At 40.8% G+C, this 144,179-nt stretch overlaps 1 protein-coding gene across 1 annotated transcript; it reads right to left on the reverse strand.

Moving 5' to 3' along the window:
• Window positions 1-51,685: 51,685 nt before the first annotated feature.
• LOC124158043 lies at window positions 51,686-109,160 on the reverse strand. The gene is made up of 17 exons (XM_046533203.1): window positions 109,025-109,160; window positions 92,034-92,204; window positions 91,357-91,515; window positions 84,844-85,115; window positions 83,532-83,739; window positions 82,629-82,825; window positions 80,327-80,468; window positions 80,106-80,231; window positions 75,266-75,451; window positions 74,577-74,989; window positions 72,574-72,646; window positions 61,656-61,861; window positions 61,267-61,568; window positions 53,899-54,022; window positions 53,515-53,801; window positions 52,511-52,656; window positions 51,686-52,405 (listed from the first exon to the last, which is right to left on the reverse strand). The coding sequence occupies exons 1-17, from the start codon at window positions 109,056-109,058 to the stop codon at window positions 52,335-52,337; spliced, it is 3,117 nt and encodes a 1,038-aa protein (XP_046389159.1). The 5' UTR covers window positions 109,059-109,160; the 3' UTR covers window positions 51,686-52,334.
• Between the last annotated feature and the right edge of the window lie 35,019 nt (window positions 109,161-144,179).

Consider the following 144,179-nt stretch of genomic DNA (forward strand, 5'->3'; position numbering starts at 1 on the left):
TTCATTATTGTAACATCCTTCTTGTCCTTCCATTTGCAGTAATAATATTACTGCAATATGATATAGCTTCACCTTTTTGGAGTTTTAATTCGTCTATATCCTTAGGCATATTTTTGCATTTAGTTCACTAAGTACAGTACATTAGTTCCTAAGGTGTGTAACTTGTGAAACAAATCTGGCGAATTATATCAATTATCAACATACAATTAATATCCTTTGTTTAGAAGATTATATGCGGCCATCAAATCCAATACTACCTTCGTATTAACAGGAATATTGTTTACTTTATCTTTTCCAACATACATTTTAAAGTTATGTGTATAACCATAGCTGGAATTGCATAATTTGTACAGTTTTACCCCAAATCTTGCCCTCTTTAACCTTATGTATTGTTAAAGAGTAGCAAGCCTGTCAACCAATTTATATTATATAATGTAAAAATGTTTAATTTAGCATTAAATTCATATCAATGGAACAATTATTTTTATTCATTCCGTTTTATTAGGGAATTACAGTCCCTATAGGGAATAGTTGTCCCTATAGGAAATAGTCCCTATAGGGAATAGCTATCCATATAGGGAATAGGTGTCCCTATAGGGAATGGGTGTCCCTATAGGGAATGGTAGTCCCCATTGCCAATTCCCTATAAGGAATTTTAATGGGTATTTTCAATGGGGAATTTTTAACAGGGATTGCGTTATATTTCCTTGCCTGAGTCGATAGTGTTTGGATCCACGCTAATATGACAGAAATTTTCAAATAGATTATGGATGGTTTTTCAAGTTGGACGTTCCATAGTTAATCTTTGGAGTAAATGAAAATAGTAGTAATAAGAATTGGCTACTACTTATTCCTGACGGTCTATTCGATTAATCCTTGAGTTTTTATTGACGCTCTCCGCAAAATTAAGGCACGTATGAATGCTTAGAAGGAAGGTATCAATAAGGTCATCTTTCTTACGGCAAACGTCTTACAGCTTACGTCAGTGGAAATAGACGTTTCCCTTACATGATAACATTAAAAACACTATTATCCGTCTGATATAACCATCGTTGTACTACAAAACATCGCCTTTTATGTAATACTAGCCAAATCCAAAACATATTGCATAATATGGAAGGAATAGAAATTTTGTCTCATTCAGGAGTGGCGATAATTTTTTGGTATTATCCTTCAATTTAATGTTATTTTTTACATTACAGATTATTCATTATTCAGCTTGTGCATTGAATAAGTGCATACATAAAATAACAAAAGACTTTTCCTTTTATATTGCAGCAAAGGTATTTTATTTTGCGCTAAAAAAATTTCTTAAGGGTGTTCTATCCTAATTCAAAAATCCAAATTCAACCGCCGCCGGATTTTAGTTGCGAAGTCGGCCGCAACGGCCAGTGGAATGGGAAACCTCCTTGGGCGGAGGGGAGTACGTAGTCGCTGACCGAAGGAAAAAAAAAGGAAAAGACGAGGGGTCGAGCTTCGCTCCGACCGAAAAAAACACCCGGCGCTGTATCAAATTTCACTGCGGAGGTGCGATATTGAGAGTGGTCGGGATTCGGAGGTTGATTTTTGCTCTCTGGTGGCATTAGTCCCATCTCAGCCACTCGGTTGACGTTTCTTGGAAGAATCCAAATACGCACGCTCTCGACGAGGCTGGTAAGTACGGCCGGCTTCTATGAAGAAAGGCGATTACTTGCATTGTTCTCTCCTTATTCGACTCCCCCTCGAACGGGAGAGCTGGTCAACGTTCTCATCTCAAAATTGTTAAGTGGTCATCAAAGCATCGTAAAACTCAATTACGCTAACCGAAATGCGCGTACTTCGTGAAACTTTTTTTTAACGTACAACTTTACATTTTTACGTTATTCCTCGGTATGAATGAAATAGTAACCACCCACGTACATTTGAAAACGTGTATTCAATACAGTTACTTTCCGAAACATGTTTATTCAGTAATCATAGCGCTACAGGGAGAACACTAATGAGAAATATGACAAATAATGAATGAACAAAAACTGATTTTCAATCATCTTTAATATTTATTGATTTATATGGTAAGAACATCATAAATTGCATATTGCATCAGACATCACATACAGCTTTAATAAAGCCAATAACCCTGAATATATCGCATCGGGTAATATAGACTTTTTCTTGGATGTTTTTTTAACAAAATGATGCCGTTCGAACTAGAGTTTTTCTGGTCTCTAATTTCTTGTAATTCTGACTGAAGTAACGTTTAATATTCAAAGTGTTCCCTAGTTTTGCTGCAACCGACGTTTTGACCCGATGCGACCGAAAGTGCTACAATTTATTCTCGCTACCGATCCATCGTGGAGACGATTAAAATTCATTCGCTCGAATTTGGCTTGATGAAATCGCCGATGACTCATCTTCCTGGAATACACCCCTGTGCAAAGTGTGTATAATGAATCATCAGCATTTCGCCTCTTTTTGCGCAGAATTATTAGATATAATTGTGAAAATCACAAATCTCTACTTTAACTCTGTTTCTGGAAATTATGCAAGAGATCGTGATACAAGCAGTTCAGTGAAGATGAATAACTGGCTCTTATTAGTCTCCTTTTTCTCTCAGGTGCGTATAAAATTTCCCATGTTGATATTAGGGAGATTTGGAGCAAAGAAGTCTATCAAATTTTTTCCCGTACACTGAACTATCGAATTTTTTTTCTAACGGTGTATTAGTTTTTATGACCTCAGCACTAGACTAGAAAGTAAGAAAAGTGACTAGTAAGCTGCAATTACTGAGGTCATTAATAAAATATCCAACAAATTTGAATTTGCAAATACACCATCAGAGTGCATCACGATCCTTGAGCAACTTATACCATTTCGAGGCCGATGTCCTTGAACGCAGTATCAATCAAAAAGCCAAAGAAATATGTTATTGAAGTCATTGCTGTGGTGGATGCTAGGAAATTTTACCTAAAAATTGAAATTTTTATGGGCAGGTAGCCAGATGCCCTTTCAAAGAATCCAATTCACCTCATGAAATTGTCAAACGCTTAGCAGAGCACATTGACTGCAGAGGAAGAAATCCTTTCTCCTTAATCATGGAATTCCGCAAAGTATCAGCCTCTAAAATCAATTATGTATATTGAAGTTGTCATCATCTTCCCTCGGTATAACTCTAGCGATCGCAGAGTCAACTCTTTCGGTGTTCTGGACAAGGATCCTTTTTTTCCAAGTAATTTAAATAGTGCAAAACAGTAAAAAATGTTTTACTCCGACTTTTTCCAGGTGAATGTCAGTATGTGGGCTTGAGTTGTGAATATTACCGTGATTTAATATGTAATTAAATTACACGTGTGTAAAATCATCGTCATCGCTTCTGCTATGTTTGCGGTGAATTGACTAAAACATCGCAACAATAATCTCTTTCTTTAATTCTTTAAACTGCTTATAAATTTTTCTCTGGCTGCCAAATTGGCGGTCAGGGCTAGGATTAAGCTCCAAGTGTTTGCTGCACCACTTGTTACAGTAATTTGACCAAATACTTGGAGAAACTAATGTAACATATGGTACGAAGTTGCGCCTATATGGATGCCAATCTCTTACAAAAGGGCATAAAAATCTTTTCCAGTAGGACAAGAGCGCCAACACTGAAATTAATTTCTACGTAAGATGAAGGCTTGGTTTTTTTACTGTAATTAAATGCATTGTTGATAGAAATTATGATGCCATGTGACCCAGAAAAATGGAGACTGTTTATGGATTCGTCAAAGACAAGCTTTGAAGTGGTCCTGTTGGCCAATGGGAATGAGTTACCTTCTATCCTATCTGCATACTCTGCTGATATGAATGAGACGTACCGATATATCAGTTGAATCCTTGAGAATACTAATTATCGTGATTATAATTGGTAAGTTTGCGCTAATCTGAAAGTTGTCGCTCTACTCACGGGACTGCAATCAGGCTTCACGAAATACTGCTGCTCCCTTGAATACAACAGCCGCGCCCGAGAAAACATTACATCTTACGGAAATGGCCTCTGCGAGAAAGCTTCACTCATGGTTATGAAAATGTCGCCCATGTTTCCCTGGTTCCGACAGAAAATATTCACTTGCCACCATTGCACATCAAACTAGGACGGATGAAATACTTTGTGAAAGCAATCGACAAGACAGGAGCTGAATTTCAATTTTTAACTAAAATTCCTTGTCTTAGTGAGGCTAAAACCAAGAAAGAAATTCTTTTAGGTTTTTAGAAGACTTATTTTAATTCCCACTTTCTTAGCACTCCTTCATTACTTACTCATTCGATCAATTTTATCTTCATCATTCTTCGGTGGCACCACATTTCGAATGCTTCCAATCATTGACTTCTCTGCTGCTATCAACGTCCAAGCCTCACTTCCCTAGAGAATCACACTCCATATGTAGCGTATGATGAATTGCTTCCTTACTTCTATGCTTGTGTTCTCATATGTGAGAAGATTCATCTTTTTGTAGTAAGCCCTCTTCGCCAGCGCTATTCTACTGACTATTTCTTTCTTGCTTCGTCCATCGTTGGTAATTCGGCTTCCCAGGTAAGAAAATCTCTTCTAGCTTTTGATTTCTTACCTTAATGTTTGTCCTAGCCTCCTCTCTTTTACTACATACTAATATCTTAGTCTTCCTTTTGTTGATTTTCAACTGATATCTGGCCATTTTCCTTTCTATATTTGTCAAAGACTTCTTAAAATTCTTCTCTGTCTCGGCTATGATTGCTATGCCGTCAGCGAATCATAGAATACTATTTTTCTCAGTCAATATTGACACCCAAACCCTTCTCCTTCCAATCACCTAAAATTATAAGGTTTTCTTCACGTCTTACCTGTTTGATTACTGCGGTGATATCTTCATAGACGCCTTAAACTTCTTCATCCTAGTAGTCCGTCGTAGGTTTGTTAACATATACCACTACGGTATCTACCGGCTTAGTCTCTAGCTTTACCATAATTATCCTTTTATTTTGGGCAGAACCTTTTTCCCTGAATTTCTATCGTATGCTCCTTATCTTTTACATAATTAACGGAAGTAGGAATATTTCTCGCAATTTTTCAAAGTAAATTAGTAAAGGCATTAGAAATAATTTATCCCCTACGAAATTAAAGCGGGCCAAATATTGGCAAAGTCGAATCCATTAGTTCGGAATCAGACATAACTTAGTCCCAAGAAGATACATTGAATGAATAACACGCCATTTGTACGTTGAAGATGTTGCTATATCATTGAAATCTAGGTCACAATAACTTTTCTTATAATCGTGGAAAATATCATTAATCATTCTACCAATTAAAGTTGTTAAGCATGGAACGGCAACTAAATATTATCTATCGTACACTGGTTACAGTTATTTGTGAAAGAGGATACTCCTGTGTCACATGCAAAAGGTTTTGTGCTCTCATTCATACAAAGTACTGCGTCGAAAAAGCAACTTTGTACGCAGTCACGCGCACGAGTGCATAGTTAAATACACTAGTGCATAGTTAAATAAGTATGATAATCGACATGAAAAAATCATTTGACTAACCTGGGATTCGAACCCGGATATCCCCGATGGCCGGTCAAATATGCTACCAATTATACCTCGAAGCAACCTTTTTCCTTTAATATGAAATTCTCCTTTTACTTGTGTCTAAGATTCGCCTAGAAAAAAATTACTTGGTAATGTAGCTGACCGGAAATCGGGAGGATCTGGGTTTGAATCGCGGCTAAGCGAAATGTTTTTTTCGTGGCAAATAACAGTCTTGGTATATATGTACTCGCTGCGCTGCGCGCGCTCGTTAAGGGGCTCCGCCCCTTAAAAACCCCGGTTCCGGCTTCGCCGTCTACATTTGTGATCGTTCGAAGAATTTTAGTTTGAATAATCTCACCTCAGCTAGGGGCCGGCTTCGCCGGCCAGGGGGTAGGGGAACGCCCTACTGATTCCTCGGAACGGCTACGCCGTACCTCGTTGAAAGGCGGCTTCGCCGCCCAGGGGTTGAGTGTGCCCCCCCGGGGCTACCCCGCTTAATACTCGGAACGGTTTCGCCGTTCCTTGTCTGCGGTCGCCCAGAGGGCGAGGGCATTTCGGAACTGTTTCACCGTTATTCGTTTAAAGGGTGGCTTTGCCGCCCAGTGGTGGGGGAGCCCACAGCGGCTGCGCCGCTTGAACATCCGGGCGGCTTCGCCGCCCGAGGGTTACTGAAGCTCCCTCTCGCATACGCCCGTTACTCCTTGGAACGGCTTCGCTGCCTTGGGGATGAAGAGCCCCCCGCGGCTGCTCCGCTTAGTCCTCATAAATTGTCTTCTCCAGCGAGAGGGTTGTCCAGGGGGATTCGGGGTTTTAATGTGTTATACATGCGGTCACCAATCTTCCACAGTCATTATGTTGCGATGATTGTAAAGGGTAGTGCTTGGCGGCGTAATAGTGGCGACAAGTACCCATAAAAGAAGACTTTATGGCAAGTTCATTTTTTTGCGGGGGGTTCCAACGGAATACCGGGGGTTTTATACTTGTGTTACACTAGTGGTCACAAATCGTTCCCATAAATTCCGTGCTGATAAGTCCTAGGGTTCCGAAATAGAGGCGGAATTCTGACGATTCTTTTACCCGGAGAGGCGATTTAATAAATTTTTTTGGGAGGTTTCACGGGGTTATCGGGGGTTTTAATAAGTAGTAGTGGCACCGGCTAAACTTTGACGATAACTACTCGAAGAGGCGACTTAAAAAATTTTTCGTCGAGGTTCCAAGAGGTGGACGGGGGTATTCTGGTATTTTTTCCCGTATGGCTTACGGTGGCCCACCTTCACCAACCATTCTGGATCTAGAGCTCAGAGGGGACGGGTAGTGTGGCGTAATGCTTGCGAGAAGTTCCCAAACAGGAGATTTAATGGCACATTTAACATTTGGGGGGGATTTCAGGGGGATACCGGGGGTTTCTATGCGTGTACTCCTAGCGGTCACCATCCGTTCACATAAATTCCGTGGAGACGAGTCTTTGGGGTGGTGGAATAGTCACGAAAAGTACCCGAAAAGGCAACTTATATGCAAATTTAAATTTTTAGGGGTTTTGAGGGGGTTTAAAGATGACGATGTTATATGGTCACATCCATTTACAATAATATCTAAGAGAAGTTGCCCCTAAGACATCCATATTTCGAGAGTAATACAATAAAAAGTAAATCTCTCCCCGGAAAAAATTAGTAGTGCCCGCCATTTTTATTTTTTCGCTGTTATATCGATTTAATTATTTATTAAATATTTATGTTTTCTGAAAGATAATGCATAGCTGCATGTAACTACAAAGTAAGAAAGAAATCGGTGGGGTAAAAATAGACAAAGTCCTATGTTATCTTTTGGAAATCTTAATTTTCAGTGATTTTCGGAATATTTTAAATTTTTTCTGAGTAACCAAGGACGATGAAAGAAAATTGTTACCTTCATTTCGTAGAAAATGTTATGAACATATATAATAATCATTTTCGTTGGCCAACTCGCAAAACTAGGACGACGGCAGTGGAAAATATTAAATATTTTCCGAGAAATCGATTTTTGGACACCCTTTTGAAAGCGTTTTAGTTGGAAATTAACTTAAAAAATTACATAAGTAGGTGGCGACATTTATTGGCTTTCATAATATACAACAACAGTCCATGTGACGGTAAATTTATCGACTGTGTAACGATAAAAAGTAAACGAACTCCCGGGAAAATATGGGAAGTGTCCGCCATTTCTTATTTTTTGCTGGTTTATCGAATGCAATATTGTATAAATATTAAAATTTTCTGAAACAAAATGCATAGGTCTATGTAAACACTAAGTTAAACACGATATCGATTGCGTAAAACTGGACGAAATCTTGTGTTAATCTTTAGGAAATTGTACTTTTTGGTGATTTTCGGCATATTTCAATTTTTTTCTCGGCAACCAATGGTGACAAAACAAATTGTTGCCAATGTTAATTGAATAATCATGTAAACATATATAAAAATCATTTTCATTGTGCAACACCCAAAATTAGGACAATGGATGCGGGAAGTATGAAAATTTATCCGAAAAATCATTTTTTGGACGCAATTTTGGCGGCGTTTGACTTAAAATATAACTTTGAAAAATACAAAGGTACGTGGAAGCATTTATTGGCTATCTAAATGTATAACAACGATCCGTGTTGCACGCACGGTTTGCGCACAGTAAAATAGAAACCGAAAGACGGTCCCCGGAAAAGGGCTATTTCGGCCATTTTGTCGTCCTAGCGACGACACGTGGCGGAAACTTCCAGTTTTCGGATTTTTCCTCCGAATCATTTCGGGTTCCCCGCACGTGTGCCAAATTTCAGCTCTCCAACATGTCTAGAAGTGGTCTAGAGTTTCTATCCATGAGTGAGTGAGGCACACATCCGGCTGTATATGTTAGGGGCTCGCCGCGCTGCGCGCGCTCGTTAGGGGGCTACGCCCCCTAAAACCCCCCGCATCCGGCTTCGCCGGCTGCCCCCACCGGACAGCTTCGCCGTCCGCCCCACGACAACTCGGAACGGCTTCGCCGTTCCTCGTCGAGGGGTCGTCTTCGACGCCCATATATTTAGGCAGCCCTCCGACAGACAGCAGCTGGTTCCTCGGAACGGCTTCGCCGGTCATCGTGTGAGGGCGGCTTCGCCGCACAAGGGTTACCCGAGTCCCCCCTAGGCGTGGACTCCTGGGAACGGCATCGCCCTTCCTCGTGCCGGGGCGGCTTCGCCGCCCAAGGTTTACCGGTGTTCCCCCGAGACTGCGACAACTCGGAACATCTGCGCCGTTCCTCGCCGCCCCCACCGGACGGCTTCGCCGTCCCACCCGGGACTCCTCGGAACGGCATCGCCGTTTCTCGTTGTGGGTCGGCTTCGCCGCCCATATATTGAGGCAGCCCTCCAACAGACACCAGCTAGTACCTCGGAACGGCTTCGCCGTTCATCGTATTAGGGCGGCTTCGCCGCCCAAGGGTTACCCGAGTCCCCCCGAGGCGTGGAATCCTGGGAACGGAATCGCCCTTCCTCGTGGCGGGGCGGCTTCGCCGCCCAAGGTTTACCGGTGTTTCCCCGCGCCTTCGACAACTCGGAACGGCTGCGCCGTTCTTCGCCTCTGGGCGGCTTCACCGCCAAAGGGTTATCTCGTCGTAATGGGGCGGCTTCGCCTCCCAAGGTTTACCTATTTCCCCGAGCCGTCGCCTCCTCGGAACGGCTGCGCCGTTCCTCGCGTGAGGGCGGCTTCGCCGCCCAAGGGTTATCGGCGCCCTCCCTTGTAAGCTTCCCTGTAATGGGGTGGGTTCGCCGCCCAGGGTTTACCCGTGTTCCCCCGAGGCGTCGACTCCTGGGAACGGCGTCGCCCTTCCACGTGATAGGGCGGCTTTGCCGCCCAAGGTTTACTGTGTCCCCCCGAGCCGTCGACTCCTCGGAACGGCTTTGCCGTTCCTCGTCTGTGGGCGGCTTCGCCGCCCAAGGGTTATCGGCGCCCTCCCCCCGTACGCTTCCTGGTGATGGGGCGCCTTCGCCGCCCAAGGTTTACCCGTGACCCCCGAGGCGTCGACTCCTGGGAACGGCATCGCCCTTCCGCGTGATGGGGCGGCTTAGCCGCCCAAGGTTTACTGTGTCCCCCCGAACCGTCGACTCCTCGGAACGCATTCGCCGTTCCTCGTCTTTAGGCGGCTTCGCCGCCCAAGGGTTTTCGCGCCCTCCCCCCTCGTAAGACACCCATTCGGCTGCTCCACGTGTTGGAGCGGATTTGCCGCCCGAGGGTTCTCGGAGGTTTTCCGCGCCTCTTACTCCTTGGAATGTCTCCGTCGTTCCTGGGGCGGGGGCAGCTTCGCCGCCAGGGTTTTCACTCCTCACAGAGCAATGCGTACTACCAGCTTTCCCCGATCGTTTACAAAGGCTGCCGGGGGATAATGTGGCTGAATGTAGACGCATGCTAGCCGTGATTGTGGTATTTAAGCTTATGACGATGTTTTGAAGGGGGTCCGGGGGGTTTCCAGGGGTTTTTATGAGTATACTGACAACGTTCGCAATCATCCAAATAAATATCTTTGCGATGAGTCATAGGAGAAGGGAATTACTGCTAAAATATGCGAAAACACCGAAGAACATGCTATTCACAGAAAAATAATAATTTTTTCCCTGGTCTTCTTGGAAGGCACGTGAAATATCGAGGGGTTTTCTTGCATAAAAGGTGTTTGTCTACCTACAGTAAAAATTCCAGCGATCTAACTGTAGGGGAACATTGAATTTTCCCGTATTACTCACATTTAGATTACCAATTCTGTGTTCTCCAAATAGCGGTGCATAGGCGCTGTAATAAGGCATAACTAATGTGATTTCGTAGCCGTATTTTATGGGGAATTGGTTTAAAAAATCGGTTTTAGGTGTCCTTGTCCTGGAACCTATTTTATTACTTTACTATTTTGTCAAGAAATGTACATTTAAAATCGTGTGTTAAGGGAATGCATACTTCACGGCGGATGTGTTGTAAGTTACCAAACGTTGTAGAAATCGCAATTTCAATGGAAATACATAATCGTTAATAACTCCAAATTCTTTCTTCCTTTGGATACATGAAGATTGCCGAAAAATTGAATGAAAAATCTAGTATCTTGCATTTAAGTGAATTTGTCCTACAATTATTGCAAATTGGTGAAAAAAATTCCGAAATTCGGCCCATAAGAAAAGCATTAAAAATTTGAAAAAGTAAAAAAAAATACTTTAAATCAAAATATTTCAAAATAAACGACACTGAAAAATCAACCAAAAAATCTAGTATCTCATAAGTTAAGGAATTATTCCTACAACGATTTAAAGTTGGTTGAAAAAAAATCCAAAGATAGGCCTTTAAGAAAAGCATTGGAAATTTTAAAAAATTATATAAAGTACTTTTATTCAAAATATGACAAAATGTTTCACATCAAAAAATCGGCCAAAAAATCTAGTTTCAGTCAGTGAAATTTCACGTTCCCGTGACGTTTGCATGTAGGCGAAGAATGGAAAAAGTTTTAGTCCCTTAAGGCTCCAATGTTAATTCGGATCGATATATCTCGAAAACCGATCGACTTTTTCGAGTTTTCGGACTTTTCCCCCCGATGAATATTTTTTCTCCTCGACCTGTAAAAATTTCGTCTTCCCAGCACGTCCGGAAGTGGTCGGGAACTTGTATACGTGAATCAGTCAGTGGTCAGTGAGCTATCTGTCACACATCGGGTTGTATATAATATAGACTCCTCATGCTGCGCGCGCTCGTTGAGGGGCTAGGCCCCCTAAAACCCCCCCGCATCCGGCTTCGCCGGCTGCCCCCCGGTCGGCTTCGCCGTCCCACCCGCGACATCTCGGAACGGCTTCGCCGTTCCTCGTCAGGGGTCGGCTTCGCCGCCCAGGTATTGAGGTAGCCCTGTGACGGTGACCCGCTAGTTCCTCGGAACGGCTTCGCCGTTCATCGCGGAGGGGCGGCTTCGCCGCCCAAGGGTTAACCGAGTCCTCCCGAGGTGTCCACTCCTGGGAACGGCATCGCCCTTCCTCGTGATGGGGCGGCTTCGTCGCCCAAGGTTAACCTATGTCCCCCCGAGCGGTCGACTCCTCGGAACGGCTTCGCCGTTCCCCGCCTGTGGGCGGCTTATTCGCCCAAGGGTTATCGGCGCCCTCATCGACTCCTGGGAACGGCATCGCCCTTCCTCTTGATGGGGCGTCATCGCCGCCCAAGGTTTCCCTGTGTCCCCCCGAGCCATCGACTCCTCGGAACGGCTTCGCCGTTCCTCGCCCGTGGGCGGCTTTGCCACCCAAGGGTTACCGGCGCCCTCCCCCGTAAGCTGCCTCGTGATGGGGCGGCTCCGCCGCCCAAGATCTACCCGTGTCCCCCCGTGGCCGACGACTCCTCGGAACGGCTTCGCCCTTCCTCGCTTGTGGGCGGCTTCGCCGCCCAAGGGTTATCGGCGCCCTCCCCCCTCGTAAGACAACCATTCGGCTGCTCCACGTGTACGAGCGGATTTGCCGCCCGAGGGTTCTCGGAGGTTTTCCGCGCCTCTGACTCCTCGGAGTGGCTCCGTCGTTCCTGGGGCGGGGGCAGCTTCGCCGCCACGGTTTTCACTCCTCACAGAGCAATGCGTACTACCAGCTATCCTTCATCGTTTACAAAGGCTGCTGGGGGATAATGTGGCAGAATGTAGACGCATGCTAGCCGTGATTGTGTCATTTTTACCTTATGACGATGTTTTTTAGTTGGTCCGGGGGTTTTCAAGGGTTTTGATGAGTGTGCTGACTACGGTCACAATTACCAAAGAAATTCCTTATCGATGAGTCATAGGAGAATGGAAAACTGCAGAAATATGCGAAAACAACAAATAAACATGCTATTTACAGAAAATTTTTTTTTGTCGCAGCTTTTTTGGGGAGCCACATAAACTTTCGAGTAATTTTCCTGCATAAAATTTGTTTGACTACCTACAATAAAAATTCCAGCTCTCTAGCTTTATAGGAACAATGAATTTTCTCCTATTACTCACATAGGGTTGCATAGGCGCTGTAATAAGGCATTACTCACGTGAATTTCGTAGCCGTACTTTATCGGGAAGTGCTGTAAAAAAATCGCGTTTATTTGTATATGGGCTAGAAGGAGCAAAACATCACTACTATTTTGTTAAGAAGTATACATATAAAAATTTGAAGTTTTATAGCGGGTGTATTAGTGGGCCTGGATAATTGAACATGACGGGTAAATATAGCCGACACAATTCCCAGTCCGAATAAATGAAAACGATACAACTCCGATGAATGGTACACGAAATATACCACTTATTAGGTAATTTTTATTTTTTTGGAGGGGTCGCAGGGGGTTATCGGGAGATTTTATTTGCTTTTCGCGTGAAACGCGGCATCGTTTACCCTCGATAAAAATTTCGGCTCTTTAGCTGTAGTGCAAGCATGGTTTTTCGACGGTGTCACCCGTTTAAATTAGATATTCTGCGTTCTCCGGGTAGCGGCACGTAGGGGCACCAAATAGACGTCACTCACGTTAATTTGGTGTCCGTACGTCATCGGAAAGTGGGAAAAAAAAATTCCGAAAAATTTAAAATCGTGTGTTGAGGGAATGCAAACATCGCGGCGGATGTGTTGTAAGTTACCAAACGTTGTAGGAGTCGCAAATTCAATGGAAATACATAATCGTTAATTACTCGAAGTTCGATTAACATGTGGATATTAAAGGATAGCCAAAACATTGAGTAAAAAATCTAGTATCTTGCATTAAAAGGAATTTGTGCTACGATTATTGCAAATAGGTCAAAAAAATTCCGAAGTTCGGCCCATAAGAAAAGCATAGGAAATTTTAAAAGGTTAAAAAAATACTTTAAATCAAAACATTGCAAAGGCGACCACACCAAAAAATCAACCAAAAAATGTAGTATCTCGTATGTTAAGGACTTATTCCTACAACGATTTCAAGTTGGTTTTAAAAAAATCCAAAGATAGGCCCTAAAGAAAAGCATTGGAAATTTTAAAAAAATATAAAAAATACTTATAAACAAAATATGGCAAACTTATTCACATCAAAAAATCGGCCTAAAAATCTAGTTTCCGCCAGTGAAATTTCATGTTCCCGTGACATTTGCAAGTAGGCGATGAATGGAAAACGTTTTAGTCCCATATGGCTCCAATGTTGATTCGGATCGATATATCTCAAAAACCGATCGACTTTTTCGAGTTTTCGGACTTTTCCCTCCGATGAATATTTTTTCTCCACAACAGGTAAATTTTTCGTCTTCCCAGCACGTCCGGAAGTGGTCGGGAAATTTGTATACGTGAATGAGTGAGTGAGCTATCTGTCACACATCGGGTTGTATGTAATATTGATAGACTCGCTCGTTAAGGGGCTCCGGCTTTAGGCGGGTCCGGCTTCGCCGTCCACATTTGTGATCGTTCGAAGAATTTTAGTTTGAATAATCTCACCTCAGCTAGGGGCCGGCTTCGCCGGCCAGGGGGTAGGGAAGCGCCCTACTCATTCCTCGGAACGGCTTCGCCGTTCCTCGTTGAGAGGCAGCTTCGCCGCCCAGGGGTTGAGTGTGCCCCCCCGGGGCTACCCCGCTAAGTACTCGGAACGGCTTCGCCGTTCCTCGTCTGGGGTCGGCATAGCCGTCCAGAGGGCGAGGGCACTTCGGAACTTTTCCACCGTTATTCGTTTAAGGGGTGGATGGAGCCCACAGCGGCTGCGCAGCTTGAACTTCGGGGTGGCTTCGCCCCCCGGGGGTTACTGAAGCTCCCCCTAGCCTACGCCAGTTACTCCTCGGAACGTCTTCCCCACCTTTGGGATGAAGAGCCTTACCGCGGCTACTCAGCTTAGTCCTAATTAATGCTCTTCTCCACCGAGAGGGGTGCCCAGGGGATTTGGGGTTTGAATGTGTTATACATGCGGTCACCAATCTTCCACAGTGATTATGTAGCGATGATTGTAAAGGGTAGTGCAAGGCGGCGTAATAGTTGCGACAAGTACGCATAAAAGAAGACTTAATGGGAAGTATTTCATTTTTTGCAGGGCGTTTCAACGGAATACCGGGGGTTTTATACTTGTGTTAAAACAGTGGTCACAAATCGTTCTCATAAATTCCGTGCTGATAAGTCCTAGGGGTCCGAAATAGAGGCGGAATTCTGACGATACTTTTACCCGGAGAGGCGATTTATTAGAAATTTTTTGGGAGGTTTCACGGGGTTATCGGGGGTTTTATTAAGTAGTAGTGGCACCGGCTAAATTGTGACGAAAAACACTCGAAAAGGCGAATTTAAAAATTTTATTTTTTTTCGGCGAGGTTCCAGTAGGTGATCGGGGGTTTTCTGGTATTTTTTCCCGAATGGTTTACGGTGGCCCGCCTTCACCAAACATTCTGGATCTATAGCTCAGTGGGGACGGGTAGTGCGGCGTAATGTTTGCGAGAAGTTCCCAAATAGGAGACTTAGTTGCTCATTTTACATTTGGGGGGATTTCAGGGGATACCGGGGGTTTATATGTGTACTCCTGGCGGTCACTATCCATTGACATATATTCCGAGGGGATGAGTCGTTGGGGGCGGTGGAATAGTCACGAAAAGTACTCAAAAAGTAGACTTATTTGCAAAATTTTATTTTTTTGGGGGGTTTTTGAGGGTTTTCCGGAGGTTATAGGTTTTTACAGCCAGGGGTTATCAATCGTCCGCATCAATTCCGTAGCGATGAGTGGTAAGGCTTGGAAATGTGGCGGAATTGTGACGAAAAGTACCCCAAAAGGCTACTTATGCGCAAATTTTAATTTTTAGGGGTTTTCAGGGGGTTTAAAGATGACGATGTTATATGGTCACATCCATTTACTATCATATCTAAGAGACGTGGCCCCTATGACATCCATATTTCGAGAGTTAAAGAATAAAAAGTAAATCTCTCTCCGGAAAAAATTAGTAGTTCCCGCAATTTTCATTTTTTCGCGGTTATATCGATTAAACTTTTTATTAAATATTTCTGTTTTCTGAAAGATAATGCATAGCTGTATGTAACTACAAAGTTTGAAAGAAATCGGTGAGGAATAAATTGACAAAATCCTATGTTAATCTTTTGGAAATCGTAATTTTCGGTTATTTTCGGAATATTTTAATTTTTTCTGAGTAACCAAGGACAACGAAAGAAAATTGTTACCTACATTCCGTAGACGATATTATGAAAATATATAATAATCATTTTCGTTGTCCAACTCATAAAATTAGGCCGACGGCAGTGGAAAATATTAAATATTTTCCGAGAAATAGATTTTTGGACGCCATGTTGAAAGCGTATACGTTGTAAATAACTTCAACAATTACATAAGTAGATGGCGACATTTATTGGCTTTCAAAATATACAACAATGGTCCATGTGACGGAAATGTATCGCCTGTATAACGATAAATAGTAAACGAACTCCCGGGAAAAAATGGGAAGTGTCCGCCATTTTTTATTTTTTGCTGACTTATCGATGGCAATATTGTATAAAAGTTTAAATTATCTGTAACTAAATGCATAGTTTTATGTAAATACTAAGTCTTAACGAAATCGGTCGTGTAAAACTGGACGAAATCTTGTGTTAATCTTTTCGAAATTGTACTTTTTGGTGATTTTTGGAATATTTTAATTTTTTTCTCGGCAACCAATGGAGACAAAACTAATTGTTGCCCAGGTTAAATGTAAAAACATGTAAGCATATATAATAATCATTTTCGTTGTGAAACACCCAAAATTAGGTCGATGGCAGCGGAAATTATGAAAATGTATCCGAAAAATCATTTTTTGGACGCCATTTTTGCGACGTTAAGCTTAACAATCAACTTTAAAAAAATACATAAGTACGTGGAAACATTCATTGGCTTTCTAAATAAACAAAAACGATCCATGTAGCACGCACCATTTGCGCGCAGTAAAATAAAAACCGAAAGACGGTCCCCGGAAAAAGGGCGATTTCGGCCATTTGGTCGTCCTAGCGACGACACGTGGCGGAAACTTACGGTTTTCGGATTTTTCCTCCGGATCATTCCGGGCTTCCCGCCCGTGTGCCAAATTTCAGCTCTCCAACATGTCTAGAAGTGGTCTAGAGTTTGTATCCATGAGTGAGTGAGTGAGACACACATCCGGCTGTATATAGGTGAGACTCGCCGCGCTCCGCGCGCTCGTTAGTTGGCTACGCCCCCTTAAACCCCCCGCATCCGGCTTCGCCAGCTGCCCCCACCGGACGGCTTCGCCGTCCACCCCGCGACTACTCGGAACGGCTTCGCCGTTCCTCGCCGAGGGGTCGTCTTCGCCGTCCACCCCGCGACTACTCGGAACGGCTTCGCCGTTCCTCGCCGAGGGGTCGTCATCGCCGCCCATATATTGAGGCAGCCCTCCTACAGACACCATCTAGTACCTCGGAACGGCTTCGCCGTTCATCGTGTTAGGGCGGCTTCGCCGCCCGTGGGTTACCCGAGTCCCTCCGAGGCGTGGACTCGTGGGAACGGCATCGCCCTTCCTCGTGGCGGGGCGGCTTCGCCGCCCAGGGTTTACCGGTGTTCCCCCGCGCCTTCGACAACTCGGAACGGCTGCGCCGTTCCTCGCCTGAGGGCGTGAGGGTTATCGGCGCCCTCCCTCGTAAGCTTCCTCGTAATGGGGTGGGTTCGCCGCCCAGGGTTTACCCGTGTTCCCCCGAGGCGTCGACTCCTGAGAACGGCGTCGCCCTTCCACGTGATAGGGCGGCTTTGCCGCCCAAGGTTTACTGTGTCCCCCCGAGCCGTCGATTCCTCGGAACGGCTTCGCCGTTCCTCGTCTGTGGGCGGCTTTGCCGCCCAAGGGTTATCGGCGCCCTCCCCCCGTACGCTTCCTGGTGATGGGGCGCCTTCGCCGCCCAAGGTTTACCCGTGACCCCCGAGGCGTCGACTCCTGGGAACGGCATCGCCCTTCCGCGTGATGGGGCGGCTTAGCCGCCCAAGGTTTACTGTGTCCCCCCGAACCGTCGACTCCTCGGAACGCATTCGCCGTTCCTCGTCTTTAGGCGGCTTCGCTGCCCAAGGGTTTTCGCGCCCTCCCCCCTCGTAAGACACCCATTCGGCTGCTCCACGTGTTGGAGCGGATTTGCCGCCCGGGGGTTCTCGGAGGTTTTCCGCGCCTCTTACTCCTTGGAATGTCTCCGTCGTTCCTGGGGCGGGGGCAGCTTCGCCGCCAGGGTTTTCACTCCTCACAGAGCAATGCGTACTACCAGCTTTCCCCGATCGTTTACAAAGGCTGCCGGGGGATAATGTGGCTGAATGTAGACGCATGCTAGCCGTGATTGTGGTATTTAAGCTTATGACGATGTTTTGAAGGGGGTCCGGGGGGTTTCCAGGGGTTTTTATGAGTATACTGACAACGTTCGCAATCATCCAAATAAATATCTTTGCGATGAGTCATAGGAGAAGGGAATTACTGCTAAAATATGCGAAAACACCGAAGAACATGCTATTCACAGAAAAATAATAATTTTTTCCCTGGTCTTCTTGGAAGGCACGTGAAATATCGAGGGGTTTTCTTGCATAAAAGGTGTTTGTCTACCTACAGTAAAGATTCCAGCGATCTAACTGTAGGGGAACATTGAATTTTCTCGTATTACTCACATTTAGATTACCAATTCTGTGTTCTCCAAATAGCGGTGCATAGGCGCTGTAATAAGACATAACTAATGTGAATTTCGTAGCCGTATTTTATGGGGAATTGGTTTAAAAAAATCGGTTTTAGGTGTCCTTGTCCTGGAACCCCTTTTATTACTCTACTATTTTGTTAAGAAATGTACATTTAAAAATTTGAAGTTTTATTGCGGGTGTGTAATTGGGGCAGGATAATTGAACATGACGGGTAAATATAGCCGACACAATTCCCATTCGGAATCAATAAAAACGATACAACTGGGATGAATGGTACACGAAATATACGACTTATTAAGTAATTTTTATTTTTTTGGGGGGGTCACAGGGGGTTTTCGGGGGACCTAAAGTGCTTGTTCTGTATAACGCGGCATCGTTTACCTTGGATAAAAATTTCGGCTCTGTAACTGTAGTGTAAGCATGCTTTTTCGACGGTGTCACCCGTTAAAATTAAATATTCTGCGTTCTCCTGGTAGCGGCGCGTAGGGGCACGAGAAAGACGTCAATCACCTGAATTTGGTGTCCGTACCACGTCGGGAAGTGGTAAAAAAAAATTCGGAAAAATTTAAAATCGTGTGTTGAGGGAATGCAAACTTCACGGCGGATGTGTTGTAAGTTACCAAACGTTGTAGGAGTCGCAATTTCAATGGAAATACATAATCGTTAATAACTCGAAATTCTTTCGTCTTTTGGACACATGAAGATAGCCGAAAAATTGAATAAAAAATCTAGTATCTTGCATTTAAGTGAATTTGTCCTACGATTATTGCAAATTGGTGGAAAAAATTCCGAAATTCGGCCCATAAGAAAAGCATTGAAAATTTGAAAAAGTTAAAAAAAATACTTTAAATCAAAATATTGCAAAGAAAACGACACTTAAAAATCAACCAAAAAATCTTGTATCTCATACGTTAAGGAATTATTCCTACAACGATTTAAAGTTGGTTGAAAAAAAATCCAAAGATAGGCCCGTAAGAAAAGCATTGGAAATTTAAAAAAATATAAAAAATACTTTAAATCAAAATATGGCAAAATAATTCACATCAATAAATCGGCCAAAAAATCTAGTTTCCGTCAGTGAAATTTCATGTTCCCGTGACATCTGCAAGTAGGCGAAGAATGGAAAAAGTGTTTGTCCCTTAAGGCTCCAATGTTAATTCGGATCGATATATCTTGAAAACCGATAGACTTTTTCGAGTATTCGGACTTTTCCCCCCGATAAATATATTTTCTCCACGACCTGTAAAAATTTCGTCTTCCTAGCACGTCCGGAAGTGGTCGGGAATTTGTATACGTGAATCTGTCAGTGGTCAGTGGTCAGTGAGCTATCTGTCACACATCGGGTTGTATATATTATACTCGCACGCTCCGCGCGCTCGTTAAGGGGCTCCGCCCCTTAAAACCCCGGTTCCGGCTTCGCCGTCTACATTTGTGGTCGTTCGAAGACTTTTGAAGTTCGAATAATCTCAACACGGCTAGGGGCCGGCTTCGCCGGCCAGGGGGTAGGGAGGTGCCCCACTCATTCCTCGGAACGGCTTCGCCGTTCCTCGCTGAAGGGCGGCTTCGCCGCCTGGGGGTTTAGTGTGCCAGAGGGCGAGGGCATTTCGGAACTGTTTCACCGTCATTCGTTTAAGGGGCGGCTTTGCCGCCCAGAGGTGGGGGGAGTCCACAGCGGTTGCGCCGCTTGAACATCGGGGCGGCTACGCCGCCCGGGGGTTGCTGAAGCTCCCCCTCGCCTACGCCAGTTCCTCGTTGTGGGGCGGCTTCGCCGCCTTGGGGTTGAGGAGCCCCCCCGCGGCTGCTCCACCTAGTTTTAATAATCCACCAGCTTTAATAAAGCCAATAACCCTGAATATATCGCATCGGGTAATATAGACTTTTTCTTGGATGTTTTTTTAACAAAATGATGCCGTTCGAACTAGAGTTTTTCTGGTCTCTAATTTCTTGTAATTCTGACTGAAGTAACGTTTAATATTCAAAGTGTTCCCTAGTTTTGCTGCAACCGACGTTTTGACCCGATGCGACCGAAAGTGCTACAATTTATTCTCGCTACCGATCCATCGTGGAGACGATTAAAATTCATTCGCTCGAATTTGGCTTGATGAAATCGCCGATGACTCATCTTCCTGGAATACACCCCTGTGCAAAGTGTGTATAATGAATCATCAGCATTTCGCCTCTTTTTGCGCAGAATTATTAGATATAATTGTGAAAATCACAAATCTCTACTTTAACTCTGTTTCTGGAAATTATGCAAGAGATCGTGATACAAGCAGTTCAGTGAAGATGAATAACTGGCTCTTATTAGTCTCCTTTTTCTCTCAGGTGCGTATAAAATTTCCCATGTTGATATTAGGGAGATTTGGAGCAAAGAAGTCTATCAAATTTTTTCCCGTACACTGAACTATCGAATTTTTTTTCTAACGGTGTATTAGTTTTTATGACCTCAGCACTAGACTAGAAAGTAAGAAAAGTGACTAGTAAGCTGCAATTACTGAGGTCATTAATAAAATATCCAACAAATTTGAATTTGCAAATACACCATCAGAGTGCATCACGATCCTTGAGCAACTTATACCATTTCGAGGCCGATGTCCTTGAACGCAGTATCAATCAAAAAGCCAAAGAAATATGTTATTGAAGTCATTGCTGTGGTGGATGCTAGGAAATTTTACCTAAAAATTGAAATTTTTATGGGCAGGTAGCCAGATGCCCTTTCAAAGAATCCAATTCACCTCATGAAATTGTCAAACGCTTAGCAGAGCACATTGACTGCAGAGGAAGAAATCCTTTCTCCTTAATCATGGAATTCCGCAAAGTATCAGCCTCTAAAATCAATTATGTATATTGAAGTTGTCATCATCTTCCCTCGGTATAACTCTAGCGATCGCAGAGTCAACTCTTTCGGTGTTCTGGACAAGGATCCTTTTTTTCCAAGTAATTTAAATAGTGCAAAACAGTAAAAAATGTTTTACTCCGACTTTTTCCAGGTGAATGTCAGTATGTGGGCTTGAGTTGTGAATATTACCGTGATTTAATATGTAATTAAATTACACGTGTGTAAAATCATCGTCATCGCTTCTGCTATGTTTGCGGTGAATTGACTAAAACATCGCAACAATAATCTCTTTCTTTAATTCTTTAAACTGCTTATAAATTTTTCTCTGGCTGCCAAATTGGCGGTCAGGGCTAGGATTAAGCTCCAAGTGTTTGCTGCACCACTTGTTACAGTAATTTGACCAAATACTTGGAGAAACTAATGTAACATATGGTACGAAGTTGCGCCTATATGGATGCCAATCTCTTACAAAAGGGCATAAAAATCTTTTCCAGTAGGACAAGAGCGCCAACACTGAAATTAATTTCTACGTAAGATGAAGGCTTGGTTTTTTTACTGTAATTAAATGCATTGTTGATAGAAATTATGATGCCATGTGACCCAGAAAAATGGAGACTGTTTATGGATTCGTCAAAGACAAGCTTTGAAGTGGTCCTGTTGGCCAATGGGAATGAGTTACCTTCTATCCTATCTGCATACTCTGCTGATATGAATGAGACGTACCGATATATCAGTTGAATCCTTGAGAATACTAATTATCGTGATTATAATTGGTAAGTTTGCGCTAATCTGAAAGTTGTCGCTCTACTCACGGGACTGCAATCAGGCTTCACGAAATACTGCTGCTCCCTTGAATACAACAGCCGCGCCCGAGAAAACATTACATCTTACGGAAATGGCCTCTGCGAGAAAGCTTCACTCATGGTTATGAAAATGTCGCCCATGTTTCCCTGGTTCCGACAGAAAATATTCACTTGCCACCATTGCACATCAAACTAGGACGGATGAAATACTTTGTGAAAGCAATCGACAAGACAGGAGCTGAATTTCAATTTTTAACTAAAATTCCTTGTCTTAGTGAGGCTAAAACCAAGAAAGAAATTCTTTTAGGTTTTTAGAAGACTTATTTTAATTCCCACTTTCTTAGCACTCCTTCATTACTTACTCATTCGATCAATTTTATCTTCATCATTCTTCGGTGGCACCACATTTCGAATGCTTCCAATCATTGACTTCTCTGCTGCTATCAACGTCCAAGCCTCACTTCCCTAGAGAATCACACTCCATATGTAGCGTATGATGAATTGCTTCCTTACTTCTATGCTTGTGTTCTCATATGTGAGAAGATTCATCTTTTTGTAGTAAGCCCTCTTCGCCAGCGCTATTCTACTGACTATTTCTTTCTTGCTTCGTCCATCGTTGGTAATTCGGCTTCCCAGGTAAGAAAATCTCTTCTAGCTTTTGATTTCTTACCTTAATGTTTGTCCTAGCCTCCTCTCTTTTACTACATACTAATATCTTAGTCTTCCTTTTGTTGATTTTCAACTGATATCTGGCCATTTTCCTTTCTATATTTGTCAAAGACTTCTTAAAATTCTTCTCTGTCTCGGCTATGATTGCTATGCCGTCAGCGAATCATAGAATACTATTTTTCTCAGTCAATATTGACACCCAAACCCTTCTCCTTCCAATCACCTAAAATTATAAGGTTTTCTTCACGTCTTACCTGTTTGATTACTGCGGTGATATCTTCATAGACGCCTTAAACTTCTTCATCCTAGTAGTCCGTCGTAGGTTTGTTAACATATACCACTACGGTATCTACCGGCTTAGTCTCTAGCTTTACCATAATTATCCTTTTATTTTGGGCAGAACCTTTTTCCCTGAATTTCTATCGTATGCTCCTTATCTTTTACATAATTAACGGAAGTAGGAATATTTCTCGCAATTTTTCAAAGTAAATTAGTAAAGGCATTAGAAATAATTTATCCCCTACGAAATTAAAGCGGGCCAAATATTGGCAAAGTCGAATCCATTAGTTCGGAATCAGACATAACTTAGTCCCAAGAAGATACATTGAATGAATAACACGCCATTTGTACGTTGAAGATGTTGCTATATCATTGAAATCTAGGTCACAATAACTTTTCTTATAATCGTGGAAAATATCATTAATCATTCTACCAATTAAAGTTGTTAAGCATGGAACGGCAACTAAATATTATCTATCGTACACTGGTTACAGTTATTTGTGAAAGAGGATACTCCTGTGTCACATGCAAAAGGTTTTGTGCTCTCATTCATACAAAGTACTGCGTCGAAAAAGCAACTTTGTACGCAGTCACGCGCACGAGTGCATAGTTAAATACACTAGTGCATAGTTAAATAAGTATGATAATCGACATGAAAAAATCATTTGACTAACCTGGGATTCGAACCCGGATATCCCCGATGGCCGGTCAAATATGCTACCAATTATACCTCGAAGCAACCTTTTTCCTTTAATATGAAATTCTCCTTTTACTTGTGTCTAAGATTCGCCTAGAAAAAAATTACTTGGTAATGTAGCTGACCGGAAATCGGGAGGATCTGGGTTTGAATCGCGGCTAAGCGAAATGTTTTTTTCGTGGCAAATAACAGTCTTGGTATATATGTACTCGCTGCGCTGCGCGCGCTCGTTAAGGGGCTCCGCCCCTTAAAAACCCCGGTTCCGGCTTCGCCGTCTACATTTGTGATCGTTCGAAGAATTTTAGTTTGAATAATCTCACCTCAGCTAGGGGCCGGCTTCGCCGGCCAGGGGGTAGGGGAACGCCCTACTGATTCCTCGGAACGGCTACGCCGTACCTCGTTGAAAGGCGGCTTCGCCGCCCAGGGGTTGAGTGTGCCCCCCCGGGGCTACCCCGCTTAATACTCGGAACGGTTTCGCCGTTCCTTGTCTGCGGTCGCCCAGAGGGCGAGGGCATTTCGGAACTGTTTCACCGTTATTCGTTTAAAGGGTGGCTTTGCCGCCCAGTGGTGGGGGAGCCCACAGCGGCTGCGCCGCTTGAACATCCGGGCGGCTTCGCCGCCCGAGGGTTACTGAAGCTCCCTCTCGCATACGCCCGTTACTCCTTGGAACGGCTTCGCTGCCTTGGGGATGAAGAGCCCCCCGCGGCTGCTCCGCTTAGTCCTCATAAATTGTCTTCTCCAGCGAGAGGGTTGTCCAGGGGGATTCGGGGTTTTAATGTGTTATACATGCGGTCACCAATCTTCCACAGTCATTATGTTGCGATGATTGTAAAGGGTAGTGCTTGGCGGCGTAATAGTGGCGACAAGTACCCATAAAAGAAGACTTTATGGCAAGTTCATTTTTTTGCGGGGGGTTCCAACGGAATACCGGGGGTTTTATACTTGTGTTACACTAGTGGTCACAAATCGTTCCCATAAATTCCGTGCTGATAAGTCCTAGGGTTCCGAAATAGAGGCGGAATTCTGACGATTCTTTTACCCGGAGAGGCGATTTAATAAATTTTTTTGGGAGGTTTCACGGGGTTATCGGGGGTTTTAATAAGTAGTAGTGGCACCGGCTAAACTTTGACGATAACTACTCGAAGAGGCGACTTAAAAAATTTTTCGTCGAGGTTCCAAGAGGTGGACGGGGGTATTCTGGTATTTTTTCCCGTATGGCTTACGGTGGCCCACCTTCACCAACCATTCTGGATCTAGAGCTCAGAGGGGACGGGTAGTGTGGCGTAATGCTTGCGAGAAGTTCCCAAACAGGAGATTTAATGGCACATTTAACATTTGGGGGGGATTTCAGGGGGATACCGGGGGTTTCTATGCGTGTACTCCTAGCGGTCACCATCCGTTCACATAAATTCCGTGGAGACGAGTCTTTGGGGTGGTGGAATAGTCACGAAAAGTACCCGAAAAGGCAACTTATATGCAAATTTAAATTTTTAGGGGTTTTGAGGGGGTTTAAAGATGACGATGTTATATGGTCACATCCATTTACAATAATATCTAAGAGAAGTTGCCCCTAAGACATCCATATTTCGAGAGTAATACAATAAAAAGTAAATCTCTCCCCGGAAAAAATTAGTAGTGCCCGCCATTTTTATTTTTTCGCTGTTATATCGATTTAATTATTTATTAAATATTTATGTTTTCTGAAAGATAATGCATAGCTGCATGTAACTACAAAGTAAGAAAGAAATCGGTGGGGTAAAAATAGACAAAGTCCTATGTTATCTTTTGGAAATCTTAATTTTCAGTGATTTTCGGAATATTTTAAATTTTTTCTGAGTAACCAAGGACGATGAAAGAAAATTGTTACCTTCATTTCGTAGAAAATGTTATGAACATATATAATAATCATTTTCGTTGGCCAACTCGCAAAACTAGGACGACGGCAGTGGAAAATATTAAATATTTTCCGAGAAATCGATTTTTGGACACCCTTTTGAAAGCGTTTTAGTTGGAAATTAACTTAAAAAATTACATAAGTAGGTGGCGACATTTATTGGCTTTCATAATATACAACAACAGTCCATGTGACGGTAAATTTATCGACTGTGTAACGATAAAAAGTAAACGAACTCCCGGGAAAATATGGGAAGTGTCCGCCATTTCTTATTTTTTGCTGGTTTATCGAATGCAATATTGTATAAATATTAAAATTTTCTGAAACAAAATGCATAGGTCTATGTAAACACTAAGTTAAACACGATATCGATTGCGTAAAACTGGACGAAATCTTGTGTTAATCTTTAGGAAATTGTACTTTTTGGTGATTTTCGGCATATTTCAATTTTTTTCTCGGCAACCAATGGTGACAAAACAAATTGTTGCCAATGTTAATTGAATAATCATGTAAACATATATAAAAATCATTTTCATTGTGCAACACCCAAAATTAGGACAATGGATGCGGGAAGTATGAAAATTTATCCGAAAAATCATTTTTTGGACGCAATTTTGGCGGCGTTTGACTTAAAATATAACTTTGAAAAATACAAAGGTACGTGGAAGCATTTATTGGCTATCTAAATGTATAACAACGATCCGTGTTGCACGCACGGTTTGCGCACAGTAAAATAGAAACCGAAAGACGGTCCCCGGAAAAGGGCTATTTCGGCCATTTTGTCGTCCTAGCGACGACACGTGGCGGAAACTTCCAGTTTTCGGATTTTTCCTCCGAATCATTTCGGGTTCCCCGCACGTGTGCCAAATTTCAGCTCTCCAACATGTCTAGAAGTGGTCTAGAGTTTCTATCCATGAGTGAGTGAGGCACACATCCGGCTGTATATGTTAGGGGCTCGCCGCGCTGCGCGCGCTCGTTAGGGGGCTACGCCCCCTAAAACCCCCCGCATCCGGCTTCGCCGGCTGCCCCCACCGGACAGCTTCGCCGTCCGCCCCACGACAACTCGGAACGGCTTCGCCGTTCCTCGTCGAGGGGTCGTCTTCGACGCCCATATATTTAGGCAGCCCTCCGACAGACAGCAGCTGGTTCCTCGGAACGGCTTCGCCGGTCATCGTGTGAGGGCGGCTTCGCCGCACAAGGGTTACCCGAGTCCCCCCTAGGCGTGGACTCCTGGGAACGGCATCGCCCTTCCTCGTGCCGGGGCGGCTTCGCCGCCCAAGGTTTACCGGTGTTCCCCCGAGACTGCGACAACTCGGAACATCTGCGCCGTTCCTCGCCGCCCCCACCGGACGGCTTCGCCGTCCCACCCGGGACTCCTCGGAACGGCATCGCCGTTTCTCGTTGTGGGTCGGCTTCGCCGCCCATATATTGAGGCAGCCCTCCAACAGACACCAGCTAGTACCTCGGAACGGCTTCGCCGTTCATCGTATTAGGGCGGCTTCGCCGCCCAAGGGTTACCCGAGTCCCCCCGAGGCGTGGAATCCTGGGAACGGAATCGCCCTTCCTCGTGGCGGGGCGGCTTCGCCGCCCAAGGTTTACCGGTGTTTCCCCGCGCCTTCGACAACTCGGAACGGCTGCGCCGTTCTTCGCCTCTGGGCGGCTTCACCGCCAAAGGGTTATCTCGTCGTAATGGGGCGGCTTCGCCTCCCAAGGTTTACCTATTTCCCCGAGCCGTCGCCTCCTCGGAACGGCTGCGCCGTTCCTCGCGTGAGGGCGGCTTCGCCGCCCAAGGGTTATCGGCGCCCTCCCTTGTAAGCTTCCCTGTAATGGGGTGGGTTCGCCGCCCAGGGTTTACCCGTGTTCCCCCGAGGCGTCGACTCCTGGGAACGGCGTCGCCCTTCCACGTGATAGGGCGGCTTTGCCGCCCAAGGTTTACTGTGTCCCCCCGAGCCGTCGACTCCTCGGAACGGCTTTGCCGTTCCTCGTCTGTGGGCGGCTTCGCCGCCCAAGGGTTATCGGCGCCCTCCCCCCGTACGCTTCCTGGTGATGGGGCGCCTTCGCCGCCCAAGGTTTACCCGTGACCCCCGAGGCGTCGACTCCTGGGAACGGCATCGCCCTTCCGCGTGATGGGGCGGCTTAGCCGCCCAAGGTTTACTGTGTCCCCCCGAACCGTCGACTCCTCGGAACGCATTCGCCGTTCCTCGTCTTTAGGCGGCTTCGCCGCCCAAGGGTTTTCGCGCCCTCCCCCCTCGTAAGACACCCATTCGGCTGCTCCACGTGTTGGAGCGGATTTGCCGCCCGAGGGTTCTCGGAGGTTTTCCGCGCCTCTTACTCCTTGGAATGTCTCCGTCGTTCCTGGGGCGGGGGCAGCTTCGCCGCCAGGGTTTTCACTCCTCACAGAGCAATGCGTACTACCAGCTTTCCCCGATCGTTTACAAAGGCTGCCGGGGGATAATGTGGCTGAATGTAGACGCATGCTAGCCGTGATTGTGGTATTTAAGCTTATGACGATGTTTTGAAGGGGGTCCGGGGGGTTTCCAGGGGTTTTTATGAGTATACTGACAACGTTCGCAATCATCCAAATAAATATCTTTGCGATGAGTCATAGGAGAAGGGAATTACTGCTAAAATATGCGAAAACACCGAAGAACATGCTATTCACAGAAAAATAATAATTTTTTCCCTGGTCTTCTTGGAAGGCACGTGAAATATCGAGGGGTTTTCTTGCATAAAAGGTGTTTGTCTACCTACAGTAAAAATTCCAGCGATCTAACTGTAGGGGAACATTGAATTTTCCCGTATTACTCACATTTAGATTACCAATTCTGTGTTCTCCAAATAGCGGTGCATAGGCGCTGTAATAAGGCATAACTAATGTGATTTCGTAGCCGTATTTTATGGGGAATTGGTTTAAAAAATCGGTTTTAGGTGTCCTTGTCCTGGAACCTATTTTATTACTTTACTATTTTGTCAAGAAATGTACATTTAAAATCGTGTGTTAAGGGAATGCATACTTCACGGCGGATGTGTTGTAAGTTACCAAACGTTGTAGAAATCGCAATTTCAATGGAAATACATAATCGTTAATAACTCCAAATTCTTTCTTCCTTTGGATACATGAAGATTGCCGAAAAATTGAATGAAAAATCTAGTATCTTGCATTTAAGTGAATTTGTCCTACAATTATTGCAAATTGGTGAAAAAAATTCCGAAATTCGGCCCATAAGAAAAGCATTAAAAATTTGAAAAAGTAAAAAAAAATACTTTAAATCAAAATATTTCAAAATAAACGACACTGAAAAATCAACCAAAAAATCTAGTATCTCATAAGTTAAGGAATTATTCCTACAACGATTTAAAGTTGGTTGAAAAAAAATCCAAAGATAGGCCTTTAAGAAAAGCATTGGAAATTTTAAAAAATTATATAAAGTACTTTTATTCAAAATATGACAAAATGTTTCACATCAAAAAATCGGCCAAAAAATCTAGTTTCAGTCAGTGAAATTTCACGTTCCCGTGACGTTTGCATGTAGGCGAAGAATGGAAAAAGTTTTAGTCCCTTAAGGCTCCAATGTTAATTCGGATCGATATATCTCGAAAACCGATCGACTTTTTCGAGTTTTCGGACTTTTCCCCCCGATGAATATTTTTTCTCCTCGACCTGTAAAAATTTCGTCTTCCCAGCACGTCCGGAAGTGGTCGGGAACTTGTATACGTGAATCAGTCAGTGGTCAGTGAGCTATCTGTCACACATCGGGTTGTATATAATATAGACTCCTCATGCTGCGCGCGCTCGTTGAGGGGCTAGGCCCCCTAAAACCCCCCCGCATCCGGCTTCGCCGGCTGCCCCCCGGTCGGCTTCGCCGTCCCACCCGCGACATCTCGGAACGGCTTCGCCGTTCCTCGTCAGGGGTCGGCTTCGCCGCCCAGGTATTGAGGTAGCCCTGTGACGGTGACCCGCTAGTTCCTCGGAACGGCTTCGCCGTTCATCGCGGAGGGGCGGCTTCGCCGCCCAAGGGTTAACCGAGTCCTCCCGAGGTGTCCACTCCTGGGAACGGCATCGCCCTTCCTCGTGATGGGGCGGCTTCGTCGCCCAAGGTTAACCTATGTCCCCCCGAGCGGTCGACTCCTCGGAACGGCTTCGCCGTTCCCCGCCTGTGGGCGGCTTATTCGCCCAAGGGTTATCGGCGCCCTCATCGACTCCTGGGAACGGCATCGCCCTTCCTCTTGATGGGGCGTCATCGCCGCCCAAGGTTTCCCTGTGTCCCCCCGAGCCATCGACTCCTCGGAACGGCTTCGCCGTTCCTCGCCCGTGGGCGGCTTTGCCACCCAAGGGTTACCGGCGCCCTCCCCCGTAAGCTGCCTCGTGATGGGGCGGCTCCGCCGCCCAAGATCTACCCGTGTCCCCCCGTGGCCGACGACTCCTCGGAACGGCTTCGCCCTTCCTCGCTTGTGGGCGGCTTCGCCGCCCAAGGGTTATCGGCGCCCTCCCCCCTCGTAAGACAACCATTCGGCTGCTCCACGTGTACGAGCGGATTTGCCGCCCGAGGGTTCTCGGAGTTTTTCCGCGCCTCTGACTCCTCGGAGTGGCTCCGTCGTTCCTGGGGCGGGGGCAGCTTCGCCGCCACGGTTTTCACTCCTCACAGAGCAATGCGTACTACCAGCTATCCTTCATCGTTTACAAAGGCTGCTGGGGGATAATGTGGCAGAATGTAGACGCATGCTAGCCGTGATTGTGTCATTTTTACCTTATGACGATGTTTTTTAGTTGGTCCGGGGGTTTTCAAGGGTTTTGATGAGTGTGCTGACTACGGTCACAATTACCAAAGAAATTCCTTATCGATGAGTCATAGGAGAATGGAAAACTGCAGAAATATGCGAAAACAACAAATAAACATGCTATTTACAGAAAATTTTTTTTTGTCGCAGCTTTTTTGGGGAGCCACATAAACTTTCGAGTAATTTTCCTGCATAAAATTTGTTTGACTACCTACAATAAAAATTCCAGCTCTCTAGCTTTATAGGAACAATGAATTTTCTCCTATTACTCACATAGGGTTGCATAGGCGCTGTAATAAGGCATTACTCACGTGAATTTCGTAGCCGTACTTTATCGGGAAGTGCTGTAAAAAAATCGCGTTTATTTGTATATGGGCTAGAAGGAGCAAAACATCACTACTATTTTGTTAAGAAGTATACATATAAAAATTTGAAGTTTTATAGCGGGTGTATTAGTGGGCCTGGATAATTGAACATGACGGGTAAATATAGCCGACACAATTCCCAGTCCGAATAAATGAAAACGATACAACTCCGATGAATGGTACACGAAATATACCACTTATTAGGTAATTTTTATTTTTTTGGAGGGGTCGCAGGGGGTTATCGGGAGATTTTATTTGCTTTTCGCGTGAAACGCGGCATCGTTTACCCTCGATAAAAATTTCGGCTCTTTAGCTGTAGTGCAAGCATGGTTTTTCGACGGTGTCACCCGTTTAAATTAGATATTCTGCGTTCTCCGGGTAGCGGCACGTAGGGGCACCAAATAGACGTCACTCACGTTAATTTGGTGTCCGTACGTCATCGGAAAGTGGGAAAAAAAAATTCCGAAAAATTTAAAATCGTGTGTTGAGGGAATGCAAACATCGCGGCGGATGTGTTGTAAGTTACCAAACGTTGTAGGAGTCGCAAATTCAATGGAAATACATAATCGTTAATTACTCGAAGTTCGATTAACATGTGGATATTAAAGGATAGCCAAAACATTGAGTAAAAAATCTAGTATCTTGCATTAAAAGGAATTTGTGCTACGATTATTGCAAATAGGTCAAAAAAATTCCGAAGTTCGGCCCATAAGAAAAGCATAGGAAATTTTAAAAGGTTAAAAAAATACTTTAAATCAAAACATTGCAAAGGCGACCACACCAAAAAATCAACCAAAAAATGTAGTATCTCGTATGTTAAGGACTTATTCCTACAACGATTTCAAGTTGGTTTTAAAAAAATCCAAAGATAGGCCCTAAAGAAAAGCATTGGAAATTTTAAAAAAATATAAAAAATACTTATAAACAAAATATGGCAAACTTATTCACATCAAAAAATCGGCCTAAAAATCTAGTTTCCGCCAGTGAAATTTCATGTTCCCGTGACATTTGCAAGTAGGCGATGAATGGAAAACGTTTTAGTCCCATATGGCTCCAATGTTGATTCGGATCGATATATCTCAAAAACCGATCGACTTTTTCGAGTTTTCGGACTTTTCCCTCCGATGAATATTTTTTCTCCACAACAGGTAAATTTTTCGTCTTCCCAGCACGTCCGGAAGTGGTCGGGAAATTTGTATACGTGAATGAGTGAGTGAGCTATCTGTCACACATCGGGTTGTATGTAATATTGATAGACTCGCTCGTTAAGGGGCTCCGGCTTTAGGCGGGTCCGGCTTCGCCGTCCACATTTGTGATCGTTCGAAGAATTTTAGTTTGAATAATCTCACCTCAGCTAGGGGCCGGCTTCGCCGGCCAGGGGGTAGGGAAGCGCCCTACTCATTCCTCGGAACGGCTTCGCCGTTCCTCGTTGAGAGGCAGCTTCGCCGCCCAGGGGTTGAGTGTGCCCCCCCGGGGCTACCCCGCTAAGTACTCGGAACGGCTTCGCCGTTCCTCGTCTGGGGTCGGCATAGCCGTCCAGAGGGCGAGGGCACTTCGGAACTTTTCCACCGTTATTCGTTTAAGGGGTGGATGGAGCCCACAGCGGCTGCGCAGCTTGAACTTCGGGGTGGCTTCGCCCCCCGGGGGTTACTGAAGCTCCCCCTAGCCTACGCCAGTTACTCCTCGGAACGTCTTCCCCACCTTTGGGATGAAGAGCCTTACCGCGGCTACTCAGCTTAGTCCTAATTAATGCTCTTCTCCACCGAGAGGGGTGCCCAGGGGATTTGGGGTTTGAATGTGTTATACATGCGGTCACCAATCTTCCACAGTGATTATGTAGCGATGATTGTAAAGGGTAGTGCAAGGCGGCGTAATAGTTGCGACAAGTACGCATAAAAGAAGACTTAATGGGAAGTATTTCATTTTTTGCAGGGCGTTTCAACGGAATACCGGGGGTTTTATACTTGTGTTAAAACAGTGGTCACAAATCGTTCTCATAAATTCCGTGCTGATAAGTCCTAGGGGTCCGAAATAGAGGCGGAATTCTGACGATACTTTTACCCGGAGAGGCGATTTATTAGAAATTTTTTGGGAGGTTTCACGGGGTTATCGGGGGTTTTATTAAGTAGTAGTGGCACCGGCTAAATTGTGACGAAAAACACTCGAAAAGGCGAATTTAAAAATTTTATTTTTTTTCGGCGAGGTTCCAGTAGGTGATCGGGGGTTTTCTGGTATTTTTTCCCGAATGGTTTACGGTGGCCCGCCTTCACCAAACATTCTGGATCTATAGCTCAGTGGGGACGGGTAGTGCGGCGTAATGTTTGCGAGAAGTTCCCAAATAGGAGACTTAGTTGCTCATTTTACATTTGGGGGGATTTCAGGGGATACCGGGGGTTTATATGTGTACTCCTGGCGGTCACTATCCATTGACATATATTCCGAGGGGATGAGTCGTTGGGGGCGGTGGAATAGTCACGAAAAGTACTCAAAAAGTAGACTTATTTGCAAAATTTTATTTTTTTGGGGGGTTTTTGAGGGTTTTCCGGAGGTTATAGGTTTTTACAGCCAGGGGTTATCAATCGTCCGCATCAATTCCGTAGCGATGAGTGGTAAGGCTTGGAAATGTGGCGGAATTGTGACGAAAAGTACCCCAAAAGGCTACTTATGCGCAAATTTTAATTTTTAGGGGTTTTCAGGGGGTTTAAAGATGACGATGTTATATGGTCACATCCATTTACTATCATATCTAAGAGACGTGGCCCCTATGACATCCATATTTCGAGAGTTAAAGAATAAAAAGTAAATCTCTCTCCGGAAAAAATTAGTAGTTCCCGCAATTTTCATTTTTTCGCGGTTATATCGATTAAACTTTTTATTAAATATTTCTGTTTTCTGAAAGATAATGCATAGCTGTATGTAACTACAAAGTTTGAAAGAAATCGGTGAGGAATAAATTGACAAAATCCTATGTTAATCTTTTGGAAATCGTAATTTTCGGTTATTTTCGGAATATTTTAATTTTTTCTGAGTAACCAAGGACAACGAAAGAAAATTGTTACCTACATTCCGTAGACGATATTATGAAAATATATAATAATCATTTTCGTTGTCCAACTCATAAAATTAGGCCGACGGCAGTGGAAAATATTAAATATTTTCCGAGAAATAGATTTTTGGACGCCATGTTGAAAGCGTATACGTTGTAAATAACTTCAACAATTACATAAGTAGATGGCGACATTTATTGGCTTTCAAAATATACAACAATGGTCCATGTGACGGAAATGTATCGCCTGTATAACGATAAATAGTAAACGAACTCCCGGGAAAAAATGGGAAGTGTCCGCCATTTTTTATTTTTTGCTGACTTATCGATGGCAATATTGTATAAAAGTTTAAATTATCTGTAACTAAATGCATAGTTTTATGTAAATACTAAGTCTTAACGAAATCGGTCGTGTAAAACTGGACGAAATCTTGTGTTAATCTTTTCGAAATTGTACTTTTTGGTGATTTTTGGAATATTTTAATTTTTTTCTCGGCAACCAATGGAGACAAAACTAATTGTTGCCCAGGTTAAATGTAAAAACATGTAAGCATATATAATAATCATTTTCGTTGTGAAACACCCAAAATTAGGTCGATGGCAGCGGAAATTATGAAAATGTATCCGAAAAATCATTTTTTGGACGCCATTTTTGCGACGTTAAGCTTAACAATCAACTTTAAAAAAATACATAAGTACGTGGAAACATTCATTGGCTTTCTAAATAAACAAAAACGATCCATGTAGCACGCACCATTTGCGCGCAGTAAAATAAAAACCGAAAGACGGTCCCCGGAAAAAGGGCGATTTCGGCCATTTGGTCGTCCTAGCGACGACACGTGGCGGAAACTTACGGTTTTCGGATTTTTCCTCCGGATCATTCCGGGCTTCCCGCCCGTGTGCCAAATTTCAGCTCTCCAACATGTCTAGAAGTGGTCTAGAGTTTGTATCCATGAGTGAGTGAGTGAGACACACATCCGGCTGTATATAGGTGAGACTCGCCGCGCTCCGCGCGCTCGTTAGTTGGCTACGCCCCCTTAAACCCCCCGCATCCGGCTTCGCCAGCTGCCCCCACCGGACGGCTTCGCCGTCCACCCCGCGACTACTCGGAACGGCTTCGCCGTTCCTCGCCGAGGGGTCGTCTTCGCCGTCCACCCCGCGACTACTCGGAACGGCTTCGCCGTTCCTCGCCGAGGGGTCGTCATCGCCGCCCATATATTGAGGCAGCCCTCCTACAGACACCATCTAGTACCTCGGAACGGCTTCGCCGTTCATCGTGTTAGGGCGGCTTCGCCGCCCGTGGGTTACCCGAGTCCCTCCGAGGCGTGGACTCGTGGGAACGGCATCGCCCTTCCTCGTGGCGGGGCGGCTTCGCCGCCCAGGGTTTACCGGTGTTCCCCCGCGCCTTCGACAACTCGGAACGGCTGCGCCGTTCCTCGCCTGAGGGCGTGAGGGTTATCGGCGCCCTCCCTCGTAAGCTTCCTCGTAATGGGGTGGGTTCGCCGCCCAGGGTTTACCCGTGTTCCCCCGAGGCGTCGACTCCTGAGAACGGCGTCGCCCTTCCACGTGATAGGGCGGCTTTGCCGCCCAAGGTTTACTGTGTCCCCCCGAGCCGTCGATTCCTCGGAACGGCTTCGCCGTTCCTCGTCTGTGGGCGGCTTTGCCGCCCAAGGGTTATCGGCGCCCTCCCCCCGTACGCTTCCTGGTGATGGGGCGCCTTCGCCGCCCAAGGTTTACCCGTGACCCCCGAGGCGTCGACTCCTGGGAACGGCATCGCCCTTCCGCGTGATGGGGCGGCTTAGCCGCCCAAGGTTTACTGTGTCCCCCCGAACCGTCGACTCCTCGGAACGCATTCGCCGTTCCTCGTCTTTAGGCGGCTTCGCTGCCCAAGGGTTTTCGCGCCCTCCCCCCTCGTAAGACACCCATTCGGCTGCTCCACGTGTTGGAGCGGATTTGCCGCCCGGGGGTTCTCGGAGGTTTTCCGCGCCTCTTACTCCTTGGAATGTCTCCGTCGTTCCTGGGGCGGGGGCAGCTTCGCCGCCAGGGTTTTCACTCCTCACAGAGCAATGCGTACTACCAGCTTTCCCCGATCGTTTACAAAGGCTGCCGGGGGATAATGTGGCTGAATGTAGACGCATGCTAGCCGTGATTGTGGTATTTAAGCTTATGACGATGTTTTGAAGGGGGTCCGGGGGGTTTCCAGGGGTTTTTATGAGTATACTGACAACGTTCGCAATCATCCAAATAAATATCTTTGCGATGAGTCATAGGAGAAGGGAATTACTGCTAAAATATGCGAAAACACCGAAGAACATGCTATTCACAGAAAAATAATAATTTTTTCCCTGGTCTTCTTGGAAGGCACGTGAAATATCGAGGGGTTTTCTTGCATAAAAGGTGTTTGTCTACCTACAGTAAAGATTCCAGCGATCTAACTGTAGGGGAACATTGAATTTTCTCGTATTACTCACATTTAGATTACCAATTCTGTGTTCTCCAAATAGCGGTGCATAGGCGCTGTAATAAGACATAACTAATGTGAATTTCGTAGCCGTATTTTATGGGGAATTGGTTTAAAAAAATCGGTTTTAGGTGTCCTTGTCCTGGAACCCCTTTTATTACTCTACTATTTTGTTAAGAAATGTACATTTAAAAATTTGAAGTTTTATTGCGGGTGTGTAATTGGGGCAGGATAATTGAACATGACGGGTAAATATAGCCGACACAATTCCCATTCGGAATCAATAAAAACGATACAACTGGGATGAATGGTACACGAAATATACGACTTATTAAGTAATTTTTATTTTTTTGGGGGGGTCACAGGGGGTTTTCGGGGGACCTAAAGTGCTTGTTCTGTATAACGCGGCATCGTTTACCTTGGATAAAAATTTCGGCTCTGTAACTGTAGTGTAAGCATGCTTTTTCGACGGTGTCACCCGTTAAAATTAAATATTCTGCGTTCTCCTGGTAGCGGCGCGTAGGGGCACGAGAAAGACGTCAATCACCTGAATTTGGTGTCCGTACCACGTCGGGAAGTGGTAAAAAAAAATTCGGAAAAATTTAAAATCGTGTGTTGAGGGAATGCAAACTTCACGGCGGATGTGTTGTAAGTTACCAAACGTTGTAGGAGTCGCAATTTCAATGGAAATACATAATCGTTAATAACTCGAAATTCTTTCGTCTTTTGGACACATGAAGATAGCCGAAAAATTGAATAAAAAATCTAGTATCTTGCATTTAAGTGAATTTGTCCTACGATTATTGCAAATTGGTGGAAAAAATTCCGAAATTCGGCCCATAAGAAAAGCATTGAAAATTTGAAAAAGTTAAAAAAAATACTTTAAATCAAAATATTGCAAAGAAAACGACACTTAAAAATCAACCAAAAAATCTTGTATCTCATACGTTAAGGAATTATTCCTACAACGATTTAAAGTTGGTTGAAAAAAAATCCAAAGATAGGCCCGTAAGAAAAGCATTGGAAATTTAAAAAAATATAAAAAATACTTTAAATCAAAATATGGCAAAATAATTCACATCAATAAATCGGCCAAAAAATCTAGTTTCCGTCAGTGAAATTTCATGTTCCCGTGACATCTGCAAGTAGGCGAAGAATGGAAAAAGTGTTTGTCCCTTAAGGCTCCAATGTTAATTCGGATCGATATATCTTGAAAACCGATAGACTTTTTCGAGTATTCGGACTTTTCCCCCCGATAAATATATTTTCTCCACGACCTGTAAAAATTTCGTCTTCCTAGCACGTCCGGAAGTGGTCGGGAATTTGTATACGTGAATCTGTCAGTGGTCAGTGGTCAGTGAGCTATCTGTCACACATCGGGTTGTATATATTATACTCGCACGCTCCGCGCGCTCGTTAAGGGGCTCCGCCCCTTAAAACCCCGGTTCCGGCTTCGCCGTCTACATTTGTGGTCGTTCGAAGACTTTTGAAGTTCGAATAATCTCAACACGGCTAGGGGCCGGCTTCGCCGGCCAGGGGGTAGGGAGGTGCCCCACTCATTCCTCGGAACGGCTTCGCCGTTCCTCGCTGAAGGGCGGCTTCGCCGCCTGGGGGTTTAGTGTGCCAGAGGGCGAGGGCATTTCGGAACTGTTTCACCGTCATTCGTTTAAGGGGCGGCTTTGCCGCCCAGAGGTGGGGGGAGTCCACAGCGGTTGCGCCGCTTGAACATCGGGGCGGCTACGCCGCCCGGGGGTTGCTGAAGCTCCCCCTCGCCTACGCCAGTTCCTCGTTGTGGGGCGGCTTCGCCGCCTTGGGGTTTAGGAGCCCCCCCGCGGCTGCTCCGCCTAGTCCTTATAAATGGTCTTCCCCACCGAGAGGGGTGCCCAGGGGGATTCGGGGATTTTAATGTGTTATGCATGCGGTCACCAAAAGTCCACAGTGATCATGTAGCGATGATTGTAAAAGGTAGTGCAATGCGGATTAATAGTGGCGACAGGTACCCATAAAAGAAGACTTAATGGCAAGTTTTTCATTTTTTTTCGGGGGGTTCCTACGGAATACCGGGGGTTTTATACTTGTGTTCAACCAGTGGTCACTAATAGTTCTCATAAATTCCGTGCCGATAAGTCCTAGGGGACCGGAAGAGTGGTCTTACGATTCTTTTCCCTGGAGAGGCTATTTATTAGAAATTTTTTGGGAGGTTTCACGGGGTTATCGGGGTTTTAATAAGTGGTAGGGGCACCGGTTAAATTGTGTCGAAAACTATTCGGAAAGGCGAGTTTAAATTTGTTTTATTTTTTTTCGGCGATGTTCCAGGAGGTAATCGGGGGTGTTCTGGTATTTTTTCCCGTATGGTTTACGGTGGCTCGCCCTCACCAAATATTCCGGATCTAGAGCTCAAAGGGGACGGGTAGTGCGGCGTAATGTTTGCGAGAAGTTTCCAAATAGGAGACTAAATGACACATTTTACATTTGGGGGGGATTTCACGGGGATACCGGGGGTTTAAATGTGTGTACTCCTGGCGGTCACCATCCATTCACATAACATCCATTTCGGGGGGATGAGTCGTTGGGGGCGGTGGAATAGTCACGAAAAGTACCGAAAAAGTAGACTTATTTGAAAATTTTATTTTTTGGGGGGGGGTGTATGTGGGTTTACCGGGGGTTTATAGGTTTTTACTGCCAGCGGTCATCAATCGTCCACATCAATTCCGTAGCGATGAGTGGTAAGGATTGGAAAAGCGGCGGAATTGTGACGAAAGTTACCCGACAAGGCTACTTATATGCTAATTTTAATTTTTTAGGGGGTTTCGGGGGATTAAAAGATGACGGTACTATATGGTCACATTCATTTACTGTCATGTCTAAAAGAATTGTGCCCTATGACATCCATATTTCGAAAGTAATACAATAAAAAGCAAACCAGTCCCTGAAAAATGTTAGCAGTGCCCGCCATTATTATTTTTTCGCGGTTAAATCCATTAAATAATTATTAAAATGTTTATGTTTTCTGAAAGAAATTGCATAGCTGTATGTAACTACAAAGTTTGAAAGAAATCGGTTGAGTTAAAATTGACAAAACCTTGTGTTAATCTTTTGAAAATCGTAATTTTCGGTGATTTTCGGAATATTTTAATTTTATTCTCAGTAACCAAGGACGATGAAAGAAAAACGTTACCTACATTTCGTAGACTATGTTATGAGCATATATAATAATCATTTTCAATATCCTACACCTGTAATTACGACTACGGGAGCGGAAGTTATGAAATATTTTTCGAAAAACCAATTTTTGGACGCCATTTTTGCAGCAAATATCTTAAAAAGAAACTTATATGATAACATAATTACGTTACTACATTTACCAGCTTTCAAAAAATGCATTAACGATCCGTGTGGCACGCACGGTTCGCGCGCAGTAAAATAAAAACCGGAAGACGGTCCCCGGAAAAAGCGCGATTTCGGCCATTTTGTCGTCCTAGCGACGACACGTGGCGGAAACTTCCGGTTTTCGGATTTTTCCTCCGAATCATTTCCGGTTCCCCGCACGCGTGCCAAATTTCAGCTCTCCAGCACTTCTAGAAGTGGTCGGGAATTTGTATCCATGAGTGAGTCAGTCACCACAAGGGCTGTATATAGATAGGACTCGCACGCTCCGCGCGCTCGTTAAGGGGCTCCGCCCCTTAAAACCCCGGTTCCGGCTTCGCCGTCTACATTTGTGGTCGTTCGAAGACTTTTGAAGTTCGAATAATCTCAACACGGCTAGGGGCCGGCTTCGCCGGCCAGGGGGTAGGGAGGTGCCCCACTCATTCCTCGGAACGGCTTCGCCGTTCCTCGCTGAAGGGCGGCTTCGCCGCCTGGGGGTTTAGTGTGCCAGAGGGCGAGGGCATTTCGGAACTGTTTCACCGTTATTCGTTTAAGGGGCGGCTTCGCCGCCCAGAGGTGGGGGGAGTCCACAGCGGTTGCGCCGCTTGAACATCGGGGCGGCTACGCCGCCCGGGGGTTGCTGAAGCTCCCCCTCGCCTACGCCAGTTCCTCGTTGTGGGGCGGCTTCGCCGCCTTGGGGTTTAGGAGCCCCCCCGCGGCTGCTCCGCCTAGTCCTTATAAATGGTCTTCCCCACCGAGAGGGGTGCCCAGGGGGATTCGGGGATTTTAATGTGTTATGCATGCGGTCACCAAAAGTCCACAGTGATCATGTAGCGATGATTGTAAAAGGTAGTGCAATGCGGATTAATAGTGGCGACAAGTACCCATAAAAGAAGACTTAATGGCAAGTTTTTCATTTTTTTTCGGGGGGTTCCTACGGAATACCGGGGGTTTTATACTTGTGTTAAACCAGTGGTCACTAATAGTTCTCATAAATTCCGTGCCGATAAGTCCTAGGGGACCGGAAGAGTGGTCTTACGATTCTTTTCCCTGGAGAGGCTATTTATTAGAAATTTTTTGGGAGGTTTCACGGGGTTATCGGGGGTTTTAATAAGTGGTAGGGGCACCGGTTAAATTGTGTCGAAAACTATTCGGAAAGGCAACTTTAAAATTATTTTTTCGGCGATGTTCCAGGAGGTGATCGGGGGTTTTCTGGTATTTTTTCCCGTATGGTTTACGGTGGCTCGCCCTCACCAAATATTCCGGATGTAGAGCTCAGAGGGCACGGGTAGTGCGGCGTAATGTTTGCGAGAGGTTCCCAAATAGGAGACACATTTTACATTTGGGGGGGATTTCACGGGGATACCGGGGGTTTAAATGTGTGTACTCCTGGCGGTCACCATCCATTCACATAAATTCCGTGGGGATGAGTCGTTGGGGGCGGTGGAATAGTCACGAAAAGTACCGAAAAAGTAGACTTATTTGAAAATTTTATTTTTTGGGGGGGGGGGTGTATGTGGGTTTACCGGGGGTTTATAGGTTTTTACTGCCAGCGGTCATCAATCGTCCACATCAATTCCGTAGCGATGAGTGGTAAGGATTGGAAAAGCGGCGGAATTGTGACGAAAGGTACCCGACAAGGCTACTTATATGCTAATTTTAATTTTTTAGGGGGTTTCGGGGGGTTAAAAGATGACGGTACTATATGGTCACATTCATTTACTGTCATGTCTAAAAGAATTGTGCCCTATGACATCCATATTTCGAAAGTTATACAATAAAAAGCAAACCAGTCCCTGAAAAATGTTAGCAGTGCCCGCCATTTTTATTTTTTCGCGGTTAAATCCATTAAATAATTATTAAACTGTTTATGTCTTCTGAAAGACAATGCTAAGTTGTATGTAACTACAAAGTTTGAAAGAAATCGGTTGAGTTAAAATTGACAAAACCTTGTGTTAATCTTTTGAAAATCGTAATTTTCGGTGATTTTCGGAATATTTTAATTTTATTCTCAGTAACCAAGGACGATGAAAGAAAAACGGTAGCTACATTTCGTAGACTATGTTATGAGCATATATAATAATCATTTTCAATATCCTACACCTGTAATTACGACTAGGGGAGCGGAAGTTATGAAATATCTTTCGAAAAACCAATTTTTGGACGCCATTTTGGCAGCAAATTTCTTAAAAAGAAACTTATAACATAACATAAATACGTTACTTCATTTACCAGCTTTCAAAAAATTCATTAAAAATCCGAGTGGCACGCACGGTTCGCGCGCAGTAAAATAAAAACCGGAAGACGGTCCCCGGAAAAAGCGCGATTTCGGCCATTTTGTCGTCCTAGCGACGACACGTGGCGGAAACTTCCGGTTTTCGGATTTTTCCTCCGGATCATTTCGGGTTCCCCGCACGCGTGCCAAATTTCAGCTCTCCAGCACTTCTAGAAGTGGTCGGGAATTTGTATCCATGAGTGAGTCAGTCACCACAAGGGCTGTATATAGATAGGACTCGCCGCGCTGCGCGCGCTCGTTAGGGGGCTACGCCCCCTAAAACCCCCCCGCATCCGGCTTCGCCGGCTGCCCCCGCCGGACGGCTTCGCCGTCCCACCCTCGACTCCTCGGAACGGCTTCGCCGTTCCTCGTCAGGGGTCGGCTTCGCCGCCCAGATATCGAGGTAGCCCTGTGACGGAGACCCGCTAGTTCCTCGGAACGGCTTCGCCGTTCATCGTGGAAGGGCGGCTTCGCCGCCCAAGGGTCATCCGAGTCCCACCGAGGCGTCGACTCCTGGGAACGGCATCGCCCTTCCTTGTGATGGGGCGGCTTCGCCGCCCGAGGTTTACCGTGTCCCCCCGAGCCGTCGACTCCTCGGAACGGCTTCGCCGTTCCTCGTCTATGGGCGGCTTTGCCGCCCAAGGGTTATCGGCGACCTCCCCCCGTAAGCCTCCTCGTGATGGGGCGGCTTCGCCGCCCAATGTTTACATGTGTCCCCCCGGGAAGTCGACTCCTCTTTACTTTACTGTGTTTCCCCCCGAGCCATCGACTCCTCGGAACGGCTTCGCCGTTCCTCGCCTGTGGGCGGCTTCGCCGCCCAAGAATTGTCGGCGCCCTCCCCCCGTAAGCTTCCTCGTGATGGGGCGGCTTCGCCGCCCAAGGCTTACCAGTGTCCCCCCTAGACGTCGACGAAAAATTTCCCAAAGTGAGCCCATAAGAAAAGCATTGAAAATTTGAAAAAGTTAAAAAAAATACTTTAAACCAAAATATTGCAAAGACGACCACACCAAAAAATCAACCAAAAAATACAGTATCTCATACGTTAAGGACTTATTCCTACAACGATTTAAAGTTGGTTTAAAAAATCCAAAGATAGGCCCATAAGAAAAGCATTGGAAATTTAAAAAATTATAAAAAATGCTTTTAATCAAAATATGGCAAAATGTTTCACACCAAAAAATCGGCCAAAAAATCTTGTTTCTGTCAGTGAAATTTAACGTTCCCGTGACATTTGCAAGTAAGAAAATAATGGAATATGTTTTAGTCCCTTAAGGCTCCAATGCCCTTCCACGTGATAGGGCGGCTTCGCCGCCCAAGGTTTACTGTGTCCCCCCGAGCCGTAGACTCCTCGGAACGGCTTCGCCGTTCCTCGTCTGTGGGCTGCGTCGCTGCCCAAGGGTTATCGGCGCCCTCCCCCCGTAAGCTTCCTGGTGATGGGGCGCCTTCGCCGCCCAAGGTTTACCGTGTCCCCCCGAGGCGTCGACTCCTTGGAACGGCATCGCCCTTCCGCGTGATGGGGCGGCTTCGCCGCCCAAGGTTTACTGTGTCCCCCCGAACCGTCGACTTCTCGGAACGGCTTCGCCTTTCCTCGTATTTGGGCGGCTTCGCCGCCCAAGGGTTATCGGCGCCCTCCCCCCTCGTAAGACACCCATTCGGCTGCTCCACGTGTTGGAGCGGATTTGCCGCCCGAGGGTTCTCGGAGGATTTCCGCGCCTCTGACTCCTTGGAATGTCCCCGTCGTTCCTGGGGCGGGGGCAGCTTCGCCGCCAGGGTTTTCACTCCTCACAGAGCAATGCGTACTACCAGCTTTCCCCGATCGTTTACAAAGGTTGCCGGGGGATAATGTGGCTGAATGTAGACGCATGCTAGCCGTGATTGTGGCATTTTAGCTTATGACGATGTTTTGAAGGGGGTCCGGGGGGTTTCCAGGGGTTTTTTTATGAGTATACTGACAACGGTCGCAATCATCCAAATAAATTCCTTAGCGATGAGTCATAGGAGAAGGGAATTACTGCTAAAATATGCGAAAACACCGAAGAACATGCTATTCACAGAAAAAAAATAATTTTTTCCCTGGTCTTCTGGGAAGCCACGTGAAATATCGAGGGGTTTTCTTGCATAAAAGGTCTTTGTCTACCTACAGTAAAAATTCCAGCGATCTAACTGTAGGGGAACAATGAATTTTCTCGTATTACTCACATTTAGATTACCAATTATGTGTTCTCCACATAGCGGTGCATAGGCGCTGTAATAAGGCATAACTAATGTGAATTTCGTAGCCGTACCTTATGGGGAAGTGGTTAAAAAAATCGGATTTAGGTGTCCTTGTCCTGGAACCCCTTTTATTACTCTACTATTTTGTTAAGAAATGTACATTTAAAAATTTGAAGTGTTATTGCGGGTGTGTAATTGGGGCAGGATAATTGAACATGACGGGTAAATATAGCCGACACAATTCCCATTCGGAATCAATAAAAACGATACAACTGGGATGAATGGTACACGAAATATACGACTTATTAAGTAATTTTTATTTTTTTGGGGGGGTCACAGGGGGTTTTCGGGGGACCTAAAGTGCTTGTTCTGTATAACGCGGCATCGTTTACCTTGGATAAAAATTTCGGCTCTGTAGCTGTAGTGTGAGCATGCTTTTTCGACGGTGTCACCCGTTAAAATTAAATATTCTGCGTTCTCCTGGTAGCGGCGCGTAGGGGCACGAGAAAGACGTCAATCACCTGAATTTGGTGTCCGTACCACGTCGGGAAGTGGTAAAAAAAAATTCGGAAAAATTTAAAGTCGTGTGTTGAGGGAATGCAAACTTCACGGCGGATGTGTTGTAAGTTACCAAACGTTGTAGGAGTCGCAATTTCAATGGAAATACATAATCGTTAATAACTCGAATTTCTTTCGTCTTTTGGATACATCAAGATAGCCGAAAAATTGAATAAAAAATCTAGTATCTTGCATTCAAGTGAATTTGTCCTACGATTATTGCAAAATGGTGAAAAAAATTCCGAAACTCGGCCCATAAGAAAAGCATTGAAAATTTGAAAAAGTTAAAAAAAATACTTTTAATCAAAATATTGCAAAGAAAACGACACTAAAAAATCAACCGAAAAATCTAGTATCTCATACGTTTAGTACTTATTCCTACAACGATTATAAGTTGGTTTTAAAAAAATCCAAAGATAGGCCCGTAAGAAAAGCATTGGAAATTTTAAAAAATTATAAAAAATACTTTCAATCAAAATACGGCTAAATGGTTCACATCAAAAAATCGGCCAAAAAATCTAGTTTCCGTCAGTGACATTTCATGTTCCCGTGACATTTTTAAGTAGGCAAAAAAATGGAATATGTTTTAGTCCCATAAGGCTCCAATGTTAATTCGGATCGATATATCTCGAAAACCGATCGACTTTTTCGAGTTTTCGGACTTTTCCCCCCGATGAATATTTTTTCTCCACGACCTGTAAAAATTTCGTCTTCCCAGCACGTCCGGAAGTGGTCGGAAATTTGTATACGTGAATCAGTGAGTGGTACGTGAGGTATCTGTCACACATCGGGTTGTATATAATATAGATATATAGATTCTCATTCATGTTAAATAATAGTGGAGTATAAGAACTAAAATTCCCTTCGGAATTAATAAAATGGGAAACATATAAAGTAGAATACCTAACTTCAATGCAGGGTTCCATCCCGGAAGGGTCATACAGTGTACTGAGGGGTAGAGGTAAGTATGAGTATGAGTTGGACTGAGTATGGATTGATCGGGTAATGCTCCTGAGAAATTTTAGTTTCTTCCCAAAGACTACAACCGCGCTGCGGTGATGTTAGTATCATTCTAAACTGAAGAATTTTGATGAAATTACATTTATTTGTCATAAATTTCTAGACGCATTATTATGCCGAAGAATTTCAACAGTTAAATATAATGAGTCTACCTGATCCTGTGCACTAGTATTTTATATGAAGTCTCGCATATTTATATCGCAATGTGGTCGTTTACTCTGACACGAAATCGTAATTTTAGTTAATAATTCGGTCGATGGATGGGCAAAAAAAACTAACTACCTCGTTCAGTCATTCTCACAAAAATTAGAATTGAAAAATCGCGGAAGTTGCCGCCCACTTCCGAGAAATGTTGCATTCATCATCAGAGTTTCGGTTCATTACGACCTGTAGTGAGAACCATTCATTGAGAGAATCAATCGCTCAGAAGAGTGTAAGCAGCACGTGAAACAGATTTTTGGTGAGAGATATACCGCGAAGTTAGTTTGCATAACTTCACTCGAGCGAAATAAATATCCCACATTCAAGTTTTATCCGTGTGTATTGTTTGTTTTCTCGTCATTCCTGCTACACAAGTAAAATTCTTGCCTTATACTTGTAAAACTGGTTCGCAGGCAGGATCTCGTGTATCTATTTTTTGCATACAACAAGAATATTTACGTAAATAGGAGATAGTTAACGATTAAATTCGGTTATCTTGACGTCATCGCTGTATTACATCGACCAAACATCAACCCCTGCTTAGTGATACGGTGGTTCAAGTTCAAATTCTTTCTTTTGGGTGACTCACGTAATAATTAATAATATTAATTTTAATGATAAGAATATTTTTATAAGAAAATAACTTTTCGAAGTTTTCCCCCTCGGTTGCAAGTTATCGAGAAACATATATGTCGGAAATGCAAGACAAATAAACCAGCGTGATACTTTTCATATCGTGTTTTGATGACATAACGGTTACTTTAAAAAATATTTAGACACAAAATGAAGATATGCACGTTATATTACCTACTCGGTGAAATATTTATTCTTGATTATCGTCTGCGAGAACTTAAAAGGCAATGGTGTAACCTAGAATCTAATTGATAATGTGCAGTATATTCTCTATATTCATCTTATTTTCAATGCTTGGTTACAAAAAATTAATATATTATAGTCATAGCCAATACATTATCGAGAGGTATTTACTTAAAAGCAGTTTCTCCTTCTGCAGTGTAAATAACATCTATTGTTGCAGGTTTGTAATGACTAAAATGGTTAAAATAATTTGATAGTCTATTTATTAGCTGCATCACGTTATTAGAGATTTTACGTGGATGAAAATACGTGTCTAAAGATATACAAACTATTATTAATGAAGCACACTTCAAAAGGATTTATATATTCACCATTATTCCTAGTACTTCTTTTCCACCTTCCTACATAAGATATGCTTCCTCTTTGATTTCCTTTCACTTTCCATGCATAAGAACAGAAAACTTGAAAACTCGCGCTAGCCCCGTTTCAAACATGCCGCTCGCAACACAAGAACACAGGGCTTCGGATAATAACGAAAAGAAAACTGTTGGCCTGCTGGGTCAGACGGGCTTCTTAGGTCGAGGAAAGCATAGAGGAAAAAAAAAACAGATGGAGGGGACCCAAGAGACGATGGAGGGGAGGTAGTGAGAGAGACTGCTGTGGGGTGAGAAGCTCTTTGACCGAGAGTGGGGGGTCATACAGCAGCGCCATGGAAGAAAAGATCGTAGGCGCTTGACGTTGAGAAAACACGCTCGGGAAATTGGGCTATAGCGTGATTATTACAAAGATCACATTGATGAAACGTATCTTATTTCCAAGAAGAAGGAAGAATGTTCTCATTTCCCAAAAAAAAATTCAAATCGCGCTTTCTACGTGGTAGAATTACATCGAGAAAACAGGCGTTTTATTGTGTTTTTCAGCGCCAATAACTAATTAACAAATGCTTTTCAAATATTTTTTTTTCGCTTGCCGAGAACAATAATCTTAGCTTAAACCATATCCAAAACAAGTTCTCTCCAGAGTGTATAATAAGCGAGCAAATGGCGAGCAACCTGAAGTCTGCAGAGCCGTTTTTCGCGGAGGTATAGAACACCCTTAATATACGCGGTCTTTCGTGCGATCCGTAAACTCCTTTTTGAACTACACCATTTTGGTGCTCTATTATGTGTGGTTGCATACGCTATGAGGATGCCTGCCGGCGGAGCGGAAGCTGGGCAACACTGTTCTCCACAAGGCCCGTACTGTCAACTAAATGTGGAACGCTCCTAATTATTCCATCTTTGGTTCCATCGGTTTACCCTTTTTCCACCCCTGTAGTGTGACCTCACAGAGACCTATGTGAGGGTAACCTTGGCTTTACGCTAGGAAAAGAGATTTCCTTGTTTTCTAATGCTCAAATATCAAAAATGTCACATATTTACCAAGATATAATAATATTTTTTAATCTGAAAGTTTTTAACATTAAAATCCCATCTGGCAAAATGTGATGCTTTGGTCCCCTGTTATGGGATGAAAAGGTCTAAACGATAATATTTTGTTTATCTTACATCCAACGGTGAATCCAGAATTTTTTTTTCTGTGGGGTCCTGGCAGGCAAACGCTCTTATCATATTTGAGATTTAAAACAACATACAACAATGGGGAAGTTTCCTTCATCACAGAGAAGGAAAGGCATTGATTGCGATTCATTACACAACATTAGTGTATTTATAATATACATATTATTTGGTTTTAGAAATGCCAGTTTAGACGAATATTAATGGTCAATTTTAACTGCATTTGAAAAAGGCTATATTGGCACCCATGCGATTCCGCTCCACGTGACATCACAGGGACCTAGTTTTAGGGACAAGTAGATAGGAGTTTTACATCGTCTGAGATTAAAAATGCATGCATGAGGCACAGAGCTCAGGGTACATCTCTTAATTATCACCTATTAAAACTGCGTATGGTCAGAAAGTTTCCTTCTATTGATAGGGTATTAATAACATTTATTCAAGCCAAGCGCTTTTTGCTAGCAGGGTACTCTGCTACCTGCTAGCAGCCTGCATCGTAGTGGCACTCATAGACTCGAGCTCAGATGACGGCATCCGGAACCAGAATGACGTCACAAGGTCTTTTCCCAGCATTCATACTTGGCCGTCGCATTTTTGCGTGCTTGAAAATATTCACTTTTCGTTTAATCGCGAAAAATAGATATCGTCATTTGAAAATCTAAATGTGAAATACGTACACCAGGAATAATAATCTTTCGATTTAGGCAATAAAAAAATAATAGGAAAACACCCTATTACTTTGCAAAATATCTCTCCGTTTTAAAACCGAATTTAATAATCTGAAATTAAAAGACTGAGGCTCCGTAATAGACAAATCAAAACAAACGTAATGATAACCATATTAAAAATCTTGTCTATTATTTCAGTATCTGGAAGGGGAGGGACGCGCTGCCCCCCCCTAAATTTGCTTTTGCCTACATCAAGCAAAACATGCAAACTTTTCCCCTGATTTGATCCATAATTTATTGAAATTGTGTTTTCGGTTGAATAATTAGAGGCAAAAGATGAAACAGGACTAAGGGGGCAGTCTCTTAATTGTAATCGATACGGCGAAGAAATGAAGGGTGACGGGAGGAGGGGGGAGGGTAGCAGGGGTGAGGAGCACGTTACGTCGGTACTTAGAATAAGCAATGGTCATTGTGGTGCCTTTCAAGGATGAGAGGGATGGGTGAATAGGTGGAGGTGGGTGAAATTTGAGCCGTGGGGAGTGGGTGGGCCATTCACCCATAATCGTTCAAAATTACGTTCATGGACTGTCATAAAAAAACAAAAACTGTTGAATCAAAACTAAACTGGCATATTATTTTTTGTAGGTACCCACTGGACATATGTCAGTGGACACACAGGAACAAGGGGGAATTATTCATAGGAGGTGATTTCAGCCCTGAGCAACCAGCATGTTGAGAAGGAGATGGTCAGTGAATTCGGGGGTCCCAGGGCGGGCCCCGCGAGGATACAACTCGAGAGCCGGGAACCAAGTCTGAGACTTATACGCCCGTGCCTCTCGAGAGGGGGAGGACAGAAAGGAACGGAGGCATCGCCGCGATGCGAGCCCGACGACGCCTCCAGGGGAAGGACTAGGAGATGGTCAGCCATATTGGGTTGTTTGAGTCTATACTTGGTTTAGTGAATGTTTTAATATTGGAAGAAAAATTTTAGTTCAGCATTTTGAAAGAGCCAATATCATCAGTCATGTCCATGGACAAGTAAAAATGAGTAAAAGTAAAATATTTTACTAATTACATTTGAGATGTGTTTTACGGCTATAAGATGCAAGTTCAATGGAGTTAGGGCAGTGTCCCAACTTGTTGTCAGTCCCAACTATAACTTGATTTAGAGGAAATGTCCATGGAAGTCCTGGTCTGTGGATATCATGTCCATGAACTCTGCATTCCATTGTGGCATTACGTCGTCAAATCTTGGCATTTCATAACGTAAGCCCAGAAACAGGAATCTCCTTTCGTCCGTCACTGACTAGATGAGGAAAAACTCCACAAAACAAGAATAATAACCACCAAGAGAAACAATTGTATTATTTTTGTATTTGTATTGTATTATTGTAAAATTTAGAGGTCATGTTCAATTAAACTAGCATGGGAAAGTGAAAATATACTATTTAGCAAGTATTTTGATAATAACCATTAACAACTAATAATCTCAAAAACGAACCTTAACCAATACAGAAACTAAGTACAAAAGGCAAGTCTGTCAGCACCAAAAATAAATTGAGAATTGCCGTCAGAGGTCGAGCTATCCTTCTGCGTCGAAGGCCGGTGCACAAGAGGAAGAGCCGGAACAGGGCAGAGTGGGGGGGGGAATTGATCGAAGGAGGGGGAATTAGAATTGTAAAATTAGTATTTACTTCGCAATGTCCCGCTCAGCCCCAACAGTCCCAATTTCCCGGACTGTGCTGACAGGAAAACTCTGGAACACCTTTCGTCGTCCAAGTAGGGGTTGGAGGAACAGAGTACCACCGGGTTTCCTATCCTCTATCTTCTGGATAGAGGGACAGCCAAGTGGCGTGATCAACAGTTCAGGCAAGCTATTGGAAGTCTAGGAGGGGAAAGACATGGTAGGATGAGGTCTTGGAGGGAGAGAGAAATTTGAAAGGAGAAAGTGGAGTACTTCTCACTCCAAACTGTATTCTTATGCCTCAGCACCAACTTCCCCTGGATTTCCAGATGCAGGTATTCCTCCGCCATACCTGCTATAGGAGTCTTTATCTAAGTATGTATGTATGTAAGTATGGCTAATTCAGATGGCAGGTTCAGAGAGAGAGAGAGAGTTCCGAGACTTAGTTTCTCTGAGACTTTGAGTGGAAGGCCTTGGCGAAAAACCTTAGTGCAAAACTCCTCAGCGGGAGAAGTTCTGCAGATAATTTCAGAGGATGTATGGAGGATTTCGGAGGAATTTCTTTGGGGGGTCCAGAAATTTCAGAGTGGGAGTGCACGAAAAATGACACACCATGTACTACATGACGGATGGTAACGGACACCATGATACACTGTGACTAGCTACAGAATTGCCAATCACAAATGAAACAAACTTTTCCTCATGAGTAAACTCAATATGTATTCATTCCTCTTCTGCTTTGTCCACAGACACATATATACCATGTCCGCAGACAGCGCAAAAGTAAAAATAAAAAAATGCAAATATTACTAATGATCTCTGCCACCTAAGTCATAAGATTGTATGATGGACAAACTGCTATTACATAATTTTGGTTATTATATAAACAAATTAATTTTTTTTAATTTTGCCTTTAGAAAATGTATGTTTTTTGGAGATTGACCCAGGTACTCCATGCAACAATTGTCCACCAAACAATCCATTTACATAATCAAAAGTATTCCAAAATATTCCTGTTGGTCTGGTTTGTGGTCTACAGTTGAGGTGAATGAAAGATCACAGGATTAAAGTCTTTCTTTTTGGTAGATCATCTGTAATTTTTACGAAAGAATTACATTAAAGTCATGAGGATCAATAATTAAAAAAAAAAGTTTCAACTGTCTCTTTTTGAAGTTTCTGACTGTCTCCCTAACTAAAAAGTACAAACTTTAACGCAGGAAAATAAAATTGGAGCAGGTTAATAGAACTCACCATAGAGGTACAGAATTCCAAAACTGTAATATAATACAGTGGTATATGGCCACTTCCCGTATTTCTCCGATTATAGTCCCCCCCCCCCCTTAATTTTGAGGCTTCAGTTTCGGGGAAAACATAGAAAATGAGTTTGGATATATGTAGTCCCCCCTTTACTTTTACCATGAGCATTTTTGGAAAAAAGGGGGGACTATAATATTCAGACAAATACGGTATTTTTGATAGCTTTGATGAGCATTTGAGTCAGATGTATGCACTTTTTCTGAGGTGACTTAACTCCAATCATAGGTCCTCAAAATAAAGTTATAAACAATTATAGCTTCTGTAGACGACATATGCCGCCATTGTATCGATATTAGAACTACATCAGAATGCTACCTGGGTGTGTTCTGGAAACTACGTGCATAATTGGTTTCACTTTGTTCTGTATCCAAGGAAAATGGTGGAATTGATGTTTATCACAAAACATGAGGTCACAACTTATGTTTCTGTTCACCATGCGCTATACTTAGTGGTCATACCACAAAATGATGTTGTGAGAAATTAAAGTACGTATGAATCATTGTATTGTTGCACAAAATACTCTCCTCATTATTTCACATCATTCATAGATAAAATATATGACAGGTGAAAAAAATAAATAACACTAATGAGATTCTTATTATGTTATCAGTATAAGTGAAAATTTTACTTATAGCTAACATTTCAAGTGGTGAATTTTCAGCGGTTAATTAATGTATCATTTTTAATAACTCATGAAAAAATGGTGGCTTGTGAAATGGTCCCTCCATGTCTGTTATCTGCTGAGTAATCAGTTTGATCATCTGAAAAATAAGATTATTGGGTCAGGAAGGAAGATAATCCAATGAACAAAATAGTGAAGGATAATGAAATTACATATTCATCAAGTTCCGAAGGACGTGATTTACCTGGTTCAATAGGTTCTAGATGCATGACATTCCTTCCTTTACCAGTGAGACCTTTCCATTCTCTGCTGAAATTATTTCTTTCACAACATAGACTCCTGATTTTTGCAAAGCAGTCGCCGAAAACCTTCTGGTTTTTCCTGTATTTCCTGTAATATTTGGAAGGAGAAACAAGTATTATTCCCACGTATGTATTGGGAAGTTATACTATTATCTGCCTCTGAAAAAATTGCTAATCACTGCTAATTGGCCACGCAGAAAAATTCAGGGGGGGTGTCGGGCCCCCCTAGTTCTTTGTTAGAGATATTGTTGTTTTAAAGCTCGACTGAACCTGGAGGGATCCTCCCCTCTGAAATGGTCGTAGTCCCCCATTAAATTTTGGGAGGGGGGTTGGCCCCCCAAAGTGTTTGTTTTAGATTTAGTTATGTTCAAGCACAGCCAGTGTAATTGGGGGTGCCGAACCCCTTTCCCCCCAAAATTTTATGAGGCACTACGACCATTTCAGGCGAGGAGCACCCCTCCAGGTGCAGCCGTTCTTTAAAATTACGTATTTTTCTGGGGGACCACCAGGCTTATGGGGGGGCGGGCCCCCAGTAACCACCCAGCTACTACGATGCACAAAGTAATAAATACAATACAATAAAGTATTTTAAGTTATGAATGAAAAATGGAAGAATCTCGTGCAAGACAGTGGCTATGGCCTGGAACACGCTGCAGACCATTTCGGCTTCGAGCCCCAAATTCAAATCCTCACCACCGTTCCGAGCCGTTTCCATAGTACCAACTTTATGCGATCGATTCTCAACTGTGGTTCCACAGTCAGTACCGAGAACTAAGTACTCCCTACAGTACCCATCTCTACTACAGAGACCGACCATACTTTAAATGGCAAAATTTTAAAACAGAAAGTGTTAAAGTCAATTGATCAACCATATAATCCATTTTACTTTCAAAGATAAGATGAGTGATGGTTGTGGCAGATTAACTTGTTAATTTTGAATACATACCACAGGAAAATACCAGCAGCCAGCAGCAACAAAAATAAAATCACTCCACCTATGGAGGCTAGTAAGAAGATAACATACTGTCTTCGGCAATTAGGTGGATACAATGCTTTCTGCCACGAATATCTGCGACCCCCATTCTTGTCGTTGACAGCTACTAACATCACCTCAACAGCTGTTTCACTGATGACTGACTGAGTCAAGTTCAATGGTACATTGGTGAAGTTGCCATAAAGACTGCCTGCTATTGCACCATCTCCAAGATAGAATTCAATTGCCTTGTGTAGATTCTGAAAAGATAGGTCCTCTTTTAATTTACAAATGAATTACATAAAAGGTGATGAATTATTTATTTGAAAGGCCTTTGATAATTTTCAGATCACAAACCACATCAAGTTCAGCTGCTATGTGAAGTTCTTTAACCTCCAGCTCTTTCAGCAGTTCATTGTAAATGTGCTGATCAAAGGTTTTCGATCGAGGTGGGATGTTTGTCAAACAGAGCAGATATGCCCTAGAAAAGAAATTATTCTCAAAGTTAGACAGAGTTATGGATGTATCAAAATTGAAAACTACGACAGCTGACAGCTTTTAAGTTTGCAGAGTTGAGGATGAGATTGGATGAGTTGGCCCACTGCTCGAACGCAGCGCACTCCCTCTCGATTATCCAATTGGGCTTTTGATGGGGAGGGGTGGCACGAACAGTCGGAAAACACAAACAATCCAAACTTTCTCTTCAATTTCTTGTAACGTTCATAATTCACGTAAATCAAAGACCAAATTATTATCCATGGACTTATTCTTTTATTTTCGACTGATTCCCGGACTCACTCAGAGCTCTTTCTTCGTCATAACGCCATCTTTTTTGTGGCGATAACGTGATTAATCTCATATGTCTACTGCTCCATATAAGCCTTGTTTTCAAAAACCACGCATCCTAAGCTGTGTGATCGCGGATACAGAAAAGTGGTTTGCTCGAATGTTTCAAAACCACTGTGTGACGTCGGAAACTACACTGTCAGGCACCACGCCACGCAGTCGCATCTCACACAAATTATCCGGGTTCCAACTGCTGCAGGATGCGGATCCGTGATCACAGAGCATGGTCGCACAATACTAGGCTTGGAAAACAGGAATACGGAGCTCCCGTGAATGCAGCTAGCGCCCAATCGTGCCATTGTTTGGCAGCAGTTCTAGGCTGTCCTCCCCGGCGACTGCCTGGCTATTACTCAAGCAATCTCTCCTTCCTTCGTCTCTGCTCCTTCTTTCTCTGCTGCCCTCACTTCTACAAATCCCTTCCTCTCCGGTTTGACCTTGATTAGTCATGGCATAATCATGCCTGAGTGCGACAAAATTTGAGCTGTACTCAACCGCATGCGAGACCACGGAAATAGTTGAGCAATTGCGATATGAAGCATACATTTAAAGATCCTGGATAACATTTTTCTAAACTTTCAATTGCATAAAGAACCTTTTAAATTAATCAAGAGTTTTTCCCCCGCTTACCGTCTTTTTCAATGCTGGAGCAGACTTCAAGGTAAACTTGAAACATTCCTTGTCAGAAAGTAAATAAAATAATTCCATTTTATGAAGGGGATTCTAGTGAAATTAATAAGCCCAGGTTAGCCAAACATTAAAATGCAGTATTTCTAGCAATTTTGCGTCCAATTTAATTTTTATAAACACCACGGAAGACATTACAGGAGGAGAGTGAAAATCACGCATGGGTAATCTGCAACACGAATAAGCCGCAGCTGGATAATTGGGAGTCTTACAAGACTTGTACTGCCAGCTGCTAGGGTGGCTAAGTGGAGAACGTATAAATATGAATCGAGAACACATAATTTCTAGTCGGGTCTCTGCTGCAAGTTACTTCACTCAATTCAATTTATTTCTGCTTGTTCTCTCATTTTGTATTTATTTACAATTTTTTAATCATTGAAACATCACTTAAATTGTTGTATGTACTTGTTTTTAGTTTAATGAGTCATATAAAAGTTAGGAATTAGGTAAGGGTTGTTAAAATATTTTTTTTGAAGAGTTTGAAAGTTTAAATGTTACATTTTGGAGATTAGGGATTTGCAAAAGAGAGTAACCTGGTGGCAAAGGACAGATAAAACCCTGGGATCAGCGTTGGCATGTTGGTTTAGGACTGGCATCTAGGAGTCCTACATACCATTTTATTATTGCAAATTAATTAATTGGATTCAATTTATCTTGGTTTCAAAGACTGAGTGTAATGAGCACCTCGCTTACCACCTGCTTCAATGGGCACAGTGTTCAATGCCACAAACCTCATGCTTGAGATTTGGAAAACAGGCTTAACCCATGGTAAAGGGTGGATAAAAACCTGTTTGCTTATAAAAAATTAGTTGTGCCTTGTTAATGAAGTGCAGTGAGTAATTGATGAACGATAAATTTAACCCACATATGGATTTACGAATTTAGTTACGTCATTGGATTAACAGTGCTGCAGCGGCACTGCATTATTTTTTGTTATAATCTGTCACAGTTAGCCTTTATTGACATGTTTCCTGATTGATTATGTTAGTGACGTTTATTATCTTCATTTCTCATTGTGTTTTGCTAGATTCAACTCATTATTGTGGAAGTTATAGCAAAAAATCTTGAACTCTGCATTCTTTTCCAATTGCTGCCATAATGCTCCTATTTCTGTCCCCTTTGTCTGTTATTTTCAAATGAAAGTTTTAATTTCATGTTTAATGGTTTTTAAAATATTTTTTCTGATATGCAGTGCTGGACAAACTCAGCTTTTTAATGTTTACAATGCCTTATTTTTTATGCACCTAAATAGTAAAAATGAGGACCGAATTAAAGTAATATGCCCATGTGATATAATTTTGTTTCACTGTGTCCACCCATATGTTATATCTGTGCATTGTACAAGGAAGACCAATTTATTAAACATTAATAATCGAACAGGTTTAGGTGAAGTGAGAAGTGACGAGTGTTACCTACTTTTATGATTTTTACAGGATTCTGACGATTAAGACAAATCTTATGAATATTCTGGGAGCTTATATCCTGGAATTTCTAAAAATAAAATCTGATGGGTTTTGATAAATACCTATATAGAATATGGGATAATAAGCGTCAATACTGTCAAATAATCCAACGTTGCTTTGGAGGTGGAACTAGAGGAGCCGGAATTTTTTTCCTACCGCGAAGCCCCATTCCCTCAGTGAGGATGTTTCCTTAAAGATGGACAGGTAAATGTGATGCGAGGGAGTGCGGCAGATGAGGTTTTACTCCTGGATTGGTGGAAAATCCAAAATAAATACTTCTTAGAGGTAAGGGTTACAGTTGGTAGACCCACCAACCTGAGAAAGACCTTCTCGAAATGAGGGGAGGTCCACCCCGGGGCGTTTTGACAAGGCTTTCGTTCCCTGTCCCTCATGCAGCAATGGAAGGATAAAGAAAGAGCAGGCTATTGTGTCTAATTGCTGCCTTGCTCTCTCAACCTTTTTCAGGATAAGGATATCCTATGCTTAACTGCCTAACGATCTTGGAAGTCCCCTATCCTTGGCAGTTGACAAACCACCCCTTCACCTCAAAACAATCTCACTGGTATTGCCCACCTTTCTTTGCCTTACTCAACCCTTCTCATTAGTAAAAGTTCTTGCTAAAAACCCGACAAATAAAATCTCTGTGCGATAGAGTACACAAAGAAACGAGAAATATATTTACGAATTTTCACTATGTGGTAAATTGTCTATTTAGTTGTTCATGATGAAAAGATTTTTACCATGTAGATACTGAACTAATTCTCAGGGAAAAGAATTTTTTTCCATCACAAAATTAGTTAGGTTTTCTGATTTCACCCCTGTGACAAACAGAAACGTCCTGGGAAAAAATAATAATAATGTCAGCAATTCTGTGCAGACGATCGCAGCAGCAAAGGAATATTTTTAAAGGATAGCCACAAGACACATAACAGTAACCGTGCGATGTGTTTTTCACAGTGGTCGGTGGAACTTCTGAATCCCCTGCCGAGTTACAGCTACACATTCAATCAGAAATTTCCTCTCAAAGATAAAGAAGTATTATACTACAAATTCGAATAACACATTGTGCTAAAATTTTCTTAGGATTGCCGCTGGGTGTAATTCTATTCATTACAACCCTTGGATTTCCCAAAAGATGACCATCACCATGGCAGGGATGTGGACGTGGGGGAGGGATGTGGAGCGAAGATGCCGGAGGCCATGGAAAAATCATCCTAGGCTAACCATGAGTTTCTAAGAATAGGTTTTGCATAGAGATGAAGTTTTGTCACTGAACATTATAAAGAGGCAAACGTTATGTTTCTTGCACTATTATAATTCATTTTCGGGAATACGTCTGCGTGCTATTAATATTTAACTCAACGTTTCGATCCACTTACTGGGAACGTCGTCAGGAGAATGAAAATATAAACACCTATCATACCGTTGGAAAAACTGGTCCATTGTTGTTAAGGTATTTAAAAAAAGTAAATAAAAATAAAAATAAAATAAAAGCCAACTTCTTTAAAACATCTAATATAAAAAAAAAAGGAAGATGAAAGGTGGAATATTGTAATTAAATTTTCGAAATGTATCTCTTCCACACATGGCTCAAATTATATCCATCATCCCTGTTAAAATTCATTGGTCTTTTAGAAATTTCTATCGCCTCTCTAATAAGCCGTGGATAATATGCAGATTTTCTTGCAATGGCTTTGGCCTCATCCAGGAGGATCTTGTGTCCTGGCCCCGACATAAAATGATCGGCGACAGCTGAAGTTTCCCATTGCCTTGCCTTCAGCGCCCTTTCATGCTCTTTCAGCCTTGTCACTATCTTCCGTTTGGTCTGTCCGATGTAACTAGACCCACATGAACACGGAATCTCATATATGCCTTCCATTTGTAATTGGGGAACAGCATCAATGACGGATGGAAGTAGGTCTCTGATCTTCCTCAACGTGCCAAACCTGGTTTCAACGTTGGCTTTTCCAAGGATGCGAGCAATCCGGTCCGTTGTTCCTGATACGTAAGGCAGAACTGCAAAAGCACTTGGTTTTGTTTTCTCCATCGGGGCCTTGACTTCCCTTAAAGCTCTCCTAATGAATGAATTAGCATATCCGTTTCCTTTTAAAATAGAAATAAGATGTTCCATTTCACTTTCTACGCTATCTTCATCAGAAACGGCAAGGGCTCTATGTCTTAAGGTCTTGATAACGCAGGACTTCTGACGCGGGTGATGGTGTGATGCCGCGTTTAAGTACCTATCTGTGTGGGTCTTCTTCCTAAAGACCGAATGTCCCAAGCTTCCGTCTTGCCTTTTCCTTACTAGAACATCAAGAAACGGTAAGGAGCCATCTTCTTCGATTTCTTTGGTGAACTTGATGTTATCATGAATATTATTCAGGTGTTCATGGAAATATTCAAGAGCCTCTTTCCCGTGTGGCCAAATAACAAAAGTGTCATCAACGTATCGGAGCCAGCATACCGGTTGATATTCACTTGATGAAAGAGCATCGGCTTCAAACTTCTCCATGAAGAGGTTAGCTATGACCGGAGAGAGAGGGGATCCCATAGCAGCTCCCTCTACTTGGGAATATATTTCTCCGTCGTAGCGAAGATAGCTGTTTTTGAGGCATAATTCTGCGAGATCGGGTACATAATTAGGGAGCCCTTTCTGAGTTAGTTCCCTTAAAATCAGAACTGAATCATTAACCGGAACTTTAGTAAAAAGACTCACAACGTCAAAACTGACCAGAATATCATTCTCTGATGTTCTTAAATCCTTTAGTAGCTCGATGAAATGGCTTGAGTTTTTAACGTAGGATTCGGTACTCCCAATAAAGGACTGAATGTCTCTAGATATATAGCGGGCCAAATTATACGTCGGTGAGTCGATAGTGTTCACAATCGGTCGCAGAGGTATTCCTGCTTTATGTATTTTGGGAAGTCCATACAGTCGTGGAGTTTTAGAGGCATGAGGAATAACTTTCCAATGATCTTCTTTTGGAATGGAGGATAGCTTGATTTCTTTCTTCACTCGATTTTCTAAGGCAGCTGTCGGGTCCTTGTTAAGTTATTAGCTAAAAGACAAAGCAAAATTAGTACAATTATATTTTCCCATTATTTAACAATTTTATTTTGTTTATAAAGTTTAAAATATTAATAATATTATTAAAAGTAGACTATAGCATTCCAAACAAAACATTATAACTTTGAAAACGGCATCAAGAGTGCAGTCCCTGATGTAGCGATGAGGAAATGCTCGGTGCCTCAGCTGCACTGTAAATCCAACAATGTAACTTTTTAATTAGAGGCCAATAAAATGAAAACTATCCACACTATGTAAACACAAATTTATTTGTAGACTAAGAAGGAAGGAAAGATATACTACTGAAAATTTAAAAATGATCAATTGGAATGGAAAATTTTAACATAATATTTAAAATAACGAGCGCCGCTAAGGTGCTGATAATCTCAGATATTAAATGTTATTCAATTTTTCCCTGATTCTTTGAGTGGCTGACATTCACTGCAACATATGTATGTATATCCAATGTGCTCAAATACTCAAAATTATGCATCTCCTTCAGTGACATAATTTTATTCCCCAAAGATTGATGAAAGTAGATCCATCAATTTAGGAGGTTAGAATGGTTCCAGGGGCCACCTCAGGCCTAAGAAAAAATCAGAAGTTTAGCCATTCGTATTGTGAGGATTATTAGACGAGAAGGCATTATGGAATTTATCCAGATTTGAAGCCATGGCCTGGTATTGTATCAGAAAGGTGTGAATGACAGATAACTTCATTTGCTCATTGAGAGCAGGTGAAAAGGTAGGGTGCATGCAAAGCCTCTTAATGAAAGGGGACATTAGCTGAAAAACCCCTTACAACCAAGTACATACTGTACTTCCTGTGCTCTTCACATGGTGCATTAATGAGCTTAGACGGACAAACTTCTGCCACAACTGGTTTTTGAACATGGGCACTCTGAATTAAATGCCAGCATAAAAAAAGAGAGCCCAATCCCTATAAAAATAGACACTAATGCTATATACATGGCATAATACCCACTTACCCATTTCTACTCTTAAATCTCTCAAATATTTTTTTGCCGAGTTCCTTCCCTAGGAGCCTCAAGAAAAATGTCCGGGGGATTACAAAGGCTCTCTTTTCTGCTCTGCTGTGCAGTATTGGTTGAGCAAGGGTGTTGGTTGCTCGGATTGACTTAATTTCTCACCACTTAGTTGCCCTCTATCCCAATCTCCCCAGCTGTGGCTAAAATGTTCTAACCACCGAGGGGCCAGTTTAGTGGCAGGGTAATTTTCATTAAGCATTCTTCCTTCAGGGTTTAATAAGGAACCCATATCCCTGCAGGGAATAGAGGTAAATCCAGCCTCACTCTCGTTAAAGAGGTTTGGTAGGCTTTGAAGGGGATATTTGCTGACCTCCTTTTAGGTCCGCTCTCTTCCGGGAAATTTGGTTGAAAATTGTGGGAAATACTCCTTTCACTGCCAAGAGTTATTCCTTGATGACTATTACCAAGCTTTACCCCATCTAAGATCAGACATAAATGGGGTTAAGTTGGGCAAGATGCAGTGTTAAAACTCTCCTCATTATCTATGATTTGCAGGGTTTGCACTCCCGATCTTATGCCCAGGGGAAAAGACACTGTGAAACTCTGGAGTGTGCAGGTGGACATTGAATATGGCTACAGTTGTTTTACAAAGTCATCCCCTCATGCAATGAACAAACCTGGTTCTTAGTTGATCCTGGCCTACACTGTGATTGAAGTTCAGGGTAATAGGTTGACTTGGATGCCAAATAGTCCAACTGCATGATCTGAACTGGATGGTTCCATTAGGGATGTATGGCTTCTCAAGCAGGGTCCGAGTATAAGTGCAAACAGATCTCAAATTTTCTGTGAATGTAACTTCTGCTGGGTGATGAATATTTCCAGTGGAGCCTCCCTCTTCACCAGTGGTAGCCACATTATCACCAAGTTTATCAAGGTGAATGCAAAACTCATACAGTCCTCCAGGAGTTAAATTTTTGATCTACAGAATATAAAATATGCTGCTTGACAATCATCCATGAATTATCGTAATTACTTTTAGCTCATTCATAGAAATTTATTAACTTACTTGGCAAGTAAAATTGCCACTGTCTTCATTGAAAGAGATTTTTACTACATTCCATGTATGATTTGACGAATATAGTAAAGATTCTCGATAAAATACTGAGAATGTATTTATGTCATTAGTTGATGGTGGTATTCTTGCTTTCCATATCAACTTGATGGCGGTCTCTGTCCTGTTGGCCACGTAAACATGAGAAGGTCCCCACGGCACTAGAATAGTAGAAATAATTACGTGAGTGATTATGGGATGGAAAAAAAATACTTAATTGCATCTTAAAAATTCCTGGTGAATTCTTTCATCATCTTAACACCTTCAAGTGATTCTCCTAAGGTGTACTCCAAAGATTGTGATTAAACTTCACAGGATGGCTGTGTTTGGTGATAAAAGCACAAATGTCAAATTTCCTGTGTCAAGAAGTCTATTGACCGGGGGAGGTCCGCCCCATCTAAGATCCAGCCATCTTGCCAGCTTTAACGGGTGGGATTTAGAAGGTACGAATCATTGGTTTGATTATTCCTAAAATTTTCTTTGCTTTTGACTTTTAAGATATAACAGTCACTGAGCAAAAAGAATTTTTTATCTTAACAACCTTTCATCTCTTGAATTTCATGAATGCAAGCCTGTATTGATCATAATATGTAGAGCACTGCAGAAACAAAGTACATATTGCATTTTAATCCACATTGCTAAGAATTGAAAAGAATATACACAAATTCCAAATTTGGGAAACATAATGAATAATCGAGTAGTGCTATTGGCAACTAGCACTACTTATCAATTCTTAAAAGTGAATTATTTTCAATTTCTCCTTTTATTTATGTGGGCATAGATTTGGTAGAGACAGTGCTAAGTAATTACTCATATGGGGTAAATTTGAGGATAATGTCAGTTTTAATTTCCTGTCTCCAAGCGATGGGCTGAAAGGCTGCTAAAGCTATGGACAAGGGATACTGCAAAATATCTGGCAGCAATAAAAATCTGTTTGATGTCTTTTGTGGTGTTATTAGTCATTTTCTGTTTCTTGCTTCTTTTTTTCAGAGACAAAGCATCACCATAGTGCCTAGGCATGCCAAAGGCAACTGAAGAGAGTTGATCCTTTCACTCACCTTACCACTCTCTCTGATTAGGACGATTCTAAAGTTCCAGAATGTCAACATAGCACATATATAAGGTTAACAGTATATTTAGGCACCCAGAGTTTTACCTCCCTTTCGCAACTCCCTCTTCCTTCGCTGCTCTTGCAAGTCCGTGCTCATAGTCCATAGCCAAGTCTCGGAATTCAAGATTATCCTCAGTGACCACTGTATTTATCTTAATTGTACATTTGTTTTGAGATTATGAAGAGTGAAGAAGGAGATGGTGCTAAATGATCCTTCGACCTACGCTCTTTTCCAATGTTTCCACTCCACATGTGACACTTCCAGTGGAAATCTTTAATACTTCCCTCAATTACAATAATTCATTGCACACTTTTCCTACCATTACAAATCACCCTAAATTGGCAAAATTTCGGAATAAGGTAGGGACTGTGCAGAATATACTAGGTATCACCCTCATTTTCTTATGGGATTAATCTGTGACTGCCCATTCAATCAAATATTAATGCTCTAGGAAAGAAAAACTTGAGGAGAAGAGTATAACTTCATACAAACGCAAAGCACACCTTCTATATGTGTCATGAAATAGTCCCATCACAATCAGCTGTTTTTCATATCACCCATGTGAAAAATATTGGAAGTAGCACATTTGGTAAGCATCTTTCTTAATGGATCGAGTTTAGGAAAAGAAGGACAATTGTATGATAGATAGAGATAAAATTATAAGTAAATTATTCGAGTGCTGTGCTGGAGAGGGCATTATACTTAAGTGGGAGGTGAAACTAGCGGCCAAAGCTTGCTATGTATTTATCCATGTATGCTGTATTGATATTCTGGAACTTGGGTATCGTAGTGTACTAACTTATCTGAGGGGTTGAAGGTGAGTAAAAGGTTCTACTCTCTTCAATCGCCTTTGGCATGTATAGGCACTATGGTGACACTTCGGCTCTGAATAAGAGAAGCAAGAAACAGAAAATGACAATGTGCATAATAATCGCACTAATGACATTAAACAAATTTTTCTTGCCACTAAGCATTTTGCAGTATCCATTTAAGTTCCCTAGGTATCCAAATAAAGAGAAAAATTGATATAATGAAGCCTATGATTCTTTTCCTCAAATTCTCGTCTCCAGAATGCCATTTGTGAGAGCGGTGAGGTGAGTGTGGCGGTCATCCCCCAGTTCCCTCTCCACCACCGCCTTGCTCTGGGCACCAAATGGGCCGAGGCCTCAGAACTTTGTTAGCTAATACCTATTTGCAATCAATAGTCTTCTTGGCATGGGAAATTTCACACTTACCAAACTCTACCATTTACTCATTTTGATGAAAATCTGTGGAGTACGTCTTAGGAGTGCTCCTATGAGCGAATGTCACCACTGATGCAATCAATCATCCTTCGTACTTACAAGTCACAAAACGGAAAACAGAAAAGTCACACTTCACTATTTATATTTGCTGCTCTTATTACACCACGATTAACTGACCTCAAAGTGAAGAGCAGTTGAGTGCTACCAATGGATGTTGACCAAAGAAATTGTTAAGCCTGCAGTAAACCTCTTAAAGAATTTCTAATTTTTACCACTGGCATGTGTGCCTAAAGTGAAGGAAAGGACGTCGTGTCTGAATCTTGCACCAATCTCATCAAGTGCATTAAAGAAACAGAGCAGTCAACAGAGCTGGGCTGCATTACCCATGCGGCTGCAGGAGGATTAAGTATTTGGCTAGAGCTCAGAGAGGTTGCATCCAATCCCCAGCACAGAGGGGTAGTGCACTCCTCATAAGTAACAATACCAGCAACCCACTTATCCTAATTAAAATGTGGGTTGCATAGCTGTGGGATATAACTTGTCTTTCTGATGGAAAATCTCATTTTGAAACTTCATGAGTAATACCTCAGTTGATGACCACTTGTAATCACTAAGCAGAGGCACATGGCTGAAATGAAGATATTTTGTTGACTTTTCCGCTTTGCCCAAGGCATAATTATCACCTCTAAATTATGCAACCTAGGTATGTACAAGGTGTGGTCAAAAAAGAACCAGACTGATATTATAACTTGTTAATTTTGACGGATACAGCTTAATCGAACTTGTCACCCTCAAAGCACATGCCTTGGCTCACGACACACCTTTGCCAATGTTTCCTCTTGCTCTCAAACCCTGCCTAATAAGCCACCTTAGGGATCCTCTTCAGGTCTGCCATACAATTAGTTTCAATGTCCGCAATAGAGTGGAATTGGTGCCCTTTCAAGGTTGATTATAACTGTGGAAACAAAAAGTCTGATCAGTCGTGAGCCACCAGAAAAGTAGGGTGGCTACAGGATCACGGAGGTTCTAGTTTTGGCAAAAAACTCCGTCACGATCAGCATGTGAGCCAGAGCGTTCTCGTGGTGGAAGGCCATCGTGACGAATGGATTTTGATGCGACGTGTGTCATGCCCAAAATTTTTATCAAAATTGTCAGATAGGATCGAAAACTAATGTTCACTTCTTTGTCTTCCTCCCTAACGTATAAACGGTGATTTTCCCACACTACATTGTCCACCAATTTGTCATGGTTGGGGTGTTTCGATGTGGAAGGCCGCCCCATTTGTAAAACTTTATCTCTCGAGACTCTGTCTGTCTCAAAACACTGGCTTTGATTCATAGCTTCATTAACAAAGACTTACAGTGTGTCCTCGTTTAACGTCGTCCCGTTTAACGTTGTTTCACGATAACGTTGTCCAAAAATTGAAACCCTTGATCATTTAACGTCGTTATTGCTTCGCGATAACGTTGTTCAAATTATGCGCGGCGAAAAAAAAAATGAATGGCGAATAGAACGCAAGCGCATCTGATGCGTAAATATTACCATATTAATGCGATTGGTAATTTTCGTTCGACAGAAAAGGTTGGCGTGGGTAGCGTATGTTAACTATGCATCTGAGCGAATAATTATCGCCTCATTTACCCATTATCCGTATATTTTTCTGATGCCAACCGAAAAAAATGTCCACGAAGAAGAGTGGCTATCCTGGTGGTTCTTCAGACGTGAAGAAAAAACGGCGATATTAGAATAAAAACTTGGTATTATTAAAAGAATTGAAGAAGGTGCAACTGCTGGAGAGATCGGTCGAGTTTTAGGTTTGCAGGTCGAGTTTTTACAGTTAAAATTTCTTCTGTTACTGAAAATATCGATGTTTCGCCATTAAAAATACTTTCTTTTTAGTTTTTATATTTCATTTAATAATGCCTTCTTCCCAACCTTTTCGTTATGAAAATTCGTTTCGAATGAATCGTTATCATGCTGAAGTGAATAATCGGTAATGAATGTTTCTCGCGATTTCCGCCGGGTTAAAGAATTCATATCATCACGAAAATTGACTCGCCCTTCGTCCTCGTGCTTCCGAGTGTCAGATTCAGATTTTTTTCATTTTGGCCTGATTCAGGTGTCTCCCGATTGGTCAAGAAGTCTGCTTAAAGTTACGGCTCCGATAATTGGCCTCCTTGGATTCTCGCCCGGGAAATTCTGGATTCTTCACGAAGAAATGGATTGTTAGGAACATGGCTAGGAACCAATTAAAATTTTTTACATTGTTTCTTATGGGAAATACTGCATCGCTTAACGTTGTTTCGCTTAACGTCGACTTTTTCAGGAACGAATCAACAACGTTAAACGAGGACTCACTGTACTTAATAATTCCAAACATCTCGGTAGCACTTTTGCCAAGTTTGAAACAAAATTTCTTGCACACGCGCTGTTCATCACACTCCTTCATTGATGCCATTGCACACGGAGATGAACAAATGAAGACATGTACCGCTACTACAAAGTGACGACTCGACCTAAGAAAACACAACACCTCTCGTTTTAGTCTTCACACATGACGCAAGATGGGGCACTCTGTTTTGCTTTGATCCATTTAATGGCTTGCGCAGAATGAAATCAGTCCGGTCTTTTTTTGATCACTCCTTGTATATAAAATGTTAAAATGGGGTCATTAGTGGATGTGCCGTGAGCATGAGATCACTTGCATTAGGTCTCTTTGCATTGTTACAGGAGCACGGTCATTCACCTCTTTTCTCATTTGACTTTGCACAACTTGGTGCTAAACTTTCCTTTGACCAAGGAAATTCATTAATTGGTGGTAGTTCTTCAGGGAAGAAAAATCATTGCCCTTACCGTTTGCTGCATAGCATGTCCAAACTAATAATATGGATTGTGATTGGGAAATTTTTGGTGGCAGATGCTCAAATCAAACGCTTCAAAAGTTTTTTTTTAACTCAAACTATTTGTAAAAGATAAATACACCATTAATCAAGAAAATTTTAGAAAATGAGCTGAATGGCACTAATTGCACAAGGTAATGAAATGTGTTACACGTATTGTTTAACTCGGGGTATAGCTTTTGTTGTGTGATTTTCATCAGTTATGTCATTTTGGATGCTCTTTGCTGAAATTCCATTGCTATTAAATGAAGGAGTAAAATGTAATCCTTGTAGGTGTGGAACTGATGCAAAGCTATTTATTTTTAATTTTAAAAGAAGTAATTTAAAAACATACGTGAATATTTTTTTGGAAATCACAGAAGGAAGAGTTTGATGAGTCTGGTAATACATAATGAGTAGCAAATTAAAGTTAATAGCATGTTGACTGATGTGACAGCCTTGCAGTAGTTAGGTAATAAATTTATTTATAAAATTCACACGAAGGATGATGTTTTTAGTCGATCAGAGAGGATCTATAAATTTTAATCAATTGTTAAAAGTGCAAGCTGCAGTGTGCAGAGTCACTATAATATTTTAAAAAAGCATAATTAGTGTGATTTCTAGATGAAAATTATCAGTTTTCTATGTTTTATAGGCACATTTTCCTGGAAATTTCTCTTCATTTCAATCCAATGCTGAAAGCCCTTGCCCAATGAGCAATTCTATGTAATTTGCATGTTTCACAAAGATGGCCCTTGGGAAAATATAAATATTATTTTGTTCAATTGTGAAATGGCAGCTAAAATGCTTGATAAGCACTCACTAGCATGGGAAATCTATGTCTACATTCTAGTGATCTTCCTTTGCTCATTCACAAGCTTCCATATAATTTATGATGGCAAATAAATGGTATTTATGGAATTAAGTTTTAATTATGGATGGATGGATCCAGGATTTTTTCGGATCCGGATTTGGATCGGATCCTTGATATTCGGAGCGGATCTTTGAATATTTTCGGATCCAAATGCATTTTCAAATTCCTGCTATAAAACGAAGTAATTATTTAAGTTTCTTCTGGGTGCATACAATCAAAGGAATTATTTTTAGATTTTCATACTCATTTTAATATTTTTATAAATTAAAAATCATTTTCAAGTTGTTTTTTTAAAAACATATTTACACACTCAGGACCTAAACTGTTTCACCTAGGTTTGGAAATGAAAATTGGAAAAATCTTTGGACAAACCATTGACCAGTGGCGTATAGAGGGGGAAATTCCGGGGGGCCCGGACCCCCTAAATATAAAAACAATTATTTTCCTTCATAAAATAAAACAAAATATTGAAAAAACGGATTTACAATAGATTTTGAAAAATGAAGTTTTTTCAATTATGAAAGGTGCTCAAATTAGTTTGAAACCCTCTACTTTGTTGTACCCTATTGGTAAAAATTTCCCCCCCTGCTTTTGGACTCCCCCTTACAAATTTCCTGGCTACCGCACTGCCATCGACTGAATTCAAATTTTCCTCACACACATTTCCCCCGAATGCTATCACTTTCTTATCACAAACGGACTTGTGTTTCACCCAAAAATGCTTCAATGTCAAGGTGGATTTAGCACTTCCTTGTGATAGTTTCACTCGACAGTGCACGCACATGGCATACATTGGTTCTCCTTATCTCAATAGAAATGTTTCTACACAATGAAAGACATTTTTATCAGTATATCATCAAATTAAATTGCAACTGTGCAATCTGCAGCATAATTGACTATTTCGAACAATAGTGACTTCATGTGATGTGGGAACAAAATGAGGCGACCACTCAGCGATCTTGAGAGGAAGGGGTGGGTTGCAGGAGCACGTAAAGGAGATGTGGAGGGGAAGGAGCGCACTTCCTCCATCTTTCAAGTAATGAGGCTATGAGTGAGGGATTCAAGGACGAACAAGTCAGATCTTGCTTGACGTCGTTGCCTTCAAAGCGAAGCCAGGAGCTACGTGATAATGCAGTTGGCGTTTCCAATGGGTCTCTACTTGTTTGAGGGGTTAATGCTGCACTTGTTTCTTTAAAAATTGTGCTGTTCGGACAATGTTGCGTATCAGTATAGTGTAATTGTAAATAGATAATAAAGTGGCAATTCAGCATTTGTCCTCCAGAAGTGGAGAATTGAAGCAGGTAGGCCAAAAAAGGTCATTTAGTAAGACAGGGTAGAGATGAAACAGCCTTCAATTGTTCTTGTGTAACTTGATATTTTCCTTTGAAGACAGTGATTTATGGTCAGTGTGATTTCGGAAAAAAAAAAACACAGAGGCACGGGCTGATGGACGGCCGAGGGTGGTTTTCTGAAATCTGCGATGTAGTTACTTTTGACGTGGTTATTATCCTACGATGGTGAGATTCCCCCGATGATTGTTCAACCTCTTGGGAAGAGTCACACTATGTGCCAGTTGTATTTTGCCTTTTTTATTTTCCACGGCTGAAATTCTGCTACATAACCTCTGCAAGAGCTTTCAAACAAAACGGTTCATGTTTAGGACAAGAATCGCATGCGATGGCGCATTCGAAGAGAGAATCGAAACTCTTTCCACCCTTACTTTGCATTCACGGAAGCTATTATTTAAAATTTCGGATCCAGATCCAATGTCTTCTGTGACTTTGGATCCGATGTATCCGATGAAGGGCAATATCCGCAGATATTTGGATCCGAAGTATCCAATCCGACTGACCATCCCTAGTTTAAATATTGCTCAGGGGCAGTAAATGCCAATTGTGTAGTTAGGGAATGATCTCATATGGGTTAGGATAAATATGTCCCATTAAGTATGTATTGTATTTTGTATGGAGGGTGGAGAGGTGGGAGTGAAACAGACAGGAAAACATTTTGAGCCCAGAAAAATATGCTCAAAACTTAAAGCATCATACTATGAATGTTATCTGTAACAGACATCCTAATGTAACTTTAGTGGGTATTATTTTTAGAGTCAAGATAGAATTGTGGTAAAAAAGAGACAATTTCAGTGCCTCATCCAGGCTTTGATGTGATCATAATGAATTTTTTAGTTTTATTATAAAAACTGACCTCTAATTTCACCACAAACAATCATTGAGAGGTGTTGTAGCCATGGCCGTACCCAGCAAGGGGCAGCTACCCCATAGAAGTAAAAGTTGCAAAAATCTTTAAGCAAAATGAGAACTGATTTGAAACGAAAGTATTCAACAAATTTTCTTAAAACCCACGAAAAAAGGTATAAATTAGTTTAACATATGTAACTAAAATAAAACTCTTTTTTCAAGGAAATAATCTCATAAAGTGCTGTTGTAATTTTCTTAAAATGTTGGTTTCATTCACCTTTTCCATGCTAAATTGTCACAACTTCGCTTGCCCCCCTTAGACCATGGCTTGCCCCCCCTAGTTATGGTCCTGGGTACGCCCTTGGTTGTTGCAATATTCAAATGGAAATTGGGCGAAAGAGAAGTATCTGCAGCAGGGTTTTTATAGCTAGGAATTCATTGCCCTTCCTGAGAATTAACCAAACTGGATTAAGTCTTTGTTTGCAGCAAGAGAACTCAAGTTTTGAGAATAGAAGTTTTCCGGTGACCGATAACATCTTTGACTGCTAGGTGACATTCCATGCATCATTACTACCACTCATGACGTTCTATCCTCACAAAAGCATTGTATGATATGACACCAAAACAATTTACCTATTGATAGAAGCTGATTTCCCATGGTTGTTATTTCCTCAAAATTACTATGGTTTTCCTTTATACCACTGTTTCAGGTAGTTTTGAAATGAGTTACTTTGATAATAGGCATTTTTATGAGCTACCAAAAGGGTGGAATAATAAAAAATAACATTAAAATTTTTTATATCAAATCAAAACAAGGAATTTTTGTCATTATGCATATTGTAACCATCGCTGTTTGGCCAGTTACATATGGTACTTTTCAAATGGGTGTTTTTGCAAGAAGGAGAGCTTTCATTTAGAATTTTGCCTATTTATGACTATGTAAGTGGGTGCGTCAATGTGTGTGTGTTTTTGCATGTTGAGTTCACGTGTGAGTGATTTGTCTCCTTTCACCCCCCCCCCCCCCTTTTCCCAACTTTGCGTACCCTTCTTGTGTTTCCTTGTGTGATAAACGGAAGAAAGCAAGAAGTGCATTCCCCATCCCTCTCCCACCTTGTCCAGTGACGCAGTTCAGCGGCCTTCAACCCCCAAAGTTTCCTCACCCACAGTGAAGAACACCCCTTTCCCCTAATGACGGAGGTTATGGTAACACGTGATCTTTTCCCCATTTTCCCTCATCCCCAGAATTCTACCTCTCCATGGGGTATAAAAAGTTGGTTCGCGTAAGCCACAGGGCTCACCTTTATGGGTAATCTTCAGTAGTCACCGTTACGAGCCACTAGTTTCTTCACGGCTCTGCATTATTTGGCCCTTGACTATTCTTCATTGTCATATTCCCGATTACCATTGTTGAGAACGCCTATCTCGACATAAGGAGATGAGGACGTGCGTGAAAAAGAGAATCTTCTGAAGCGATGTTGGAGGTTGGACTGAGGAGGAGGAGGAGGAGGCAGCTATTGGAAATAGGAGACGGTTCAGGAGATTTCCCAGCACCAGGAAGAGGTCAACCTCACGCATTTCATCAGCAGCTCTTTCCACCACATCAACATCAGATCAACCAAGTATTACGAGCCACCAGAAGAATCTATTTCCTAACGACGATGGATGAAAGGCCTGATAAGTATTGTCCATACCCCAAATCCCCTATGGAGAAATACTTTAATGAGAGGTCCCCAACAGTGCCACTTGCATATTTTAAATATACCCCTACTGTTCAAGAAGCCCCCAAGGAGTGAAAAGCCGTCATTCCTGTGCGTCAAGTTCACATTTCGTTGTTTTCTTCCCCTTTTCCTTCTATGTGTGATGGCAAGCGTGTGTATGATTTTGCATAGCATTGTAAGGATAGGGAGTGTAATTCATTTTTTTTGTATTTTATTTATTATTCGTATTGTCAAATTCATGCTTAATGGGTATTTATTCAATGAAGATTCAAGAGTGTATTGAAACCTTGTATAAAATTCAATTACGAACTAATAGGAAAGGAAATTTTTCTCTAATTTTTTTCGTTTGTACTTCATTGTTTACATTATTCTAATTAGTTAATGTCAGGGTACATAAGTAACTGATACTTATGTACGCTGACATTAGAAGTGTCAATTCTATGTGTTTCTGTGTATTTCACGTATTTAGGGTTCAAATTAAATCTGTGTCAAATGAAAATCTCATGTTGGAAGTTCTCTTTCTTTTGAGCGCACCAGTCATCGAAAGGTCCCAAAATTCCCGTTGGTTCCATTTTCCTCCTCTTTTCCCCTTCCACATCCCATGCAGGTGCTTTGGGGTGCGTCCCACGCCTTCCTTCTCTGTACTGCCCACGCTCCTCACCCCCTCCCACTTCTCCCTTTGAGTGTGCGACCCCACACACATTGCCCACCCCACCTCCTGGCTCGATGATCGGCCGAGAAGAAGAAGGGAGCGAGGTCACAACACACCACAGTAATCCACGGAGTTAGGTTGCAATGAGGGTTGGATTGGTCAGAAAAATATGTGTCTTATAATATGAAAGCAGTACCTTGACGGGTTTCTGAAGTTACAAGAACTGGAGCATCATCCACTGTCTCATTGGCAGAACACTGAGGTTTCACCTACAGAAAAGAAAGAAAAAGACTTTTAGTCTTTGTGGAATTGAGTTTCCTTGATGTTTGACGTCTTCTCAAAATTTTATACCACAAATTTCAATGGGAAGTAATGAATAAAAGAGTGTGTATCTCAAAGTATATCCTGTTATAAATGAAAGGAATGTTAATGGTTTTCACGATTAAATGACATCCTTGAGAGGCAACGAGGGCATGTTGGATTAGTAGTGGTAGTGTTTGGATTTAGGGTGCGTCGACGGCTTGGTCATTTTGCACCAAGTGTTGTTGGATTATCTATACAATCTGAAATGCACCCTGCTCTAAATACGATGGGGGTATTGTTTCAGCCAAACATACCATTTTCAAATTTGGTACTGTCTAATCATGTCAAAGAGGTAAGAATTGCACTTGGTTCGCTCACATTTGCTCTTGAAATGCAAATTAACATCAAAAAGACTGAAAATTTCTTCTGAAATGACTAAAAGGGTAACTATTCACATTCACTCATTTAGAGAACACTTAAAACCCTTCTCTTAGACAACTACACTTTCCTCAACCTTAATTGAACCTTCATTTTCCTAAAACTCAAATCACTTTATGACAGCACAGGCTAATCAATGAAAAACACAATGTTCGTTTCTCTGAGAAAGTTGCCATTTCAATCCTTAGTCAAGATCCTGAGTTGGTACTAAGTTCTGCAGGATGTTATTTGATCATGAAAATAATTAAATTTCCTATACACCATTGGTGCAACCAGCTACATTTTGTGATACCTATGTCGAATTTTGGATGAGAAAAAAATTGTTCTATCACCGCCCACAAACACTGAGACTTTTTGTGTAATTGGGATGGGTGTTGGGAGAAATAATTCTATTGGCCATTAGAGCTGATATTTCATATTGTTTAATTTAGAGGTGGTAAAGCTTAATATTCCCCTTTATTTCATGCTCCAATTTTGAACACAATTTTTGTGAAGACAGCAGATGTATTTGAAAAATATACCGTAATTATGGCACCAACAATCATAATGGGGAACGTGCATAATTTTAAAAATCTACAATTTATAATGAGAAGGTCTCCACCTAAAATCTACTCGTCGAAAATACTGTAGATGAATATTAATTTATAACTGGGAAATCATTCTTTAAAAATATTCTGTAACTCTTTATTGGCTGCTTGAAAACACGACGTTATGGCAGTGTCCGTGTGTGATATCAGAGCCCTTTTGTTTTTCTGCAGAAAGAGCGAGTAAGTGTATTGGCAATGGGCTGATATAAGCTTGTGCTTTGATGAACATTAGCCAAAAATAATTGCAGTTGTAATGCCTGACTGAAAATTGTATTTTGAGTTGCCAAGGGGCAGTTGATTATAGGACGGGGATTGTTTGAGGAAATTTGGAAGATTTCTACATCTACATAATACCCTGCGAGCCACCTCTAGGGTGTTTGGCAGGGGGTGATCAATCACCAGAATTCAGCATGCATTTGGACTCCCACATGCACACCACACCGTCCAAAAAACGTCCCGTATAATAACAAACTATACTACTATATGCTGTTAGAAATAGAATATAAAAATTTGAGGAGAAGGAAAAATAGAGAAGGATGGGAAGAAGTAAGATAGTAAGCAAGTTATGGGCTAGGGATTGGATAAATTCAAATGAATCACACTCATGCTCTAGACATGCAGTTGAGAGATAGGATACCTAAGTTCATTTAAAAATTACAATGCCTTCCGTTACCAGTACTCAATCTCATTTCTAAAGGCTTTAGAGCTACACCACCTTTCCACATGTGCATTAACATATGTCCAGCTCATTTTTTTGTGAGCTCAGCCCACAATTATCCAAGCAACCCTTTTGTGGTGAAGCAGTGAGTGGAAGCGAAATTTGAAATGTTTATAACTTTCCATTGCGATTATTTATTTGAACCATACTCACAGATATGGCATAGTTTTGACTTGGCTCCAAGTTCCACAACGTGCCACAGAAATAATTCTCCTCTTCCCCAGGGCACATGGTCTGTGCACCAATCTCTAGCGTCTGCTCCCATTTTTCTTCATTGGTGACATTGTTCTTTTCATCTGATTTCCACCAGCTGATATGAAAAGATGAGCAGTTCTTCAATTTATCAAGGCTGAATGATAACCATCTAATTTTAAGCCAGGAATAGCTTCTTGAAGTTACTCTTAAATCTTGTACAGCCTTTGGTCTCACGAGTTCTTTTTTCACTGCCACTGTAGCCTCTGGTGCAGGGCTAGTTGCCCAACCTGTGGTAATTTCTGTGGAGCTCTGGTCAGAAGTTTCTTCACCATCAGTCTCATACGGAGCATATGTGGTAGTGTCCATGACAACTAAACAAATATTAAAGATTAAATTAATTGCAATTTGCACTTATTCAACTTCAAGTTTCATCAAATGCATGCCATCACCAACGATGAGAAATAACTTCAACATTGCAATGGAAAAAAAAAGAAATCATCATTATCCAGCAAGGGAAACTCAAAATGCATAATTTTTGGAGAACACATTTAAAATCTAGAGAGTAATAAATATCAAAAGGTGAAATACTTCTACATAACAGCATATAAAAAATAATGGTTGATTTATAAGGAAAATATTTCGTGTACCTCGTTCCTTTTCGCTGCTGGTGTTAAAAGGAGAATAATTGCATGTCTCTGGGTCTGGCTGGCATGAATTTGGAGATGAATTATTCGCACTGCTGACATTACATGGTGGAGAGCAGGGTTGAGTATATTTGCAACGACAAGGTGATTCCAATGAATTTGTAGTAGAGACACAAACTCCATCAATTGCTGGAATTGAATTTAAAATCACATGATTATAAGAATTACAGATACTATCTTCAATACAATATACTGTAACAAAAGTTTTAAAGAAATTTGTGAAAATGTGAATACAACGCAAATGAATCATTACAAAAGTGTGACATAAGCACTAAAATAAGGCGGTTACAGTGTGCTCATTGGCATGATAACATAGCGTGATGAATTCTAAATGCACCTAAGGATGTGCCTTATTTCTCACAAATCTGGAATGTTTTAAGACCCACCAATTTCCTTTTAAGGTGTACAGGTTGAATATTCCTGAAACACTTTAATACCTATTATTGCAAATGATAGGCAGCTCTCATGTCAAACCGGTTCCTATCACAGTACATATATTTTTGTAAAATATAAGCAAGGACATGGGTTGTCAAACCAACCCTCCAAGAAAATTATTTGTTCAGCATGTTTTCTCTCCTGTTTTTTGCCTCTAACATTCCACTCATTTAGAGTCCACCACTTTCAGCTTATAGTGCTGCTGCTAATACAGATACAGCAGCATCTGGCACACTTATCCTCGTAAATCTTTCTCTTTATCTCAGCAAAATTGTACTTAAATCCTCCTGTGGTGGTAGAATTTTAGCTGCTTGTCATTGTTGAAGTTATTTTTTTCTAGCTGTTGCCAGGCAAGAAATGCTTCCTCTAGGGTCAGCATTTGGTGGATGCTAATGAAAGATGATATCCTTCCACTCAACCTCTGGTTTATGTGCTTTCTTAGCAATCGTGTGTGACGTTTGGGCATCCTGAATGCTTTCCTCTGTGGTTCATCATCATCTGCTTCTCTGCCTCATCGTTTCCTTTCTCTTTCATCGAGGCAATGATAGGGAAGGCATGGACTGTCCAGGCATTGTCACTCAACGCCTCTCCGAACCTTGAAGACTGGCCAGCATCCTCACATCTTGGTATCTTATTTACAACGTTTGAAGCTTAGGGCTGGGATGTTTTCACCCCTACGTTTGCTTTGGTGATTTTTTAATATTTATTCCCTGCCTTGGGTCCACTCCATTTCCGTACCCCTCATTAGTTGGCTTCTAGCTCACGTAAGTTGTGTGAGGAGCAAGTGCTCGACGCTATGGAAGAAGAGAGCACAGAATGCTCATAGATACTACATACATACTTTGGAAATTTCAATTGGATACTCTCTGGACTCCAGTTCCGAAGAGAGTGAAGAACACTCTCATTTTTCTGTGTATTTTCAAGAAAATAATTGGCTAGAGATTGACAGTGCTGACCCTCCTTGACCTCCTCATCCCTCCTCAAATGTGAATAAGTTGGAAAACAAATATTGCCTCTTACGAGTGTAGATGATCCGTTGGCTTATTTTGAGTTATTTTTTGATGATGAAATAATTTCAATTATAGTGACTGAGACAAACCGCTACGCAACACAGTTTCTTGCCCGTGAGAAAGAGAAAATTACCGAGCAAAAAAATCGCACTTCCAAAAGTGGATTTCCAATTCTGGGGGAAATAAGGGTGCATCTAGGTTCACTGATGTTGATGGGAATAATTTGGAAACCAAGCCTAAGAATGTATTTTAGCAGAAAGCATTTATTAGAGACTCCATTTTTTCCCATTGTGATGAGTGAGCAAAAGTTTGCATTGCTCACCAAATCTCTCCATTTTGTAGGTATTAATGATGAGGAAATTGTAAAAAATGACCCGAAACTATATAAAATTTTACCAATTATTGAATATTTGAGAAATAAGTTCCAAAAAGTGTAAATACCTGGAAAGTAAGGAAATCATTGTACATGAGTCTTTGTTGTCGAGGAAAGGTAGACTGTTGTGGAAACAGTATATTCCCATGAAAGCTTCCCGGTTTGGGATAAAATTGTTTGAACTTTGTGACTCTGCAGGGTAAAAATGGAATTTTATTATTCACTGTGGCTCAGGGACAAAATTGGGCTGAAATCACTGAGGACACAGATTCTACAAAAGTTGTTCTAAGTTTGTGTGAGATGAACACTCTGGTAGATGTGTTTATATGGACAATTTTTACAGTAGTCCTGATCTTTCCCAGAGGTTAGTTCAGAGGACAACAGATGTTGTTGGAACTGTGAAAATCACACATAAAGGTATGCCAGTAAACCTCAGAAATAAACTAAAGAAAGGAGAAGTTGTTAGTGCAATGTGTGAGAAATTGGTTGCTTTGAAGTGGAAGGATAAACGTAATGTAGTGTTGCTGACTGTGACTACAAAACATTCGGACCAAATGCAACATGTAAGTCGAAAGGGAGGGCTAGAATGTGTAAATAAACCATGTGTGTCGTAGAATATAATAAATATGTATATTGGTGGTGTAGATTTTAAAGATCAACTTTTAGAATCATTCTCAGATTCACCATCAATGAAAACCAAATTTCCTTCAATCGGTGTGAGACTAAACTTGTGTATACGCTTGGCAGCATCATTATTCCAAATATAGCTCTGGTACGAGTGCTATCAACCCTTTCGATACGGCAGTTTTCGTCTTAGCATGGCTGCTGTACTGAGCCCCAAGAGACTCTTCTTTCTAGTGGTACGGAGCATTTTTGGAGGACATTCGTTAAGAAGGGTCTCGCGGAACTTTTTTCGACCCCTCCCCACTGGGACTCCGCATTATCTCGGACTCCGAGAGTAGTTGTGATCCCTCGACTTTCCGGGTTTACGACACTACCTGCGGCATTGGTTTGCGGTCAACTTATGTATTGCTTATATATATTTAGCACATGGATAATTGTTGCTTGCACGCATATTTTAGACTTTTAATTGAATTCTTCATTTTTTTCTGAACATTGTAAAATGTTTAACGAAGTTCTAAGGTCAATATTAACGTATTTACTATTTAGTATATTTATTGTTCCGTTGGTCAAGGAAATTTGACATAGAACATGGTCATGAAAACATAAAAATATACACTTTACACAATATAGACACATTATATTACAAGATACTCTAATCATAGCATTAGAGTTGGTCACAAAAGTATTCATTAACACAGTAGTAAACTTTATTGAGCAACATTTTCTTTAATTGACATTTGAATGTGTGGGGAGATATAATTAACTTAATTGATTGGGGCAATTTATTGTATATAAGGGAAGCAGAGTGAAGCGGTCCATGTTGAGCAGCAGTCAGGTTATAACTGTGTAGATGAATGTGGTTCTTGGAGCGAGTGGAGTGCTGATGAATGGTGGAACTTAGTGGAAACAGAGACGGATTGTTTTTTGCAAAGGTGCAACATTGCAAAATATACAAACAGGGTAGAGTAAGTATATTTAGTGCTTTGAAGAGAGGTCTTCCAGGTGCTCTGATAGATACCCTAGCAATGGCTTTAATTGATATTTTTTGGAATGAGAAGGCTTTAGTTGCAGCACTACTGTTACCCCAGAAGATAATTCCATAAGACAGATTTAATGCAGCAACAATTTCCATGTTGATATTTACACATAACTCGAGATATGAGTTAATATTTATTGTAGAATTTCATTTAAAAATTGTAAACGCTGCTCAAAAGACAAATTATTCAATTCCTAATTTATATTTATTGAGAAATGAACACATATTTATTTCGAAAACTGACTGGATAAACAATTGTAAGACCACTGTCCCTTACCGCTAAGAGGGGTTATAAAAGACGAGGGGTCCGGGTACCTGCTTCCGGATTCCGAGGGTAAATCGTAAACCCCGCGGCATTGGGTCCCGAGACAAAGATGACGTAAACCTGTGACCGTCCTAAAAGGAGGATAGCTAGAAAACGTATATGTACCGCTTTCGTTCTCCCGGCCAGGAAAATCTCACACACAAATATACGGCTTTCATCTCCCGGGTCAGGAAACGTCCACACGTATATGTACGTCTTCAGTAGGGAAAAGGTTAAAGTAGCCTCACTTAAGTGGAACTCTTTTCAAAGTGTACACCAAATCATTACAACCATATTAATTTTGTGGCCATACAAGAGGTGACCTTGAACATCCCTAGGGCGACGATCCAGAGCTTTTAAATCAGCATTGGCGTTGTGTGTTTCTCACAAAATCTTTCTGGCAGCACCAAGAGCACCATCGTATGATGAAGTGTCGTTCGTAGCTGAAGAAAATCTGGGAAATGCCATGAGAAAAATAATTTGGCGAAATTGGAAGACCTAATGGCTTATGATCCACAGCTACAATCTTTGTGAAATTAAGCCAGTACATGGCAGAGGAATGTCTGCTGGGAGGAAATCGTTTTGGCATGTTTCAGGATAGGTCACTGCATCCTAACCCATTCATACCTCTTCAGGGAAGAGAAAATTCAGCCTCAATCCATAGATTGCAATTGTCTACTAACTGTGCGACATCTCCTTATAGACTGGGAAAGATATTGGGTTGCATGGGTGATTCACAACCTTGGAGGAAACCCTGCTGAAGTGCTAGGAGACAATCCCGAACACGACTCATCACATTCTTAAGCTCAACTGACTCTTTCAATGAAATATTAATGCTACTCTTTCTAAATTTTTACAATCATATTTTAAGAACAGTCATGTTTTTTTTTAAAGTATCAGCATTATTTCTTCTATTTTCCAGTCAGTGAGTAGTGCAAAATGGCCTTCGCTGCCGAATCACCCTGTAAAATAAATACTACAATGAAAATATAGGTACTTACTTTCCATCTTCACTGGTGGACAGTGTAAAAACATCTTTTTAGAATCTGGTAGAGGTAAACATGCAAAAGTCTCGCCTTGTCTGATTTTATTCCTTGGGACTCTCAATTGAGCTGTTCTACGAAGACCTATACTTTAAATAAAAAAGCCATTTTAATTTAGGTCTCTAATTAGAATCAATTATTTTGAATAGAAACTCATTGATTTCAGAAAAATATCTTACCTAATTTAGGACAGGATCTGAAATCTTGAATTGCGATAGGAGAGCCAAAGTTTCTGTTCACAGAAATGGCAAAATTTGCATTTTTTCCTAAATTTTCTTTAGGCACTTTCCCAACATATTTAATTAGGGTCCATCCCTTGTTCTTTTTTTGTGAGAGAAACAGTAAAGAAACAAAAGAATGGAAAAGAAAGATGATTTATTTTTGCAAAATATTAAAGGCATGAGTTTCTTCTTAGGCTCAATAATGTATTTTGAATTTCATTTCAGCTACCTTTCAAAAGATGAGTCATTGATTCAAAAGTGATTGACAAAGGAATTCATAATATGTAATATAAATAATAATTGTACAGTCTTTCTTTTAAGCAAAATTAGGACTATTAAGCTATCTCTTGCATTTATATTGGTTGATTTGCACATATGTACATACATCGTAATCCTGAATGGCAAAAAATCCATTCAGGCAGTATTAAATCCACCTCAGCGCAACTGAAGCTTTTGAGGGTGAAAAACAAGTCTTTATGCGATGAGAGAGTGAAAAAATTCAGGGGAAACATAAGTGAGGAATATTAAAATTCAGTAAATCATTTATCCGAAGATTAAAACCTATTTTCATATCCAAACGCAAGCGTAACAGCTAAGATCCTGAGCGTGTAAGGATTTTATCGTTTTTGAAAAATAATTTGAAAGATTATAAAAATGATTTTTGATCAGTGAAAATATTATAATGTGTCTGTGAATCTGAAATTCATTGATTTGATTGTATGCACCCAGAAGAAACTTGAATAATTACTTTGTTTTATAGCAGGAATTTGAAAATTCATTTGGATCCAAAAATATCCAAAGATCCGGCTCCGAAAATCAAGGATCCGATCCGGATCCGGGCCTGAAAATAATCCTGGATCCGTCCATCCCTAATTGTAATATGTATATATAACAATATTTTTCAAAAAATTCCTTCTATACATGCAATAAAAAATTCAATGTAAATATGTACAATAATATCGTTCCAAATGCTATGTATAAATTTTTTACATGCATGACATAAATTTGCTGGTTATGAATATAAAAATTAAAAGTTAAATCGTCGGAAAATTCCAGAATAGTCGATTCCTATTCTAATTAAAGAAAATATTTTTTCCGATCAAATCAATGGAAGAGGTTGCACCGTGACTGAAAAACTAAAAACAAATATTTTTCCCTAATAAGTATTCATTAGTCTCTCACTGTTCTAATCAGTGTGCCTACAGCAAGAAACATTAATTAGCCTTTAGCCAGAAAAATTTATGGTATGTTGGCTGAGACGTGGTACATTATGGGGGTCCATGTGGAGGGGGTTCACCAAGGAACATATGCCTAATTATCTCCCAAATTCATATTTGTGGGATGATCTGCCATCCCTGCTCACTTGCGCCTCAGCCCACAGCATGGAAATATTTGACCCACAAACTTGACAATGATAAAATTATACATCATTTTCAAAAGTCTTTGAGAACACCTATCCCTATCCACTCACCGTTTGAATGGATTGGGCAAAAGTATGGAAAAACTCTCAAGGGTTGGCACACAATGCACAAGAATTGTGACACCCATGGAAATGGTGATGATTAGGAGAATGCAACTGATGAGAGTTCACGCATTGTTCAGCTAAGTTCAGGATGAATAAAATTTCAAAACATGTGTTAGTGTAAAGAGTAAAATTATCAATACTCATGCATCCATGGAAAAAAAATGTATTGATTTGGACTTGAACAATATTGCACAATTCTTTATCAGTAGTCAACGATTTTCACCTGGTATGAGGCTGCAGACACCTAGTCTGAGGCATTGTATAATAAATCCTGCATTAAGGTAACCTTTTTGGAATTGGCTAAATTGGAATCAAGGGAGGGAGGGAGAGCCGTAGTTTGGGCCTGAGAGTCCAAAAGGCATAAAAGACTCCCTCTCGTGTGCGAGTGTGGATGCCAACATCTCCAGTTCCACATCGACACTATCGTGTATTTTGACTCCAGTATTGTGGCCCCATTCCATACCCCACTCATCAGTTCTCAGAGAAAAAAAGCTCTTCCAGTGAGAGCCACAGATCTTGTGCATTGTGTCACAACCCTCGAGAGTTTATCCAGAATTTCACCCCATTTATTGAAACAGTGCACAGTGGAACACAGAGTTTTGGAAATGAGAGGACATTGCTTGTAACATGCTCATAGCAATTTCATCTAACGTATGGATGGGTTCTCAGAAATCTCACCTGGAGACTTCACATTACAAAATGATACAAAATCAATTCAATTAGGATGTTACGTACCTTACCTATTTGCTGAGAAATTGTTGTGATGTAGTTCTTCCTCTCAATCAGCAGACCCACTTTTGGTATATTCTTCCAAGTGGTGAGGAAATGCAACAAAGTGACACATACTGTTGATTGACTAATCTTGAAAGTTGTGCTGAATATTCTACTGACTTCCTGGCTGCCATTGTTTGGTTTAATCAACGAATGAGAGGCTGAGGATAAATATAGATTCTTATTTGTTACATACTACATACTATAGTATCACACATGTTGCGATATTTCAAATATATGTATATGTATTATTAAATAATATTTATATACATAAATCTAAATCAACACCCATGGGACTAAGAAAATTCTTGGAAAAATGTTTAATTTTGATTATGAAAATAGGGTGTTTTGTTTTGTCACTTATCTCTTGAAGTGTATAAATCACCAACTTGCATCTATTTCACAGATGTGAATTTTAATCCCTATTGATTGATTTCTTCTGCCAGAATTTTTTCCTCAAAAATTCGAAATATGTATTATGTGTACTCCATTTAATTGTAAAGTATTATAAAGCATGCTGTGGACTGCAGCTCATCAGCCACCCAAAGGTTGGTTTGAATAGGGGAAGGTAGAGGCCATCTTGAATTATGCTATAGGCATTTGAGATTTATGTACAGAGAAAGGGGAGCCTAGTCGCTTTCTCTGGGCTACCTTACACATCTTGGGTTTCTGTGGGGGAGGTGTCCAAAGGCCTCACCCGGGATTTGAACCCTTAACCCTTCACTCGGCAAACCCTTAAACCAACCACTCCACCCTCTGGCCATGATGTCCCCCTATGGCATGGACGGACTATGTGCCAGGTTATTAGGAATATTCAATATGCATGCATTATTCATAAATGAGAATTCAGTTAAAATGTGCACTTACTAGCATGGATTTTCCAGTGGCCAACTACACCCTGAGTCCTAAAGTTTAAATAGAAAGCTTTCTTGATTCCTTTCCTCAAAACAAAGGATTCTGGATCTTTCCACCTGAGAAATTGAGGTCCAGTTGTTCGACTGACTGAGACTTCACCATCAGAAGACAGGGATATGATGAAGTGTCTCCATTGCCAGGGTGATAAAACATTTGGTTCCTACTAACAGATCAAATGCACACTTCAATGCTATCCCATCAAAATTATGACTTTAATGTAGCCCTTAGCTTGTTAGCCAAAGGCATATTATACATTCATAGTTCGCTTCAAAATGGACTGGTGTAGTCACGAAATTATAAAATAGCGAAGGATTAATATGTTAATCAATGGTAATTTCTAGATATAAAGTTTCTTTTGGTTATAGAATGCATGTTTTTTTTTAACGAAGTGACCGAGACCACTCCATAAAAGTTAATCAATGTTAGTATGCTATGCATGAATTATATAGAATTTTAATCATTCAGCCCATTACCATACCCTCATATTAGTGTTTACTGGTGTGTTAGATAATAAAATTGGAAACTGTTAGAATTTAGGCACAAGATTAGAACATTAAAAATCCCATAGTAATCTCATATTTCAACAAAAATATCCCACAAAATTCTGTTGCAACAATTATACCTTGACATTTCTTGTTCAACTAGGGTAGTTAATAGGAAGATAATTATCAACAGAAAACTGATGTGACATTGAATGTAAACATTAGCTAGTTTCCACTGTACCCTTGAAGTCACTATTGGCATTAAATCTTTTAATCATTTCAAAAATATTAGAATGGTGAAATGAAAGAATTAGTGGTAACTTCCCAGAATTTATAATTTCATTTGGAAAAACAGCACCATATATGTGTCCCGATGCTTTGTATCTTGGTGATTAAAATTCCTTTGGAAATCAATGGAATATAGTTTTCACTGCATTTTCATAATTTCACCAATGTGAAGAAACCCATTTACATTCTGAGATTCAGCTACTAGATTAATGTTGTGAAATCAAAGCAAAGCATTGCTCACTACTAATTATTTAGCTCAAAAAATTTCAGAGAGAAAAGACTGGGATTTGAAGCTGGGCTGGAGCCAACCACTCGTTGATGGACTACCATAGTGCGATGCTAACTAAGCATGATGAGAGTGTAGAGGTCTCCACAATAAGATTGTGGCTCTATCCCAGTCCTCGGAAAATATTCCTAAGGTCAGTGAGTGCCAAGATCTTATATGGGAAGAGTTTGAAAAGTAATCTGAAGAATGACAAGGCATGAGGAATGACCTTAATTTGTTGTCTTCGATGGTAACACTGTTCCACTGGAGGTTCATCTTTCCCCGCTGGTATTCCTCGGGGACACCTTCGGATGACTGACACAGTATTCAACCATCCTCCTAGGATGATGTAGTATGCAGGCGAGGATGTTGGGTCTTCACCTAGTGACAACTTGATGTGTGCGTCCCTCGCAGCTTTTATTGATATGGCTACAGTTCCAGCCGCCACCAGCACAGGCTTCTGCAAGTCGTGTGACCCATCCGTGCGAACACTAGCAAAACCTAGGATAAAAAGTTAATGGAAAAATATTCATAATATGTGGTAGTACATATAAATATGTAGAAGTGTAGAACACAAATTCTAAGATATAGCAAAAGGCACCAAGATCCCAAGGTTTGATGGTTTCCCGGATATTATACTAGTGAACTCCTTATCTGTTTTTTCTCAAGTTCTTATGGTCCATTTTCTCAGACTCAGCATCTAATAGTAGAGATATCATATAAAAAAGGGGAAACCCAAGAAGAGTTTATCATCAAGGTATCAAAATGCAGAAATAAGGAACATGAGAAAGTCAACAAGACTATACATACGTGAGTCTCCATCCAACACACAGAAAGGGCCAACCTTCAACAAGGACTGAAAATACAAAAGTTATCGCTACTGATAAGTGGTACCACACTATGGCTCATTCAAGAGACCACAAAATCAGGAGTGCACGTGCCCACTTTTTGATACAGGTGAAAGCTTTCTATTTAAAAATGCCTGGACAAAACAGTCAAGAAAAGCTGAACAATCTCTGGTGCACCACGAGGCACCTATGAATTGCCTGGCGATTACGCAAGATGGATGAAAAAATCCACTGTGGCTCAATCGTGAGATTTCACGAGTGTGAAGGCAAAAGTGCAGCTGTCAGTAAATATTGATGGAAGTGCTTAAGTCCGCATCACAGTAACCAAATGCTGAAGAAATCATGCAAAAACAGCAAAAAACCCAATTTCAACATCAGCATGGAAAATGCAGGGAGCGTGGTACCCTAGAGCTTGACTCCTGAACTAAGGGTTGAATGTTCATGTCACAGGTGAACCTTTAGACATATCAAAACCAAAATCCTCAAAGTGCAAGAGTAGCAATGGGAGAGAGTTAAGGTGACCCATAAACTGCAGGCCCTCCTAACCTATGTGTGTGAAAAAGGTTTAGCTTAACCAAGTTCGGCTGTATGCTTCTATGCAAATGAACCCGTGATACTTGTTATATTTTTCGTATGATTACATAAAAACTTTAAGTACATCACTGTGAACAATAGTAAAGATTTGAATGTACCTTACCTTACAAATTGAAGGTAAAATGACTAGTTTTTACAAAAACTCCAAAAAAGTGGCATTACCACTTCAATCTTCAGGCTGAAACATTCGGTTGGTCAGAGATGGGAAATGGAAAAAGTTAGCAAATTAAATATATCTTATTAGATTTCATTGAACCATGATCCTTCTACTTCTCTGGGAGGATTTAACTTACAATTGAAACACGCAGTATTCAATCTAAAGCTGTTGTCGACATTGGCCAATCAGACCTATCAGGAATTGCGTGACGTGAGATTTTTAACCCCTTGCGCTGTAATGACGAGTCTAGCTCGTCCTGAACTTGCAATGCCAAACCGAGCAATGACGAGTGTATCTCGTCATCGGATTTTCATAAGCTTAAAAAGCTTAAAAATTTTGGAAGCTTAAAAATGTTAAAACATTCATAGTATACATAAATAATTAATATTTACTGAAACATGATGCATTGGAAGGATTAAAATGATATGAGTCGAGTAGCGATAGCTGTGTTCTCCATGTCTAATAATCACATTTTATTTCACGGTTCCACATTGATTAGTAATTACAAAATTATCATTTCATTGCCTACCATTTGAAAAAGAAGCACAGAAAAAATTAATGGAGAGATAGGAGTTAGATATTCGGGAAATGAATGGAAGTGAAAGGGGTTAATGAATCCTCGGGTGATCTCTCCTGAAGCAGAATAGATGGCCATTTGAATATTGTTCTTGAGCGCAGAGGCTGAAGATCGTTCATGAGGCAGAGACCAGTCGCATCCTGAAGCTATGCAATCGACTTGCCATTGATGATAAAAGGGTTGCTCGAATTGGGCGTACTACCACTCCACCAAGTGCACACTAAATAAGCTCTCTTGTGTTCACCTATAACTCCTCGTATTATGAATCTTGGCTATCATAGTCTCAGATTTGTTCCCTCAATTAGGCTTACGTCTATAGTATTAAGCTTTGGGTGTCTGCTGTCCCATCGCGTCCTTATTTGTTGTAGCTGGGTGTTAGGGGGAGGTCAATATCACTCTTGTTTACATTCACTCTCCTATCCACCATATTTAGCACTCCCTCGTCCCTTTTTCACCTCCGCCGAATCCGTCTTCTCAATTACAACGTTCCAAATGCATACACGTATTCTCGTCCTCCGCGTCCACCTACCGTTGGAGCGCTATGCTCAATACTAGACGTATTTTTATAGTCCTTTATTCTCGTATATCCACATATTACGTCCATTTCTTTCCCTTTACAAACGCCTCCTCTGGAGATCCCAGCAAAAGTAGAATTGATCGCGATTCTTCTTTGTCACCCGACGGACACATTGGCACTGTCTTTTTGAGGAACCGTGCATGGCTCGCAGGTTTGCTCTACAATAAGGCAAAAATGTTCAAAGGGGGCTTTGGGCACTTATTATAATCCAATCATTTTTATTGAAATTTTCTGCCACGATAACATTCCACCAATGGCCACCATTGAGTTTGTTAGGGATTCTCATCCCACGTTCCAACGAGGAACGCTTGATGAATCCTATACATAGATATTTAGATAGACATTGACCGAGGAAATTCCTTTGCAATGGCAGAGAATCTCTGCCATGTTCCCTTTACCTTCGACTCAGTAGTAGCCGGTATCGGTTTTAATTTTCTGGTGACACTGCAGTCTGACTATCTTTAGGGCCGAAACTGCGCGAGAGTATGTTGTAAATCTACGGCCTCTTTTTTCTCATTGCCAACACCAAAATGAGCATAATTTTTTTGCAACCGCATGCCGTCCTGTCGCCTACTTTTCGAGGTATTCCCGGCGAAAAAACGACGGGATAACTCTTTCGTAGATAAGTTGATGACGTCACAAATTTATTCCGAGCGCGTCACCGTTTTTCAGCTATACTTCGGCCTCGTTCCCCATACGGCATAGAATCCTCCGTATCTAATTCGTATGCAGATAGTATCCATTGACTACCGCTCCGTCGCTTTTCGTCAATGGATACTATCTGCATACGAATTAGATACGGAGGATTCTGTGCCGTCTGGGTCATGGACGCTGAGTGGTCCATTATTGTTTGGACTATTCTTTTGATCGATTCCTTCCCTCACTTAAATATTCTCCCTGAACAGGTAAATGAATCTCAACTCTCATGACGTCACAGACGCACAAAAGTGGGCGGTAACTTCCTCATGCTCTTATTTTTTTTAAACTTACGAGAGGATGCCTGGACGAGAAAGACTTTTTCTTTCACCATTACTCATCCTTCTCTTTCATCGGGCGGATATTCTTCGAAGGAATGGGTCTGAGTGAACGACTCCAAATTGGAGTCGAAGTGGAAGAATAGCTTCGTTTAAAATGGAAGTGACCAACGGTGGGCTGAAATTGAAAAAAGAAAGCCGGCCCAAAATGCTGACTTTTTAATTTTAATCCTGGAACGGATGGAATATCCACAGGTCCATGACATGTAACATTGAAGTTAAGAAAGGGTCAAAATTTACTGCCCGCCAAAAATCAATAAATAGCTTGTAATAAATACCCGTACAAATTTACGAGCTTACACAGCTTGGAGAGCACTGAGACTGGTATTTCGGCAAAACTTAGCCCCCCCCCCCACCTACTCCAAGTTGTTTGATGGCATTCTGGCAATTAACAGGAGCGGCGCAAGAAATTCAATTGCATTACTTTCGGAACGCTCCCTGCAGATCAAGTTATTTAGTTTAATAGCGATAAATAATAATAAGAATAATAATAGCATTTAGTGGAAAGGGATCATGGAAACGTGAAATTGTTATTGGCCAATGCGAGAACTGAATCAAGAGACCAATATTTGCATTTTTAACAGATGATGACAACGAGGGATTACATTTTGTTTGATATCTGGTCATTACCAGGGTGCTCATTAATTGCCAGGGTGTGGGTTGAGGAAACAAGAAATCGTTATTTTTATAGGAACCGAAGCATCGGAATAATCTATGCTGCTAAATAGAAGTCAGGAGATAGATTTTCAGCCTCTGCTGGAGTGAAAATGACTGGATGAAGACAGCAGTAACAGCTCCCACGCTGTTTCTCGAATGGGCTTTAAATAAGCCCGATGCACAACTTCCTGCCATGATGGCCATAATCTTGTCGGCGCCGGGTAAATTCGTTTTCCGCGAGCGTCAACTGCAGCACGCTTATCACGCCGTTGTTTTTTTTTATTCCAGCAGCAAGCCGCAGCGGAACGCGAGTCCGGCCCATCGTGTTTGCGGAGAAACGAGACGATTACGTACGAAGTCCTAACGAAGCGCGGTCGTTTTGGAAATGTCCTCACTCCGTATTTTTTTTAAGCCTACGAAGATACATAAGCTATGGTCCTGGTTCCTGGGAAGAATCTCCTATTGACCGTTCCCCTGTTGAAAAGAGAAACTGGTCTCAAGTGGTGACTGAAAACGCCTCTCTTTTCCCCCGAATCATTATTCGCAGAGTACCAAATTTCTCGGAGGAGACTCTATCACGCCTTGCAAAGGGCGTGATAGTCTTTAGGAAGAAAGATATTGAAAGCCCAAATTTTCACTTTACTTTCAGTAAAAAAAACTGGATAAACAAGTTTAACCCTGAACCTATAAGATGCCATTTTTGGGAGGAGAATTCGTGATTACGAGAAAGGTTTTACCGATTACTTTTAGCGATAACTTTTTTTAAAGAAAGTAATCAATATTTCTAAATATATTAAGTTAGTAACGTGTCATTGTGTCGACGTCGAACGTTAACTTCGTGGTCTCGCACCCGCGATGGCGAGTGTCCAGAGCGGCAGGCGAAGTCAATTCGTGGATTGGAGTCGAAGTGGTCCGCTCGCATTGAATGCGAAAATAAAATGCATTCTGCCGACGGAAGATCGGACGGCGACAGACCGAGAGGTAGAGGCGACAGGTAGGGAAATCTACCTTTTCAATCCTTTGAGCAGCCTGAAAATGCTATTTCCTTTGGAACCCATGTGTACGGTTTCGATGGTTCACTACCTCGAAACCCATTCATGATCCACCCTGCCCACGTTCAAATCTTCCCGAGGTGAGTGCGCTAGGAAAAAACAAGTTTAGCGCGGCCTCAAGGAGACAATAGGAGAGCACAACAGCCTTAAAAATACTTCAGAAAGGTCTTACAGGTTTTCAGCCTTTGCTTGCCTTCGAACCCCAACGCACGCACGACTTTGATGATTCGGACTCGTTAATCCCACCCAATTTGACCCACTCTCCTCGCTTCCCTTAGCGCCCAAGCGTGTGGCTATCCTTTCTTTTACTTCAAACTACGGTGCTCACTTGCTTTCACCTTTCTTTGCCGTTTTCTAAGAAGACCTTTAATTTTGGAATTTGCGTCTATCTACATTGTCATCCGTTACCTTATTCTCCTTCCAAAACCATTTTCGTTTTCGAAAATAAGTTTCTGTAAGGCTCTTCCATTTCAGGGGAAAATTCAGTGTGTGCAAGATGCATCCCATAAAGAAAAGTGTCCTTCGACTGAAAAATCTTGGAATGAAAAGATCCGAAGAGGAAAATCGTGAAAGAGAAAGACCAAAGAACTTGGGAAGACGAGAGAGAGAGAGTTATAATCACTAATATGACCTGAGGTCTGGTATGCGTGGACCAGTGGCTTTTATTTAATATGCAAACATCGTTTTTTAAGGAGGTGAAATAAAAACTTCCATTGGTCAGCCACCTTAAATACTACTATCTTTTCAATTTTTTCAGAAATTATGGGGGGTCACCCTCCCCTCTTTATCCGCCAATGGGTGGGTGGGGGATCACGTGATGTCATCCACCACTGGTTCCATTCACTGAGCTTTCAGCGGGAACAATGGAAAGTCACCATGTGCCGCAAACGAGAGCAGTGGAAGCCGCGCCGAACAACGTCGTGATCATACGGATACAATTGATTCAAACATGGCCGAATATTATCTATTATAGTGTGTTTTATAGGAAATTGCGCCAAATTCAACTGTCAAGGAGAGTAAACTTTGAGGTGCAAAAAGTGCCTAGTGGCAGCCTAATAATTAAGTCGCAGTTTCCACCGAAATGCATGTACACAAAAAAATTCGAAGTTGAGCGATTAGCCGTGGCTGTAAATGGGGCGCCATTTCTATAGGGCCTTCCCCAGATGGCCACGTGACATGCTGTATTTTTTGCCCACGTATTCCATTGTAGCATTGTTTAATGCATCCATATCTGTTGATGACTTACCTTCCCAGCGATAGTCGAGGATGGGGCCGAGGTATTGGTCAAGGGTCGAGGTCACGGCCCAGTCGCCGACGCTCTTTCCTTCGAGCACCCAGCCGCACAGGTCAGGAGTCCCGAGGGAACATTGTGGAACGTCGCCATTTTGCCTCTCCGACCCCAGCCCTTTACAGCAACATTTAAATGCTCTAGTCAGTTCTGAATGTATATTCATTCTTATGCATTCATTTATTCAGTCTAAAATGTATTATATACAGAATCTCATCTCTGAAGAATCCATTTTTGTGTGAAATGTAAGGGAAGTTGGAATATTCAAACATTCATGAACAAGATTATCATTTCTAATTTTGCGTTTGCTTGCGTATTTACAAACTTTTAAAAATTATTTTTTATTCATTTTTAAATACTTCTGCCTCACTCGTGAAGTAAAAAATAGATATTTATTAGAGTGTCAAAGTAACAAATGCTCACTTAACTGGTCGAACAGCTTCATTTAAAAAAATAAAAAACAGGAAACTTGAAGAAAATATTTTTTACATTTCTGGATACGAAGTGTAGCGGACGGAGCATAGGTTAAATCTCAAGAGAATTGCTAGCAGATTTCGGTTTATATAATTCCAAATTATCCATGCTCCTCTGCAGTAATAATTTAAGCCGATGATTACGTGCTATTGAAAGCGTACCGGCGTATTTGACGACTGATTTTGGTGGAAGGTCTCCGAGCAACGAGAGCCACGTGAGGCCGAAGCCTGCAGCTGATTGGCCGGCATTGCAGTTGAGCACCAGTTCCGCTTCCGATGAATTGTTTCCTGCAGTAGTCGACTCATTCACTGCGTATGCCCGCTGCCAAATACCTGAAATTAGTGAGATCACGATGAGCGACGTTGAAATAATTTTCCTTGATTTTAAAGCGTGTGTATTGGATTTACTAAAGGCCGTTAACATGAAGCACTTTTAAGCGTGCATTCTGATATGTGTGCCGAAGTGCTATGGCAATTTCGGGTGGTAGAGCAACTGTTACGAGTTCAAGGGATCCATGTTCGAATCTCGGTCAAAGAAAATAATATTTCCTCCGTGTAATTTTCGCTCTTGAAGTACTCCTGGGGGTGATCCTCCGGTTAATGGTAGTTTCATGGGGCCCTGCAGGGACCTGCCAATGGGTATACTGGACCCTATGAACGCCCGAGCGCGACCCACTTCCTAGCGCACCCATGACAGAGATAATGTGGGTCCTCTGGGTGGACGGCCGTCACAGCATGGCCTTACCCCTACCGATATGAGCTGTCGTACAGCTACATTTATCAGTAGCTTTCCTTCTTTGATGGGATTCAAAGGGGCCACAGGATCGAATCGGCAGTGGGCAACTCTGTGTCTATGGCTGAGAAGTTTAGCTGTAGAGAAAAATAAGTTTTGTTGTGAGTTGCGATGGGGGAGTAAATGTGCCTCTGGTGGGAAGAAAATATGTGCCAAAGGTCGATTTGAGGGCGTTCACATGATCACTTATTCCCTTATTATTTAGTGGTCAGTGGCGCATGATTAAATAGATAAATATATAATTAGTTCAGAACCAGGGTAAAATATTTCCCTCTCGTGTTGCAACTACCGAATTAAGTATAAATAAAATGCTCCTGTTGCCTCGTCGTCAATGATATGTAAACCATAACGAATGATGCATATCAATTTTACCAAGCTATCGAAGGAATGGATCTAAGTGGCTGTTCTGAAGGTAGGACTCTGTTATTTAGAAATCAATTATCTTATTAAGCTCAGTTAAAGAATTGCTCTCGGGCCTTTTGATTATATAATTGGGTTGTTGACAATAGTTATTGAAGTAATGATTCTGACAGCTGTGGGAAAATATTCGGTCATCTAGGACGGGAATTGAGTGTCTCTACCAACTAGCCTCAGCAGACTCTCCCGCAGAATACGAGGTCCAATACTCCAGCGTGGTTACTTTTTAGGTCCGGTAAAATAATTATAAGACACCACATCTCTGCAGTTTTTGTTATTTGTATGCACCTACGACGTATTGCCAACGTGATCAGGTTCTAAGTAAAAATAAACCCTTTTTAATTCAGTTCATGATATGTAATCTGAACTGATTTGCCTACTAAGTAGACCATCGACCGATGTGAAGATAAATCGATCACTATCGCTATAGTCTTATTGTTAAAGTCTAAAAATTGTTTGTTACATTGAGGAAAGACACCTGGTTCAGGATGGAATATGACAGAATAGAAATTCATTGGGTGCTTTAAGCGGGACTCGTTATAACATGCATTAAAATTTTACACAAGTTGCAATTGACTGCCGAAAATATTGAGTAGACATGTATTTTAATTGGGAAGTAAGTAAAAAATTACGCTGTATTATATAGTGTTAACAAAAGAAAATGGGTCAGGGCGAAGTTTAAATGACAAAAGAATGCGGCGATAGGGTCGATGGCAGGAGGGCAGAGCATGGAGGTTGAGCAAATCAAGCCCTGCACAAACAAACTTACCACTTCACCTATCCTCACTCCGGTGAATAGTGAGAGGGCAATCGGAATTAGACTCAATTGCCCACTGACGCCTTTGAGGCCTTGAGCATCGAAGATGTGAGCCATCGTGGAAAGCTTCGCCCCGCCCTCCTTTCACCGTGAAGTTTGTATGAAATCCAAAATATATACGTCTACGAGGGAATGGCTGGCTAACCCGTGCTGCTCTTGTGTAGCTTTCTAAAATATTTTCACTCGATGACTTCAAGCTTGAAGCATTCATCGGTATTCATTAATACCTAATATTAAAGTGATCCGTCTGAATTATTCTACATTTGAGAAAACAAAGACTCTCATCGACTTGCTTTCCACTTAGGTGTTCAAGGTGTGTGCAATATTACGAAATAGAAATCAAATAAAATGATAAAAAATAAGCTTTTTCAAAAATTCCATGACGTGCACTAAAAAGTTATTAATACGCTCTTCATCACTCGGATAATAGTGCGTTAGTGCTGATTAATTTTCTTGGAAATGAGAGAGCCTATGGTGTGTGAGCCCTCACCATTAATATCTAAACCTAATCAGTGCCCACGCTTTATTCTTCGTGTGATTGGAAGCATATCGTTGACTCCTTATTGCATATTTTACTTTTTTATTTCATATTTGCTCTATCTGACCCGGTGAACTTAAGCTATCGAACTGCGAACTTAAGTTACGAATCCATGCCGCCTAATAATCACTGAGAAGTTTAGTTACACCGTTTATTAATCAAGAGCGGCTGTGCTGATTTTAATAATTTTTAACTTATTTTAATAAAATAGTGAACATACGAAAATAAGGATTACTAAGGCTTTTCAGAAAGATATTTTCTTCATTCAAACTACACTGGGGACGTAGACCAAGGCGCCATGTATGCGCGGATTTTTTCAATGAATTTTCTAATTTGTCCCTATTGGAAAATTCTTCTAAGAAATTCTTTTATAAGATTATTTCTAATAAGAAATTGGACTTTTTTCTTATGAGAATTTTTATTATAACAAATCGGACGTTTTTCCTAAAACAAATTGGACGTTTTTCTTATAAGAAAATTTCTTATAGGAAGCATTCTTATAAAAAATTTCTTATAAGTATCAATTTCAAAATTTTATTTATAAGAAATGTTCTGGTGGATCTTAAATCATAATGCTTAAAAAACTTGTGCAAACTTCTATAAAAATCTACGTAAGACTTACATCCCTGAAAGTACAAAGTTAGCATTGTATACCTTATTTAATCCAAATGTAGACGTCTATATCTGGTATACAGCAAACCTAATGATTTCCCATGTACCTAATGTAGATGTCTATCATTAGTGTGCATTAGGCAAGGACATACAAGTAGTCCACATAGTCCACAATTTTTCGTGTGCTCTCAGGGATATATATGCTAACAAGTCGCATAAAAAGAAGCCTCAGCAAAGGAAGCCTCTTGGGACCATTTATGTCAAATACGGGCTGAAAACGCCAGAAAATAAGCAGAACACTACTCAGCAAAAAGTTATACACCATTTCTAAAAAAATCTTCTATGAATTCCTTTAAGAATTATCAATGGCCAACATAAGTAGTGGTGACTTAAACGCCTGCCGGATAAAAACCTGAAAGGTATGCGACCCGCGCAACATAATTGAAGAATTCTATAAAATATACTTAGTTCTTATAAGAATTTCTGTAAGAATTATAAAAACCTATAAGAGTTTATGTAAGACTTATAAGAAATTTCCAATAGTGGTATATTTTAATTTAGAAAATTTTAGGCGTCGTAGTCTTATAAAGCATTTAATAAAGTCAAACCCGATCTAGGAGGAAGTTTATGTCACGCTAGACCGATTCTTGAGTGACGCTCAAAATGTGATAATATCCCGTAGGGAGCAGCATCGTGGCGCGCTAGTTATAAATCATAACTCAGTTCGGAAAAGTGCACTGCGCAAACGTGGCCCGGTCTACCTTACACATTCGGGTTAATTCTCTTGAGTCAAGTACCTTCTGATCTACAAAAGTTTTTGTTTTGTTATCAGGCGCAAGAACGTATAAAACGGATGGTTTATCAACTCGTGAGCATCCCCCACATTTCACCGTGAGAAAAACATGGATTCTCTCGATTCGGACCACAAACACTGTCCTTGTTTTTTAAATAACAATTTAACAATTGTTAAATCGTCTTCGCGAATGCAACACGAATTATAAATTGAATTCTCTATAACTCAAAGAACAAATCGATTTGTATCATGGGAATTCTCGGAATGAGAACTTCTTCGAATTTTCCTTTTAGTATAGCCGTGTGAATCGCAGTGATTAACAGTTATTTTAACCACCAAACGCGTTCCATTGCATGGTTTTGTTTGGTTTAGATTTCGAAGCATCATGGCCAAGGAACTAACCTTCCGCTATAAATTGTGCGGTGGTAAGCCATGCACATTGCACATCTAAGGACTTCAAAATTGAGATGGATATTGGTGACTTCGTCATCGTTTGTTACACAGTCAGTAGATTTGAGTAACAGCAGAGTGCCAACGATTTGATACTGAATTACGAAGTATGAGTCATCCATTTCTTCGTTCTTAACCTCCAAAATTGCTCGCTCACTCTACCATTTGTGAATGTTGTGTCCATCAGTCATTTTCGGGAACACTTTGTTGATGAGTTCATCTTTCGATGAAACGAAACTGCAAAAATTACCGGGAAATGAAGTCAATCCGCTCGATTCGTTGACAGTAACACGGCCATTGCCGATAATCAACAATTGCTTGGAGATTTGTTTGCAAACACGGTAGTTACGCATCAACTCGAGCTGGAGTTAGCTCGAATTTAATGTTTTCAATGTAATTTTAATATTTTTGCACGTTTTATCAATTAAAATCTTTTTGATATTGTGAAGAAGCTCAGTCAATAAATTGGTGATAACAAAAAAAATCTTCTAGTTTTGACTAACAAGGGGAATACACGACCTTCGCATCGCCGATCGAGCTCAAATTTTGCGAATCGGTAGTTCATGGGTACAAATGTAATATGCCGAAGCGAGACGACGCACTTCTCGTAAAATTCCGAGAAAAAAGCAATTAAAATCGTTAAAAATGAAAGTACGCTATATAACGTGTTTTGAACGACCATATTAAACAATAGGGCGACAGCACAGTGGATACGGTGTCCGACTGTGGAGGTGAAGGTAACGAGATCGATGATCGCTCAGGGAACTTTTTTTTGTGTTAATTTTTAAGAATTTTATTGTTTAAATTTTTAAAGTTCGTTTTCTTATCTTCGTTACTACTATGGAATATATTTTTAAAAGAGTTCTTTTTTAATATTTAAATCAGGCATGGATCAGCTTGGGATTAGGAACGGAGGATGAAGGGTGGATAGAAACCCGGCGTCGGCATTAGCCTGCTCTTAACGAAAGGCGCCAAGGGGACCACGGCTTAACGTCCCATCCGACGGACGGTGTACTGCACAACCAGTGTAATCCACATTACACGCAGGGATTGAATTTAGGAATGCCCCTTAATTCTTTACCGAGATTTGGATGTGGAAGGCCAGTACACTGCCTCACCACTCCAGTTAATCCTTTATTTGCAATTTTCAGGATGGAACTCATCATAAAGACATGCAAAGCAAAGTGATTTGCGGCACCACGAACAAGCAGAAAAGGCTGATCTATCGGAATGTTGAACGCGTGGTTCGCAGCTAATATAATTTTATCGATGAGCAGCTCCCAGCAATAGTGCCACGCACACGTTAACTCATCCGTAGGAATATCCAAGGAGGTCTCTATGTTCAAAAGAAGTGTGTACCACTAACGTATAAAAGCGATTAAACCAAAGGAAAATATCACTTAACACACTGTATCTTATGTACATTCACTCCAAGATGGCTCTCTGACTAACAATCTACCATTTATCTCTCCTCACCAGTATCAAATCAGCAAAAAAAAAAACAAAAACAAACATGCTCACAGACAAATAAAACACAACAAATAAACTCAAAAACAGAAAACAAACCAAACACATACAAAAGTGATTCCGGTCATAAATACACATACATCACCCCTTTCCGCTCATGCCCGTCGGCCGCGAAAAATGGAAAAAATTTGCAAAACTTTCCCCAATTATTCGATTCTTCTATTGCAGGTTAATCAAGTACCCACATAACATTATATGTTTCCGGGAAAATTATTGAACATGCATGTTTGCTTCGAAGCTCGATGGCACGAGACAATTTTTCGTAAATGTAAATGACGTGTGTTTTCCTTCAAAAATTATGGACAGTCGTTGCAGTTGTGGAAAAAACGCCTTTTCTACTTGTTCGTGGTGCCGCAAATCACTTTGCTTTACATGTCTTTATGATGAGTTCCATCCTGAAAATTGCAAATAAAGGATTAACTGGAGTGGTGAGGCAGTGTACTGGCCTTCCACATCCAAATCTCGGTAAAGAATTAAGGGGCATTCCTAAATTCAATCCCTGCGTGTAATGTGGATTACACTGGTTGTGCAGTACACCGTCCGTCGGATGGGACGTTAAGCCGTGGTCTCCTTGGCGCCTTTCGTTAAGAGCAGGCTAATGCCGACGCCGGGTTTCTATCCACCCTTCATCCTCCGTTCCTAATCCCAAGCTGATCCATGCCTGATTTAAATATTAAAAAAGAACTCTTTTAAAAATATATTCCATAGTAGTAACGAAGATAAGAAAACGAACTTTAAAAATTTAAACAATAAAATTCTTAAAAATTAACACAAAAAAAAGTTCCCTGAGCGAGCATCGATCTCGCTACCTTCACCTCCACAGTCGGACAGCGTATCCACTGGGCCGCACAGTGGGCTGAAATCGAAAAAAGCTGGACAAAACCTCGAAAATGGTTTTTTTGAGTATGGAAGTTGAAACTTTGCACAGTTGTTGCCAACACATTAGTGCATTTTATGACGCAAAATGTTTTTCTTAGGTTAATTTTTTATATAAAATACATAGCCTCAAAGTTGAATAAATTTTGCGCAAATTGCCCGCTTTGAATTTTTTTCGAAATTCAGCATGTTTAAACTAATGTCACACCTTTAGTAGCAATTCAATAGCAACAAAAAATTATACAATTGTTAAACGGTTTGTTATCATCGATTACCATCAACTTTCACGACTTAGTTGTCGTAATTGTGACCAAAACGATACAAAATGGCGGACCCTGTTTTTCGTGGAATTTTTGTGTTTATGTAGGATTTTAAAAAAAGGATCACCGAGTTACCTCGAGATATTTACACCACATATATTACAAAGTATGCAGATTATGATTATCGGAAGGGCAGCTGCGACCACCTGCGACGCCGAAATTAAGATCGATTTTTCGAACGTGCGGCACCGCCCGGAGCTGGCTGCTGGCCACGGGAATTGCCGTACTCGACGGATGTTGGATAGTGAATCATTTTAAGCAAATTTATTGTATAAAAGCTATGATACATTATTGCTACATTTATTTTCCTTTTGTTGTAACCTGATTTTTTTACTGTCTTGTAACATTTATCGTCGATGCAGTACAAAGTGGCGGACACTAATTTCAGTAACGTTTTTGCCCGTGTGTGGCTGTATAAAAAGAAGGACACCGAGTTGCTCTCAGATATTTACATCGTAATTGCATAAAGCCTTTTAGAGTCTCCATCCACAGAAATAGTCTGCGACCGATCCCAAAAAACAAAATAAAGTCGATGTTTTTACCGTGCCGCGCAGTCCGTGGCTGCTCCCTGGGCGCATGGAATGTCGTGACGCAGCGTACATCATAAAGCGCTATGAAGTCTTTGCTGTGGATATGTTTTATTTCAACATGATTATTACTATTTCATTTCAAGTTGGTTTGTTGTCACTTTAGGTAAATGAATTCGCTCCTATATCCATTTCTACTGACTAGTGACTACTTACCAAATTCCCGAATGCAAACTAGCTGACTTGAAACTCTGACAATTCCGCACGTGCATTTTACCCCTTGGATGGGTAAAACGGCTCAATTAGCCTGCTTCTAACCTCAAAGACAAAATAGATTTTACAACCAGCCGACCAGCCCGCAGCAGGTTGGTATTTGCCCGTCCACCCCATTCGGTAGTCGCGAAAAGGGTCTTTTTATGACTCCACGTTGCTCGTGTGCGGTCCCTTTTACCTTTTTCGGATATTCCGTTTCCAGAAAGAAATGCATACAGTGAAAGAGGTTAGTTGTGCGGTGGTGATTTTGGATGCACTCGGATACACGCGCTTTGGATATTGAGAACTCCGGGGAATCTCATCGGTTTTCTGCTTTAACTGCATTGGCGGTGTCAATCACTCATTCACCAGGCATCTATCATCCAAACTGGTAAGAGATTTTCATTTGTAGTTCTTGATATTTGCCTCGTGCTATAAGCAATTTCCCTTTTTTTATTTACCATTAACGCCTCTAGAATTGACCCTTTCTTTAATTTTAATGTATGTTACTTGTTATTGGTAACTCGTTCCCCTGAAATAGAACCAGTGTTGAATTGAGCAACAAATTTGGAGCAATTTTAAAATGTCTGGTCTCGAGGTAACTCGTCTATTGCTTAATAAAAAAGTTTTCAAATCCGGATGTAAATCCTTTTCGGAGAGATATGAATTTTTAATGTAATATCTGACGAAAAAATTTCATGTTTCAAAAATTTCATGTTTTAAAAATCATTCCTTGTTTCTACTGCAGGCTTCCCATTTTCTTTGGAAGCGAATCAAAAAATATCGTTTAAGAGAGTCACTAAGGCCCTTCGTAGCTTCAATATTACCTTGCGCATGAAACTTTTTTGATTGAAAATTGAAAAAAAAACGAAAAAATTCATGCGCAAGGTAATATTGAATCATGTGATCGATTAAACTAGAACTGTTGAAGAAATTTCTCCCAAAAAATGTGTAGCTCACACCCTCTACGATAAGGTTTAAAACTTTTTTTCCGTATGGAATTTAAAAAAATTAATTGAAAAAAAATTAAATTTAATTATTGAACAAAATTTCTTATGTCTGATAGTTGAATTTTGTATTGTCATCAGAAGGAAGTAAGTTAGCAAAATTTTCAGTCCGATTCGACAGTGGGAAGTAGGTTTAGAATCAATGGGGAACCGGCATGGGTCGTCGATTGCTCTAAAAACTATTTTGAATAAGTAAAATGGACACATTAGCTCGCAAAAATACCTTAAGTTTCTCCATTCATAATCAAAATAAATAAAAAAATTGACTTTTAATTCAAGAAAAATTTCTCTGAGCCGACCACTGCGCGAAGACACCCGAGCGTTGCCGAGGCATGGCGTGACGTCATAGGTGCCTAAACAACCGCTGGGAGTTGGGAAATACGCTTAGCGCATGCTGTAAAATTTGTTTTGAGGGAGTATTTAGCCGTTCATTGTCGCTTATTTTGTTCTGTTATTCTTGGGCATGTTTTCCTATTGTTATTGTGCCACGATTATTACTTGGGATATTAATAATGCGACATGGGGATGATGAAGTACTAGCGTTTCACTTCGTATGTTTTAGTTACCAGAAAAATGGATGATAACGTTGCCGCTCGTTCGAATAGTACACCTGAAATTCACCCACATCTACATAATACCCCGCAAGCCGCCTAAAAGGCGTGTGGTAGTGGGTGACCGGACACCAGCATTTTTTAGGACACCAAAAATTGATGCCACGATACCCTCATGGAATTTGTTATGTCAAATTATTGTTCTACGTCGGCGTCAAATGGAGATGTAAAAGAAACTTGTAATACTGGATAACGATCATAAACTTACGAGCTGTGTTGTTGAATTTGGGTACGCCGTATTAGCGGAGAAGGTAGTCCTATCCGTCCTACGGTACGAATTCACAGCAAAACAGTCTGCACACAATCCACATGTGAGATCGCGAATCGGTTCCGCTGCCAACAAACAAGCTACTACCTATTTCAATAATATAGGTAAATCCATAAACAATATACTAGTATATACCATAAAAATATAGTGGGAAATAGGCAAATACACTTATAAAAACTGGAAGTCACTACCATTCTTATATTCATCACGTACAACTTACAATAACAGTGTTAGTTATGATGAAAACAACTATTTATTCACTGATTTGAAGCCTTAAATTAGCCCACGCAAGTGACACGGGTGACTTTTCTCACTACTATTCGTTGAAATAATAGAATAACAAACTTCACTCACAGTTTTGATCGAGATCTTGATCTTGAAATGTCATATCTACGGTGAACAGCGGAGGTGAACACGCCACTGACATTTTTTATACTACTGTTAGACATTTATCGATAGCGTAATAGTACTTTTTACAATTCAATCACGATGGAACGCTTATAACTCTTGGCCGATATTTTTCAACCATGTCAAACTTTGTGCATTACAACCACTGGCACTGTGATTATTAGCTGTAGCTTAACGGGAGATGTCACGTTGAAAATAACACTATTTGGCACAAAAATGTTCCTATCAGCGAGCAAAAGTTGCATTGCCTGGAATTCACCTCGTAATACAAGCACAGGCAGTCCTAAACGACGAGTTCTCCGGTACCTACGAATAAATGGATAAAGTTATTGTATATAAAAGCTAAGCAGACATTATTTAACATCAAAATTGTTCTAATTACATACTAATTACATATGCCGTCAATTACATCAACTTACAATTAACGTATCCCCCTTCCAACGGACGTGGCTCAGCCTCCTACAACGATGTTACTAAGGTATTATAAAATTTTTCGTTTAACTGCTCCAGTTTTATATTTTATGCCCTTACTCAGATATTAATATTATAAATAATACAAAATATGAAGGCTTCCGAGCCTCTATCGTCGGATATTTTGTTTTAAAAAGGAAATAATCAACACGTCTCACAAACGAAGCTGTCACAACGGCTGGAAACTATTACAAGCAATCACAACACTTGCTTCGTGTGTTGTTTAGGCACCTTTGACGTCATCGAGGCTTCGCCGGCAGTGGCTTGGGGGGTGAGGGAGTTTTTCCCGCGCTTTAAAATTCGTTATATTTTAATTGAATATCTCGCGAAGGAAAACTCAGATAAACATGCGGTTTTCTTTGTTGAGTTCAGAAAATAATTGTCTGTCCGCCTGTGAAATAAAAAAAATTCATGCAAGTTCCCCATTACAGATTCATTACATCGATGAAACAGACTAACGGACGAAAGATTTTTCTCAACAGCTTAGTAGATGAGAAAAAGCACGTAGAATGCCGCATTATGTCATTTTTTAGATGTGATTTTTGTAGTGATTTTATGTTGCTATCGTTTGTATTACCATCTCTTGGCTCTTTTCATCATATTATTTTTGGGATATTACTGACTTTTCCTCAGTTCCTTGGCTATTATACCTTTACGCACAGATTTCATGAAGATTGAGTACTTGGCCCCCGGGCCTAATGGTCGTCTGCAAGTGAAGACCTCGACCCCTTTCTCCAATTCCCCCCGCCAATTATTTCCCATTCGATCAAATCACTCCCGGCGGTTAGCATTCCGTGAATCATCCGTCAACCTAGCCCTCCACTTGAGTCGAGCAATAATCGAGAGACGTTTTCCTCGGTGAAAAACTATAATTCCACTCACTGATTATCTTTTCGAAGGTATTTGTTTTTCATTGTAGCGGGAGCATATTCCAGCTTCCCTGACACTCACTAATACGAACTCATTTTTAAGAATAAACATGTTACCGTGGCAAATTCTCATGACTGAGTCATGGCAACGTGCAAAGGTCAGTCGGGTAATGCTAACGGTGACAACTGACCATGGCGATTGTATTTTTCTCGAAAACTAGGTCACAATTTCGGCATCTGATCGTCATTCTAGAGGCGCAGAAATCGTCAAACCAAATAGCTTATGTGTTGGGAAAGGGAGAGGGGGTGTAGGGAGGGCAGGTAGAGGGTGAAAAAAGTTAGGTAGAGAGGGATTGGTGCAAATGTGGAATCTTGTTGGTAATGTGGAAGCGTAACCTTTAGAGCTTGGGAGGTACTGTAGGCTAGCGGCGACCGCATCAACTTCTTGGCTTGCTTCTATAATAAGCCTCTAGGAGTGGTGACAATCAACTCATGATTTATTGTCTGTGAAATACTTGTTCCAAGTTTCTCTTCACTAGTAAAATGTTTGAGGTAAGTTTTTAAGTTTAATTTAATCACAGTCCGCGAAGCTATTTCTTAGTGCAAATAAGTTATTGTTAAGCATAAAACAAGGTGTAATCTGGTGAAATCTGGTGCAATTAAGTAATCTAATAGCTGGAAAATGTAGTATAGTTTTATCTTCATAGTTCAATATGCCGATGCTGGTAATGTGGAAACAACACTGGGATAAATGTGGAAACGTTTCCACATTTCCCTCACCTAAATGTGTTCTGTCTACTACATCACCTTTTCGCCAGTTTCAGAAGCCGATGAAGATTATTGGCCCCAAGCCCAAGTGTAAATGGGAGAATTGGGATGTCCAATCTATGATAAAAGCGATTGTTTCCGTAAGAGAAAAGAAAAACATGCTTTGTGTTCCAGTGGTGAAAATGTGAACCATATCTGTGACTTTTTCAAATGAATCTTTTATTGAAAATTGCTATTTTTTAAGCCTTTGCGTTGATTTTTCAATGAATAATAAGTAGATGATCTGATATTTCACTTTTATATCGTATTATTGCCAGAATAAAAACGTTTCCACATTACCAGCACATTTTGAAATTCTAATCAAAGTGTCAATTTATAATTTACTATTATTTTACGAAGTAAACGATACATTTAGCATAAAATCAAACGGTTATATAGGGTAGTATCTTTGTGAGTTTTTTCATGAATTTTGAAAACTTTCATTGGAAAATAAGCTGGTTGTAACATTATTTAAAGCAGGGTTTCCACTTTTGAACCACTCCCTCAACAAACGTAAATATAGATTCGATGGGATATCCAAGCAAAGAGAAGGCCGTTTATGGCCAATTTTCCTTTTGCGCTTCCACTGATTCATCTGTCAATTCATCGAAGCTTACTTCTCGTGCTGGAATCGCCATAAATATTGTAGGTACAATATTAACCCTTAGACTACCATTTTTTTCTCCTTAACTTCCAACCTTTTTATTGGTTCCTATCTCTTTATAAGTGTTTCAAGAGGCTATAGGATAATTTTCCTGCACGTCAGGTTACGGATTTTCAGCAGGGGGGGTGAGGGACATATATGTCCCACTGGTACTAATGGGTGGGACACATATGTCCCATTGGTACTTACGGATGGGACACGAATGTCCCATTGGTACCTACGGTTGGGACATTCATGTCCCATTGGTATACAAAGTAATTCAACAATTCATACCAATACAAGGGAATACATACGTTGTGAGAAAAAAATTATTTTGAAATCGGCATACGTGTAGGTACCCAAAAAGAAGCAAAATACACAAGAATAGAGACTAAGATTGAAAGTGTCATGAGGGTGATAATTGAAAAAAGTAGATAATACAGAGTGGGATAAACAATTTTATTATTACAAACAAACTATGCATCAATTTGACAAAAAATATGATGAAACAGACATCAACTTTTTGAACCCTAGGTGTGATACGGCGTAAAACAATTTTTACATAATGGTACATTACACATACAGCAAATAGTTTTGGTTCTTTTTTCCATTTTGTTCTGCGCGCACCTCGAATAGCGTCTCCTGGTGTTACCCTCAATAGGCAGATGGTCACCCACATTTATCATGAGCTTAGCTGCTTTCGATGGTCTGCCTCTGCATCTTTTGCGTTTTACATGGCTTTTTTCTTTCCCAGTTGCCATCAAATTTTCGGCCAGTGGAACAACGACCTGTAGCAGTTTTACATTTTTCTTTGTTATTTCCTTGTGTAAAATCCATGCATTCACCACTACTCGCATTAGTAGTTTGTAAAATACCTTTTTCCACCACTTCTTTGACCGCCTGTCGAAGTCATACACGCTAACCTTCTGGTCGGAGAGATCTACTCCTCCCATGTATCTATTGTAGAAGCAAATAGCGGCTGGACAGTCTACCACCAACTTTGTACCATCTTTTTGTTTGCGATTAGCAGTTTGCACTGTAGTATCGTGGAGGTTGCTAAGAACAGTTACTTCTTTGCTGTCCTGCCACCTTGTTGCTATTGTCCCATGCTGATTCACAACAAACTCATACTCTCCCCTTTTCAATTTTCCTTGGAACTTCGGCATGTGTTTTCTTGAACTGATAGCGGTACCCACTGATGGAAATTTCATGGTATTTATGAATTGTACCCTTGTGAAAAATCTGTCAAAAATTATTGATACATCTGGTTTTCTTATCGTCTTACATAGAGATAGAACAACTCTCTCCGAGAGTGGTCAATGCAGAATAGTTTTCACCGGATTCTTTCCCAGAGTAAATATTCAAATCATATGCGTACCCAGTTACTGCATCGCAGCGCTCCCAAATTTTTATCCCTCTTTTTATTGGTTTCATGGGAAGGTATTGCTTGAGAGAGGATCTGCCTTTGAACTTTGTCATGGACTCATCAATGCTCTGGAACGGACTTTCTTCCCTTGCCTTAGGAAATGTATGCTTGAGACAAGAAACTACCTCGTCAATATAATATGTTTTTGAAGAACCCATAGGTTGTTCGGGATCATTGAAATACAGCTTTGATACTAACAATTGGAATCTATTTCATGCCATTGATTTTTTGATGGCCTCATTTCCCATAGAAACGTTGTGGGACCAATAATCTAAAATATTTGGTACTTTATTGTAGCTCATTACGAGCATAGAACCAAGGAGCAACATAATTTCCCCAGGATCAGTGTCGTGGATAATATTATGTTTTCCCTTTTTCCGCAATATATACAAACGCTTACTCGTACATTGACTGATGAATACAAATAAGCTGTGAGGAAATAATTGGGGAAAACAGTCCATTTCATCTAATGGCCTACTAACCGAAATCAATGGCACTGTAGGTCGATCAGGTATGCAAAAATGTCTCGGAAGGAATTGTATCTTTGGAGTAGTCCACAAAATCTCACTCGGAATGTCACTTGTAGATAAGAGGGTAGAATCATTGCTTTCCTCTGTACTTACATTGTCTTGGATGTCGTCGGACTTTTCATTACTATCTTCCAGAGAGCTCTCATCAGTCACTATTTTCAAAATCCCTGTATTCTTCGTCCGATGTATCATCAGATGACGCGTCTTCGTTTGATGATTCGCCCACCGACATTTCGTTGTCAGATTCATCCAATATCTGGAGTAATTCTTCTTCATTGCATTTTCTCTTGTGGCTCATTTCTTGGGACTAAAATGAAAATGAATATGTAAAGGCTGTTATGGAAGCAATTGTGTACAAGGACACCAAATTACATTTGACGTGTTTACTCACCTGGTATCAATCTACTCCAGAGGTTACACAGATGTAGTTGTAAATCACTGTAATCCTAAAATAGCTTCAAAGGACTGAAAGAAAGAGCCTCATCTAGAAGTGCTCGTCGCAGTGCTCAATATCACAGGGACATAAGCACTAGTCTGTTACTTAGCAATGTACAGAACCTAAATATTTACCATATGGAAAATTTTTATGACGTCATGGTACTAACGGTAAATCAGAGAACTTATATCAAAACGTCGGCACTAACAAATACAGATGTGAAAAAGATAAATCATTGCGCAAAATGAGGAGTGGTAATATTGTGCAAAAAACAAGGATCCTAAAGTAACATGGATATTTACTTATCATTTTAGAATTACTAGCCAAGTCCAAATTTCCACTGCTATAAAACCGGAGGTGACAATGTAAACCTTATTGACTTGTCAAAGTACTGTCCTCTGTTGGCAAAATAAGAACTAAAAGTCAATTAGTCCCTCTTATACCGATGGGACAATATCGTAGGTGTTTATAATAGGCCTACATCCCAAAGGTTGTTTTGCAAATCTACCTGGGACATATGTGTCCCGTTGGTAGTCTAAGGGTTAAGAAATGACACACAAAACTGGTGAAACCTTCATTAGTAGGTAAAAGAATCTAAGAAAATATTCTAAAGAAACATGTAATGCTCTCTTACTCATGTACCCATTTTATTTCGGTCGATGACCCAAGCCTCGCATACCACACATTACAGAAAACATACAATCCGTTTATAAAGTTAATAAAAATAATTCCGTTTAAATTATTTAATGACTCGTTTCCATAAAGTGAGGCACGAATGGGCATCTTACAATTTAGAAGAAGGCAGTAGCGCGCAATTCGATGGGTAGGTAAATTCTAATTCTTCGTCATCAATGGTGGAGAAGCGTGACGTCGGAATGGTTAGTGTTTAGCCACTAATGCAAGGGTCCAAATCTGGGAGAGTCTTAAGGCGCTACTGAGTTAAATATTCTCCGCCACCTTATTTGAATGAGAGTTTCACACTCTTGGCTTAGCGTGGGGAGAGCTCTATCCTCGTGTATCCGAACCAAAAGTTCGGGTTGAAGCACTGAAAGAATCAGTGTGTTTCATAATGTCACTTCATAAAAAACATATGCATAAAACCTTGCAGATACACTCGCTAAAACCTAAAATGAGTGATCGAAAGCTGAATTTAATTAATGGCTTTGTGACTAAAACATGTTTATCTAGGCTGTGTTTAGTATCAGGTAAAGTGACTACCGCACCGTGAAGAAATTTGGATTAACAGAACTCCAAAATTATGAGGTAGAGAAGGGGAGGAAATAAAAATCTGTCGTCCTAGTGAGTTATGCGATTAATTTCACGACTCCCTATGTTCTGCTGAATATGTCTTTTTTTATCTTACACTCATGATTTCTACCCCCATAAAAGAATCACAAGCGAAGGATACCTCTTTCATCATCTGAGAAAAATTCCGCTCCGATATTTGATAGGTAAATTTAGTTTCTCATTTGCGCAATGCTCGTTCATTGATTACCAGCCTAACTCTCCCGATGTCTTGGAAACGGATCACTTTTTTTCATGACAACTCATCAGAATCCGGCCGCTCTGTGCTGTACTCGATTCATTTATGTTATGAGATGTCCCACGCGCAAGCAGTGCAGTCAACATGAGACCACGGTTGAGTCAAATAACTCCTCTCTTTCACTTTCCTATGGCTTTACCGAGAATTCTTCTCACAAATCCCAGTGTACGATTGGCTTTCCCGCATAAATTTATTTCTAAGGAGGCACTCACCGATCCAGACGAAAAGGACTGCGAGGGAAGTCATCCGGACGCGATGTACACCCCTGTGGGAAGCAAAAGCCGAGCCTCAGAAGTGTGGACGAGGTGTCTCGCCGGCGACGGTCGAGAGACTGACTGACTCGCTCGGGTCGCACGCAGGAAGGGAGTCAGTCGGAAGACGGAGCGAGCGGTCCAGGATATGATGCCGATATTGGAGCGAGGGAGGTCCGAGGGGTGGGGTGGGGGCTTGCGGGGGGGAGACGGACGAGACTGCACCACGTTGGGAGGTTGTAGTTGAGCCTAAGCACCCTTAGTCATTTCCACGAGAGGTACAACATATTCTCTCTTTATTGGGTCGCTCACTCTCATACTCAAAATCGCATTCCATTCCAAGATTTGGAATAGAGATAAGTTACGGCGAAAGAAAATCTTCTCCCACAGCCACTATCTCGCACACAATTCTAAAATTAAAAACGGTAGGGTTACCACCCACATTTCACGAGTTGATGTCTTCGTTGGAGTCGTGGTTCATTTACTCGCTTGGGTAGAATCGCTCATCGAGGGAAGAAATCGCCGCAGCAAAGATGTAAACAACCACGCGGGACCGAGGAGTACGCGTGCGACCCTCAATGTTTCGTCGTGAATAGCTCGAGAATCAGGCTTAAAAAACAAATACTTCTTTATTTCTCGTGCATGGAGGGGGGTATATGCCATGGGAATAGATGGAGAGCATTCGAGGTGTTATCGGGAATGTAATCTATGTTTAGCAGTCTCAATGCGCTCAACGTATTTGGGGAGAAACTGTTTATGAACAACATCGAAGAGAAATTGCAGCAAGTGTTCGAAAAGAAAATATATATTCCTGGTTCCGCTATGTAGATTATTTCTTTAACGATTGAACTAGCAGGGATTAACAATTAGAACATCTTCTACAAATTCTTAGAAACTCAGCCGTAAGAGGAACCGGAGAGATAGAACAAAGAAGAGCGCATGTAAATCTGAGTTTTCCTTCATAAGATAGTGAATTATAAATGTAACGAATTTTAAAGCGCGCCGAAATCTCCTCCTCCTTCCCCTCCAAGTCACTTCTGAAGAAGCCCAAATGACGTCATCTGTGCCGAAACATCGCCGCTCAGCCGAAACATGGCCCGAAGCAGTCCACCGCTGGCCCAACCGCGCACCAATACGGGTGATTCGATCGTGCCTACTCACCCCAAAAGTGAGTCCACCGATGATTTTTAATGGAGTAGGTGATAATTTAATGGTATACAGATTATGTTTCACTTCAATAAGGAGAAACATGCGGGCAATATTGTTTGTATCCCGAAATTTCATCTTGCTTTTGCATTGCCCGCTCCATACACCCACCCGACTCCTTGGCATTGTAATTAGCCTGCGAGATGGGTTCGAGGTGTAATTATTGTTTAACACTTGGCTGTAGAATATACCTCAACCAAGGTGCCTGATAAACTATTTAATAGTTTGCCTAAATACGCAAGAAGGAGAAGCCTGTGGCTCCGAAACATTCCCAGAAATCCGGGAGATTTTTCAAAGAAAACTGCGATTCATTTGTGAAGATCATATGAACGCAAGTACTGAAATATACGTAAATTTTTGATATGCCATCCAACTAGGGATATGTTATTATAAATATTACGGATGTAATTGATAGTATTAAAATGACCTTTTAACACTTGCGAGTTTGGGCCCGAATCGGTGGAATTTTGTTTGAGCGGGAAAGTTCAGTCTTGTGGGAAAGAAATAAAAATTTGCTTGCGCGATATTTGTTTGCAAACGAATCAATAATTTTTGGAAAGGTTATAAACGAAATACTCGTCTTCACAGAGCACATTTCGCATTTACTTGAAGTAAATTTGCTATCGTGACCGTTTCCGAGTGAGAGGATGTATTTTGTAAGTCTTTTGAAAATCTGTTGAAGCTGTGATGAAACGCATATAAAAGACTTTAAACTGTTTGGAATTGTGTTTTTAGTGATGGGCACTTTGCGATTGAGTCAGTTGCAGATGCAGAGCCGTGAGGCGAGGGAGAGAGCCTTATGTGGTGAGTGGTGACTCCTTCCACACACTGCGCGCTGAAGTCACGTGAGTCCGGGTCTCACCACTCCCTGCGCGTGCACTTTGCGTGTTGTGAGCGCCGTGAGTCGGACTCCTTGCGCACCAAACTCCCGCATGCATCGTGCGTGTTTGAGTGTAAGGTTCATCGCACGTTTGGCGGGGAGTTAAAGGGAGTACATGGCAATTTTCGCAGGTAGCTCACTACTCAAATTTTCACGTCTCTTGAAAGATTCTTGTGATTCATTTTCTGGGTATTGCTCAAAAGAATCTCACACGACCCTAATCGTAATTCTCTTTCCTGCATATTCAGTGAGAAAGGGTTGAAGATGTTGAAGAAAAGTTTTTGCCATCGGAAAATTTATGAAAATTATACCCAACGTATGATAATACGAGACAAAAATGAAAATTCGTTTCAGCACAAAGAACTGAGATTAATCGGGGAAAAGCATTTTGAATTGTTTACATAACCACGTAGTTTTGGAGAGAATATTATTATGCAAGAAAGTTTTTAATTTTTTGTCATATTTAAGCACAGATGACAAAATATATTGTCCGTCTTCCATGAAAAATATCATATGTACAACATATCGGCAGATATTGTAAGTTATATCCCCTGTTGAACATTATTATTCAATTGTGCGAAACACCAACCACCGCGGCTAGTCCCGATATACTTAAATAAATTGTTGTTCAAAACTCAGTAAGTAAAATTTTTAAATTGCGAATATAGTAAATTATGCTATATTTAAAGTTAATTTGCAATGAGTTGCAATACTACGGGTTAATATTAATTTGAAATAAATATTTCTGTAGTGATGTAGGGAATTTTCTATTTGAAATATTCGCTCCCCCCTCACCCCCTCCATTTCTGCCTCTCCCTACTTTCCCCCTCCACTCAACCCAGAAACGCTTTGCTTATCGCTAGTCCTACTGGGCAAGCGGTCACGGAAGTGTGCTGTGAGCGGTGAGGCAGCTCACCAAAAAGAGTTGTTTATGCCATCACTACTGTGTTGAACTCCCTAGTTTCAAACGCAGGGGCTTGTGACCCTGTTGAAAATGAAAAATATTATAGTCGATACCTCTAAAGACTCGTGGGGAACTTGCATTGATTTTTTTTATTTCACAGGCGGACAGACAATTATTTTATGAATACAACTAAGATAATCGCATGTAAATCTGAGTTTTCCTTCGCGAGATATTCAATGATAAATAGAACGAATTTTAAAGCGCGGGAAAAACTCCCTCACCCCCCAAGCCACTGCCGGCGAAGCCTCGATGACGTCAAAGGTGCCTAAACAACACACGAAGCAAGTGTTGTGATTGCTTGTAATAGTTTCCAGCCGTTGTGACAGCTTCGTTTGTGAGACGTGTTGATTATTTCCTTTTTAAAACAAAATATCCGACGATAGAGGCTCGGAAGCCTTCATATTTTGTATTATTTATAATATTAATATCTGAGTAAGGGCATAAAATATAAAACTGGAGCAGTTAAACGAAAAATTTTATAATACCTTAGTAACATCGTTGTAGGAGTCTGAGCCACGTCCGTTGGAAGGGGGATACGTTAATTGTAAGTTGATGTAATTGACGGCATATGTAATTAGTATGTAATTAGAACAATTTTGATGTTAAATAATGTCTGCTTAGCTTTTATATACAATAACTTTATCCATTTATTCGTAGGTACCGGAGAACTCGTCGTTTAGGACTGCCTGTGCTTGTATTACGAGGTGAATTCCAGGCAATGCAACTTTTGCTCGCTGATAGGAACATTTTTGTGCCAAATAGTGTTATTTTCAACGTGACATCTCCCGTTAAGCTACAGCTAATAATCACAGTGCCAGTGGTTGTAATGCACAAAGTTTGACATGGTTGAAAAATATCGGCCAAGAGTTATAAGCGTTCCATCGTGATTGAATTGTAAAAAGTACTATTACGCTATCGATAAATGTCTAACAGTAGTATAAAAAATGTCAGTGGCGTGTTCACCTCCGCTGTTCACCGTAGATATGACATTTCAAGATCAAGATCTCGATCAAAACTGTGAGTGAAGTTTGTTATTCTATTATTTCAACGAATAGTAGTGAGAAAAGTCACCCGTGTCACTTGCGTGGGCTAATTTAAGGCTTCAAATCAGTGAATAAATAGTTGTTTTCATCATAACTAACACTGTTATTGTAAGTTGTACGTGATGAATATAAGAATGGTAGTGACTTCCAGTTTTTATAAGTGTATTTGCCTATTTCCCACTATATTTTTATGGTATATACTAGTATATTGTTTATGGATTTACCTATATTATTGAAATAGGTAGTAGCTTGTTTGTTGGCAGCGGAACCGATTCGCGATCTCACATGTGGATTGTGTGCAGACTGTTTTGCTGTGAATTCGTACCGTAGGACGGATAGGACTACCTTCTCCGCTAATACGGCGTACCCAAATTCAACAACACAGCTCGTAAGTTTATGATCGTTATCCAGTATTACAAGTTTCTTTTACATCTCCATTTGACGCCGACGTAGAACAATAATTTGACATAACAAATTCCATGAGGGTATCGTGGCATCAATTTTTGGTGTCCTAAAAAATGCTGGTGTCCGGTCACCCACTACCACACGCCTTTTAGGCGGCTTGCGGGGTATTATGTAGATGTGGGTGAATTTCAGGTGTACTATTCGAACGAGCGGCAACGTTATCATCCATTTTTCTGGTAACTAAAACATACGAAGTGAAACGCTAGTACTTCATCATCCCCATGTCGCATTATTAATATCCCAAGTAATAATCGTGGCACAATAACAATAGGAAAACATGCCCAAGAATAACAGAACAAAATAAAGTGACGATGAGCGGCTAAATACTCCCTCAAAACCAATTTTACAGCATGCGCTAAGCGTATTTCCCAACTCCCTACGGTTGTTACGTCACGCCTGGCCTCGGCAACGCTCGGGCGTCTTCGCTCTGTGGTCGGCTCAGAGAAATTTTTCTCGATTTTGAATGCCATTTTTTTTTATTTATTTTGATTATGAATGGAGAAAATTAAGGTATTTTTGCGAGCTAATGTATCCATTTTACTTATTCAAAATAGTTTTAGAGCAATCGACGACTCATGCAAGTTCCCCATTATAGAAGCCAACACCTGCTATTTCGACCGGTAAATCTTAGCCGTAGGTACTATCCGAAGAACCCTCGAAGATTATCAAAAAGTGCGTCAAGCTTTTTCAAGAGCTTTGACCTAAGTATAAAAATAGATGAAAATGGAATAAACGAAGTAGTACATGGTTAGAAAATGCACCGAAGCATGGAACATCCCAATAAACCAGGTAATTGAGGCATTCATGCATAATTTAACCGATCGTTATCCTCCAACATCACGAGTTCCTTTTACGTCGCGATTTTCTGCCGACGTATAGCAATAATTTGTCATAAAAAATTCCATGAGGGTCGTGGCATCAATTTCAAGATTACTATCCGAACGAGCGGCAACGTTATTATCCATTTTTCTGATACTTGAAATATACGTGGTATAAACCTTGTATTTCATCATCCCGTTGTCACATTTTTGATATTCCAAGTAATAATCGTGGCACAGTAGCAATAGGAAAACTTACCCAAGAATAACAGCACATAAACAAGTGACGATGAGCGACTAAATCCTCCCTCAAAACAATGTTACAGCATACGCTCATTGTATTTCCCGACTCCCGACGGCAGTTAAGGCACACATGACGTCACGCTTCGCTTCGGCAGAGCACGGGTGTCTTCGCGCTCTGGGGCCGTATTCTGTATTTCGTCGGTGCCGCACCGGTCGGTTTCCCTTACAAGCCCACCGACTGGACATCAAACCGTACCGACAACGGATTCCGCACCGACGACGACACTTTCAGCGATTCTGTAAGGTCGTCGGTTTCAAACCAGTCGGTACGATTCCCTCTCCTTCCCAAACAGGGAAAATCCGACTACATCCGAAGTTTCACGTGTCTCCACCAATGAAAGAAGGGTAAAAACAAGAGAAGACTCATTGGCACAGTTTGTTGTCGTCATTCTCAATCTTTTTATTTGCGGAAATTACGACTTATTGCTAGATTAAGAATAAACGATATTGGATAAGTTGTTAACAATGCTTATATAATGTGTGGTAGTAATGCTGTACCTACAGAATCGAAGGAAACAATATTACAACATCACAATAAAGTTTGTATGTGATGGAGATTGTTGTTGCTGGAATGAATTATTGAAACTATCCTTGAGATCGTAGTTTCTTTTTTTAAATATTGGTTCCGTATAATGCTATTTATTCATGATTTGGTAATATAGTTGTCATTAAGTAAGTTCCGTATAAATGTTATCAACGGAAGGTTATGCCATTGGCACCGTAGCAGACGAAAATAGCATACCATGGAACGTGAACGTAGGATTCAAATGCTAATGTAAATGTCATATTAGAGGAACAAGTTAGGAAATTGTTATAAAAATATGGAGCTGGGTGTAATTAAAAGAAGTGTAATGACGAGGAAGTAAATAAATTGTGATTGGGTGAAATACATATGTATAAGTTGCGCATTCCAAGTGAGAGAAAATGATAATATTGCGGTAAACCTCATACTTATTAACAAATATCTTCTTTTATCGTCAAGGGAATCAATGGCTGACGATGAAATGAAATATAGTTGCCCGTTACAAATGAAAGAAACTGATACCGTTGTGGCAAACTTCATACTTAAATAAAAAGATCTTATTTCTATGCCGAGAGAAACGCAAAATTGATGATTGAGTGAAATAACAGTCGCCTATTCAGAGTGATATAAAGTGATAACATTGCGGCAAAACTCATATTTAATCAAAAATATCTTTTTTATGTCAAAGGAGCAAATAAATGATGATAGAGAGAAATAAAGCCTATTACAAGCGAGTGAAAGTGCGGTAACATAAATGAGAGAAAGTCATTATATGTTAGCAAACCTCATTTTTATTAACCATTATCTTATATTTCTGTCAAGGTAATTAATATAGATGATGACACAGTGAATTATAGAGGCGTATTCGAAGGGGCAGAAAAAGATAACATTGCAGAAAACCTCATTATTTACTCGGTGATGAGGTAAAAACAAAATAAAATGTACAATGCGCACCGGGAGTTCATGAAACCCACTAGTCGGTGGCCGTACCGACACCTTTTTGCTGTCGGTACGGCTACCGACGATCTCCCGTCCTCTCGTCGGTGCCGCACCGACCGGGTTCGTACAGAATCGCACGACTTCTTACCGGGAGTCGGTGTGACGTCGCACCCGACGAATCGGTGCCGCACCGATCGGTTTGGAGTTACAGAATACGGCCCCTGGTCGGCTCAGAGAAATTTTGCTCAATTTTAAAGTCAATATTTTTTTTGATGATGAACGGAGAAACTGCAGGCATTTCTGCGAGCTAATGTATCCGTTTTATCTGTCCAAAAAGATTTTTATAGCAATCGACGACCCGTGCAAGTTCCCCATTAATAATTTTGTCGTGGAATGGGGCATCATTAGAAGGCTGTTTGTCGTGTAAAGGTTTTAAATTTACAAGGACTAAATATATGAAGTATTGTAATAAGAAAGTAAGATTTTTAATTTGTAATTATTAAATTTGAGAAATTTATAGTGGAAACTTTCAAGCCGGATTGAGTATGTATCATATTAAAGTGAACAGTTAAAAACAGTATATTCTAATTTTGAACGCTTCAGAGCGAAAAATATATGCTATCCTTGAAGCATGAATATTGTAAAATTTTGGACAGATTCTCTAATGAATATATTCTTTAAAGTTTCACGGACAGTTTGGTCTGGTTTTAGTATTACCATATGAAAACGTTAATATCCTTTCCCTAATTAATTTCCTGGTTTTCAACTTCCTCGACGTAGTCTCGTCGTCAGTTTAAAACATTACAAAAATCCACAACGAGGGCAGTATTGAGATACGATGGTAACTTTAGACGTGTAAACGCGCGGGTAGCTGCACCGTGTTCGCTATGTGAGTAGTTCATGGTAAAATAGTTCTCGGAATATAGGTCAATACCTAGGTATAGGATTGACCTATGCTCCGAGAACTATTTTACCATGAATTAAACGAGGTCAAGATAAGAAGGAAAAAAATTAATTATGTGAGTAGTGTAAACGGGGCATAATTCTAAATCCATTCTCCGTAGTAGTATAAAGAATATACTCAAAGCTTTTCAGTATACCTCCTGCAGTGCCCTTCGATTACATAATAAATTTAATTCGTAGAAATTTTATTAATTTAACTTTATGGTGACTATTTTCTATCTCTAGCAATTCATGAACTATGGCAAGAGAATCAAGTCGACAATTTTCAGAAAAAATCATGCTGATTGTTTTTCTCTAAATTTGTTCCATTTTGTTTACGTAAGGGCTCCGGAAAGAATAAACCAGGCAAGGTATGCATAATTTATTCGAGAATATTTATGCGAAGCTTCAGCTTCTTTGCTCAAAAAAACTTCTTTACGTTTTTGTGGTTTTTTGCCATCTTCTTTCGATTTTAGCCCACTGTGCGTCGCTCTTCCAAGACAACACACAATAACATGTCCATCCTGACCAGGCTGATTTCCCGAGAAGACTTCATCGGCACAATAAAATCGTCCAGCTGGTGTAATCAAACATGGTTAATACATTATTATGTGTGTACATAATGCCCGTGCATTCAAAAATAGACATGACTCAGTCGCCAGGCAGACCTCACTTCCCTTAATCTAATCCCGCTGCCGAAATAGATTAAAGCTGTGGATTGCGGAGATTATAGGACTATCAGCCTTATATCGCACGCGAAGAAAGTGGTGCTGAGGATTCTAAATAGACGATTGGAGGCTGAGGCAAATGAGTGTTTGGACGGCAGTCATTTTGGTTTTAGAAAAGGAAAGCCCATTCTAGTTGCAATAATTTTAATGAACTCTCTCATGGGGAAGAACCTGGAATATAACCAGGACGTATATGCCTGCTTCGTGGATTTTAAAAAAGCATTTGGTGGAGTGAACTGGGTAAAGTTGATGTATATTATAACGAAAATAGGCGTAAATCGTAGGCGACTAATTCTTGAGGGGGAATGAGGATGCGGCCGTCCTGGTGAAAGCCACGTGGGCGCTGGCGTCTTGGCGCGAAAGAGTAAGAGAAACTTGTGAAAGAAATAGAGTAATATGAGTGGAAGAATTATTTAAGCATTCGATCGTGCGCAGAAGTATTCAGGGAAGATATATATATCTCAAAAAGTACGGAACAGAAATACATTTCTCTTCCGCTGGCGGAATCTCTTTAATTTTTCCACTCCATCCAACACGAAACGTATTGGCGCACTTGTGAAACTTCTGCATTGATGATAATAATGGTGAGATATTGTTTGTATGAGCTACCACCGAAGCAGTCAACTTGGACGCAAGCGTCCGTCTGAAGCCAGCTTCTGGAGGGGAGGTATGTCATCAACCCTAGTCTCCCCCTCCCCTCTCCTCCTTCGGATGGGCTCCCGCAACCCCCTCCCATCCCTCCCTGTCAATGAAACAATGCGGAGCGCCCTTGACTGTTTTTAAACGGTGGGTGGGAATAATTTGGGGTGAATCCCCCACTGAGATGCCGACATGAAGGACGGCTGACCGGTGGCCGAGGGTCGCGTCTGCTCCGACAACGAGCTCCACTCACGACTCGAACCATCCAACACTCTACTGTGATGTCTCTATCATTCGATGGCGACCTCCTGCAAGCCCAGAAATTTGCCGCATTTAAAGCTGTTTGACCACATTAATATACATATATTCTCACCCTTTCCAGATGATATTCTCTTTGAGGCATGACCTATCAAAATATATTTTTAAATGATGGAAAAGCCTGATAAAATTCAACAGGTTGATACCAATGGTCTATGGTGGGAAAGGTAGTTCACTTATTATATTCCACCCATGTTTTCGCCATTATTATGTAATTTAACCAAGATAAACATATTAATTAATAATTTAATATTATAATATTGATTACGTAATATCAGTGTCGAAACAATGGTCCGTAATAAAGTGTCAGCGTTGGACGTGCAGACGTTCAGGGGCGCAGCTAAGAATTATGGCTAGGGGGTTTTTAGGCGCCACTAATACTTACGGGTGTGAGGGTATTGCATACCCACCAGGGTAAGGAAGAGTTGCGGGGGCCCTCCTCCAGAAATTTTTTAAGATAAATGGTTCAAAATGGTGAGTTTTACGGCTTTCGGAGGGATATTTGATTAATCCTAACTCCATTATATAAGTAATACTGATACAAATAAGTAAAATGGATTAAACTTAAAAATTACTTTGAGCTCTGGGGGGGTGGGGGGTTTATCCCCCAAAACCCTACCTCGCTGCGCCACTGCAGACGTTGACGTGAATTTTCTTCTCATCTATTTCGTGGTTCCGCAAAGTGAAGCCGCAAACTTTGAAGTGTTCTATTATGTACAGTCGGATTCAAAAGTATTGCAACAAATGGAGCGGCGCCACTTTCGTCGCAGTTTTGAAATCGAGTATCAGTATTTTCTATTGCACCAGTGGGAGGGAAATTTGAACAACATTCCCACTTCCCACAATATTTTTTTAAAAGCATCATTAAAGGGAAATGTATACGGGATATGTGCAATGTTTAGTACCACATAAATTGTGCAGCTCATGCTAGATAATAAATCTACGTCCAGAACGTCACTTTACTTCCTCTCGTAAGTTGGGCGATCCGTCGAAGTATATTGTCTTACAATTAACGCTGAAGCTTTTCGATCAGCGATAGCGAACAAAACATGCACTCGAAATATCCGCCGCAATATCACAGCAAATAATGCAACTGAGTGCTAAAATTCAGTTTGATTTAGTGACACTAGAAGACTGGTTCATTCCCTTTCCTGACAAAGCTCGTAATGAATCCCCTTCGGATGCAACGAGTGAGATGAACCAGTGGTTAAGAGGACGCAGTACACCCCTATATTACATGCTTCTACACGTTCCGTTCTTATACCGTTGATTTTGCTTGTACAGGCATGCGGTTTTCGATATATTCAAGGAAAAGTATGTAGCTAAGTCGATATCTTATTTTTATTTTTTTCTAAATTATACAACTATGGAAGGCGGTATTGGAAATAATGGGAATTTTCGGGAATCTTTGTGGAATATTGAATCCATTAATGACATTTATGCTTACGCATCACCTTTTAATCAGATGTTTATGGTTAACACACCAACTCTCGTGGCCAATGCTTTTCAGATAAGTGCGTAATTAAGGAATGAAAAACGAGAGTTTTGAGGGATTTCAGTCCCAAAACGGGCATCAACGACAGCGGCCGCAGTCATCTTAGTTCTCACTTCTCTCGCCCCGAGCGCTCTGTCAGAAATAGAACGGATTGCTATCATACGGTATTCCCTGAGTCTAGACTTGCAAAGACCTTGAAAGAGGTCCTAGAGGGATGGGAGGGGAAATTTTCCCCTCTGTGGCCGGTGTGCATGGGGAACATAAGGAACGATTTGGTCTTCAGTGTCTGCCACCGCATTTGTGCAACAGTGCTTGAAATCATTCAGATGCGGACTGCCAAACAACGCCAAAAAAGGGGCGAAGTGATAAAAAATTGTGATCTGTGACAGAGTTGAGAGGAAATTTATAGCGGAAAATGTTTTGCGCTTTAGAACTGCATTGACAAAAGCTGTCTAGTTCCGAAAATCTCAGGATATACCCTTGCCTAAAAAAGCTCAACTACTCGAGAGGGATATCCTGAATAGTGCGAGCCACATTTTAGGAGAGCATGAGAAATGCAAAGAAATCGGGTATTTTTGCGATGGTAAAATCAAAAGTGATCAAAAAAACTACATTCCAGAATTGAAAAGAAGTGGGGTGTATGAAAAATTGATGTGTATTGTAAAAAACATAAGTCGTCATAGTCGAAGCCTTATTTATGACGTGGATAATAATCCAGTAGAACACTACAACGCTGTTATAGCAAAATTCATTGATGGAAAAAGAGTCAGTTATGCCCTCTCCCGTTCATACAAGGGAAGATGTGACGGAGCAGTTGTGAGTTTTAACTCTGGCAACTCATTGCGCACACTTTATAAAAATGTATGCGACGTAAGTCCAGGGTACCACTGCAAAAAGTCCCTTCAGAGGAAAAGTGAAAAGGTGCTTTCAACTTCAATCAGAAGGAAAGGTGTGCCAAGATCGAAGAGAAGTATATTCAGTCGTCTGGGAAAAAATCGTGACCCTGATTGCGGGCCCTTTTCTGAAAGACCGGACATGCTAAACCACCATTTGAAGATGAGTGTCGGCTTTTCCTCAAATCCCTCCAAAGGAGTGAAAAAGAAATAGAGGAAATCGAAAGGCAAACAGTGGGGCAAGGAAAAAATATTCAGTGGGTCACAATGCGGCGGAAGATGCTCAGTGCTTCCAATTTTGGCCGCGTGTGTAAAATGCTTCCGCACACTGGCTGTGAAAACTTTATAAAATCAGTTATGTACAGCAATTTTGACTCTCCTCACTTGGAATATGGAAGGATAAATGAGGAAAAAGCTCACACAGCATTGGAGTTAAAGGAAGGTATTTGCATTCAACCATGCGGGCTGTACGTTTATAAAGAATTTCCTTTCCTTGGAGCTACTCCCGATGGAATTGTTGGTGATCGTGGGATAGTCGAAATAAAGTGTCCGTCATCGGCAGCAGAGATGACTGTAGAAGAGGCAGTCAACAAAGGAAAAGTAAACTTCTGGATGAAGAATGACAAAATGAAGATTAACCAGAAGCATAATTACTTCTTCCAAATTCAGGGCCAGCTTCACATAACCCAGCGAGATTTTAGTATCTTTGCCGTATGGACCATATGTGATTTAAAAGTGGAGAGAATCGAAAGGGATGACGATTTTTGGAGAAAATTTATGGTGGAAATATTGAAAAAATTCTACATTGAGTGTATGCTTCCCGAAATTGTTGATCCGAGATTCTCCCGACCAATGCCGATTCGGAATCCTCCTGGAATTTTGGCAGCTCAAGAAATGAGAAATTCAGCGGGGAAACGAAAGAGGGGGAGAAAGACGGGTTAGGACAGTTGCCTAATAAAAAAGCTAAAAATAAATAATTTAAAAACAGATATTACATACTCTTTTCTTTAACTCTGGTGCATTATCCCAACAATTACCAGGAAACTACTAACCTGTCCCCATCGGATAGCACTCCATTCGGAAAAGCAACCAGAAACTGTAAATTACCTCGAACGAAAAGACCTGCGAGTGAAACAGGATTTCATCAGGACTTTTCAAAGTCCGTAAGGGCAGCATTTTCGTTGTCATTCGTGTGGCACATCCGATACAAACAGAAATTGAAGGTGTATCTTATATTCAAGCCAACATTATTTTGTAATCCTCATTGGTATATTATTGATTTTGCTGCAATATTTACCTTGTCGCCAAGGTTTTTCCAATCACTACAGCTGATGCAACTCCACTACGAAAGCTTTTCGGATTCATAACGTCTGAATAATTAAGTACTATTAAAATACAAATTCTACAGGAAAATAGAATATTATTTTTATGCTACAAAAATGATATTTTTCGTTCCCAAGTCTCTTTTCCGCGGTTTTATTTAGGTATCTAGTATGTCAGATGCACAGAATGTGTGCGATCTGGCCCGAGGGACCAAAAAATGTGCGGGTGGGGATGAGGACCCCCGGTTACGATAAGGCGGGGACACCTTCCAGCGAATGTGGATTTATTTCCTCCGTGACTTCCGAGGAAGCGCATTGCAAAATTCTGCGTCCATACGCTCTCAGCTTTCCATGAATACGGATAAAAAAACTCAAGTGACACCCATGCTGAAAGTAAAAGGGCTCTAATGAGAAAGGGTAACTGATCCTCGAGTATCGCTACTGTCAGGGTGCACACACACCCAAGAGTGCGATTGAATTCCCGTTGGCGACGGCCACGGGAGAAGCGAGAGAGGAGGAGCGAGAGCTTGCAGAAGCCTCGCCCGCCTCATTCCTTCAAAGAGGAACACACTGAAGATAATAAACCCTAGTCAAAAACGCCGACGCAAGGATGGATTGTCTGAGACGACTCTACCGGCCGACAAGAGAACTAACTCCAAACTCAGACGGCCTCGTGGGAGGAGAAAAATTTATGTCCCACGTCCCGGAGAAGACTTAAACTACGGTAGTAATCCGAAGTCGGTGTTTCGAACCTTTCTGCAAAAATTTTTTTCAGTTACATGGTATGGCAGTAACAATTTTAAAAATCCAATTTAACGCATATTAACTTAATTAAACACTGCTGTCGTTATAAAATTTTTAATGGAGAAAATTCTCTTTTTGCTTTCCGCAGATATCATTTTTCGTTTTTACCGAAATATCAATGCACCAATAATATGAAAAATATTTCAGTCAGGTAAATTGCTTCCTCAAGTCCTTTTTCGTCTTACCCGAATATTCTATTGTTTTCGTATCTAGACTAGGGTGGTCCTTATTTTTAAAATTTTCGAATTTATTTTGTGACACCCCCAGTTTTGTTCCATTTGGTGAGAAAATAAATGATGAAAATTATTTTTGCAATCGGATACCAGGAAAACGTGCCGCGTCGCACTTAAAGTTTATAAATATTTGTATTTTTGGGTGTTTTTCGGACATAACTGAAGATGATGAAATTCTTTAGATAAACTTTAAACCTCGTCAATATAACCTTGAATGCTATATTTATCTCTTTAATTACCAAAACGGGCTTAGTAGCAGTGGTTTATTCTCCATATCTAAATCTACATTGTAGACACTCACGAGACCCGCTTAATTTATTGTGGCCGGGTCGGTGAAAACTTGGATGTTTGGCACATGAAGCAACCTACATTCTTTATCTTCGCGGCGAGCCGACGAGGACGGACATGGACGCGACTGAGCAACCGAACCTGGAGTCTCCAGGAGCAACTGTCAAATCGAAATTAAGATTAGCGGATGGAATGCATTGAGGCAATTCAATGCATTGAGTCCCCGCTGACGTTGGGCCCGGAGTGCTCCGTCTCAGCGGTTCTCCGTACACCAACTCCGCGGAGGTGGCGCCGAGATTTTCTTTAAAGGGTGAGCGGAGGCCCAATAGGATAGCTGGCAGGATCCAGCCTTGGGATTCGTGGCAGCGTATGGCTTCCTTCAGTTGCCGGTGAGGACGCTCCACCAACCCATTGGCCGAAGGATGGTAGGCGGTTGTCCTCAGGTGGGTGGCTCCCGAGAGATCGGCCATCTTCCGGAAGAGGAGGCTCTCAAACTGGCGGCCTTGATCTGCAGTGATTCGGCGGGGCGTGCCAAAAGGTGAAATCCATTCTCGAAAGAGTGTTTTGGCTACCGTCTCTGCCGAGATATCAGAAATGGGGAAAGCTTCCGGCCGAATGCACGTTCTCGAACCTGTGGCGAAATCACCAGTTGGGGAGTTAAAATGCCTCGTCACCTTTTTTTTTGACAAGGTACACAATTCCGGGCCCATTCCTTGCAGTCTTTCTTCATAGAGGGCCACACAAACCGACTAGCAACGAGTCGAGCTGATTCTTTAATCCCCGGGTGAGATAGGCTGTGGAGGGAGTTGAACACACGCCTGCGAAGGGGGGCGGGCAGCGGGAGTGGACATATCGCGCACGAGGGTCACATCGCTGTCAGGCGCACACACTTTCCTTAACACAAGGGAAGAGGAGCCGCTTCGCAGGAGTGCGATAAGTTCTTCATCTGTCTCTTGCTCTTTGGCAAGGTCTTCAATTGACACGGCAGGCGACACAGCCTCCACGCGCGAGAGTGTGTCCGCAACAATATTGTCTTTGCCAGCGATATGGCGGATATCGCTAAACAACTGGCTAAAGTAGCGAAACTGCCTCGGGGAGCACTTTTCCGGTTTATGTTGGAACGCGATAATTAGCGGCTTATGTTGGGTAAACACAATGAAATGTCGCCCTTCAACCATATGACGGAAATGACGAATAGCGTCGTGCACTGCCAAGAGTTCACGATCATATGGGCTGTACTTCCTTTGTGGCGCCATCAGCTTCCTAGAGAAAAAACTCGAGGGTTGACAACCGTCGCCTGTGCGCTGCATAAGGGAGGCGCCAATGGCGAAGTCCGATGTATCCGTAAATAATGATAGCGGTAGGTCGGGGTTGGGGTGGGCGAGCATAGTGGCCTGCACTAGTCTTTGATTGCACTTGGTCTTTCCCTATCACTTGACCCCCCAACAAGTCACTTAAGGGAGCTTGGAGGGTGGCTGTGCCCGAGAGGAAACGCCGGTAAAAATAATTGTTCCTAAAAACTGCCTCAGGCCTGTTATTGCTCGTGGCAGTGGGTACTCCGTGATCACCTTCACCTTTTCGTGCAAGGGAGTCGAACCATCACTAAAAACACAGTAGCCCATAAATGTCATCACTGGTTGGGCGAACACACACTTGGCTGGATTTATAACAACACCGTATTGATTGAGGCGTGTGAGCAATTGGTGGAGGTGCTCTTCATGTTCTTCCTCGGATGCGGAAGCCACTAATTGTAAGATATCGTCAACATAGGCAAAAAAAGTCTAATCCTCGAGGCACCTCATCCATAAAATAGCCCAGGAAATGAAGCATTTTGGCTTGCAATTTTTTCTAACTGAATCGATTTCCTTGAAATTTTCACAATAAGTAGGGAATATATCAAGAATCAAAATCTACATTATGCCGACGGGCGCTTTTACCCTGGGGGTGGTCTCCACCCCATCTCGGGGATGGAATATTTTAATTATATTTAGACCACAGGAATCGATAAAAAAACTAATTCTAAGAATAAAATGTTCTCTCAATTTTTTTCGTCAAATTAATATTTTACGAGCTATTCGCAATTGAAAGTAACAGTTTTTTTGACGATAAAATCAACGATTTTAATCGGTTGTGGCATTTTTTAGTATTCCCCCCCCAAAATTTCTGGTACCCCTCCCCCCCCAGAAATTCCTCGAACTTCCTCCGAACTTATCCGCAGAACTTCTCCCGCTAAGGACTTTTCGCGCTAAGGTTTTTCGCGCAAAGGATTTTCGCGCAAAGGCCCTGTAGCAAAAGGCCCTGTCTCGCAAAATCCTGTCTCCGGAAAATGCTGCCTCCGGAGAAATATAAGGTAGGAAATTAGTTGTTGTTTTTGATATTTTACATCGAAAGTGTGGTGGTTATTAATTTCAAAGTTAACAAGTGCACTAAATGCCATTTTAGAAATATGATTCGTGCTGTTGACTATAGTTCGTATCTGGTTGGCGATACACGATTGTAGTAGAAAGACTTTTAAACAAGTCTTACAAAATATAGGTAGGTAAAAATGATTATATTTTCATTTTTTGTGATGGTGATAACTTTTTATTTTTGTTTACGTTCTTTTTTCCGTTAATGTCCTTTTAATGTAGAATGTTATCCGTGAGCTGCAGGAGTGAATAGGCAGTGAATAATATGGAATATAAGTGCAAGTAAAGGTATTTCTTACAATTATTTGTCTTGCGAAAATCACGTTTCCTTGAGTGACTAAGTTATTCAACTGTGAAAATTATCGAAATCTTGACATTCACAATGTCTTGTACACCAAAGGCTGTGATCAGTTACTCACCAGATTTATTGCGAATTGCGTTGGATATTAAAGCTGAGATATTTGTGTACCCCGATTCATTAAAACTTTAAATATAGGTATTTCTGAAGTGAAATCATTCGCGATCAGGATAAATTATATTTCGATAAAATTCGTCATACTAGCCCCAATTCATGCTGAGGCGCATTTGTTCTAGATATTGATATTTAGTCGCTACGTAATTTGCTTACGAAGGGGAACAGCTGTTACATCTTATTCGTATATCAAGAATTTGGTTGAGTTTTGTGGAAAATAATTAATAAACGTGTTTTTCATGGTAATACGTAAAGTCGTTATGATATGATATTACGTATGCATTGGGCGTTACAGTGGAACGTGGTCTCGACGTTTTTTGTATTTGAATTGAATAAGTTCGAGAAACTCATAGAAATTTATTTTACTTTTTTAGCCCCTCAGAAAAACGTTTCTCTTTATAAATATTTACATTCATATTGTAGCCTACGTACCATGCGCTCGTTTTACGTGAAAGTGGAAATATTGCTTATACCTAAGCTAGCCAGCTTAAAAGAAACGATCCTTTAGTAACAAGTAGCAAACAAAAAGTGTAAGACCTCCCACAGTGAGCACAACAGGCCGCAGGCCTTTTTCAGGGGGGCCTAGGGGGGGCAGAGGCCCCCCCAGCGAGCAAAGCGAGTATGTACATATAATACTGTATCTTACAGCATCTGGTTTTTTGGGGTAGCCTGCTTATCATTATAAGAATAAATACTTCAGGAAATTCCTCTATGAGGTGTATAACACAAAAATGTCCCAGGTTGGGCGCACACTGTAAAATACACACTCAAAGATGAAAATAAATAAATTTTCAGGGGCACCTACCACCTTCCTCAGAGTTAGGAAAGATGTTTATTAAATTGTCTTGTACTGTGTGTGCCCAACCTGGAATATTTTCATCTTATATGTATAAATATTCGAGGATGATATCCCAAAGCCCCTTCCCCTCCATCTAACTGTCTGACAGTGTTATATGTAAAAAAACACAATGGAAATTAGCTATGCAAATGAGGCTCTAATTTTCATGGTTGAACTGACCTGGCAGATCGCAGCTGAATTCTCAGTCAGTCACATAGCCTGAAAGGTATGAAGACTTTGGGTGTTATGTGGTTTGCCTGCACTGATCTTTTGTCGTCGCTTTGAAAGTATCAGACAACGATACACTCGTTACAAACTTTTCAGCTACTTGACGATGAAATAATGTTTCAGCATTATAACAATTCATTGATTACTGGAAGACATAATGAAATGTTAGCACATTATTTGAAATTTGAAGTGCTGGAGGGCTTGTGGTCTTCTCATAGCAGATGCGTTGCATGTAGTCATCTCCAGGGGAGAAATATGGGGGATGTTTATGCCCCCAAAACACCCCTATGGTTGTAAAAAAATTAAAACGTACATAATTAAATACAATTTATGCTGATCAAGCATTACCAGTACCATTACACATATTCACAAAATCACATTCATCCATTGTTATTCAATCCATTGTTAAAGCCCTACCTAACTAAATAACTCAAAATGCACGCCTGAATTAATCTAATGCCATAATATGGACTCGCTGTCACGATGTCCGAGGGCCTGCCTAGTATGAGTAGTTTATAATCGACAGCATTATATAATTAAGAAATAACCCATATTCTCCTGTTCCAAATCTAAACTGTAGCCGGAAAAACACATGTTCCTAATCTTTTTGTGTAACAATCCCATACAAAAAAATCTGTGCTGTGACTGCACTAAATCTGCACTGTAACTGGACTAAACTCTGTGTTTAGCACAGTCACAGTACACTTTTCTGTACTAGACTGTACTATGGCAGCTAGAATTTGAGAAGAACTGTACTGTAACAGTGCTGGATCACTGTGCTTGAACTGTGCAAGAGCTCAGACTGGGCTGGGTAACATGACTGGAGCTGTACTATGGCTCAAACTGGACTGTGACTGGGCTGGGTAACTGGACTGGAACTGTACTATAGCTCAAACTGGACTGTGACAGGGCTAGAAAACATGACTGGAAGTGTACTGTGGCTAAAAGTGGACTGTGACTGGGCTGGGTAACATGACTGGAACTGTACTATGGCTTAAACTGCACTTTGACAGGGCTGGACTTAAACTAGTCATTGACAGGAGAAAGTATTTCCTATATAATTTCATATTACGATCAACTATCATTTCCATGAGAAAATGAATGCGCGTAATTTATATAAAAATTTATGTTGACATTACCGCGGCAATGCATAGCTCCAGCTTGCTTATTATTTTGGTAAAGTATGGTCAAAAGAACAACTTCCGCCGATACTCAGCCATCTTTTTTAGACAGCATTGGTGTTGAACCGGTGGTAACATTACTTGTTTACGTGCTCTCATCCTCTGAATTCTACGCTGTACGATGGATGCGTCGATGTAAGATCGACGCTAAGAACGTGAATAAGTGAACTTTACTTCAATTACATCAAAATTACCTACTTAGCCGGGAAATTTTCTTGCGGGTGAAGTGATATCGTCGATTTTGCTGAAATCTGTGTGGTTCGCGATGAATCAACTTTCCACGATTGATTCCGACGACTCGCAATCTACTCCTTGCGAAGCACGAGAGAGTTGGAAAAAGACATATCTTTATTTATACTCTGCTGTCTGGGGTAAGTACTCAACTTCTCTAAAATTAAATTCAGACAAACTTAAACAGTCAAATTTTGACGTAACACTTTATTAGATATCAGTATGTAATGTGTTTTCCTTTTAATTTCAGGAAGGAAGCCAAAGAGGCAAATGAATTGAGCGGTCATGCCTTAACAAGACTTTCATTTTTATATTTATAATCATGAGTATATTTGTATTTAATAAATTTATTTTATTTTCATATCTTATTGTCATTTATTGTGCTCCGTTACGCTCCGCTACGGCGTTAGTACTGAAACTTCATCAACAAAAAATATCGAGGTGGGCATATTTGTGGCAACTAGACAAATAGCACTGAAGTAAATGTTTTTATGTTGAGTGCCCGTTGATGTGCAGAATAGGATTTGTCAATTTTTCTCATAGAACCTAAGTGCTTCGATAGCAATATTTTTAGTACCATAAACTTTGTTCATATTAAGGAAATGGAACGTAACAAATTCAGTGAGTGTCTGTTAGGAATATATGGTTTATCTCTCCTTAGACCAGTCAACATTCGAATGAGTGTAGTCGTTTTGGCCACTGTTATCTCTTTGCGGTTTTCTGATTGGATCAGGCAACCAATCTTCAAACACCTAAAAAGGGAACTATATATCTCTGCTAATTGGCCTATCTTGATTTAATTCTGCTTTTTGTTTTCAATAAGATATACAGGGAATGCGAGAGCCACATCAAGACTCAATTATTGATTCAGGGAAAGAGTATTACAGTAAAAACTGTGCTATGGCAACTGCACTATGACTGGGCTAAGGCAACTGTACTGTGACTGTGCTATGACAACTCCACTGTGACAATGCTATGACAACTCCACTGTGACTGTGCTATGACAACTCCACTGTGACTTTGCTATGGCAACTGCACTCTGACCGTGCTATAGCTGTACTGTGATGTTTCAATTCAAGTGCAGTCTAAGTAGAGTCACAGTACAGCCCTTTTAGCACAGTTACAGTGCAGCTTTAGTACAGCCACAGCACAGATTTATTTGTATGGGATGTCATATTATCATTACCAAAAATGGATTAACAATGTTAAAAATTGCCTATTTGCATACAATTGAATGAATTACAATATTGTTATACACACATATATATGCCGAATGGATACCGTGATGGATGTTTTCTGAACATGTTCACTTTATTTAGGTTAATTGTCAACTGGCGAATATAAAATTTTGTCAAAACCTTAACGACATTCCATTTTACTGGATTTGTAACAGCACTTTAATTTTCAAATTCACACAAAAATTACATGTAAAATGTTTTATTTTATGTCATCAATCACAATGATATAAAATATTTTATATTTACAACATCTCCTTAGTAACATGGTCAAAGGTATATAGAAACTAGTTTTATTGCCTTTGCTTGTACAAAGTAGTAGGGAGAAATTACATGCACACTATTTAATAGCATTTAAAATTATTAAATTATTAATTTCAAATGCTATTGAAATAATATCATTAAAAAAATCGAGACAAAATATCAACAACAATAATACAAATCGACCTTAGCAATGGGTACAATTTATTCTGGTCAGGGTGTTACTTAATTATATTTTCATGGTCGCAATATACGAAGACCTGCCTATTCTGGGTCATTTCTTATCAACTGTATGACACAATATTAAATCCCTACTCTCCTGTCTAAACTATAACCGGAAAAAATACATGCATTAGTTACAAAAATAAAAAAGTCTCTGTACAATATTATCGAAAAACATCACAAAAACAGTAATGCAAATAGTACTAAGCACAGGAATAAAGATCACAGCAACATATCATATATTATATTCAATGGTTTCACATATTTAAATACAAATCACAAATGCACCAACTGTTTTAGCCAGGGATAAGTCATATTTGCATGTTATCAAATAACCTTTACAATTTGCAACTCATGCGAAAAAGCCACAAACTTTGGAAGAAAAAATATTCCATCGCATTCCCAACAAGGGTGTAATTTTGTAAGAATTTGGTGAAAAATAATGACTTATCCCTGTTACACCCCCTCCCCACAATGAGGGAACAGTTCGGATTTGAGATAGGCATGCACTACACTACGACCAAAATTAATATGAATAAAAAAAACTACACAAAATATAATTAGCAATTCATAACAATCAAGCACTACTACTACTAATATCATTCATTCATTCATTCATAAACCACATTCCATTCACTCATTCAAAAAATCACATTCAATTCACTCATTCATCAAATTACATTCCACTCTCTCATTCATAAAATCATATTCCATTCCTAAAATCATATTCATTCATTCATACAGCCCTGCCTGCCAAAATACTGCTTTATACGCATGAATTAATTAAACGCCTAAATACGGAATCGTGGCCACGATATACGAAGACCTGCCTAATCTGAGTTATTTCTACTCGACGGTAGACGCAATATAAAATCCCTACTCTCCTGCCGCAAATCCGAACTATAGCTGGAAAAAATACATGCATTAATAAAAAATATACAAACACCCTGTACAATAATTGCAACAAAAAAAAAAACAACTATCTTCAGGCTTGGTGTCTTCTTTCTTCCCATCTTCATTCTTCCTTTCTTCACGATAAAATCCTCAAATCTCTAGTTGTCGGCGCAGTAACCTTCAGGTGTCCATTTCATGGACCTCCACAGTTGTCTCCAAAAGCAATCGCTGTCGTTGTCCACAAGCTTGACCTGTGGTAATATAACAAAAAATTCTCATAATCCAACGAAGGGGAGACCTAAAAAGTTAACTCTCAGCTCAGAAATATCATTTCGAGGAAGACGTGCAGAAAATATTTACTTTTTAAGTGTATAGAAATTTTTAAAATAAAAAAATGCAAGAGTGGGTAATTCCAAATTATTTGACGCTTATCTAATCGGCGATATTTCAAAGTATTTTCATTGTTCTTTAACTATTTTAAAGATATGATTGGGCAATATTAAAAAAAATCCCGGAAATCATTACAGTGAGCTGAGTGTGTTATTTATGTAACTTTTTTTACGACTTAGTTGGACTTCATGGGTATTACTAAAAATTGATAGCAAATGCATTGATAGAAACCACTCTGCATTTAATACATGAACTATTTTATGAATTGGAAAACAATAATGAAATTATAAAAATCAATACGATGAAATTATTTAAAAAGACGAAAACAGAAGTTAAAAATATGGCATCCATATTAAGGACACCACACCTATCCAGGAGGATGTATTTAATTAATTTCTTGTAGGATGTAATTTAATAATTATGCCTTCTGATACGAAATAAATAATATAAGTTAATTCTCAAGATCATGCAAAGAGCCAGAGGTCAAAGTATCACTTCAAAAACAAAACAACCGAAAAAATGAAATATATATACTGATTTTTCTTACACCATTGGGTTAATGAATATTAAAAGCAAGGAAAAACGCGTCACCGGAAATTAAATGCCCAAAATTAAATAAAAAAGAGTATCAATCATTGTAACATTATTTTTGCGACTTTTTTATGTATGTCACTAATACTCATTAAATTCACGGAAAATTTAAGAAAGGTAGAAAATATGACCGGAATCTCATGTTTCCCTCAGGTAAGGTCTCCGAGGAAGTAATTACTTGAGCGCGCATGACGGTTGCTGAGTTACCAAAAGCAAGGCCAATATAGAAACCTCGACCTCCACATTACAATGAGAAAATTAAACAGCAAAGTAAATACTTATGATAGATTCACGAAAATCCCCATAACTGTCCTTCATTCGAATAATTAAATTTAATGGAAGTGAAGTTTCAAATCGAAATATATGAAAGCAAACGCTATCATCGTCGTCAACCAATCAATGCCTTGAGATTCAGCGCGGGATTTAAGTTTTATGAGTGTTGCAAAAAGAGCGCGAGATCTTAATTTTGGGTGCGGTTTAATTAAATATTTTCGCGTTGGAAAAGCAAAAATATTTATTTATTTTCTCACGCAATTATTACTTTTATCATCGAGGTTCCTGAATGTAAAAATCATAGTGTGCCTATGTGATCACTAAATAATGGTTCTGAACTGAACTCAAAACTTGGAAGAGGAATGAATGAAATCTTACCGTCTGCCTGCGGCAACGAGCTGTATTCCTTCCATCTCTTTGCACGTGCTTTCATCGAGGTCTCGAGTAGTCAACTCACACAATACGATCCAACAAACTCTGCAATTGAAAAAAAAACGAACACTCATAAAGAGACAAAGCAATGTCCTAGAAAATCGGCTTCATGGCTGAATCAATCAATAAATTTTCTTATGGCGCATGGACGTTACAGAGTGAATAGGCTCACCTTTTAATTAGATTTAAAAAACTTCGAGTGAAAAATAAAATTTGCCGTATTGCAGATGAAATTAAAATAATATTCAATTCATTAATAATTCTTATTATAATAAAATAATTCCAATTAAATGGAACTATATATTTTTTAAATAGGAAAAATTAAGGATCGATTTTGAAGTGTGTAACCTTTCACAGGACAAAAAATAGTTATAATATTCTGATTCAGAATAAAAAATCATGATGAAAATAAAATTTGTAATGAATAAACCGATAATTAGAAACTAATTATAAATAAAAGTTATTCGGACTGCTTTATAATGTGAAAATATTTTGCGGAGACAGTTAAGGGAGGTGATATTTTGACTCGAAAACATTTGTAAAGAAAATACGTTTATGTGTGATTATGAGTCATACAGAAAAATTTTGGCAGAAAATAATATTTTACCCATTGGAATATTTTCATAACTTTTCAATTCAATTCAAAGTAAATAGGCCAATGAAATTAAAGGGTATTGATACCATCTTCGCAGATGTATCGTTTGTCATCGAACGCATTCAGTGTTACTTTATTCATTCTCATAGTGTATAGTTCATGATTTCTGCTTCGAATTACCGTCATTTTTCGGAACTGTCAAGTTCTCGCGGAGACAATGCACGTAGTTTTCAAATTTTAGGCATTTTTCTTTCACGGATTTAGTTATTCCCTTTGCTTTTTTTGTCTCTTTCCCTGTTTCCATCTTGAACGAATACAATTTACTACGTAAACCTACGAAATGTGTCATAATTTTACCATCACATTCGTCCTTAAATTTACCGATTACTTTCTTGTTTTTTTTTCGGAAAAGCAGGGGTGATTTTTTGGATAATTGGAAGTATCAAACACGTCCATGTTTTTTAGCATATCTTCGTAAATATCATCTGTTTTTATACAATACATAAGGCTATCCGTGTCTGTGTATGCAAGTGATAATCTTTCACCGTATTTTGGAAGCATTGTTTGGTAATGAAAATCATACCTTAATGTTTTACTTAGATCCAACACACAGAAACCTAAATAAATTGGCTTCGTCATTTTAATGATGGCCTTCCGCATGTGAACGGCGACTAGAGACTCGGTATATATCGTTCTATCGAGAAAAGTGGATTTATTGATCAATTTCTGCATCCTTTTTTCAGAGGTCACAAGTTCAAGGTTAATTCGCTTCCTAACATTCTCCATTGTCTTTCCAAATACGGAATTATTCATACGTTTATAGAAATCCTTATCAAACTCGTTTTTGGCAACTTTCCGACGGTTAATGTTCAAGTATATATATGATTTTAACCATTGAGACTGACTGAGCTCGATGACTCGATGTACCTTTTGGAGTCATAGACCTAGAGAAAGAGCCTGCTTCAAATTTACGCAATGTCTTACATATTTTGTTTTATTTTCGAGTGTTGTTAGCAACTTGGTATGTTTACCGTTAGGTGGAACTTTATTTTCTGAGCAAAGAGGGAAGATCTGAATGCTTATCGTGAAGGTTTCGAGGATAGTCGAGGTCAACCTCAAGAACATACCCCGTTTCACTGAAATCTGAAATATTGTTTACGTCTAGGTTTTGAATTTCACAAGGTGAATGCCATTTGAAATTTGAACATGGGAGTGGTCTTAAGAGGGCCCAGCCATACAAATTATTTGCGTCCAAATATGTCAAGTAGTTAGTTTCTTTTTTAGTATCATGAACCTCCATGTATTTATTGTTAGCTTCACAATATCGCTTGCAGCATTGCGATATTCCTCCTCGAATACCTTTCTCTATCATAAGTAACATATCGTAGTCTGTTAAAAGCTCAAAGTCAATACGAGTATGTTTTAGCATTGCGTCAAAAGTCAATCCCGGAGCGGTATAGTACCACGCTGGATCGAGTTTGTACGCACTAAAACACACGTCACGAAAGTTCTCAAAAACATCAGCGAGAAGAGTGACGTCACTTTTTAGATAAACATCGCTGTAATCGCCCAAAGTGTTGCAGTTGAAAGCTTCCCAAACATTACATGCATGCGCATAGTCAGTGTCAGAAATTCCGTCATCTGTTAGACGATTGTAAATTTTTTCCTTTCCCGGGAGCAAGGTTTCATCGAGTTTATTCAACGAATCTGTGTAATCACAGGGATAAACCCCCTTTCGTGTACCTAGTCGTGTCTTATCACCAAATATTTCTGTAGTATTTTTAAATTCAGTTAGGTTGGAGACTAGTGACGCTAATGAGGTGGACATGAATCGACAAGTATCAATAAATCGTACAACAAAATTGTTTTCAACTGATTTTGCAAAAGAAATGTACTTTTCTTCCGTGTTTGCTATTACAAATATTTGTCTTTCATCGTAATCCAATTCACGAACAATGAAATGACCATCATACGCGGACAGGTTATGAATGAAAACGGGGAGAAATTTAGGCATCTTGTACTGGACATTGCAAAAGGAATGAGATGGGCCTCGATACTGCCCCGTCAGGTGATCGTGATCTCTAACCCTATCGGTACCCAACTCATTTTCGCAAATGTGGCACGTCGATGCGTTTTGGAAAGCGCTCTGTTTTTCCTCGGTGAGTGGAGTCATCGGAATATGGTTCTTGTAAATTTTGAAAACCTTCTGAGCTTCCTGTTTCATGCACTCAATAAAAGCCCGTGCTGCATTAGGTCCCCGATACAATACTGGCTCCTCACATCCGTCTGGTGTTTTTAGCATGTAACAAAAACTAAATGGTACGTGTTTCTGAGTAGCATTTGTAAATGATGTCCTAGAAGAAGGCTCACATGTACTGATGTTTTTTAGAAGACATTCAAAATCGGCATATATCACGTAAGGTACACGGAAAGTGCGATTAATGTTGGTAAATTTCAATAATTTATTGTCGTCGTCTGGCATTACGATCTTACTGGGTTCGCCTGTGCCCCTACATAGATCTTTGTGAGCCTTGAGTTTTGATTCGTCATGATAGTGAGTAAGACAACGTTTACAAATGAATATAGGATTATTATTTCTTGTTAATTGAGTTTTAATCAGCCTATTTATTTCTTAATCCATCAATAGTGGGCAGTATTCACGTTTGTTATGTAAAGTAAGTCTCTATGATCCTCGAGCTCATGATCTACAATTTTTAAAGGATAAACGTTATTTTTGTCATCAAATCCAAACACATTGATTGAAATGTTATTGGCGCGTTCGAATTTAGGGATTTCATTCAGTCGGGCGGGATAAGTGATACAATCCCAGTCGTAGGCGTCATAAAATTCGTTCGTGTTGTACAAGCTAACACGTTGAGAGTTTGTAGCGATATTTTTTGCCCAAATTGAATACTTGAAGCAAAAATGGTCGTTGTTTCTAACGTTAATGACTGCCTCTTTCCTAGCGATCTTCACAGGTAGTGGAATGAAACTAGATCCTCTTAATGGCTTGTATTTGTTAATACGTAATTCCATCCCAATCACACGATTTAATGTCCAACCTGATCCTTTAGCCTGAAATTCGGATTTTTCCTTCAGTAATTTTGAAAAGGTTTCGTCGACAACTTCTCCAATTTTATCTACTAAGAATAGGTGTCGATTGTTAGTTTTAAAAGAAGCATCCATTTCCTCTCTCTCACCCTTTTGAAATTTACAAATAAGAACAAGATTAAATTTGATGGAATTGTTCTGAATCACAGAATCCAGTAATTTTGCAATTGTACGCTTCTTGATATCATCTAAAAAGGAAACTACATCAAGAGTACCGTCCTCCTCCTCTGGAGCAATCCAAAACGTCTTTAGCCGCGAACCAATAGCCGACTGAATTTCATTAAACCCTCTACCAACTTGCTCATTAATTTTCATCCGGTGCGCGTTAGTGTTCTCATGAGGCATAGCCTCATCAATATTGTAAAAGATTTCACAATAAGTGCAAAATTTTCTACCCTTTGCCTTATCTAACGATTCTGTCATTCTATTATAAGTTTCCATGTCATCTACTGTTCCGTTATAGAATATAATGCGTTCATTGATCCCCGTGAGCGCTGATTCTAGCTCCTGTGGGGTCACATAACGTCCGGCATTAAAATTGTTTAGGATGGTGGATATGAAGGATGACATATTTGATGATTCAGTATCCTGCATGAAGAGGAGATATAAACTTAATTAATTGGGGATGTGTTCTCGCTAAAAGTTCGATATCAAATGAAATACCTGCATTTATTGGTTAAGTTATATATGAAAAATGGTTAAATATAATTAAAATGTACATGATAAAGAGTTTGGAAGGTAAACTGGTAACAACTAGCTCGTTTAGATGGTGGAATCAAAATTAATTGAATCTTGCAAATGTAAGTCAATGCATTTTTCGGCGGAGGATAAAAACATTTTTTCAGTTATTGGATTGTATTTAGCTATCAATATAGCTTGTTTCCTGTAATAAATATCAATAGTCTTACACTCTAATTAGACGTACCTAAGTATCCTGACCCTGAATCATTCAGGGTTTCATAAAGTTTGGATAATTTATAAAGACAATTAAAATTAATCTAAATTGCTGTCTGTATCGTATTTTTATGATTTTAACTAGGGAAGATATAAAAGATTAAATATGCTTCACCAGACTAGAGAAAATTATAAGTACAAATCTAATTTTTAGGTTAATTTTTGAAGGGCTACCGGAGCGAATTTGAAAAAACAAATTATTAATTCATTGATAACGTTTAAGGAGCAACAATATTTGTCAGAAACTTTGAAAGGTTAACTCCTATAATAAGGATGAAAGAGACCCCTGACCCTGACCCCATAAGGGTATGAGAAATTTTGATTGTTATATTTGAAGCGTAGTTAAATCTTATCACCTATACCGTTTACAGTTTGCATTTATCACTTCAAATAAGAAAGATATTAACAGATTTATGTTCCCCAAGAAGGGAGAAATTTTTAGTCCTCTCTTAACTTAAAACCGATTTTTGGAACACTTTGGGGCGTAATTATTAAAAAATCAATCGGTGCTTCGTGTATAGAGTTGAAAGATGAACAAGTTTTCTAATAACTTTTAAAACCCTAACACGGGAAATAAGGGTACTTGGGTACCCTGAATCGGAACCCTTAAGGGTCGTAGAAATTTTGATTGTTATATTTTAAAGAAATTTAAATCTTATCACTTACACCGTTTACAATTTGCATTTATCACTTCAAATAAGAAAGATATTAACAGATTTATATTTTTCCCAAGACGAAGGAAATTTTTTAAGTCCTCTCTTAACTTAAATCCGATTTTTTGACTCTTTGGGGGGTAATAATGAAAAAATCAACCGGTGCTTCGTGTATAGAGTTGAAAGATGAACAAGTTTTCTAATAATTCTTAAAACCCTAACAAGAAAAATAAGGGTACTTGAGTACCCTGAATCGGAACCCTTAAGGGTCGTAGAGAATTTGATTGCTACATCTTATGTGTATTGAAAAACAAAGAAACTTTTTCCTTTAAACTATACCCAAATTCCTTCAAACAACTGAGTTATTAAAGATTTTCTTACAAAGCTACCTGCTGCTAACCTATATTCTCCTAATACCATCACTCGTAAATTGGCCCACCAAATCTAAACTACTTGCTTTGTCAAAACTTTTTCAACGGCATTGTTTCTATACTAACCCCCCCGAATTTTTAGGTGAAAATGACAGTACTAGGACCAGAATTTTCCCGTACCCCAAATACCCTTAATACCCTGAAAAGGGTTTTTACGAGAAAAATATTACGAATGAATGCTAGTTGTGTGAAAGTCACTCGTAAGGATTTTTGAGGCTCTCTGATCAGTATTATCGGATTTAATGACCTTTCATTTCTATGGACTTATTATAAATATAACCAAAATAATATGGAATCAGGCTGACACTCACCAATTCACTGTCTGAGTTGGTCCTCCTGATTTCTGACGACTTCTTATATCGACGATAGCTATGCTGGTCCTGAGGAAGGTTCTCGAATTTTTTACCGTCTTCTTTAAGTGAAGATTGCTGTGCTGGCTCTAAGGGCGGTCCTCCTAATTTTACTGACTTCTTTAGGTGAAGATGTCTATGCTGACTGCTTGAAGGAAGAGAATGAGTCTGCTCCGATCGAGTCGCGTTTTTATATCCTCAGAGTGGTACAAGCATAACTGACTTGAACTGGTTACGCTCCCACGGATCACGTCAGAGTCATTCCCACGCTCGAGTCTTGAGTTGATAAACTCGAAGCGTTGGGGAGCGTGATAAGGGAGTTCGAGTCGGTTGGACAGGAAGCATGTGGAGCGTGAGAAGAGATGTGAAGAGTGATAACTGGGTGGAATCGGCATTAGGGTGATGCAATGCCGACTGGTTATTGCAATTCACGTTTTTGAAATGACGTAATGTCGCTCGAATGTTGGAGGCGGGGAGGGGAGGGGAGGGGCTTGTGCAGCGAGACGCCCCTCCTCGCAGTTGCTACGCGGAAGTGACCTTGGACTGTGCTCGTTTTCTTTTTTTCTCCCTACTGTCGGAGACCCTCTTCTCTGTGCGCCAGCCAGCTGAGGCATCCATGATGAGGAGTCGAATGCGGCTCGGAATTCCATTCGCACGCTGAGAAGCTACATTCTGCCACCCAAGTGCTCATTTCCCTTTGCACACTTCCTTTCTCTTTCCATGCGTGTATATCCTTCCCTATCCGTCACGTGCGTTTGAAAGACAAAGTCGAACGTTTCGTGTAGACCAGGATGAATTGGGAAATCCGTTTTTTTCGGGAAAACTAATACCATTAAAATAAAGGCGTGAAAAACGTATAAAAATCTGACTCAAAATAAGGCCAAAAAACATTTGACACTCATAAATCAATCTTTACTTGAGGCTGGTGTGGTGGAAAGGCGGTAAAATGCCGATTGAGGGCGTAGTCCAGTACAGGCTCCCAATGCTCCTGCTTCAGACGCTACAGATTCGTGGTCCACTTTCGCTTCCATCGCTACCGTACTGGATCACGCCCGGAGCGTGCTGTTAGTCGTTTTTTTTTTCCTACCGCGCCACTATTTGGTAACCTATTCCTGTTACGACCACGGGGAAACCCAAGGCAAGATGAACCACGAGGAGTTTATGGCATTGATTGTTGCAGGAGGAGAAATTATGCAGCCTCCCGACTACTTTGTGGATGATGACGAAGACCTGGTAGTGGAGCATGTGGTTAGGGAATGAGAAAGAAGGGAGCGAAATTTCATTCCGAGAATCGAGGGATACCTACGCTGAAGATGTGGTTCCGCGATTCTCGGACAATGAATTTCAAAACCACTTCAGGTTAGCAGAATTATATATCCTCCTAAACTCCAGGTTAGTAAAATCAAAATGTTGATCTTCCTGGAATTGCATGGGTTATTATTAGTTCTTAATTTCGGTCGGAAAATCATGTGGAATGAATGTGTGGATAGGTATATGCGTTCCGTTACCTTAATGTTTAGAAATTAAGCACTCGGTGTCAGGGATCCCAGTTAGCGTGTTAGTCCGCACGTTGGCCTTGCAAGTCAAAGGTCCGTGGTTCGATTTCCGATCGAGGAAACCTTCGGCAGTTTTCAACGAACTTTAGTACATGCTTGCTTTTCTTAAAATAAAGTGGCGTGTATACGCTTAGACAATGTGGGCGGATTTCGTGGAATTGGAGTACAGGAAGAAAGGTTGGATTTTCTTATTTTGGTGCATACACCTTCATTTGTAGGGTCCTTCCTACCACTTTCCACTTCATCTTGGGGAGATAGGGGAGACGCTTCAGAAGAGCACCCAATGGTAGGAATCCTATGATAGCTGCTGATAAGCAGTTATTAATGGCTGTGGCGCCTAGCGACGTCCGATTTCTACAGGTGAGGCATCGTTACTTTTTGTCCAGTATTCATGTTCCACTCCTTATGTAAAGGACGAGTGGAATTAATATTTTTCTATGGGGTGCACACTGCGTTATGGTATATAAAGTGTTGTAAATGAGCATGATTATTCTGACATCTAACATGAATCTATGGTTGTAAAGAAGTCATAGTTTTCAATTACATTCTTGGCAATCAAGAATTCTGTTTTCTATTGTCTGTGAGTAATATGTGAACTCGTAAGTTTATTCAGTGTGTCATTCCTATCCTGCCTTTGAGCCTGTTCACAATCTTATGTTATGCCTATTATGCTTAAGCCTCAGAAGTTTATGCATGTGGTAAACACAATTTACCTCATGTAACTTGGAATAATGGTTTTACATCCAAAGATAATATAAGTGTACCACCAGTGGCGGCTCGTGGGTCAAATGCTAGGGGGGCGCACTCCACCGGGGGGTCATAAATTTTTAATATTTCGTGTATTTTATCAAGTTTTTACGGAAATCTAGGAATCAAACTTTGTGATGCCATATGTTCCGTTTTTTCAGCAAAAATACCTAGTTTTCCTAAAAAAGCTTGATTAATAAATAAGAAATGCAGTATACTCTCGGTCACACGGATCGGCTTAGTCCGGACTCTCGATTATACTGATCAATGATTTTGAAGAATAAAAATATATTTGCGGCGATATTTTGTAAATACGAACAAAAATACGTAACTTTAGGCCTACATTCATCGTGCGGATATGCCCGCAATACACTTCTGTTGTTCGTTTTGCAATCATAATGCGTTATTTGTCAAATCTATACAACATTTGCTATGATTTAGGTATCAATGACTCTTGTAACACCTGAGAAGGGAGGGGAGTGTCACTGACTTCCACTAGGCAGCAAACACTACTAGAATGCGCGCGCTTTGCTATTGCAGATGTAAACTTTGATGGCGGTGATCGCGTTGCTTCTTGAATACAGTATGATTTAAAATCAATAATTAAACATTTCTCTCACATTTTTAACAAAATCCGAAATACTCACATGCCTTTAGTTATATTGCAGAAGTCCATCCTCCTTTCCTTTTGTCCAGCAAAGTGATCAATAACACGTTCGTTGAAATCAGCGCCGGACTATAATTTCTTTCCTATTGAACACATGGCAAGGGCACTAGTCTAATAAACAAGGGACGACACAAAATAGGCCGACGAAAAATACGACCAAAAAGAACAAGGTGCCTGGACACAGAATTGGGACCATTTTTCTCTATATTTCCCTAAAAAACGAGCACTGTTGATTAATTCAAAATTGTCTTCTTGAATGTACACACAGCACGAAGAAACATCTTAATCGGCAATAGGGTAGTTTCATTCATCAAAGAAAACGAAAGGCATTGATTGCGATTCGTTACCCACCATTAGTGTATTCATAATACACAAATTATTTGGTTTTTGAAATACCGGTTTAGACGAATGGCAAGGGTCAAATTTTATCCTCATTTGAAAAAGGCCAGATTGGCGCCCATGCGATTCACTCCGCATGACGTCACAGGGACCTAGTTTCTACACGAGAGGATAGGAGTTATACATCGTCTGAGGTTACCAATGCATGCATGAGGCACAGAGCTCAGGGAAACATGTCTTAATAATCACCTATTAAAACTGGCTAAGGTCGGAAAGTTTTCTTCGTTTGATAAGGTATTAATAAATCTTTTTTAAGCCAAGCGCTACCATCCAGCAAGGTACTCCGCTACCCGCTAGCAGCCTGCGACGTATCAGCGCTAAGCCTCGCCTCAAGGTCACCTCACCGGGCGGGAGGGGGAACCAGAAATACGACGTACGGAGATATTTCCCGGCATTCATACTTAAGCGTCGCGTTTTCGCGCGCTTGAAAATTTTCACTTTTCATTTAATCACGAAAAATAGATATTGTCATTTAAAAATCTAAAAGCGTGAAATACGTACTCCAGGAGTAATAATCTTTCGATTAAGGCAATAAAAAAATAATAGGAAACCACCCTATTACGCACAGTTAACTCCTCGAAAATGATGTCTGAACTCATTTCACTCCGTTCTTTCCGAGAGTCTTGCCGTTACTATAAGGACGACTCAAGGGAGATAGAAGTCGTGGTCCACTAATTCTGATTCTGCTGAGGGACGAATTTAAGGTCAGCAAAGGCATTCAAGCAGACGTCACGGACCATCTCCTTGAGTCTAAGATTCATATGTGGTAAACACACGAGACGCCAACGGGTCGCTTTTGGAATAACCATTTCTTCGAAATCATTGCCATGATATAATAGAATATAAATTCTAGATCGTAAAAGAAGACGACTCTGAGCCACAGATAGGAGCTGTAAGGATCTCCGCACTTATATAAACTCTAGCTACTAACAGCTACCGCTCTGCCGCTGAGGAATTAGGTGAACATGAAGTAATACAACAAGGACGGCTAGAAAAATGATGAACCTACACACAAAAGGTGCATTGTACGCGGCACTTCTTGAAATTCATTGAATGACTCTATTTAAAGTCACGTTTTACGGTTTAAATCATGTTTAATCCTTCACCCTATCACGCACGCACCTATTTCTTAAATTATAAATCAGTAGGAGATGTTAACTTATTTTTCCTAATACCGCAGGTCTTTAGATAAAT

The sequence above is a fragment of the Ischnura elegans genome, chromosome 4, assembly GCF_921293095.1.
Source record: "Ischnura elegans chromosome 4, ioIscEleg1.1, whole genome shotgun sequence".
In the NCBI taxonomy this organism is placed as follows: domain Eukaryota; kingdom Metazoa; phylum Arthropoda; class Insecta; order Odonata; family Coenagrionidae; genus Ischnura; species Ischnura elegans.

Coding starts and splice junctions, on each gene's coding strand:
- LOC124158043 (XM_046533203.1), bottom strand. CDS start 109,058: ATGACTTCCCTCGCAGTCCTTTTCGTCTGGATCG. Junction 85,116..91,356: donor CCTCGACTATCGCTGGGAAG/GTAAGTCATCAA, acceptor TTTTTATCCTAG/GTTTTGCTAGTGTTCGCACG. Junction 53,802..53,898: donor TAGCAGCTGAACTTGATGTG/GTTTGTGATCTG, acceptor CTATCTTTTCAG/AATCTACACAAGGCAATTGA.